We start from the raw sequence: 120033 nt of genomic DNA on the forward strand, positions 1-120033 counted from the left end.
TTCTGGTACCATTCTTTATTCATGGCTGTGTTTTTAGGCAAGACTGTGAGTGAGCCGATTCCCTTGGCTGAGAAGCAACCCCACACACGAATGGTTTCAGGATGCTTTACAGTTGGCATGAGACAAGACTGGTGGTAGTGACGCACCCCCTGGGACATATTCCTTTTAGAGGGGAATACCCGGCACCGGATCAGATGGGGGGTTGTAGTCTCCGAGCGGCTGTGACCCGGTCCCGTGCCCAGGGCGTCAAGCTCAGTGTGATGTGGCAGTTCTACAGATGTTACTAAAGTTCTTTTGTGTCGACTACGCCACCCGTTGTGCTGCGGTCACTGTGGCCGCCGCTGCAGCAGGGTCCGCTGAGGCTGATGGTGGGTGCGCAGCTTGGTGAGATAACCCCCAACGGGAGGGGTATAGCCTCAGAGGGGACAGGCGCAGAGGATGGGGGTTGTGGTGGTGTAGTGCAGACGGCAGTGAAGACAGAGTCGGGTTGTGCAGTTAAGGGTGTTTACTTACTGCAGTTGTTGTACTGGTCACTCCAGCTGCTAGTGACCACCCGAGCCGTGCTGCGTCCACCAGGTCCTGGATCCAGCCAACCCCCAAACAAGTCCGGAGCGTGGCCCTGAGCTCTCCCTCTGTCCTTTCTTCAGCCGTCCCCACCAGGGATCCACCTAGGTCCAGCTCCCTCGGGCCTTCTGTTGGGACACCCTTGGCCCTGGGTTCCCTGACCCTTCATGTGGTGTGCCTTCGGGGTGAATGTGGTGGGTGACCGTGGCAGACTCTGCCCACGGTCTCCGGTCTCTGGCTGGGGATTGTTTTCTGCCCCCCACCAGCTTGGGTTCCGGTACCCTGATGCTGACTCCTCACCCGGTGCTCTGATTTGGGTTCTTGGGTCCCTTCTCTTCTGTGCTCTGGGTCTTTCTCTTTTCTCCTCTCTCACTCTGGGTCTTGGTCTTTCTTCTCTCCTCTCCTAGCTTGTTTTCTGCAGCTGATCCTCTCTGCATCTGACTCTCTGCGTCTGACCCTGATTCTAGTTGGTGCCCACCTTATATATCCCTCTATGTGTGAGCTCAGGTGACCAGCACCCAATGAGCTCCTAACTTTACCCAGGCTGCTCCCCCTATCTGCCCCTACACTACTTGGGATGTACCACCCCCCTCCCACTCCAGCCAGGAACAGACTCGGTCGTACCTGCACATTTCTAAGTGGGAGTACCGTCGGCCTGTTCCTCGGAAATGGGATGTGTGTAGTGCATGCAGCCTACCGAGCTCAGTCCCACACTCCATCCTTACCCGGGAGTGGAATATCACACCTCTGGGTTGAGGTGCAATACCCCTGTAGCAGCCGAATCCTCAGGGTGCTACATTCCCCCCTGGTAAACCACAGCACGTCCTCGGGCTGTAAGACATAAATAACACCAAAAACATACAAAATTTTCATATAAACATAGTAAAACATATAAAACACTATATAAATAACATATCTTAGCAGATAAAACTTTCTCGTCGTCTCTTGTTTCAGGTTCTTCCTCCGGACACTGTGCAACGTGTGTCCGGGAAAAGTGCGACAGTCTTTTAGAAAAACTGGTTTTCCTATAAAACCGGTAGGGGGCGCTTTAGGACGCGCAACTATATACAGGGATATGGCCGCTCTCAGTCCTCGGCCAGGTAGAGGGAAGGGAATGGCTGCTCACAGTCCTCAGCCTGTAGGATGAAGGGGTTAACGGGTAAACAGTTCACTGGTCCCAACGGGGACTATTTTAGCAGCAACGGTTCACTGTGCCCCGACAGGCAACTATATACAGTCTCTACTCCCGTCCTCAACGACGGCTCCCTCCTGCTTTCTCTTGACGATACGGTGTTGCTTCAGACCCGTCCGGGTCCTCTGGCTCCTCCTCCCCGTACCGCAACTCCTCCTCCGTCAAGCGGTGTACGTGGAGGGCGTAAGGTCCTTTGGCACACTTGTGCCGGGTGAAAGTGACTTCGTCTCCGACGTAGAGGTCACGGCCTTTGTGACCTTCCGGCAGGTGGGACTCGACGTCTCTGCGGGTCACAAAAACGTCACCGCGGTTGTTACGGTCCCGAATAAAGCCCCACCCATGCTGCGGGTTGAACTTTATCACCGTCCCGATGGTGCGGGGACAGTGCGCTGCACGGGGGTTCCTCCTAGTCCGGCTCTTCTGCTCCGCGCTCCGGATTTGGGCCTGTTGTTCTCTGACCCGCCTCTCCTCCCATTCTCTCGCGAACTCTGCTAGCTGCTGACGACAACACTCAGTACGCTCAGCGGCGACTGCCCGAGTTTCTCCGGTGAACCCCATCAAATCTTCTCCCGTGGGGTCCCACTCGAATTGGGCTTCTTCTAAAGGAGGCGAGACCCGAGTCACGGGCTTCGGAGCCGGGATCAGGGGCTCACACAAGGGCCCTAGTCTTTGTTGCCGCTCCAGCTCATGGTATCCTTCGGGCCAAATGAAGGGCCGCCCGTCCGGCCATGTGAGCTGGCTGAAGAGGTCCTCCCCCAGGTGTGGCACCCTTGGTATTGCGGGCGCGGGCGCGGTGGTGGTGGCGCCCGGGTTGCCCAGGCCTTGCGGCCAGGCCTGGGGCACCTGGAAGGTGAAGGGCACCGTTAGGACGGCGGCGCCCTGGGCTACCTGGCCTTGCGGCCAGGCCGGAGGCTCCGCGGAGGTAGGGGGCGCTGTTGGTGATGCGGCGCCCGGGGGTACTAGGCCTTGCGACCAGGCTGGTGGTGTTTCCTGCTTTGTCACGCTCCGGGTCGAGGCGCGTGACGTCACAGGGGTCGCTGCGGCGGCTTCCGGTCGGGGCCTAGTCCATGGCGGTGACCTGGCGGCTACGGGCACAGCAGGGGGACTTTCGGGCTCTGCGACGGGGAGCTGGGGCAGGTAAGCGGTGTCACGGCTTGGGGTATAGGCGTCCCCTTTACCTGCCTCCATGCGTTCGGCTCCCCTCTCGGCGCCGTCTCCGGCCTTGGGTCCTCCCGCGCCATCCTCAGAGGCGGTCTGCTTCCTCTTCCAGGGTAGCGTGCTCCGTTGACTGGTCTCAGCTTGCTGGGTCATCTCCCGGCTCCACTCCGCCAGTATCTCGCGCTGTACCCGGGCCATCCTCCGTGCGAGGCCCTCCAGGGCAGTTTGTGCACACTCCCGGTCTCGGGGGAGCTGCGCTAAGATCTCCGCTAGACCTAGCGGGGTTGTGGACTCTAGCAGGCTCCTGACCATCGGGTCGGTGCTGCTCTGCTCTGCTTCCGGCAGGTTCCTGGCCAGCGGGCCGGTGCTGCTCTGCCCTCCTTCCTCGGTCTCTAGCAGACTCCTGGCCAGCGGGCCGGTGCTGTTCTGCTTTCTCTCCATCTCCGGGTGAGCTCCTTCGCTACTCCTCGTTAGACCTCTTGCCTCCGGGTGCGCTCGCTCCAGACTGCTCCAAGCGACACCCATCTTTTCTCTTCTCTTTCGTCTCCTCCCACCTCGAGGGCGGTCCCGGGGCAACTCGGTGACTGTCAGCTCCAGGGGGAGTTCTTTCACGCTGACAGACACCTCCAGCATCACAGTCTCTGTTGGTGGGGGCGGTTTCCACTTTTGGCGCCATTTTCTGTCCTGGCCCACGATGGGAGGTGGCCTCTTGCCCTCCTTTGGCACGCCCATAATGGCGTCCGCTGCTCTTCCAAGGCGGGAAATCTGCGGTTTTGGCGGGAAGCGTCGCCCAGTGGCGGGAAACTCTGCAGATGGCGGGAACAAGTTGGAAATGGCGGACAGTCGGCGGGAAACGACTGGTGATGGAGTCCGATGGCGTGGACCCTCCGGAACCGGTGGGAGACTTCTTTCTGAGGTAAACTTGCACTTTTCTTCAGGCACGCAGTACCCGGGTGTTGCGGGCACGTAATCCTGCCGACTACGCCAAAGTTGACGCACCCCCTGGGACATATTCCTTTTAGAGGGGAATACCCGGCACCGGATCAGATGGGGGGTTGTAGTCTCCGAGCGGCTGTGACCCGGTCCCGTGCCCAGGGCGTCAAGCTCAGTGTGATGTGGCAGTTCTACAGATGTTACTAAAGTTCTTTTGTGTCGACTACGCCACCCGTTGTGATGCGGTCACTGTGGCCGCCGCTGCAGCAGGGTCCGCTGAGGCTGATGGTGGGTGCGCAGCTTGGTGAGACAACCCCCAACGGGAGGGGTATAGCCTCAGAGGGGACAGGCGCAGAGGATGGGGGTTGTGGTGGTGTAGTGCAGACGGCAGTGAAGACAGAGTCGGGTTGTGCAGTTAAGGGTGTTTACTTACTGCAGTTGTTGTACTGGTCACTCCAGCTGCTAGTGACCACCCGAGCCGTGCTGCGTCCACCAGGTCCTGGATCCAGCCAACCCCCAAACAAGTCCGGAGCGTGGCCCTGAGCTCTCCCTCTGTCCTTTCTTCAGCCGTCCCCACCAGGGATCCACCTAGGTCCAGCTCCCTCGGGCCTTCTGTTGGGACACCCTTGGCCCTGGGTTCCCTGACCCTTCATGTGGTGTGCCTTCGGGGTGAATGTGGTGGGTGACCGTGGCAGACTCTGCCCACGGTCTCCGGTCTCTGGCTGGGGATTGTTTTCTGCCCCCCACCAGCTTGGGTTCCGGTACCCTGATGCTGACTCCTCACCCGGTGCTCTGATTTGGGTTCTTGGGTCCCTTCTCTTCTGTGCTCTGGGTCTTTCTCTTTTCTCCTCTCTCACTCTGGGTCTTGGTCTTTCTTCTCTCCTCTCCTAGCTTGTTTTCTGCAGCTGATCCTCTCTGCATCTGACTCTCTGCGTCTGACCCTGATTCTAGTTGGTGCCCACCTTATATATCCCTCTATGTGTGAGCTCAGGTGACCAGCACCCAATGAGCTCCTAACTTTACCCAGGCTGCTCCCCCTATCTGCCCCTACACTACTTGGGATGTACCACCCCCCTCCCACTCCAGCCAGGAACAGACTCGGTCGTACCTGCACATTTCTAAGTGGGAGTACCGTCGGCCTGTTCCTCGGAAATGGGATGTGTGTAGTGCATGCAGCCTACCGAGCTCAGTCCCACACTCCATCCTTACCCGGGAGTGGAATATCACACCTCTGGGTTGAGGTGCAATACCCCTGTAGCAGCCGAATCCTCAGGGTGCTACAGTAGCGCTCACCTCTTCTTCTGCGAATAAGCTGTTTTCCAGATGTCCCAAACAATCGAAAAGGGGATTCATCAAAGAAAATGACTTTGCCCCAATCCTCAGCAGTCCACTCCCTGTACCTTTTGCAGAATATCAGTCGGTCCCTGATGTTTTTTCTGGAGAGAAGTGGCTTCTTTGCTGCCCTCCTTGAAACCAGCCCTTGCTCAAAGAGTCTCCCCCTCACAGTGCGTGCAGAAGCACTCACACCAGCCTGCTGCCATTCCTGAGCAAGCTCGGCACTGCTGGTAGTCCGATCCCGCAGCTGAAACAGTTTTAAGATACGGTCCTGGCGCTTGCTGGTCTTTCTTGGGCGCCCTGGAGCCTTTTTGACAACAATGGAAGCTCTCTCCGTGAAGTTCTTGATGATGCGATAGATTGTTGACTGAGGTGCAATCTTTGTAGCTGCGATACTCTTCCCTGTTAGGCCATTTTTGTGCAGTGCAATGATGGCTGCACGTGTTTCTTTAGAGATAACCATGGTTAACTGAAGAGAAACAATGATATCAAGAACCAGTCTCCTTTTAAAGTGTCCAGTGATGTCATTCTTACTTAATCATGACTGATTGATCGCCAGCCCTGTCCTCATCAACACCCACACCTGTGTTAATGGATCAATCACTAAAACGATGTTAGCTGCTCCTTTTAAGGCAGGACTGCAATGATGTTGAAATGTGTTTTGGGGGTTAAAGTTCATTTTCTGGGCAAATATTGACTTTGCAAGTACAGTAATTGCTGTTAAGCTGATCACTCTTTGACATTCAGGAGTATATGCAAATTGCCATTACAAAAAATGGAGCAGTAAACTTTGGAAAAATTACTATTTGTCTCATTCTCAATACTTTTGGCCATGACTGTATATGCTAATGTGGATGCTCGGTGTAACCTTGGCGTGGCCAAAACTCTCAGTGCACTGTTTCACCCATCTCCCTTTGCTGATTGACACATCGGATATGAAAGTATAATGAATTGGGGGTGAGAGGGGACATGAAAGTATAATGAATTGGGAGTGGGGTGGGAAAGATGCCATGAAAGTATAATGAATTGATGAATCAGGGTGGAGCACATGTAATTATAATGAATTGGGGGGAGGACATGTAACTATAATTAGGGAAGCGGGAGGAGCAAAGTCAAGCGTTTTGCTCATTCATCCGGTTATCGGTAGCCTGTTTACCTAGTAAGATTATTGTAAAATGAGGTTTTTTTATGAACACTCTGTGGTAGTGTGAGATGTGTGTTGGCCCATCAGGGTGGTATAACTGTGTATATCTGTGTCTGCATCAGTATAATATTGTACCTGTTGTGAATAGATTTGCTTCTCTGCAGTAATGTTGTTATTTGGTCACAAGATGTCGATGTTGCCTAAGCATTGATGAAAGACTGTGAAATGCATGTAAAATGTCAGAAGTGCAACCATCTTAAGAGTAGAGATGAGCGTTGTTCTACTCGAACTGTTCGCCAATCTCAAATTCGAGCTGTTTTGGGCAGTGTTCGAGCCGTTCGGCGAACACGAACAATTTGAGAAAAATTCGGCTGTTCGAGGTTATGTTCGATAACTGTTCGTGCACCAAAATCATAACTGGATTTTTTCTCAGTAATGATGAAAATTAATGTTAATACGCAGTTTGAGTGTACAGCGGGGTGGGGGGAGGGGCAGGGGATGGATCTCTGCAGGAACAATGAAGATCTCCATTTTTTTTTCTCTTTCCCGCATTTGCAGTGGGGAGGTGCAATCTGTCAGCCTATCAGCAGCGCACACACGGAGCGAAGTGCTTTTTTTCACACAAGCAAGGGCATGTGTCATTGGCAGTGTATGTCACATGTCCTTGCCCTATAAGACCAAGCCATTTTCCCCGTCGCCACCATTTTCTCACTGCTGCAGCTGCGTGTTAGACGGCACCGCTGTTGCTGTGTGCGCTATACCTTGTTAATTTCAAGCCAATTTTCGCACAAATCTACAGATAGCTTGGGAGTAGGGAATAGTTGTGATTGCAGTCCTTTTAAGGACTAGGTTACAGCATTTCCTACGACTTTTATCAGGCAGGTCTGTGCTCTTAAATAGATAGATTGTGGGAGTAAAGACTAATTGTAATTGGAGTCCTTTTCAGGACTAGGTTACATCAGTTCCTATCAGTTTTTGCCAGGCAGGTCTGTGCCAGTGCTGTGCAAGTTTTTGTCACAGCATTTGGCTGAATCTAGCAAAGCTAATCCTTTTTGGCCTATTGCAGAGTGTGTTAGTCAGTGGAGTAGCCTATCTGTGTTGCAAGATATACCACCTGTGTATAGAATACCAATTTTTTTACTGCACCTAGTGAAGTAAAATCTTTTGGGCATAGCATCATTCTATTAGTCCATCTATACTGACCTCCATCAGGTTGCAAATTGAATATAATTTTTTTCTGCATCTAGCTCTGAAAAAATATTGGGCTTCTAGCTGTGTGTGGGACTTGTTCTATTAATCCATCTATACAGACCTCCATCAGGTTGCAAACTGAATATATTTTTTTCTGCATCTACCTCTGAAAAAATATTGGGCTTCTAGCTGTGTGTGGGACTTGTTCTATTAATCCATCTATACAGACCTCCATCAGGTTGCAAACTGAATATATTTTTTTCTGCATCTACCTCTGAAAAAATATTGGGCTTCTAGCTGTGTGTGGGACTTGTTCTATTAATCCATCTATACAGACCTCCATCAGGTTGCAAACTGAATATATTTTTTTCTGCATCTACCTCTGAAAAAATATTGGGCTTCTAGCTGTGTGTGGGACTTGTTCTATTAATCCATCTATACAGACCTCCATCAGGTTGCAAACTGAATATATTTTTTTCTGCATCTACCTCTGAAAAAATATTGGGCTTCTAGCTGTGTGTGGGACTTGTTGTATTAGTCCATCTATACTGACCTCCATCAGGTTGCAAACTGAATATATTTTTTTCTGCATCTACCTCTGAAAAAATATTGGGCTTCTAGCTGTGTGTGGGACTTGTTCTATTAATCCATCTATACAGACCTCCATCAGGTTGCAAACTGAATATATTTTTTTCTGCATCTACCTCTGAAAAAATATTGGGCTTCTAGCTGTGTGTGGGACTTGTTCTATTAATCCATCTATACAGACCTCCATCAGGTTGCAAACTGAATATATTTTTTTCTGCATCTACCTCTGAAAAAATATTGGGCTTCTAGCTGTGTGTGGGACTTGTTGTATTAGTCCATCTATACTGACCTCCATCAGGTTGCAAACTGAATATATTTTTTTCTGCATCTACCTCTGAAAAAATATTGGGCTTCTAGCTGTGTGTGGGACTTGTTGTATTAGTCCATCTATACTGACCTCCATCAGGTTGCAAACTGAATATATTTTTTTCTGCATCTACCTCTGAAAAAATATTGGGCTTCTAGCTGTGTGTGGGACTTGTTCTATTAATCCATCTATACAGACCTCCATCAGGTTGCAAATTGAATATAATTTTTTTCTGCATCTAACCCAGCCAATAGTTTTGGCCTAATACCACAGTTTGGCCACTCAGCTCTGCTCGGTTCCCATCCATTGTTTTTTTGTGCAAACAACTCCAGAGTTGTGAATTAGTTAACCACCAAAATGAGTGGAAAAAGGCCTGCTGCTGGTGGAAAGGGGAATAGGCGTGTTGGGAAGGGGAAAAAAGGTTGTGTCCGTGGGGTAGGTGTTAAAGCAACAGTAACATCTGCAGAAGAAAGACCATCTTCCAGCCAAACTAAAATGTCTACTTCTTTTAGCGGACAATGTGATAAGATCCCTTTCTTACGGCCACGCCAATCGCTACAAATTCCAGATGAGGCACAAAAACAGCAGGTGCTTCAACGGATATCAAGTGCTCCTTTAAGTGGGCTCTCCTCCACATCAACTTCAACATCACAAATACTCCAGTCCTCAAAGGTGTCACCCCAATCGCACTTGCTTCCTCACAGCTCCCAAATCTCCAGCTGCCCGTCTGAGTATGAGGTAGAACAGATGGTTGAGTCTGCAGAGCTGTTTACTCATACTATAGCCTGGGAATCAGAGGTCGACTCCAGCGCTTCTGTGAATCCAGACGAGGAAATGATCTGCACTGATGCCCAGAATCTTTATGAGTCGGATCCAGGACCAGACGCAGAAGGTTCTGACCATAATGTAGACCCTCATTCCCAAACTGTAACTCCTGTTGGTGGAGACAATGAGGAAGACGATGATAAGACTCAAATACCTGATTGGAGCGACAACTTTAGTTTTTTGTCAGGGCAGGAACAGGTTGGCTCTGAGGACGACGGGTGTGATAACGCACAGGGTGATGATGATGAGGTTGGAGATCCCACTTACTGTCAACCCACAGTCAGCCAAGAGATGAGGTCAGCAGAGAAGGTGGAGGAAGATGCTAGTGACGACGAGGTCAGGTTGCGCCTTCCTGGACAGAGACGTAGTACTGGAAGCACGTCAACAACTGCATCCTCAAACACAACTCTGCCTCTCACCACAAGTCGTGGTGGCTCTTCAGGTCGCATGGGTGCTAAGCCTTGCATAGCCTGGGCATTTTTTCAGATCGATAAAGATGACCCAACTCGTGTTATCTGTAACATTTGTCAGCAAAAGCTAAGTAGAGGCCAAAAAATACATAGTTTGAGTACTTCATGCATGAACCGGCATATGGACATGAAGCATAAGTTGCAGTGGGAAGCTCAGTGTGCTACAATGCGGCCTAGCCGGCCGGGCCAACCACCGTCTGCCATATCTTGTGCATCCGCGGCCTCTTCATCCTCTGTGACTGGGGGGACAGCAGTCACACCTGTTTTGGGGCGCAGACCTGCCACCTCTTTACCCGCAACAGCCAGCGTGATTGGCAGGTCATCATTTTCTTTGGAGGTGGTAACACCAGCTGGTGTTGAGCGCTGTCCGACATCGATAGCACCACCTTTGGATCAAGGCAACCTAACATGTCCGCCTGCATCTTCCTCACAGACCGGCAGTTTGCCGGGGACACCCTTATCAACCCCGTCTAAGCACAATAGCCAGCCCTCGGTTCCTCAGATGTGGACAAGTAAAAGACCATTTCCTCCTAGCCATGAGAAAGCTAAGAGGTTGAATTTCACCATCTGCAAGCTCTTGGCTACAGAAATGCTGCCTTTCCGCCTGGTGGACACAGAGGATTTTCGAGACCTTATGTCTGTCGCAGTGCCCCAGTACCAGATGCCCAGTCGGCACTACTTCTCAAAGAAAGGTGTGCCTGCGCTCCACCAGCATGTCGCACACAACATCACCGCTTCTTTGAGAAACTCTGTGTGTGACAGGGTGCATTTCACCACAGACACTTGGACGAGTAGGCATGGACAGGGGCGTTACATGTCGCTGACTGGGCACTGGGTAACTATGGTGACAGCAGGACAAGGGGCTGCTGTCCAAGTCTTGCCGTCCCCACGAGTTGTGCGTCAATCCTCTTTATGTCAAAGTTCCTCCACTGCTTCTGCCTCCTCAACCTCCTCTCGGTCTTCCACCTGCACCTAAAGCCTGTCTGGTCATGCCACAAGCTTTCTAACTGCGCAGAAGGGATCCTGCACACCTCCTTACTATGCTGGCAGTAGGGCTCAACGTCATCAGGCGGTTTTTACATTGAAATGTCTGGGAAATGTGAGTCACACAGCTGAGGAGTTGTGGTCAGCTCTGGAGAACCAATTTCATGAATGGTTGTCTCCACTGGACCTGAAACCAGGGAAGGCCGTGTGCGACAATGCTGCAAACCTGGGTGCGGCCCTTCGCCGGGGCAATGTCACACACGTGCCTTGTATGGCTCACGTGTTGAACCTGGTTGTCCAGCAATTTTTAGCCCACTATCCCAGACTAGATGGCCTTCTGCAGAGGGCACGGTCGCTGTGTGCTCACTTCCACCGTTCGCATCCCGCAGCTCACCGACTTACATCTCTACAGAAGTCGTTGGGCCTGCCACTTCACCGGCTAAAATGCGATGTGCCTACCCGGTGGAATTCAACTCTGCACATGTTGCAGCGACTGTGGCAGCACCGACAAGCCCTGGTGCAATACGTTCTGACGTATAGCCTGGGCCAACGAGATTCAGAGGTGGGGCAAATCACGCTGGAGGAGTGGTCTCAGATCAGGGACCTATGCACCCTTCTGCACAGTTTTGAAATGGCGACGAAGATGTTTAGTGCTGACGATGCCATTATCAGCATGACTATTCCGGTGATTTACATGCTGGAGCACATGTTAAACAGAATTCGGAGTCAGGTGGTGGCACAAGAGGAGGTGGAGGAAGTAGAGGAGGAGGAGTTGTATGCGGAAGGGCTAACATCTGCAAGGTCCAGACGGTCGGCAGCACCAAGGCGGCAGGCATGTGAGGGTGGGGGAGATGGTTTTACCAGGGCGCATGGTAGCAGCCAAACTAGTGAGGAAGGTGCAGGAGCCCAGGAAGAAGTGGAGGACGAACTGATGGAAGACTCATCAGATGAGGGAGACCTTGATCACATTTCTGTTGTGCGAGGTTGGGGGGAGAGGACAGAGGAAGGAAGCATGATTGTTACCTCGCCACCAACACAACAGGGACTTGGTGCTCCTGGATGCGCAACACACATGAGTGCCTTCTTGCTGCACTACCTGCAACATGACCCTCGAATTGTGAGAATTAGAAATAATCCTGACTACTGGGTTGCCACACTGTTAGATCCCCGGTACAAAAGTAAATTTGCAGAAATTATTCCTGCCATAGAAAGGGATGCACGCAAACAGGAGTATCAGCAGAGACTGTTGCAGAATCTTACATGTGCTTTTCCACAAAATACCAGTGGTGCACGTAGTGAATCTCACAGTTCCAACTTGCCAACCGTGGGACCGTCAAGTGTTCAGCACTCAAACCGTAACAGAACCACAGTATCTGCTGGTAACATCAATTTTGCGGAATCATTTCACCACTTTTTTAGCCCATCCTTTGCAAGGCCACAGGAGACAAGAAGTCTGACACATAGTCAACGCCTAGAGACGATGGTACAGGAGTATCTCCAAGTAAACATTGAAGCCACGACTGTGTCACTGGACCCTTGCTCTTTTTGGGCTTCCAATCTGGATAAATGGCCGGAGCTAGCCACTTACGCCTTGGAGATCTTGTCATGCCCCGCAGCCAGCGTTCTGTCTGAACGTGTGTTCAGCGCTGCTGGTGGTGTGCTGACAGATAAGCGCACGCGGCTCTCCACTGATAATGTAGACAGACTCATGTTCATAAAGATGAACAAATCATGGATCCGAAACGACTTTTCTACCCCTGTGTCATCCTGGGGAGAGTAAAAGCTTGATGATTGGTTAAAATCACCCTACCAACCGTTTTAAGCTTTCAAATTACTAATCATGTTTATCTGTATCTTGGCTGGAAAATAATTTGGGCTTTGTAGCAGTGTGCAGCACTGATTCTATTAGGCCATCTATAATAAGCTCCACCACATTTAAAATTACTAATCATGTTTATCTGTATCTTGACTGGAAAATAATTTGGGCTTTGTAGCAGTGTGCAGCACTGATCCTATTAGGCCATCTATACTAAAGCTTCACCAGATTTAAAATTAATAATAATTTTTAGTTGCATCTAGCCCGGAAAATAATTTTGGGGCTCCGAGATGCGCAAGACACATAAGTGCCTTCTTGCTGCACTACCTGCAGCATGACCCTCATATTGTCAGAATTCGAAGTAATCATGACTACTGGGTTGCCACACTCTTAGATCCCCCAAACTTTTCGATCAACCTTTTCATTTTAATAAAGACCAAAAAAATGGTCATTTTTGAAATTATAAGCATTAGCAGGTTGTTAGAAACTGAAATCAAACAGTTTTCAACTCAAAACTTTATTCTAGGTGATGTTACATTTTCACATAGGACCCCTTGTTCGAAAGGAGCTTCTGAACTCTCTCGTCCATTGAATCTGTCAGGTTTTGGATGGTTTCTGCTTCAATTGTTTTGCATGAGGACAGAATACCCTCCCAGAGCTGTTGCTTAGATGTGAACTGCCTCCCGCCATCATAGACACTCCTTTTAATGATGCTCCAAAGGTTCTGAATGGGGTACAGGTCAGGGGAGCATGGGGGTCACACCATAAGTTTGTCCCCTTTTATGCCCATATCAGCCAGAGATGCAGATGTTTTATGTGCAGCATGAGATGGTGCATTATCATGCAGAAAAATGATCTTGCTGTGAAATACACGGTTCTTCTTCTTGAACCATGGCAGGAAGTGCTGTTTGAGAAAATCCACATACATTATGGAGTTCATCTTTAGCGCCTTCAGGGATCCTAAAGGGGCCAACAATCTCTCTCCCCATGATTCCAGCCCAAAACATTACTCCACCTCCTCCTTGTTGGCGCTGTAGCCGTGTTTGCGTGGGGTGTCCATCAACCAGCCATCCTCCACTCCATCCATCTGGACCATCGAGCGCTGCACGGCACTCATCCGTGAACAAAACAGTTTTGAAATCAGTCTTCATGTAATGTTTGGCCCACTGGAGCCGTTTCTGCTTGTGTGAAGTGGATAGAGGAGGTCGACAGGATGGCGTATGCACAGCTGCAAACCTCTGAAGGACCCTGCATCTTGTTGTTCGGGGGACGTTGGAGGCACAAGCAGCTTCAAAAACTTGTCTGCTGCTATGACAAGGCTTTTTTGCCGCTGCTCTTTCAACCTGACGTAATTGCCTGTAGGAAAGAGTCCTCAATTTGCCCTTATCAGCACGCACACGTGTGTACTGTGAATCAGCTACATACTTCTTGATTGCCAAGACACTACTTCCTGATCACCGCACAATGTTGATTGTAGTCATGCCTTGACCTAAACACTCCACAATTTGTTGCTTCTCAGCAGCCGACACATCCTTTTTCTTTCCCATTTTGGCAGAAAATGTAGGCTGCTTAATAATGTGAGACAGCCTTCTTAAGTAGTCTTGCCTTTCATTGGACACACCTGCCAAACTAATTAGCACAGGTGTCTGCAATTGCTTACAGTGATATAAAGAGCCCTGACACACATCACCATCAATGAGTTTAACTGACAAACAAACAAATTCTTCCCTTATCACTCCTAAACACTTTTTGCATAATAATTTGGAGCGCAGTGTACATGTGCTTTTCCACAAAACACCAGTGGTTCATGTAGTGAATCTTACAGTTCTAACTTGCCAACCGTGGTCTGTATGGAGTTGTTCAAAAAAGGGCCCAAAATTAAGATAACATAGATGGGAGAGGTCTCTATGAATAGGAATTCCTAAGTATTTGATACCCTGTGAGGGCCAGGCAAAGGGAAAGTTGGACTGGATGGAATCCTATATGGATTTGGGGAGGGAGACATCGAGGGCCTCAGACTTCGCTGCATTGATTTTAAAATTTGACCATGTAACAAAGTGATCTATTTCAGCCATAACAGCATGGATGGATATATGTGATTGAGTGATATATACTAGGACATCATCAGCAAATAGAGAGCACTTGTACTCGGTGCCTCCCACCTCAATCCACCTAATATTGGGGTTATGGCGAATTGATGAGAGCAGGTGCTCCGTCACTAGGATGTATAAGAGAGGGGACAGAGGACATCCCTGCCTTGTCCCATTGGTGATTGTGAAAGGTGATGAAAATGTTCTGATGCACCCCCTGGGCCTTGGGACACCCGGAGCCGGACCCTTTTTGGTGGATGCTGGTGGTTGTAGTCTTCGTGGCGGCGACCCGGTTCCGTGGCTCAGGGTGGTCAAACCAGTGGCGGAACTATTTATGTGGTTTTGATGTTTAAATGTCCGACTACGCCACCCGTGGATTGCGGTCAGAGTGAACCGCCGCTGCAGGGCAGACCGCTGAGGCTGGTGTTGTGGGTGCAGCAGAGCGTAGCATAACTCCCCACGGGAGGAGTATAGCCTCAGGGCAGTGTATGCGAAGGATGGGGGTGATGGTGCAGGGCAGCAGCAGTAACGACACGGAGTCAGTGATGCAGTCCAGGGCCTTTACTCACAGTTCTTATTATCCAGACCACGTCTGCAGGTAACGGCTGCCCACGTCGTACTGTGCTCACCAGGTGAGGGGCTCAGACAACTCCCAGATAACTTTGGAGCGCTTCACAGGACCCCCTTTGTGTGTCCTTTGTCTGGCCTTTCTTACCAACCCTTCTGTCCGGCTGCCTCGGGCCTCCTCTTGGTAAACTTGGCGCCAGTTTTCCTGACCCTATGTGGTGCCTTCCTAGCGGGTGTAGCGAGGGGCTGCGCCACATAAAATGTCACAGCCTCCGGTTTCTAGCTGAGGGTCGTTTCCTGCCTCCACTAGTTTCGGGGACCGGTCTCCCCCTTTGGCCTGACCCCTCCACGCAGGTGGATTCGGGCGTGCGGTGGCGACTCGCCCATCCGCACCCCTGGGATCCCTTCATTCCTCGTTCCTGGAGCCTTCTCCGCTCCTCTTCCTTCCTTCTCCCTCTTCCAGGCCTGGGCCTCTGTTACTAGGCCCGCCTCCGGAGCAGAGCTCATGCAGAGCCCCTGCTCCCTGCCACTTCTGCTCAGACTTCTCTGCACTGAACTAAGATGGTGCCCACCTTTTATACTCCCATCTCAATGCACCCAGGAACTGCTTCCTCCCTGCTCCTGCACTACAGGGTTCCCCTTCCTCAGTGTTCCCTCCCCCCACTCCAGCCAGGGACAGGGACTATCGTGCCCATCTCAGAGGCATATTGGTCGCCCTGCCCCACGGCAATGTGGTGTAATGCATGCAGGTGTCGGGTCCTGATCCACACTCCATCCTTACCTGAGAGTGAGATATCACACCTCTGGGTGAGGTGCAATACCTCTGTAGCAACCGAGCCCTCAGGGTGCTACAGTTCCATTTATCTTCAGCCTAGGTGACGTATTGTGATACAGGGCCGTGATTTTGGCTATAAAAGGGTCCCCTAGACCCCTACCCCAAGCTTTTTAAGAGAATCATATATGGCGTGCCAGGAGACTCTATGGAATGCTTTCTCAGCATCCAACGAGAGTATCTAATTACAAATTTTTAACTGCATCTAGCCCAGGAAATACTTTGTGCCTAGTAGCAGTGTCTGCTAGTCAGCGGATTATCCCGGCTGTTAAGCAAGCTACACCACCTGTAGTTTAGACACTTAATTTTTTCAAAGGAAATGCTTCGGGACCATGGGATACTCAGTGAAGAGCATCAGGAGGCACCCCAAGGCATAGGGGCTGGGACTGGCAGTAGGATGCCTTGCGGTGGACAGCCGAGCTCGATCCTTATAAAAGCTTTTTAACTGCAGCAGCTTTAGTGGACGCTACTGGAGCTGGAATTACGCGGCTGCTGGCATGAGACTTGCCTTCCAATAGATCCTTGTAAATGGATTTAAAGTGTATTCATTCAAATTAGAGAGACAATTTAAATTAAAAAGCTTAGAGCTGCCTCCACCACAGGGGGGCTCGCTCGACCCACCAGCGGACAGGCACCAGTATTGGGAGAGGGGGGCTGGCCATCAGGGTTCACCGCGGCTCTGGCACAAACCCGGCGACACGGAGGTGGCACGGGCAGGAGCGGACTGGCCGTGTCGGCTTCTCACTTTTTGGATTTTAGAAGGGCATGACATGCCTATATCTGTGTCTCCCCCTCCTTTTACTCCTCCACCTCTTTTATTTTCGCATGACTATATGTACTTGTCACTTTTCCATGTGTTAGTTATGTCTTCTGAGCAGTTTGTCAGCTTTTGGACACCTTTGAAGGTGTTTTCTATGTGTTTCTATGTGTTTTTGTTTGCCTGCCATTGGTTTTAACGGTGTTCGAAGGTGTTCGACGAACAGTTCGACGAACAGTTCGGCGAACACACGGGTGTTCGACGAACCGAACCGAACTCGAACACTACGGGGGTGGCTCAACACTACTTAAGAGCAGTCTGCAGATGTTCAGAACAGGGAGAGGATGTGCTGGAGGGGAATCCAACGACATCCTCTCGTGGAAGTATCCCATCGAGACCAGAGCAGCGAAAGATTGGAGCTGACCTTGTCCATGACCAGAACCTGTGCAGATGTTCGAAGATTTCTGACAGGAATGCTGCTAAGAGACGGAAAAGGCCAGGACCTAGCGTGAAAGGTGTTGGACGCCACTGAGGAATTAAGCCACAAGCATCAACGGTACGGTTGGAGAGGTCCTGCATTCCGTCCGCATACACTGATTGGTTATCCGGAGCAGACCCAGGGTTGGTAAGAACACTAAGGCCCACTGCGTCGAAGTGGTCAATCGTGCACACACCTCACTACATTCCGGCACCAAAATACTTAAGGCTGAGATAGAGCCTGTAGTTAGATAGTTAGGCTGTTTCAGGCCACGTTTATTGCCAAAAATCAGCATCCAGAACTTCTGGATCTGCTCCCACGTTCCCTCTTTGTTCAGAAATTAAAACTTAAAAATCCTAATCCACACCTAGGTGCCGACACGGCATGCAACGGACTCCAGACCAAACTTGAACTTCTTTTTGTTTCAGGAGAGAGTTTCTGTGGAGCATATTAGTACGGGACAGTTGCTCAACTTTAATAGACTTCGTTCACGGCTAAATAGCCGTCGCAATTGGTCAACTTTTAAGGTATCTTCGATATAGTTGAGGGCGGACTATTTCTCTGAGTTCACTGAAGACACTTTGGGATGGGAGGGGGATATTTGGTTGGGGGAATAGAAGTAAATGATTGTAAGATTGTAAACTGCTGTGCTGTACCGCTGGCTAGCCCATACGTTACACTCATATAATGGTACCAGTTCACAGGTAAGGGTGCTTTCACATAGCGTTCTATGTCCCCATCGGGACATACAGTACAGACCAAAAGTTTGGACACACCTTCTCATTTAAAGATTTTTTTTTATTTTCTTGACTATGAAAATTGTACATTCACACTGAAGGCATCAAAACTATGAATTAACACATGTGGAATTATATACTTAACAAAAAAGTGTGAAACAACAGAAAATATGTCTTATATTCTAGGTTCTTCAAAGTAGCCACCTTTTGCTTTGATGACTGCTTTGCACACTCTTGGCATTCTCTTGATGAGCTTCAAGAGGTAGTCACCGGAAATGGTCTTCACTTCACAGGTGTGCACTGTCAGGTTTAATAAGTGGGATTTTTTGCCTTATAAATGGGGTTGGGACCATCAGTTGTGTTGTGCAGAAGTCAGGTGGATACACAGCTGATAGTCCTACTGAATAGACTGTTAGAATTTGTATTATGGCAGGAAAAAAGCAGCTAAGTAAAGAAAAACGAGTGGCCATCATTACTTTAAGAAATGAAGGTCAGTCAGTCCGAAAAATTGGGAAAACTTTGAAAGTGTCCCCAAGTGCAGTTGCAAAAACCATCAAGTGCTACAAAGAAACTGGCTCACATGAGGACCGCCCCAGGAAAGAAAGACCAAGAGTCACCTCTGCTTCTGAGGATAAGTTTATCCGAGTCACCAGCCTCAGAAATCACAGGTTAACAGCAGCTCAGATTAGAGACCAGGTCAATGCCACACAGAGTTCTAGCAGCAGACACATCTCTTCAACAACTGTTAAGAGGAGACTTTGTGCAGCAGGCCTTCATGGTAAAATAGCTGCTAGGAAACCACTGCTAAGGACAGACAACAAGCAGAAGAGACTTGTTTGGGCTAAAGAACACAAGGAATGGACATTAGACCAATGGAAATCAGTGCTTTGGTCTGATGGGTCCAAATTTGAGATCTTTGGTTCCAACCACCGTGTCTTTGTGCGACGCAGAAAAGGTGAACGGATGGACTCTGCATGCCTGGTTCCCACCGTGAAGCATGGAGGAGGAGGTGTGATGGTGTGGGGGTGCTTTGCTGGTGACACTGTTGGGGATTTATTCAAAATTGAAGGCATACTGAACCAGCATGGCTACCACAGCATCTTGCAGCGGCATGCTATTCCATCCGGTTTGCGTTTAGTTGGACCATCATTTATTTTTCAACAGGACAATGACCCCAAACACACCTTCAGGCTGTGTAAGGGCTATTTGACCAAGAAGGAGAGTGATGGGGTGCTACGCCCGATGACCTGGCCTCCACAGTCACCAGACCTGAACCCAATCGAGATGGTTTGGGGTGAGCTGGACCGCAGAGTGAAGGCAAAAGGGCCAACAAGTGCTAAGCATCTCTGGGAACTCCTTCAAGATTGTTGGAAGACCATTTCCGGTGACTACCTCTTGAAGCTCATCAAGAGAATGCCAAGAGTGTGCAAAGCAGTCATCAAAGCAAAATGTGGCTACTTTGAAGAACCTAGAATATAAGACATATTTTAAGTTGTTTCACACTTTTTTGTTAAGTATATAATTCCACATGTGTTAATTCATAGTTTTGATGCCTTCAGTGTGAATGTACAATTTTGATAGTCAGGAAAATATAGAAAAATCTTTAAATGAGAAGGTGTGTCCAAACTTTTGGTCTGTACTGTACATCCTAAAATTTCCCGCAAAAAGGGGTCCGGACGTATGCTCTGACAGGGCCATAGACTGCAAGGACTCTCAGACGTAGGCTGCTGCGTCTGAGTGTCTGCCTCTTGTGGGCATACACTTCCCAAAAAAGTGCACGGCAGAGCACGCGTTCGGTCTGCGTTCACTCTGCCGTCACCATTCTATTCCATCTACTATTTATATCTATTTGAACACTATTGTGGGAATACTTTTTACACTGATGTTACTTGTTCTATATGCCTTTATTTGAATCTTGCTGATTTTTCTATGTGTGATACTATATTTCTCCATGTGGAATCTCACATATACATTTTTCCACATCATGTATAACGTATAACGTATGTATTTTGTATACCAGTGACTTGTTCACTTGCAGTAGGTTTTCCTTTTTACCTTGATTTTTATTTGTATGTCACTGAATATATGCTCAATAAAATATATACTTTTTTATTTGGCTGGTTCTACACTTTTTCTTACTGGAGTATCTCTTTTGGTTTGTTATATGCCAAACAGCAGGTGCAGTTATAGGGACACATGCAGCTACATCAGGTCAGTATTGGGTATCATTAGGATGACAAGTTTGTGCAGGTTGGGAATAGGTGGGGACAGTGTTGGAAATGTGAGAAGTCAAATGTGTCTTTGTTGTAATCCCTGCAGATGAGTCCTGGCTGGAGAAGATGTCATGTCGATCTGGGTCAGATGGAAAAAACGGGAAAAGTGAACGAATCCATAAGAATATCAGCTGTAAGTCACCATCTATAACTGTACCGTAATCACTTGTATAGTCTGCAGGACTGGTATCTACCACTATCTGGTCACCATATGGCAGTAAATATCAGTGCTAGTCTATTTATAGAAATTGATTTTCAATAACAGCGCGGTCATCTGCTGGGGTTCCCCTATACCCACAATTAGGATGCACCACCATAGTTGTAATCGGGGTTAACTAGTTAGGGGTCCACTCAGATGTTTTGCCCACCCACCCCCTGAGCTGAACATCTAGCTATGCCTCTGCTTTAAGGGAGACTTTACGGTTACTGGAGTTCCAAGCTGTTGGGACACCTGGAGGCTGTGAACTCTGTTAACCTTAGTTCACAGCCTCCAGGTGTCCTAGCAGCTGGAACTCCAGTAACCTTAAAGTCTCCTGGCTGTGTGCACATGTTCAGTTTATACCACGTTTTTTATAGCGTTTTTTACCTGCGTTTTTGTACAGCAATGAATGCTGTTTAAAGCTAGTTGAAAAAAAAAGGAAAAAGGGCTTAGTTAAAGAGATAGATAGAGGGATGGATAGGTAGATAGATAGATAGATAGATAGATAGATAGATAAAGAGCCGCAGATATCCAGCAGCTTTCTAGGAATAAATAAATAAAAATGGCGAGGGGTCTCCTATTTTTAATAACCAACTAAGGCAAAGCAGACAGCTGCAAGCTGATATTATCAGGTTGGGAAGATTATTGGCCCCTTCCCAGTCTAAAAATATCAGTCCTCAGCCACCCCAGAACTGCCCTGTCGCAGCTCTTCCCGATTGCCCTGGTGCAGTGGCTGAGAAACATGCGGGACAGGAACATGAGCATTGCACTCAAGCACCCCCGATACTCGGCCGAGTAACAAGCAAGCCCGAGCACCCCAATGCTCAATCATCACTATTGTTTACCCTAATAAATAAATGAAAACATGACTTGGGGTCCTCCCTATTTTTGATCACCAGCAAAGATAAAACAGACAGCTGTGGGCTGATATTATCAGGCTGGAAAGATTCATGGTTATTGAGCCCTTCCCAGCCTAAAAATACCAGCCCGCAGCTGTACCAGAATTGGCGCATCACATGAGATGCGCCAATTCTATCACTTTGCCGGGTTCTTCTCGATTGCCCCAGTGCGTTGGCAATCGGGATAATGGTAATTGGGGTTGATGACAGCTGTGAATTGTCAAAAATCACAGCTGGCATCAAGCCCTCGGGTTAGCAATGGAAAGGCGTCTATCAGACACCCCCATAACTAACCCAGTTTTAAAAAAAAAACACAGACAGAAAAATAAATAAAATAAATACATTTATATATTTATTTCAAAGAACACTCCCCGACACTTTCCCTGGTTCACCAACTTATTTTTGAAAAAAAAAACATGCACGTCTGACCTAGTCCAGGGAGTCCTCTGTAGTCCACAAATGGAAACCTGAAAAACATAAAAAGAGAGAAATAAAGACTAGACACTGTCCCTCTTTCACCAATTTATTAGAAAACAAAAAGTTCCCATGCAGGTCTGCCATAGTCCATGGCATTCCCACGATGATCTCTGAATCCGACGTCCAAAGGCTATGGAGCTTCATTCAGATAACGAAGCTCCATAGGCTGTAGTAGCTGCCACTGCGCTCCACTAGACCCGGCAGCTCTGACGAATGGTGAGTCAGTAACTACACCGCTCATCAGAGTCGCCGAGTCACGCTGCCTTCTATATAGTGGCCTTACATAGTGCTCCACAGTAATGGCCCCCTTATAGTACGCCGCAGTATAATGGCTTCATATTGTAAGGAGGGCGGTTGCAGGCAACTTTAATATAATGGAACGCAACCGACCCCGGGGTCCGCGGTGCTGCATGGTGGACTGCTGCCGAACACTTTCCGGGTGGAAAGGAAAGCAACCAACTTAAATGTAAAACCCTTCCGTGTTTCTGCACACTGGAACGGGTATAGCAAATCTCACTATCTCCGTTAACAGCACGGGAGATAGGCGGAGATAACAGCACAGGGACTACAGTGGCGGCGCTAGGATGCGTGTGTGACTACGCCAATGGGTACACGTGCCTCCAGCCGGCGTGCTACCGGACTGAAGGGTACTACTCCATGTGGCTGACAGGCGATAGCCGAGGATAGGACGTCTGCAGGCTGCTCAGGGTGTTAGGCGACCCCTTTGGCAGAGCCAGACTGCTAGACGAAACTACCTGCCTCTATGGAACTACCCTGCCTCTATGGAACTAGCCTGCCTAAGCGACCTGTGCTAATTAGCCAAGCGAACTCTGGCATTGGCAGGTCACGGAGCAAACAGCTAGGGAGCACGTGGAACACAGTTGTCCACACAGCAGCATCACTTGCTCAAATGATCAGAGCGCGCCGCCATGTTTGTGGGCGGGCCTTTTAAAGACTAAGCCCTGCCCACCGATGCGCCATTGGTGACGCCACCCGTGGACCAATCAGGCGGTGCCAGGTCACCGAGTCAGGAGGGTGCCAAACCACCAATCACGATCCGCCAGGTCACGGGCATGCTCAGTGCGACGAATCCTGGACTTAGATTCCAAGCACCCTGTCTCCCTCTGCAACCTATGCTTAACATTGCTAGGTACCAATTCACAGGAGACAATCTGTACGTCTCGTGGACCAGCTAGGCGTTGGGGCTGATGACGATGCTGAGCAGCATCAGCCCTGGCTGGACCAAAATGGGAGACCACAGAAGATCCTGGAACCATTTCAAATGAAGGCCACAGACCAACGCCTAACACATATAGTGCCCCACAGTATAGTGCACCCCACAGTATAATGGCCACATATAGTGCATTACAGTAAAATGCTCCATATAGTACACCACAGTATAATGTGCCCCATATTGTGCATCCTGGAGTATGTCCCTCCATCCATCCAGGTATCTGTCCCCCATCATGGTATATATGTCCCTTATCCTATAAGGTATAAAAATATTTGTGGATTTGCTGGGGATGTTTGCTGTGTATTTGACTGACTCAAATAAAGTCAATGAGTCAAACACACACAAAGAATTGCCCTTGGGGGACTACTCCTCCCATCATCCTATGGCTGCTCCCGCTGAAAATAGGGGAGGAGTAGTCTCCTCAGCCGGCATCTGTGCGCAGTGTAAATAAAAAAAGAAAAGTTAAAATAAAAAACACTTTATACGCACCTGCCGCCGTCACGAGTGTCCCACAGCGATCCATTCTCCCAGCAGCACTCTATACACTGACAGAAGCGCGATCGCTCCCGGCAGTGTGTAGCGCTGAGCTGCAGGAGTGAGGTCACTGTTGTTCAATCAGCTGATGATCAGCTGAGAGCTCCGGTGACCTCACCTATGGCACCGGTGCTGCGTGAGATTTTTCTCACGCAACACTGGTGCAGTAAGTGAGGTCACTGGATGTTTTCAGCTGATTGAACTCTGGTGACCTCAATCCCGGCAGCTCAGCACTATACAATGACAGGAGTGATTATACTCCTGTCAGTGTATAGAGTGCTGTCCTCTACAACAGTCACAGTCCACTGTGGATTATGTCATCACAGACAGGTGAGGGATATGGTTGTTTTTTATGTTTGGTTTCTTACAGGTGACAATGGCTTCAGCGGAATGGACGTTAGCTGAGTATAAGGTTTTTTTATTTTTAAATAAATGATTACAACCATGTGGAATTTTATTTAAAATGAAAGCCTTTATTCTGACTGTGTCTTTATTTCAAAAACTTTACTACGGGGTTAGTGTAACATCCCTGGCGGCGTGCTGGCATGGCTTACCACCTCCCACCACGCAAGACCGCCATCTTACCTATCAGTCCAGGCTGCACACTTTGCTCCATTACTTGCTGTGTGCATGTCTCTTGTCTGATTGCTTAGGGCGGCGGCGCGGTTACTGTCTGATTCTTATAGTTACTGTGTGCACACTCCTAATGCCTCCCCAGCCTATTGCTGTGAGTCACTGGATACTTAAACCCCTCCACCCAGTAGGAGGTGCCTGAGCAACACTTTCTTTCAATGTGTTCTGTGCAACTGAGTTGCCAGGTCCTGTCCTGCATCTTGTCTGTTTCCGCAATCATGGGGGCTGTATACCCAGGCCTGTTACCTGTATCTGTGACTTCTAGTCTGTTCCACCACCCTGGGGGCTGTATACCCAGGCCCGTTATCTGTATCTGTGACTTCTAGTCTGTTTCCGCCACCCTGGGGGCTGAGTTCCCAGGCTCGTTACTGTATCTTGTTCCGGGTTCAGTTCCTGTCTGAACTGTGCCCTAGCCCGTTACCTTTTTGTCTCTATGTCCGTACCTTCCCTTTTCCTGCAGTGTCTGCACCTGCACCTAACTCCAACTCGTTGTCTCTGTACTTCAGTTTGTGAGTTTTGTGTCCACTCGCTACTTCATTGTAAGTACCTTGTGTGTATCTGGTTCTGCTTGTCCCGTTTCCCTGCCTCTGTATCTACCTCCTGTGTTCTAACTATCTTCCTGTATTTTCCAGTCTGTTCCATGTGAACAGAGCCCTGTCCTGTCTGCCTGCACCTTCTGCTCTGTTCTGCTCTGCTTGTCCACTGCACCTGCGGTTTCGCTCTGCTCTGCTTGCTCACCGCATCTGCGGTTTCGCTCTGCTCTGCTTGTTCACCGCATCTGCGGTTTCGCTCTGCTCTGCTTGTCCACCGCATCTGCGGTTTCGCTGTGCTCTGCTTGTTCACCGCACCTGCGGTTTCGCTCTGCTCTGCTTGTTCACCGCACCTGCGGTTTCGCTCTGCTTGTTCACCGCACCTGTGGTTTCGCTCTGCTCTGATTGTCCACCGCATCAGCGGTTTCACTCTGCTCTGCTTGTTCACCGCACCTAAGGTTTCGCTCTGCTCTGCTTGCTCACCGCATCTGCAGTTTCGCTCTGCTCTGCTTGTCCACCGCATCTGCGATTTCGCTCTGCTCGTTCACCGCACCTGCGGTTTCGCTCTGCTCTGCTTGTTCATCACATCTGCGGTTTCGCTCTGTTCTGCTTGTTCACCGCATCTGCAGTTTCGCTCTGCTCTGCTTGTTCATCACATCTGCGGTTACGCGCTGCTCTGCTTGTCCACCGCATTTGCGGTTTCGCTCTGCTCGTTCACCGCACCTGAGGTTTCGCTCTGCTCTGCTTGTTCATCACATCTGCGGCTTCGCTCTGTTCTGCTTGTTCACCGCATCTGCAGTTTCGCTCTGCTCTGCTTGTTCACCGCATCTGCAGTTTCGCTCTGCTCTGCTTGTTCATCACATCTGCAGTTTCGCTCTGCACTGCTTGTTCACCACATCTGCGGTTTCGCTCTGCTCTGCTTGTTCACCGCACCTGCGGTTTCGCTCTGCTCTGCTTGTCCACCGCATCTGTGGTTTCGCTGTGCTCTGCTTGTTCACCGCACCTGCGGTTTCGCTCTGCTCTGCTTGTTCACCGCACCTGCGGTTTCGCTCTGTTTGTTCACCGCACCTGCGGTTTCGCTCTGCTTGTTCACCGCACCTGCGGTTTCGCTCTGCACTGCTTGTTCACCGCACCTCCGGTTTCGCTCTGCTCTGCTTGTTCACCACATCTGCGGTTTCGCTCTGCTCTGCTTGTTCACTGCATCTGCGGTTTAGCTCTGCTCTGCTTGCTCACCGCATCTGCGGTTTCGCTCTGCTCTGCTTGTTCACCGCATCTGCGGTTTCACTCTGCTCTGCTTGTTCACCGCACCTGCGGTTTCGCTCTGCTCTGCTTGTTCATCGCATCTGCGGTTTCGCTCTGCTCTGCTTGTTCACTGCATCTGCGGTTTAGCTCTGCTCTGCTTGCTCACCACATCTGCGGTTTCGCTCTGCTCTGCTTGTTCACCGCATATGCGATTTCGCTCTGCTCTGCTTGTACACCACACCAGCGGTTTCGCTCTGCCCTGCTCCGCTTGTCCTCCGTGCCTGCGGTTCTGCTCTGCTAGTCCATCATACCCGCGGCTCTGTTCCTGTATCCCAATCTGTACTGGTCCCTATCCAGCCTGCGTTCAGACCTGCCAGTATCTGACAGTCTGCATACCAGCCATGCCTGCCAGTACCCGCCTGTCTGTATACCAGCTGTGCCTGCCAGTACCCGCCTGTCTGCATACCAGCCGTGCCTGCCAGTACCCGCCTGTCTGCATACCAGCCGTGCCTGCCAGTACCCACCTGTCTGCATACCAGCTGTGCCTGCCCGTTCCTGCATTCCCTGGTGTGCGTCAACAGCTGTGACCGGGGTCTGACCTGGAGTAGCACCTGGTCCCTTTGCTCGGTTCCTCCCTGGTTCACGGAGTCGACTGAGCCTCCGTGCGACCTTGGTCGGACCGAGTTGATACTTAGTCAAGCCCCTCCAGGCACTCCTCGGTTCATGGTCCAGTGGGATCACTAACCACGCTCTCGCCAGTTAGTCCGGGCGTGAGCGTAACAGTTTGCTCAGGCCATGGTCACAGTTGAGCCCCACAGCCCTTCGCTCTAGGAGACATTTGAATCCTTGTCTGGCGAATACGTGCACCAAGGAAAAAAATTTTCTCAAGCTGAAGTCCAGGCGATTTACGCACCAGCCCAAATGGAACTATCAGCACTCGTTCCTGCGGATTCACCACGGTACTATGGGGATTCAAAACAAAGCCGTGCATTTGTGGAGCAATGCATGCTGCATTACAAATTCTATGCTCACTATTTTCCCACTGATCGGTTTAAAGTAGCATTTCTGATGTCCTACCTAGCAGTTGATGCCTTGAATTGGATCACCCCCCTATGGGAAGCATGGGATCCTATCGTCTCTGACCTGCAGGCCTTCCTGGTGGCCTTTCTAATGGTCTTCGATGACCCTAACCCTGAAGCTTCTGCTAAAGCTTCCCTTCCCAATATCCTGGAGCAGTCTCGATGGGTGATGCGTGTAGGTAGCCCACTAGTTCCCCAGCCAGAAGAGGCTGCTGCCCACACAGAATCCACACAGGATGACAATGCTCCACAGAATACTTCTCTTCCCAACCTCAAGAGGCAGTCCAGACGTGCTAGGCGTAGAGGTAAACCGTCACGCCAGATTCTGTCCTCCAAAAGACCTCCTGTTTCCCAGCCTGTAGAGGCAGCTACCAGCACAGAATCCACCGCACCTGCGGTTTCGCTCTGCTCTGCTTGTCCACCGCATCTGCGGTTTCGCTCTGCTCTGCCTGTCCACCGCATCTGCGGTTTCGCTCTGCTCTGCTTGTCCACCGCATCTGCGGTTACGCTCTGCTCTGCTTGTTCACCGCACCTGCAGTTTCGCTCTGCTTGTTCACCGCACCTGCGGTTTCGCTCTGCTCTGCTTGTTCACCGCATCTGCGGTTTCGCTCTGCTCTGCTTGTTCACCGCATCTGCGGTTTCGCTCTGCTCTGCTTGTTCACCGCATCTGCGGTTTCACTCTGCTTGTCCACCGCATCTGCGGTTTTGCTCTGCTCCGCTTGTCCTCCGCGCCTGCGGTTCTGCTCTGCTAGTCCACCGCACCCGCGGCTCTGTTCCTGTATCCCAGTCTGTACTGGTCCCTATCCAGACTGCGTTCATACCTGCCAGTCTGCATACCAGTACCAGCCTGTCTGCATACCAGCCGTGCCTGCCAGTACCCGCCTGTCTGCATACCAGCCGTGCCTGCCAGTACCCACCTGTCTGCATACCAGCTGTGCCTGCCTGTTCCTGCATTCCCTGGTGTGGGTCAACAGCTGTGACTGGGGTCTGACCTGCAGTAGCACCTGGTCCCTCTGCTCAGTTCCTCCCTGGTTCACGGAGTCGACTGAGCCGCCGTGCGACCTTGGTCAGAACGAGTTAATACTTAGTCACGCCCCTCCAGGCACTCCTCGGTTCATGGTCCAGTGGGATCACTAACCACGCTCTCGCCAGTTAGTCCGGGGGTGAGAGTAACAGTTAGTAATGCGGGCGTCTTATAGACGCCCCCATTACTAACCTGGGCTTCATGTCAGCTACCAATACAAGGCTGACATGAACCCCAACCCTATTACCCCACTTGGTACCGCACCAGGGTATATGGGAAGAGCGGAGGCTAAGCGCCAGAGTTGGCGCATCCTATGGATGCGCCAGTTCTGGGGCTGCTGAGAGCTGATATTATTAGCCTCGGAGGGAACTTATTCTTTTAGAGACCTATTCAGTTTTGAAGTGACTTTGGGGGACCTACATATTGGAAAACCCTCAAAAGTGATACCATTTTTAAAACAGCACCATTTGATGTATTCAAAACTGCTTTTAGGTAGTTTATTAAATGCTTTTCAGGAATTAATGCAAAGTAGCATGACAGGAAAAAAATGTTATCTTTACCACCTAAATATTGCTAACTTCTGAACAGGTCACCATAGCTGGCCGACTCAAAGCCCATTATTTGGCCGTGAATTGCAATGACAACTATCAGAACCACATAATTATGATATCAGGGTGCCAATGGAGTTTAAGAGGGGGGCCCCACACTCTGTGAGCCATCGCCAAACCAGGGATTGAAGCTTGAAGAGGACAATTTGCATATTCCAGGTGCCTTCTGGGAAAAGCGAAGAGTCTCCTTCAGCTAGAAGATCGTTGGGTACAGCCGGGATCAGCTGCTTGGAAAGCATCGCCAAACCAGGGATTGAAGCTTGAAGAGGACAATTTGCATATTCCAGGTGCCTTCTGGGAAAAGGGAAGAGTCTCCTTCAGCTAGAAGATCGTTGGGTACAGCCGGGATCAGCTGCTTGGAAAGCATCGCCAAACCAGGGATTGAAGCTTGAAGAGGACAATTTGCATATTCCAGGTGCCTTCTGGGAAAAGCGAAGAGTCTCCTTCAGCTAGATCGTTGGGTACAGCCGGGATCAGCTGCTTGGAAAGCATCGCCAAACCGCGCGCCTGACGGCGCGCAAATTTGTTTAATTTGTTTATCCTAGGGTATCACAAGAAAGAAGACAGACATCAAGTCAGCAGGGACAAGGAGCAGCATGGCAGATGTGACAACCTACATGGTGAGCTGCAACATGTGCTACATGTTCACAGATCGACCAGAAGCTGAAACCAACTTCACCTGCCAGAAGTGTAGACTACTGACTCTTTTAGAAGAAAAGGTGCGGGGACTGGAAGAAAGAATTGCGACATTAAAACTCATCAAGGAAAATGAAGACTTCCTGGACAGAACAGAAGCGTCACTACTGGTCACGGAAAGTGAAGGAAGCGTCAGAGAACCTCCAGAGGCAGACAAGTGGAGGCAAGTGACCAAAAGAAGCAAGAAGACCATGGAGACACCACCAACCACACAACTGAGAAACAGATTCCAAGGACTTGTGGAGGACGAAGATGGCACACCTAAGGATGAGGAACTACCAGCAAGCAAAAAAGAAAAGAGCACCCAGAAACACCCAGAAGCGACAAGAAAAAGGACAGCCAAGAAGGGAAGAAGAGTGGTGGTGGTGGGAGACTCACTACTGAGAGGAACAGAAGCAGCTATCTGCAGACCGGACATAACCGCAAGAGAAGTATGCTGCCTCCCAGGGGCGAAGATCAAGGATGTTACCGATAGGATACCGAAGCTCATCAGTTCCAAGGATGTCCACCCATTTCTTCTGATACATGTTGGCACCAATGACACGGCAAAGAAGGACCTAATGACAATCTGCAAGGACTTTGAAGCATTGGGGAAGAAAGTAAAAGAACTGGATGCGCAGGTAGTTTTTTCTTCTATCCTTCCAGTAGACGGGCATGGCGTCAGGAGATGGAACAGGATCCTTGATGTGAACAACTGGCTGAGACGATGGTGCAGACAACAAGGATTTGGATTCCTGGACCACGGTGTGAATTACCTCTATGACGGACTCCTTGCCAGAGACAGACTACACCTCAACAAACCCGGGAAACACACATTCGCCAGGAGACTCGCAACACTCATCAGGAGGGCGTTAAACTAGAAGAAGAGGGGATGGGAAGAAAAATGCCGGACACGAACATGCAACCAGAGAACATACTAATGAAAGATATGAAGTGCGACAAAGAAGGTCCAAGACAAGATACTTGGAAGGGAGGTAAGAAAATTTCTAATACAATACACAGGGAGAAGATTGGAACAAAACAAAATCGTGTAAACTGCGTGCTAGCAAATGCCAGAAGCCTGACAAACAATATGGATGAACTGGAAGCAGAAATATCTACAGGTAACTATGACATAGTGGGAATAACCGAGACATGGTTAGATGAAAGCTATGACTGGGCAGTTAACTTACAGGGTTACAGTCTGTTTAGAAGGGATCGAAGAAGTCGGAAAGGGGGTGGAGTCTGTCTATATGTAAAGACGTGTCTAAAGCCTACAATACGGGAGGATGTATGGGAGGGAAATGAGGAGGTCGAGTCCTTATGGGTGGAGATACATGGGGCAAAAAACAATAATAAAATTATCATAGGAGTCTGTTATAAACCACCAAATATAGCAGAAGCCACGGAAAGTCTATTAATGAGACAAATAGACGAAGTAGCAAAAAATAACGAGGTGATTATTATGGGGGACTTCAACTACCCCGACATAGACTGGGAAACTGAAAGCTGTAGATCTCAGAAAGGAAACAGGTTTCTGTCAATTATCAAAGACAATTATTTGTCACAACTTGTGCAGGAACCAACTAGAGGGACGGCCCTTTTAGACTTAATATTAACTAACAGGCCAGACAGAATAACTGAGGTGCAGGTCGGGGGGCACCTGGGAAATAGTGACCACAACATTATACAATTCCACATGTGCTTCAGTAGGGTGCCCAGCAAGGGAGTCACAAAAACACTGAACTTCAGGAGGGCAAAGTTTCATCAGCTAAGAGATGCCCTTCACCTTATAGACTGGGATAGCATCTTTAGTAATAGGAGCACGGATAGAAAATGGGAAATTTTCAAAACAGTCCTACATAGTCACTGTAGAAGGTACATACCTTATGGGAATAAAAGGGCTAGGAATAGGAGGAAGCCAATGTGGCTAAATAAGGAGGTCAAGAGGGCAATGAAAAACAAAAAAGGGCTTTCGGTAAACTTAAACAAGAAGGCAGCGAGGAAGCGCTAATATCTTATAGGGAAAAAAACAAAATCTGTAAGAAACAAATAAGAATAGCAAAAGAGGAGACAGAGAGACTAATTGCCAAGGAAAGTAAAACGAATCCCAAACTGTTCTTTAACTATATAAACAGTAAAAGGATTAAAACTGATGGAGTTGGCCCATTGAAAAATAACCTGGGTAAAATCATAGAGGGCGATGAGGGTAAAGCAAACCTACTCAATAGCTTCTTCTCCACTGTTTTCACAAAAGAAAACAATTTATCGGAGGAAATGCAGAGTGATAAAGTAAACCCTCCGCTAAATATCACCCACCTAACCCAGGAGGAAGTTCAGAAACGCCTAAATAATATCAAAATAGACAAGTCACCAGGCCCAGATGGCATACACCCCCGGGTACTAAAAGAATTAAGTAATGTGATAGACAGACCGCTGTATCTTATATTCAAGCACTCTTTATGGACAGGGACTGTCCCACTAGACTGGCGCCAAGCAAATGTGGTACCAATATTCAAAAAGGGGTCTAAAAGTGACCCTGGGAACTATAGACCAGTCAGCTTAACGTCTGTTGTGGGTAAATTGTTTGAAGGATTTCTTAGAGATGCTATTGTAGAATATCTTAATGATAATAACTGTCTAACTCCATATCAACATGGATTCATGAGGGATCGCTCCTGCCAAACAAACCTGATCGCCTTCTACGAGGAAGTGAGCTCACAGCTGGACCGGGGAGAGTCAGTGGATGTTGTATACCTTAACTTCTCCAAAGCGTTTGATACCGTGCCACACAAAAGGTTGGTTTATAAAATGAGAATGCTTGGTCTGGGGGATAATGTGTGCAAGTGGGTAAATAGCTGGCTGAGTGATAGAAAGCAGAGGGTGGTTATCAATGGAGTAAGCTCAGGGTGTGTCAGGGTTACTAGCGGGGTGCCTCAAGGGTCTGTCTTGGGCCCTATATTATTTAATATATTTATTAATGATCTAGTGGAAGGGTTGCATAGTAAAATAGCAATATTTGCAGATGATACTAAACTTTGTAAAGTAGTTAATACAGATGAGGATAGGGCACAGCTACAGGAGGATTTAGATAAATTGGGGAGTTGGGCCAAAAAATGGCAAATGGGGTTCAATGCCGATAAATGTAAGGTCATGCACATGGGAAAGAAAAACAGCAGTCACCCATACATATTAAATGGGAAACCGTTGGGGAAATCTGACATGGAGAAGGACCTGGGCGTCTTGGTTAATAGCAAATTAAATTGGAGTGCCCAGTGTCAGGCAGCAGCTGCGAAGGCAAATAGAGTCATGGCATGCATCAGAAGAGGAATAGGGGCATATGATGAGAACATTGTTCTTCCTCTGTATAAAGCGTTGGTACGGCCGCACTTAGAATATTGTGCACAGTTCTGGGCTCCGGTGCTCAGGAAAGACATATTGGAGCTAGAGAGGGTACAAAGGAGGGCGACTAAGGTAATAAAGGGAATTGAGGGACTAGAATACCCAGAGAGGTTGTCAAAATTAGGCCTATTTACGTTGGAAAAGAGAAGGCTTAGGGGAGACCTCATAAACATGTATAAATACATCAGGGGGCAGTACAGAGATCTCTCCCATGACCTGTTTATACCAAGGATGGTGACAAAGACGAGGGGGCACACTATGCGTCTGGAGGAAAGGAGGTTCCTGCACCAGCATAGAAGGGGATTCTTTATGGTCAGAGCCGTGAGACTCTGGAACTCTCTGGGAGAGGAAGTGGTGATGTCCAACTCACTTAATGAGTTCAAGAGAGGCCTGGACGCCTTTCTTGAGAACAATAAAATTACATCTTATGCTTAGTTAATTAATCCAGGGATTTAATCTGACTGCCAGATTGGTGTCGGGAAGTGAATTTTTCCTCAATGATGTAAATTGGCCTATACCGCATGGTTTTTTGTTGCCTTCCCCTGGATCAACGCTGCGGAATAGCTGCAGTGCACAAGAAATAGGCTGAACTGGATGGACGCTTGTCTTTTTTCGGCCTTATAAACTATGTAACTATGACAACAGCATTTAAGAGGTCGGTGCCAACACAGATCGTGACTGATGCAGCAGGGTGTCAGCTATCATGTACAGTGGCTGCATTTTCACCCATGGGGGATTGCTATTCACGTATATATCGAATCAGTTTTTAGTCATATTGGTGGTCACTAAGAGGTAAAAAAACAAACAACCTGGCTTTACTCACCCTCCCCGGGTCCATCACTGAGTTTCCGCCACTGCTCCCGGCATCTGTTAATTGGGTGCAACACTGATGTCAACAGCGCTGCACCCAATCACTGAGCTCGGCAGCTCTGCAAGAGTAGATGGCACAAACCGCTGAGGTCACTGATCGGCTGCAGTGCTGTAGACGAGGCGTCAGAGCTGCAGACACTGAGAGCAGCGTCCGATAGCCAGAGACTCAGTGCTGGACCCAAGGAGGGTAACCAAAGCAGAGATTTTTGTTTTGAAGAATGAACAGGTCACTCTTTTTCACCACTTTAAGGTTTCCGAACCCTGAAGAAGTTAAAAAGTGTCATAAGATGGAACTTGTGCACAGTCATGTCGCTGTGACATCGCAGTGCATTATGTTCATTTTATGGGGCACTTCTGCCTGGCATAAAGGCGCCGTGTGCATATACCCTAAAGATACTGCGGCTCCTGGGGGATTTCCTCTTTTTTCGGGAGTGTCACGGACACTGGGGAGAACTGGCAAGTACAGACTAAAGAAGCATTATTATGGCATGTTATAGAACAGAGCCGAGAATTGTAAACACAGCGAATACAATGTAATAATAAAGTTTATTAAAAAAAAAAAAAAAAAAAGAAAAATCCCAGTGAATACAGATATCATTGCAAGTCAATGGGGAAAAAAATAATATACAGTATATGCACAGTGCCAGCCATAGGAACCCTACTGTGACCCCGAATGGTCGGAGAATTGATGTGGAGACGTGATGAGACCCACGTATGGGCGACATCCAGCTCCTCCTGCTCACAGGCAGCACAGTGTATGGAAGACGGAAAACCACATGGCCATAGCGGCTTATAGCCAGCAACACATCTGCATAGCGGACCAGGTTGCCATAGTGATAACAGCTACGACAAAGGTCGCAAAATGAGAACCTCTACAGATTGCGCATGCGCGGGGTGGCGCAGACTAATGACGAGTAAAGACTACGCCGCAGCTGTTCCTAGACATGGCGGCGCTTGGGGACTGTGAGTTCCTTGTACGGAGGGCGCGGGAGCTCGTACAGGAGGACACGTGTGCAGCCCGGGCATGGCTCATCACTGCCCGCACCCTGTACCCGCAGGACTTTAATATCCAGGTGTGCATCCCTGCAGCCATTCATGGTTATTAGAGTGTACCCCCCCAGCCTTAATATGAGTGGTACAGCCCAATATGTCTTATCACTTGAATGAATGCGGAATTGGCCAGAGGTCTTAACCGTATGTTGGGCTTTTACAGAAATAGGGGGGCAGGAGCATGGTCCACCCCATAGTATGAGGGCTATATATAATATCACACAGTCTGTACAGAGGGGTGTATAGTAACATGGATGCTCTAGGGTGCAGCTCTGCCCTGCCTCCTTCTCTGCGTATATGGCGGACTCACGTCTGTTTTCTCCTTCCTCAGTATGAGATGTACAATATTGAGAGAAACGCAGAGCGAACGGCTTCAGCTGGAAGACTGCTGTACGACATGTAAGTCCTCATCGGGGGTCTTTATAGCGGCCGTGCATGTCTTACACCGAAATATCTGTAGGTTTTCATTAAAATTGGAGATTCATCGGTTCACATTTATCAAAAATGGCATAATTTGCAACAAATGTGCTTTAGCAAATATGAAATATTACATGCCATTGACTTGCATTGAATTGCTTGGATTCCGCATCACTGTATACGTAGATGCGGAATCCAAGCGTTTCAATGTGCGGATGGTACCCGGGTGTGGAGGATAGGAGACTCCCCTCTGGACCCGGGTACCATAGAAACTGTAAAAAAAATATATATATATATTATACTTACCTTCTGGCGGCCCCCGCTGCGCTCCTCCTCTCATGCCGGCAGTTCGCGCTGTACTGAAGGACCTGCGCTGACGTCATAGTCATGTGACGGGTCACGCGACGCTGACGTCTGCATGTCCTTCAGTGTACCGCGATGTGCCGGCAGACGGGACCGTGAAGCAAGACTCGGAAGGTAAGTATAGATTTCTTTTTTATATTTTTAACCATTCTTTCGGTCGCACTATATAAATCCATGCCTTTTGCATGGATTTATATAGTGCGACCAAGTTGACAAGCACTTTCCAAGTGATGCTAAAATCGTTTGGAAAGCACTTGTCAACCCGCATGCGGAAATGCATGTGAAGAACGCTTCACATCTGCTTGTCCCTGGCAGGAAAAACGCATGTACAATCCACATGCGTTTTTTCTGCCAGGGGAGATACAGAAACGCTCAGGAAAAATCCGGAGCATTTCTGCAAACGGCATAGATTTATATAGTGTGACCGTAAAAGAATGGTAAAAAAATAAATCTATACTTACCTTCCGATGGCCCCCGCAGTCTTGCTTCACCGCCCCGGCTGCCGACACATCGCGGTACACTGAAGGACCTGCCGATGTCAGCGTCGCGTGACCCGTCACATGACTATGACATCAGCGCAGGTCCTTCAGTCCATCGTGATCTGCCGGCGGAGGAGCGCAACGGGGGCTGCCAGAAGGTAAGTATACATTTTTTATTCTTTTTTTTTTTTTTTTACAGTTTCTATGGTACCCGGGTCCGGAGGAGAGTCTCCTCTCCTCTAGACCTGGGTACCATCTGCACATTGAAACGCTTGGATTCCGCATCTACATATACAGTGATGCGGAATCCAAGCAATTCAATGCAAGTCAATGGCGGCGAAAACGCAGCGCTTCCGCAGAATAATTGGTAGTGCTGCGTTTTTTTCTGCAATGATAATCCGCAGCGGAAATTTCCGCAGCATGCGCACATCACATGCGGATTATTATTGGGGAACATGACCGGTCTTCTACCAAGCGTTTCTGCAGAGTTTTTGCCGCTGCGGAAACGCTTAAAAAACGCATCGTGTGCACACAGCCTTAGACTCAGTACGGTGTGCCTCCAGATAGAGAACATACAGGCGCTACATCCGGTCAGTACAACTAGATCCCAAATTGAAAGCAAAGGCATACAGGGCTGGTGGTCACCTTATCAAGTAGTGCTCAGATGGGCATATAGGGTTAATCTGTGGGTCAATGGTGTAGTGAAGTTGTCTGGCCGCTTCATCCGGGAGAAGATGACTTTTATTCCACCCAGGAACCGCAGTTAGTTGCGTTATCCAACCCGACAGGTTCCTTTTTAAGTCACATATAATGGATCATAGCTGCCAATACGCAACCCTTCTAAAATCAGGATGCCAACCTCGCCAGGGATTAACAGCGCAGGCGATGGACACACTTCAGCATTGAAATTGCAACACCTAGAATGAAAAGTCATGGACTTATGGAAATCGCAGGATGGATAGACATGTTAATGATATGCAAATGATGGAAACAATATTTTCAAAACATCTGAATTTATTCCGTAAGAGCACTACACGCAGAAATACACACGCTTATACGTCTTAGAACATAATCAATAAGGATTTTAATGGTTGCCTGAGAGATGATTTGCCGCGCTGAATGCACTTGAGGACACAAATCATCAAGATCCACTGCTGGCAGCTCCCTTTTCAATTGTCAACCAATGACATCCTAAATGTGTTCTATGGGAGACAAGTCTGTGGACGCTGCAGGTCATTGTAGCACATTTAGGCCACACAGGCTGTTCACAGTAGCATGAGCAGCATGTGCTCTGGTGCTGTCATGTGGTAAAAAGGCTCCTGGGACGTTTTGGAGAAATGGCCGTACCACAACCAAATCAAAATAACACTCAGCTGTCAGTGTACCTGAAATGAAAACTAGAGGCGTTCAACTACCATATGTTATGCCACTCCACACCATCAATCTAAGGGTAGGCCCAGTGTCTCTCATGAAGGTTTTTTCATGTTTTTTTTCAGAGCGGCAGGTTTCCTTTAGGGGTCTTTCACACATCAGTGTTTCAAGTACGTATGGGGTCCTTTTTCACACGTACTGGAGACACTGACACACATAGATCCATTCAAATGAATGAGTCTGTGCACACGTCACTGTGTTTCCACAGACCATATGTCCATGGGCAAAACACACTGACATCTCCATTTTTCCACTCTGCACGGGCCGCAAAACGTCCCATTCTGATGACACTCGGAGGACATTTCGCACTGTACCCAAGCGCCGGATGCTGGAGGCAAGCCTCATCATTGTCCCCTTCTTATGCTGCGATCAGCACCAGCAGGGGACAATGTTGATAGTTCTATTCTGCCCCTGCAGTTTCCAGCAAGTGTAAAAATGAGAATAAAATAAAACTACTCACTTGTCTGATATACTGTCCCACGCTGTAATCCACACGCATCAAACTCTGGCCCGTGGGCTAAATTTGGCCCACGACACCAGAACCATCACCCCTTTGTGGGGCCCATTATACTGTATGGAGGACTTTGTGGGGCCCATTATACTGTATACTGGTTGGCCCGCGGCTTTGTCCAAGTTTTTCAGTTTGGCCCTCTGTGTGTTTTGAGTTTGACATCCCTGCTGTAATCCATTTGACCGACAATTCTGCATCAGCGTTTGCGATGGCTTGAGACGACCACACACTGAGCAACAGAGAAGAATCACTCTCTGCAGTGAGTTGGGCCTCTGACCTGCGCTGAGCTCACTGAGTGACAGGACACCGCTCAGTGCAGGGACCCGCTCGCTGCAGCGAGTCATTCTCCTATGCTCCTCAGTGTGTGCAGTCTCCTCAAGCCAGGTGAGTATAATGATATTTTTACATTTTATTCTTATTTTTACAGGTTTTGGAGACAGCGGGAGCAGAATACTACTCTCAACATTGTCCCCTGCTGGCACTGATCGCAGCACAAGCAGGGCACAGTGATGAGGGCAGTGTTCAGCACCTGGTGCTTGGGAACAGCGCTAACTGTACACTGATTCCCAGGCGCTGGTAAGTGTGATCCTGATGCGGCACACGGTTGCCACACAGGGACACGCGGACACTGATATTTCCGGTACTGGTTTTTCCAGTACCTAAAATATCAGGATGTGTGAAAGAGGCCTTTAGTTGTTAAACAGCAGTGATTGGAGCTGGCTCCTATCGCTGCTGTTAGAGGCAGCTGGTGGCTGTGTATAGCGTGGGCTCAGCTTCTACGCCCACCCCATACACTCGCACCTGACATAGGACATACTGATACGTCCCTTCATATAGGAGGAACGTTACCACAAAATATAATGTGAACACACCCTGACCCTATATCTCTGAGGCAATCTGCTCTGGGTGTAGTTAGGATCCTGAGGCCGGAGAAAGCACATAATCGCCAAGAGACTTTTTCAGTCTTCTTTAATGAGTCTTAATATTGTGTGGGATCATTTTGAGCGGACATGTCTGTAGGTTCAGTGTTACTGTATTGTCTTTGACGCAAATATTAAAATATAAGAATGTTACTTTCTTGAAGCACATATTTACAATTACATTCATGTGTTTTAAGGTTTGTGAACTTTTCGGACCAACCAGTGGTCTGGAGGGAAATTAGTGTGATCACGGCAGCACTTCGGAATGATTTACAGGATAAACAAACACAGTTTTTACGAGGTGAGAATCTGGAATGTATGGTACCCTGGGGGCTCTTCTGTGACTTTAAGCAAATTTGACCCCATTCTCTGTGATGCGTTTCCTTGTTAGGGCTCATGCTGTTACAGGCCAATGCTAGCTGTGTATCACCTGCTCCAGAGCCCTCTCCACCCGTGAGGACCGTGGTGTGGACGTTCAATTACGTTATTGTATGCCAAGGTGTTAATGTGGGTTAATAGCTTATGTTTCTCATTCTTCCTGGATTCCAGAGACAATTGGGTGCCGGTGCTTTGTGCGGTGTGGGGGGGGGGCAGTCGGTCTCATCTAATAGTATAAGTTCCACACATAGGCTAAAGGCGGCGTGATGCACTGCACATTACTGTATGGCGTGCCTTCCATAGAAGCCATATATATGTGCCAGTATGATTCTCATGAATGATACTGTCCATCAGGATTTTGTACATGTGCCATCTCATTCATATAGCATTGTGCTGGGAATCTTCTCTTTCCTGCCCTTGTATCACTAAGTTTTGCCTTTTTTTGTGATTTTAGGTTGAGCCCTCTAGTACAATAACCTATATCCTAGTTGTGTTTTAATGGTGTTCCTGCTTTACATTCCCCAGCCCTGTTTGAGGCTCTTCCCGGCCGTGTCCAGTGTGAAATGTTATTGAAGGCTACAGAACAATGTTTTAATACGCTGGAACGAGCAGAAATGCTGCTTCTTTTGTTGAGACGGTTTCCGGAAACTGTAGTACAACATGGGGTAAGGAGATTTATATGTGGGTCGTTGATGCATTTTTAGTCACATTTTGTATGAGTAGTAAATGGGCATTTAGACCATTAAAGCCAATGTATGTAATATGAGTGCATATACATTGGAGGGGTTGTGCATTATCTCAAAATATTCTGCGATTGGCTCTGTCAGTGATGAGAAAAGACCTCCCCAGGTTCAGCACCACCTCTCCACCGCTGCCCCGCTCCGTGGCTCTGCATGTGTGGATGGCACGAGCCACTCTGCTCATTGATTTATTGCTGCGCTGTCGAAACAACAGAGACTAGAGCCACGGTAGAGAGCCAGCACTGAATGCGGGGAGGAGGGCAAGTAATAACCTATTTGTTTTTTATAACTACCGCAGCTTATAGCAGAATTTTTACTGAAAGTGACCAAACCCCGATCATCATTAGGGTAGGTTCACACGAGTGTATAAAAAATCGCTCACAGATTCATCCAGAAAAGTATTATTTTTTTTCTCACTTGTCATCCATGTGCAGTCCGCATAAATCCGTTTTTATACTCAGCAGCTATTAATTATTTTCAAGACCATTTACAGTCTCCTGTGTTACAGAATTGCATTGTATCTGTAAATATTGGATGCTATACTGTGTCTCTGTATGGTATCCGTTTTTTTCACATGCCCATAGACTTGAATGGGCGAGTCTCATACGATTTACACAAGAAAATATTGCTTGCTACAATTTTCTTCACATGCAAAATCAAATTTGGTGAAAAAATATCGCTCACCTGCGCTGCTCCATTTAATAACATCGGTCTGAGTGCTATCTATTTTTTTCATGGACAACATAGTAACATAGTCTTCCTTCAACCTTAAAAACTAAGTCCATCTAGTTCAACCCATAGCCTAACATGTTGATCCAGAGGAAGGCAAAAAAAAACATGTGGCAAACACCAAGCTCCACATTGGGGAAAAAAATCCCTTCCTGACTCCATACGACAATCAGACTAGTTCCCTGGATCAACGCCCTATCAAGGAATCTAGTATATATAACCTGGAATATCATACTTTTCAAGAAAGTCATCCATGCCCTTCTTAAATTTTAGTAGTGAATCACTCATTACAACATCATGCGGCGGAGAATTCCATAGTCTCACTGCTCTTACAGTAAAGAATCCCCGTCTGTGATTATGATTAAACCTTCTTTCCTCCAGATGTAGAAGATGCCCCCTTGTCCCCGTCTCAGGCCTCAGAGTAAAAAGATCAGTAGAAAGGTCTTTGTACTGTCCCTTATATACTTGTACATAGTAATAAGATCACCCCTAAGCCTTCGTTTTTCCACAGTAAATAACCCCAAGTGTAATAACCTGTCTTGGTATTGCAGACCCCCCAGTCCTCTAATAACCTTGGTCGCTCTTCTCTGCACCCACTCTAGTTCAGCTATGTCTTTCTTATACACCGGAGACCAGAACTGTACACAGTATTCTAAGTGTGGTCGCACTAATGACTTGTATAGAGGTAAAATGATCTTCTCCTCATGAGCATCTATGCCTCTTTTAATGCATCCCATTATTTTATTTGCCTTTGCAGCAGCTGCCTGACACTGGCCACCAAACGTGAGCTTGTGTCGTTTCTTGTCGTTTAGCACATGGCATTATGAACTTATCCATCAAATTCCAGGTTAACCCCTAAGTGAAAAGTGTCAGTTTTCATGTTTTTTTTTTTTACCAGGTTAGCTTAGGTGAAACTTTGTTGGAAGCCGAGAGTCTGGAAGACCAGGAATCCCCTGTAAACTGTTTTCGAAAATTGTTTGGTAAGTGCATTAATAAGAAAGTTAATTAGTACAATATTGGGGTTTACTGTAAAAAATAATGCATATTGAGCTTGATTCATTAAGACTGGCATTGTGCACGACAGTCTTAATGAAGGGGATTTCTGGAGTAAGAAGTGCAGAATTTCTTACAACGCAAACAACACTTTGTATATTTCGCCAGTTGTAATTCATTATCAAAGGGGCATAAATTATAATTAATTGAGATGGCTATGCCATGCTCTGCCCATTTTAGCCTAGCTGACCGGGACAGGCGTAAAGCTGTTGCAACATTTTTGCTTGGGTTTGAATTGTGCAAAGATTTTGCAACATTTGAAGTTGTTTTACACCAGGAAACTGCCAAAAACACCTTCATGAATCAGGTCCATTGTTCTTCACTTCCTATGGGAAACAGTTGAATACAGCAGCCAGGCTACATAGAGGCTGGCTGTAATGATCCTCAATCGCATCACTGGCCGAGGGTTCAGAAAATGTCTACCCCATCTCCAATATCTCAGATTTTCTACAAAGCTTTGTGCTTTAGATTTAGATGTTCTTTATAATGGGCAGCAGAATCTTGATATTATTGATGCAGACAATTATACTGAACATTTTGTACCTTATCTCTACCTAATGTTTAACTTTTTTTTATTCTTCTAGTGTGTGATGTTCTACCCCTCATTATTAACAACCTGGATGTCCGCTTACCCTCCAGCCTGTTATACAAATACCTGAACAAAGCTGCTGAATTCTATATAAATTATGTGACGCGATCGCCCCAAACAGATGCCCAGCATCAAGGTATGAAGGGCTGCACGTACCTGCATGTAAATGTTACGTAATTCTCATTTAGTTTTAATTTGCTTTTGCTAATATGTATGAGTTATTGATGTTAAATTCCTTTTATGCTCAGGTACACAAGATACATCTGATTTACTTTCGCCCACCAAACGAAGCTCCCAAAAATATATTATTGAGGGCCTGACAGAGAAATCCTCACAAATACTGGACCCTTGGGATCGACTTTTTAAAATCCTGTCTGTGGTTGGTGTGCGATGTGAATGGCAGATGGACAAGGGAACCAGGTTGGAATGGATGCTTGTTTTCTCAATTTTGTTATCATAACATGTTTTGTCTTTGTCTAGAATAGATACAGGTAGTCTCCGACTTAGGAACATCCAACTTGCATATGATTCATAGTTCCAAACGTAAGATGTAAAAAGACACCTCTTCGCTCACCCCTCCAGCTGCGTGCCGTCCGGTCCTCTTCCTTCCAATGTTGAGCGCCACGTTGAGTCCTCGAAGGTCACTTTGTGTCATAAGGTTGCTGCACATGTCTCGATTTCACGACTTTACAACACACAGTGACCTCCGAGGCCAAGAAACTGCCTTAAGTTCTGGTCTAAATTGTGAAGAGCCAGAAATGCAGCGCGCAATGGCGGAAAGAAGAGGCCGGAGATGATGGGAAAAAGTTCTAGATTTTGTTAATTTCTAAAAAACAATCAAACAGTTATATTTACCCCAAAATAGTACTATTGAAAACAAGCCCTCAAACAGAATTATGAAAACATAATGGGTCCAATTTATCATTTGCTGGGTTTTTTGAAAGCCACTTTTTTTCTTTCTTTATTTATTTTTTGTCATGTGGCATTTTTTGACATTTTTGTGCCAAATTCTTCAAAATGGTCTACATGTTTCATGAATTTTGCACAAAATCAAAAATGCTTTTTATATCGGTCTTTTACAGTCGCAAAAATAAGGTTAATAATACATGTTCTGCGAAAATGTCTCAAATACAGGGGGGGAAAAAATTCAGGCATACATAAAATCACTGGGGCATACTGGAGGACATTCGCGTAACATTTTGTGACTTAAAAGGTTGCAATTGACGAAACAGCTGAAAATATTTGGAGACCCAAATCCCTGCCCACAGTGACGGACGTGAGAGAAAAAAGCAAGAGAACACATGTAATATAGACTTTAAAAGGTGGAAGTTACTGGAAGAATTCGGTGCAAATGGAAAACACCAAAAATAAAAGGCACAGATGTAATAATTAATCTGGATCTATGGCTCCAGGACAATGACAAAAGAAATTATTTTTAGTTAAAAAAATGGTTTAATTGTGCAAAAGTAGCAACACAGAAAACTGCTATATTAAATTAATATTGCTGTAATCAAACAGACCTGTAGACTACGGGTGCATTCGCATATCCATTTCATGGATCTCTTCATGCCGCCATGAAAACCATGGATCCGAGAATGAGAGCTGAGGACCTCCGAGCATGTCTTATTCTGATCCGATATTGAGGATTAGACTAGGACAAGCTAAGTGACTCAATGTGCCCTCTGATTAATTAAAAAAATTGGGCAGCACACAGACAATCACACGGGTGTGTGAATGCACCCTGGCAGTAACATTGTATTTGTCCAGCTTGCAGAATAGTCAAATCCATATAATTTGAAAGGCAATCTTTATGCATATAAATATTGACTAAAAATAATAGCACTTATAAAAAAGGCAAGAGAGAACACACCAAAATAAATTATTTCCTTATGAGCTGACAATTTTATACTGTCTCCCTACTGGTGAAATACATACATAAGTTTTACTGTCTGTTTACACAGGCAAACGATGCTCACTAAGCGATTTATACTAGATCGCTCAGTGCGCATAGGCTGCTACTGTTCTCGCAGTGCAAGTCCTGTTTCTGATACACCGCCAAGTACAATTATCTTTTATGCAGCATAAAAGATCATTTTACCCGATGAGCGAGCTTTTTGCTTGTTCATTGGTTGATTGGCAGCCTGTTTACACAGCAAGAAATTCTTGAAGCGAGCATTTTTAACAAAGTTCGGTCACGATTCTCTAGAAGTGTAAATGCCCCTTTACTGCATTTTGTTTTTACACCTGCCTAAAACGTTTGCACAGTACTGTGCAATAAATGTATATTACCAACATGGACACAAGATAAAAATATCAGCTCATAAGGACTTTACTGAGGGTGCAAGAAGTCATCAGCAACCACCTAGAATATATGTGTTTATTCTTTCTCATTTTTTCTCGCGTCTCTGTCCTATAATCGAAGGCTGAGTTGCTCTAAGTTTTATGGATAATTTGTTTGTTATTGTTCTATATAGGAATTTTAATGACCTTTTTCATCGCATCAAAGAACTCTGTCGTTACATCAGCAACTTTGACAATGAAGCTCACACAAAATACAAGAATCAGGTTGTCTATTCCACCATGCTCATATTTTTCAAAAGTGTCTTCCAGTACATCAGTGCTATTCAGCCTTCCCTCTTCCAAGGTGTGTGCTTTATGGTTGTTTATTTTAAAGAGTATTGTGTCAATATGTAGAGAATTCTTCTAAGTTATGTATTCCAATAGGCGTTCAAAGAATTGAGACACCCTAGTTAGAGGTTGTACACTACTCAGACAACCCCTTCTTAAAGGGGTATTTTCAAGGTGCCTCTTAAGTAACTCACACCTCTTCAGTTCTTACTTCATGGTTGCTGGGAAGTGGATTATGACTACACAGTGAGGGAGGGGATAATGATTGCACAGGACTAATAAAAGCAGCTTGGCAATGGCAGGAGCTGAGCTGGATGAGAAGTGAGGTGAGTGAGCAGATAACTGGTGTATAAAATTTAATGGACTGCATAGAGGTGACTGGGATCTCATGAGTTGACTCCTTTCCTGGAATATACTGTGTTTAGTCTGGGTGGTGGCCAAGCTCCTTGGAAACCAGCCGTATGCTATGTAAGATTAGATCTCACAGCAGGGGAATGAAAGTAGATGGAAAAAAACTGACAATTAAAAACTTGCTTATTTTCATTCTAACTATACCAATTTTCTAACATGACCATACGCCTTTAAATAATGTATTCCGCATTGTAAAATAAAAACGCCGATGCCGTTCCAGCAATGTCTGTGTTGGGTCCCTTAGGAATACACAGTACACGTGATATTGGATGCAGTGCTCACTTGACATAACATTGTCACGCTCTTGGAAACGTGCCGATATCGCTAGAACGGTATCGGGAGGTGAGTTTCTGCTATTCATATTTTACACTGGCAATATAATATTTAAGGAGGTCTTGTTCAAGTAGTAGACAACCACTTTAAAGGGAACCTGTCTCGTGAAAAATACTCTATTAACCTATAGATATCGAGTTATTCTGCAGGTTAATAGCATCCTGAACCTGACCGGCACCCGTACTTTGAGCCCCGTTGCCGGGTGGAAATTAACTTCATTCCTTCTGGAAGCATTCAGTCTCCGGGGCGGCACCGACACTGGTTCAGTCACTGCTCTGTCTATAGAGACTGGTTGCTGTGACCACACCCCCAGTATTGACTGACAGCCAGCCCTAATGATGAGCTGCTGTCAGTCAGTGCCGGGGGCGTGGTTACAGCCACTGCTCTCCATACACAGAGTGGTGACTGAGCCGGCGCTGTCCCTGTGACTGGAAGCCAAACGCTGCCGGGGGGAATTAAGTTCATTTTCTCCTGACAGTGGGGCTCAAAGTGTGGGTGCTGGGCAGGTTCAGAACACTATTAACCGCAGATTAACAGCTTCTTTTCACTTGACAGGTTCCCTTTAACATTTATATAGCTATTTAAACTAACTTGTTATGTTTTAAAGGACCCAACTCTCCAAACCAAATCCCCATTGTCCTTCTGGAGGACACATCAAACGTATTCAATGAAGTTGAGATAAATTCTGGCAAGCACATGCAGAAACGGAGGAAACTTGCAGACAGTAGGGAGAAAACAATGGTAATTTTGGATTTCTTTCTTTGTCATTTATTTCCATATGAAAAAAAAATGCATGAAAGCTCAGCTGAGTAATTATTACATGAGCAGCATAGTTTCCTATAGCAGCAACAAATTATATCTAGTAAATGATAAATGAGTGTTATTTTTTTTTCTTGATATCAAAGCATGAACTGTTATTGGAATGTTGTGGCCTTTTTTAAGGATATTGAAGGGCATATCATACAAAGTACATTTATTATCCATACAATCAGTAAGAAATGTGTGACCATGTCTAAGAGGTTCTGAGTTTGAAGGGCGCTGTGCTCACCGATGTACCCTGGTGCTCTATACAATGTCAATATGGCTGGCTGAAACAATATGGCTGAGCGCTCTGCCCATCAGTGCTATAGGAATTGAATGAAGCATCAGGGCGTGTGTTTGACCACTCACCGTGGTCTTGCAGTGCGGAGAAACTGGTGGCTCAGGACCCCCTGTTCTCGTGATCCTTTAAGGTTCCATTTGCAGGTCCCCAAGCAATCACACATTACTTCCCCTGTTAGTAGGTGATAAAAGTCCTTTGTGGAAATTTAAAGAGTTTTTTTGCTATTATTAAATTCCTGCTGCTTCCCTGAGTATTCAGTTTTTTTTTTATTTTTTATGGTTCCAGATATATGGGCCTTTTTATTTATCACATTTTTATGGTCGGTATGAGGGGGCGTGGCCCACACGGTAATAAGGATGAGCAGTCTAAAAACACGCCCATAGAGAACCTGCTAAAAATTAGCACTATATAAAAGATCCATATCTCCGGGACCACATGGTAGATTTGAAAATAATTGAATACTCTGAAGCAGCGGGATTTTAACCCCTTCCTGAAATGACGTACAATTACGTCATATGTCAGGTCCGTGACTTTGATGCGGGCCTGCAAGCTGAGCCCGCAACTTTCCTGGCAAATGATTGCTGAATTATTCAGTCATTATCTGCCTTTAACAGCCGCCGGGGGTGTGGTAAAGACCTCTGTGCTTATCATGACGGTTCTTTTGTGAAAGCCACCGTTTAGCTGGCATTTGCAGGAGACCGTGATTTTTGCTATACATAGCAGTGCTGCAGTACTGCTGTGTATAGTACAAGCAATCGGCTGATCACACGTTAAAGTCCCCTAAGGGGGCTAACAAATACAGTAAAAAGAGGAAAAAAATATAAAAGTTCAAATCACCCCCCTTTTGCCCCATTAAAAATAAAGCGCTTAAAAAAATATATACATATTTGTTATCACTGCGTTCGTAAAAGTCCGATCTATCAAAATATAAAATCTATTAATCCAATCGATAAACGGCGCAATGAGAAAAATGAAATCAAAACGCCGGAATTATGGGGTTTTTGTTGCCGCAATATTGCAATAAAAATCAGTAAGAGGTGATCAAAATATCGTAAGTACTAGTGTTGAGCGAGTATGTTCTGTTAACCCTTTCGCCGAGTATGCTCGGGCCGAGCTCCGAGTATTTATAGCTGCTCGGTGATATGGTTAAATCGCTCCCGTGTGCATGATTTGCGACTGTTTGACAGTTTTATTACATGTGAGGAATGTCTATTTCTTACACATTCCTCACATGTAATAAAGCTGTCAAACAGTTGCAAATCATGCACACGGGAGCGATTCAACCTTCTCACCGAGCAGCTGTAAATACTCAGAGCTCGGCCCGAGCATACTCGGAACAGAACATACTCGCTCAACACTAGTAAGTACCCCAAAATAGTATCCGAAAAAACATCAGCTCAGGTCACCAAAAATAAGCCCTCACAAGACCCCATATCCCGAAAATTGAAAACATTATGAGTCTTGGAAAATGGTGACTTTTTTTTTATACAAATTTGTGAATTTATTTTCACTTAAATAAAAAATAAAAAAATGTTTGGTATCTGCATAATCATACTGACCTGGAAAATTATATTGCTAGGTCAGTTTTACCATATAGTGAATATGGTAAATAAAGAACCCAAAAATTAATTGTGAAATTGCACTTTTTTTGCAATTTCAACGCTCTTAGAATTTTTTTGCTATTTTCCAGTACATCACTTGATGAAATGAATGGGGTTATTCAAAAGTACAATTCATCTTCCAAAAAACAAGCTCCTCATACAGCTATGAGGAAGGAAAAATAAAAAAGTTATGGCTCTCAGAACAAGGGGAGGAAAATGGCCATGGCGTGAAGGGGGTTAATACCAGCAAAAATTGTTCACGTTTGACCTGGTGACAGGTCCTCTATATGCTGCATTACATAATTTGTGAAGTATTTACAGGGCTATGTTGATGATTAATTATTGCTATGTTCTTTAGAGCTCAGATGATGAAGACCTCTCCGGAAAAGGTCGAAGTCGTCATGTGATTGTTAATAAAAATGACCTTGCTAACCCTAATGAAGTTCTAGAAAGCTTTAAAATGGCAAGAGAGTGCTGGGATCTTTTGCATTCCTCAGAAGCTCTCGATAAAGGTACAAGCGAATACTGACAGTTTGAGTGTTCTGTATATTCCTAAGGCCACATTCACACTTTTAGTATTTGGTCAGTATTTTACATCAGTATTTGTAAGCCAAAACCAGGAGAGGAACAGTCAGAGGAAAAGTATAATAGAAACACATCACCACTTTATTTATTACCCACTGCTGGTTTTGGCTTACAAATACTGATATTAAACACTGGCCCTGAATTTAATATACAGTGCCCTCTTCTCCACAATCTGAGTTGGAAATGTTTAGACCATACACCATCCTTCTTTTGAATGTCTTTTAATGTCATTACATTATTGACTTATCAATAAGGTAGATATATCAAGAAGCACAAAGCTCATCAGCATGTTTATTATATGGCATCATCAATGTATGTGGCATTGTACAATTAGAAACACAGATAATATGATTAGAAATGCGCTCAGCTTGCAAGTTCAAGTGTAGTACACAAGCTACCACAGTGTAAACTAGAACTATTATATGAGAAAGCCATGTCTCTCTACAAGTATATTCTCCAGGAACCATGGTGACTGTGGTTGAAAGGAGTCTGTCAGCACAAAATGACGGTTCAAAGTCAGTGCACCCTTGGTGTGGCCGAACAGTTCAGTGCTCCTTCCCACCTACTTGTTTTCCATTAATTTCCATTCTTCTCTGATTCCTGTAAAGTTGTCAGTCAGGGAAGAGGGGGCAGAGGTAGATGGAAAACCAATTAGATGGGAAGGTCCACTGAACCGTTTGGTCACACCAAGGTTGTGAACTACTTAGTTTTAACAGTCATATTGTTCTGATAGACTCCGTTCAACAAGCAAAACAGCAAGTTACTTCACATCTGTCCCACTGCATAGTTAGAATTATTGCAATGCCAATCCTGCTGCCACCAGTGCACAGAAGTCTCTATGGCTGCCAAGAGATGGGGAGGCACATGCACCTTCTGAACCACTGGTTGGGGAACACTGTATTAATAAATTATTAAAACAGGAGGGAAAACCTAATCGGAAATGTAATGCACTTTTCAAAACTATTATTTATCAACACTATATGTACACGATATGAAGACCAGCAGCAGAAGGCTAGGCGGACATAGCTTTGGAGGAAATTCATCAAATTTTAAAACTGAGTTGCTTGAGAGAACATTTTACAGTTTTTTGTTTTTAATATTCATTGCAAATCCCATCTGCTCTCCATTTTATGTATGCTTAGAGTTCTCCCGAATTTGTTTACCATGGAAGACTGACACTTGGTTGTGGCTAAGGATATTCCTCACAGATATGGTCATTTATCAGGTAAGTGCTTTCTTGTCTGTGTGATACATCTGTAAGCAGTAAAGAACATTCATTATTTGAGGTCTAAGCTTTGTATGCCTTAATGTATGAAGTGCTTCTAGTGCCTCTGTTGGATGGAAAGTGACACTCCTGGAAGGACAGGCTTTGATGGTGATTTGGTATATGTTTTAGAGACTTTATGGCTAGCTCAACAGAGGCATTGGCTTAGCTGTAAATGTGCTTGGTTTCACCTAAAAGGATGTGTAGGTTAAGACGCTACGCCAGGCCCAAAATTGCAGTGGTATTTTGGTGCAGATTTGTGCCACAACGGAAGCCAAGTATTAGATGGTGTAGTCAGGAGTGTCTAAAGATGTGCTTATTTATCATCCAGAATTAGCAACTGTGATAAATGTATTGCATTCTAACTCCTTAACAACTGTCGCTGTACATGTATGGAGTGGGCTCAGTAGCTGTGACGGCTCTGTGCAGCGCGGGTATGGTACATAGCCAACACCCTCCAGTAACTGATAAACCAGTTTCTCTTAAATGCGGCTGTCAAGCATGACCGTGGCTGTTAAAAGCTTTCTACATGGTGGCCGTCACTTCTTGCGGCCACCAGCACCCCCCCCTATAACGTGATTTCCGGGTGCCGATCAGCTGCCATGGCAGCTAGGATCCTTCTGAAGTCCTATGTGCTTGCTATATGAGATCTACCATAAAACACAGTCTGTGGCTGGGCTTTATAGGAGATCATCAGTTTTCAGTACACTGCAGTACTATAGTATTGCAGTGTATTGTATGCGCAAACCAAGGATCGGAAGTTCAAGTCCCCTACGAAGACTAATTAAATATACCGTAAAGCAGGGATGTCAAACTCAAATACACAATGGGCCAAAATTAAAAACTTGAACACAGTCGCGGGCAATCATTGATATTTATTTAAAAAAGTCTACAATTCAGTACCTTTTTCCTTATGAAATATAACAAACCTTTTCATATGGAAACTAAATGAAAGGGGTTGTCTGACCAATAAAGTACATTTTAATTAATAGATCTTAGAATAATAATAAGTTCCACAATTGGATGCGTTAGAAAAAATTGTTCTTGTCCCAAGATAATCTTATAAATGTTCCCCTGTGTAATGGATGTGTCTGACCATGCAGGAACATGGTCAGCGATACCACAAGGTGAGAGGAAAAAAAGGAATGGGCTAGAGGGGAGGGATAGGATCAGTTGGTAAGGGGTAGGAAAGCATAGTGGTAACAGGTATGGATGTTTGTAAGAAACTGCTAAGAGGGGCAGTAGAGGAGAGGATAAGGTTATGTAGCCAGAGCTTATTAACTCCTGGTCAAATGACTGATGTAAGGGTTAAGAGGTTGGAGTGGTGGGACTAGAGACCTAGAGATGAAAGTCAGAAAAAGACGGGTACAAATGTATAATAAAATAAAAAGTTACAAGATTAGTGGAAACCTATGCAGTGCATAGGTACTGATATGAGGTGTATTAGAGGGTGAGGGGATGTGTATGGGTAATGGGAGATTAGACCAGTAATGAGGAAAAATGCTGATACATGGGTATAAGTGAAAGGACAGGCAGAACATAGTGTAGGCAGAATGGTGAAAATGGGATGTAGTCAATGAACAGGCTTAACTCCTAGGGATAGTCGGAGTAAGACCAGTGGTGTGGCATAGTGATTGTGGAATAGTATGCAAAAGGGAGATGGGTATAACAGCAGGTACTCAAAATGGAGGTTTAACTATAAAAAGAGCCGGAAAGTAGTCAGTCGATTCGGCACTGAGCAGGCTGTGGGAAGGGGAGGGTGAAGCCATGTGCTTATAATATATGTGTGTGTGGGGGGGGGCAAGGGCATTGGAACCCGGAAGTGCTCATGGTGCCGCATCATCAAGGGAGTGACAGGAGGTGTTGGAGGCGTGTACGGGGTAAGAGGCAGGTGCTCCGCGTCATTAGTGTGGGCTTGGTAGAAGCTGCAGCGATGGTGTCAATGGCAAATTGTGATAGAGTAGGAGAACGTGGGGTATGGATTTGTAGTCTGTCTACCAGCGGGCCAGCGTTAGTAGACTTTGGGTATTTTCTCGCCCACCAAATATAATTACACTGCGAGACGGATTTGGCCCGTGGGTCTGAGTTTGAGATGTATGCCCTAAGAGGACTAATTAACAAACATCAAAGAGTTATTTTTAAAATGTACAAAAAAAACCCATTAAAGTTTAAATCTACCCACCTTTTCCCAAAATTGAATTCCCCTCAGAAATACCATAAAAAGCAATCGAGACGCTGCAAGTACCCCACAATGGTGTCAATAAAAACGTCAGCTCTACCTGCAACAAAAGAGACGCCCTATTATAGATCCATCGATGGAAAATAAAGATGCTACAGGTCTCAGAGAACGGCAACACAACCCAATTTTTTTTTTTTTTTTTTTTTACAAAGTTCCAAAATTTAACAGATGTACTAAAACGGTCTAATCTTTAGACAGTGTAAACAGACTATATAGAAATATAAACCTTAGAAGTTTGGTACTGCCATAGTCTATTTACACTGTCTAAAAATTAGACTGTTTCAGTACATCTGTCAGTGTATCCGCTTAACCTGGACTCATAATTTGGGTTTACTTGTAATCCATTTAGTTCCAGCTTACATATTAGCGTTTTCCAACTCTCTCATTTTTATTTTTTTTTTAATAAAGTTATAACTCTTGTATTGTTTAAGGGATTGATTTTTGCGAAACATTTGAAAATATTCAATTTCTAGTTCATCATGGCACATTGCGCATTTTTGTGTTGTTTTTTATTTTTTTCCCCAAATCGAGTGCATTTTTTATACATATTATTTGGGTTTTGAGAACGTTTAGGATGTTTCTTCAATATACTTTTCTTTCTAAAGGGACAACACAAGAAAGCAATTAACAGTCTTCATCTCATGGCAGCCCTGCAAGGGCCTCATTCACCAACACAACAAATGCTGAATCAAGGAAACTTAGAACAGCAGAGGTCTCTCATCCAACTTGCAGCCTGCCACTTTGCCCTAGGGGAATATAAGGTTGGAAATTAGAAAAATGAATCAATTTATTTCTCTTCATCAGCGCTTTACATACATTATCATCTCTGTCCCCATTGGGGCTCACAATCTACATTTCCTATCAGTATGTCTTTGGAGTGTGGGAGGAAACCGGAGAACCCGGGGGAAACCCACATAAATACGGAGAGAACATAGACTCCTTGCAGATGTTGTCCTTGGTGAGATTTGCGGACAATTAGAGGCCCCTATACACATTAGATAGCTGTCTGCCAAACAATTGTTTGACTGCTATTTCCCCGGACTCTCCCATACACAGGAACACTTTGCTCCTGCTGAATGTTTATTTTTCTGGCAGAAAATTATCTGCGCAAAAGGATCGTACGCTAGTGTGAACAAAGCCTTATTTAAGTTCTCGCACACATTTCCTGGAGTAGTAGTTAGGTTTTTCCTTATATTTGCATAAATATTTGGCAAAAATTGACATTCTTGTATTTATTTTCCAGTATAAGTGAATAATACAGAAAAGTAATATTTTGTTTTCTCGTCCTTCAGCTAACATGTGAGAAGGTCCTTGATCTAATGAGTTTTATTGTGCCCCCACCACAAGAAGTATCCAAGACAAAGGATGAGCAGTCCAAAGTTAAGCCTAAATTTAGGAAAGGTATTTATACATGGTTAACCATAAATGATCCTATTGTAATATTTTAGGATCCGTTATACTGTTTAACCCCTTTTATCCCCAAGGGTGGTTTGCACGTTAATGACCAGGCCAATTTTTTCAATTCTGACCACTGTCACTTTATGAGGTAATTACTCTGGAACGCTTCAATGGATCCCTCTGATTCTGAGATTATTTTTTCTTGACATATTGTACTTCATGATTGTGGTAAAATTTCTTCGATATCACTTATATGTGGAAAAAAAAAAGGAAAATTTTGAAAATTTCGCAATTTTCAAACTTTGAATTTTCATGCCCTTAAATCAGAGAGATATGTCACACAAAATACTTAATAAATAACTTTTCCCACATGTCTATGTTACATCAGCACAATTTTAGAACCAACATTTTTTTTTGTTAGGAAGTTATAAAGGTTAAAAGTTGACCAGCGATTTCTCATTTTTCCAACAAAATTTACAAAACCATTTTTTTAGGGACCACATCACATTTGAAGTGACTTTGAGGGGCCTTTATGACAGAAAATACCCAAAAGTGACACCATTCTAAGAACTGCACCCCTCAAGGTGTTCAAAACCACATTCAAGAACTTTATTAACCCTTCAGGTGCTTCACAGGAATTTTTGGAATGTGGAAGAAAAAAATGAACATTTAACTTTTTTCACAAAAATGTTACTTTAGACCCCAATTTTTTTATTTTTGCAAGGGTAACAGGAAAAAATGGGCCCCAATATTTGTTGCGCAATTTCTCCTGAGCACGCCAATACCCCATATGTGGGAGAAAACCACTGTTTGGGTGCACGGTAGGGTTCGGAAGGGAAGGAGCACCATTTGACTTTTTGATTGTAAAATTTGCTTGAATAATTAGCGGATGTGCCCCTGATGTGCCTAACCAGTGGAAACCCCCCACAAGTGACACCATTTTGGAAACTAGACCCCTCAGGGAACTTATCTAGATGTGTGTTGAGCACCTTGAACCCCCAGGTGCTTCACAGAAGTTTATAACATTGAGCCGTAAAAATAAAATTTTTAAGTTTTTCCCACAAAAATGTTTTTCAGCCCCCAATTTTGCATTTTCATAAGGGTAACAGGAGAAATTGCACCATACCATTTGTTGTTCAATTTCTTCTGAGTAAGCCGATACCCCATATGTGGGAGAAAACCACTGTTTGGGCGCACGGCAGGGTTCAGAAGGGAAGGAGCACTGTGTGACTTTTTGAACGCAAAATTGCCTGGAATTGAGAGCGGACGCCATGTCGCGTTTGGAGAGCCCCTGATGCAACTAAACAGTGGAAACTCCTCACAAGTGACCTCATTTTGGAAACTAGACCCCTCAAGGATTTTATCAAGGAGTATAGTGAACATTTTGAACCCAGAGGTACGACACAGAAATTGATAACATTAGGTCATCATTTTGAATAAGTTGTCATTAGTCTTGAGCGCAAGGGCTCTCTACTTGAGTTTGCATCGGGTACCCAGGTATGCACCATGTATCGCGGGTGTTCAAGTGACATGCTCGAGTCCCTGCCCGCATGTTTCACAGTTGTTAGACACCCAAAAAAAACATGCGGGGATCGCTCGTGCATGGCAGTCAATCCCCGCGAGGTATTTTTGGCCGCAAAGCATGTGCGGCAGAGACTCAAGCATGTCACTTGAGCACCCGTGATACTCAGTGCATACCCAAGCACCCGATGCAAACTCAAGTAGCGAGCACTTGCGCTCAACACCATATCGTCATCATTTTTTTTTTCTTTACTTTTGAAAAAAATCCCAACCCTAACCCTAGCACAACCCTAACTCTAGAGTTTATTTTTTTACGCCTTTCCTCGTGCGGTATAAGTGATTAGACAACTTTATTCTTCGGGTCGTTGTGACTACAGTGATGCCAGATGTATATCGGGTTTTTATGATTGACAGCCGTCACGCTCTAAAAGACGCTTTTTTTTTTTCTTGCAAAGACTAGTTTTTGCATCGCCATATTTTGAGAGCTATAATTTTTCCATATTTTGGCCGACAGTCATGTGACGGCTTGTTTTTTCCGGGACAAGTTGACGTTTTTATTGGTACCATTTTTAGGCAAGTGATATTTTTTCAAATATTTTTTTTTTATTAAATTTTCAAGTAGAATGAAAAAAAAAAAAAAATATATATATATATTGATTTCATACAAACAGTACATATATAGTGAAATAGAGGTACACAAGTAAACAAGGTGAATACCGTCGTAAACCTGAAATTATTCGGTTGGTGATATGATTCATAGCTTTAGATACGTAAGCTATATCTTATAGGTGCATTTTATAGACTGGTAACTTGGTTGATTCGTTCATAACATAAGTTTCCAAGATATACAAAGATAACTATTTACATATTTGGAAGTACACAGAAATGTTTCAGGAAAATAAGGGGGAAGGGAAAATCGGATGGTGATATTATTTGATCGCTTTCTATTCCGATTTTTGGGAGGCAGAATAAGCAAAAAACAACAATTCAGGAATTTTTTTTTTTTTTTTATGCCGTTCAGCGTGTGGAAAAATTTAAAAGGTAGCTTTATTCTTCGGGTCAGTACGTTTACAGCGGTACCACATTTATATCGTTTTTCTATGTTTTGGTGCTTTTACACAATAAAAGCTATTTTATATAAAAAATTATTTTTTTGCATCGCTTTATTCTGAGGGCTACAACTTTTTTTATTTTTCGGATGATGGAGCTGTATGGCGGCTTGTTTTTTGCGGGACAAGATGACGTTTTGAGCGGTACCATCACGTTTTGTTCCATTTTTTTGTTTGGCGGTATGATGATAAAGCATTGTTTTTTTGCTTCGTTTTTTATTTTTTTACTGTGTTCACTAAAGGGGTTAACTAGTGGGACAGTTTTATAGGTCAGGTCGTTCCGGACGTGGCGATACCAAATGTGTGTACTTCTATTGTTTTTGTTTTTTTGTTTTTCAGAATAATAGTTAATTCATGGGTACAATATATTTTTATTTTTTGGGGATTATTTTTTCATTTGTTTTTAAATATTTTTACAATTCTTTTTTTTTTTTTTCCACTTTCTAATTCTTTTTTTAACTTTTACACATTGTTCCACTATGAGATGTTCGTTTTTTTCACCATATTGCCTGTATAGCATAGAAATGCTGCAGCAGCATTTAAATGCTATGCAGGCTGCAGCAGTGTGCACACAAGTTAGGTAGATTGAGCACTGTTTACCTAACTTCTTGCTGTCTAATGACCTGGATGTCGTGATGACGACATCGGGTCACCATGACCAGCACCGGGAGCCCGCACAGACAGCGCGGGACGCCGGTGAGGAGGTAAATACAGTGAAGGAAATAATTATTTGATCCCTGGCTGTTTTTGTAAGTTTGCCAACTGACCAAGACATGAACAGTCTATAATTTTAAGGGTAGGTTAATTTTAACATTGAGAGCTAGAATAGTCAAGAAAATCACATTTTATAAATTAGATAAATTTATTTGCATTTTGCAGTGAGAAATAAGTATTTGATCCCTCTGGCAAACAACACTTAATACTTGGTGGCAAAACCCTTGTTGGCAAGCACAGCAGTCAGACGTTTTTCGTAGTTGATGATGAGGGTTGCGCACATGTCAGGAGGAATTTTGGTCCACTCCTCTTTGCAGATCATCTTTAAATCATTCAGATTTTGAGGCTGTCGCTTGGCAACTCGGCGCTTCAACTCCCTCCACAAGTTTTCTATGGGATTAAGGGCTGGAGACTGGCTAGGCCACTCCATGATCTTAATGTGCTTCTTTTTGAGCCACTCCTTTGTTGCCTTGGCTGTATGCCTTGACCCAGCCACAACCCATTTTTAATGTTCTGGCGGAGGGAAGGAGGTTGTCACTCAGGATTTTATGGTACATGGCTCCATCCATTCTCCCATTGATGCGGTGAAGTAGTCCTGTGCCCTTAGCAGAGAAACACCCCCAAATCATAATGTTTCCAATGCCATGCTTGACAGAGGGGACTGTGTTCTTTGGGTCATAGGCAGCATTTCTCTTCCTCCAAACATGGCAAGTTGAATTAATACCAAAGAGCTCAATTTTTGTCTCATCTGACCACAGCACCTTCTCCCAATAACTCACAGAATCATCCAGGTGTTCATTGGCAAACTTCAGACGGGCCTGCACATGTGCCTTCTTGACCAGGGGGACCTTGCGGGCACTGCAGGATTTTAAACCTTTGAGGCGTAATGTGTTACCAATGGTTTTCTTGGTGACTCTGGTCCCAGCTGCCTTGAGATCATTAACAAGTTCCCCTGTGTAGTTTTAGGCTGATCTCCCATTTTCCTAATGATCAAGTATACCCCACGAGGTGAGATTTTGCATGGTGCCCCAGATCGATGTCGATTGACAGTCATTTTGTATTTCTTCCATTTTCTTACTATTGCACCAAAGTTGTCTCCTTCTCACCCAGCGTCTTACTTATGGTTTTGTAGCCCACTCCAGCTTTGTGCAGGTCTATGATCTTGTCCCTGACATCCTTAGAAAGCTCTTTGGTCTTGCCCATGTTGTAGAGATTAGAGTCTGACAGATTAATTGAGTCTGTGGACAGGAGTCTTTTATACAGGTGACTATGTAAGACAGCTGTCTTTAATGCAGGTAACGAGTTGATTAGGAGCGTCTAACTGATCTGTAGAAGCCAGAACTCATAATGGTTTGTAGGGGATCAAATACTTATTTCTCACTGCAAAATGCAAAAAAATGTATCTAATTTATACAATGTGATTTTCTTGATTTTTTTTTTTTTTTTTTTTTTTTTTTTTTTTTTTGGATATGCTTTCTCTCAATGTTAAAATTAACCTACCCTTAAAATTATAGACTGTTCATGTCTTTGTCAGCAGGCAAACTTACAAAGACAGCAAACGATCAAATAATTATTTCTTTCACTGTATCCTCGCTTACCTGCCCTTGTCACTGGAATGCTGCGATCGACTTCGATCACAGCATTTCGGGTGTTAATGTGCCGGGAGCAGTGCGGGACCGCTCCTGGCACATAGTACCGGGTGTCAGCTGTGACAATCAGCTGACACCTGGCGCAGATCACACCGCTTGCGTGCGGGTGCGATCACATTCTGCGTAATAGTATATCCCTGGCCCAATAGGCCCAGGGCACAGGGACAGACTATTACTGACCATGTCAGAAAGGGGTTAAATAAAACTATTATTCTGAGCAGTGATGACTTAGCTTTTCTGTTTTGCCGCAATTTTGATTTGTACTTTAACCCCTTTTGATGACATACACAGGGAAATGATAGTACCGTATTTTTCGGACTATAAGACGCACCGGACCATAAGACGCACCCCAAATTTTGGGGTGGAAAATAGGAAAAAAAATAATTTTTATAAGATGGGGTCCGTCTTATAGTCTGATTAGGTATCTTACCTGGGGGGTGGTGGAACAGGATCACTGGTCCCTCCGTTCCCTGCTTCAGGAACCCGGCGGCAGCAGAAGAGGTGAGATGCCGGTGTCTGGTTGGGGCCTGTGGACTGGCCTGGCCTGGGGCCTGTGGACTGGACCTGTGAGCGGCGTCCGGCGGTGAAGCAGAGGAGCCGGGGTCTGTGCCGGGCTGTGAGCGGCGTCCGGCGGTGAGACCGAGGAGCCGGGGCCTCTGCCGGGCTGTGAGTGGTTTCCGGCGATGCGGCAGAGCAGCGTGTGCGGTTTCCGGGGCCTGAGGCTGTGATCTACAGGAAAATGGCTGCCGGAGCTCCGGGTCGGCGCATGCGCCGTCTCCAGCGGCCATTTTCTCGTGGAGTACGGCCTCGGGAAGATGGCCACCGGAAGCCGCACACGCTGCTCTGCCGCACCGCCGGACACCGCTCACAGCCCGGCAGAGGCCCCGGCTCCTCTGTCTCACCGCCGGACGCCACTCACAGCCCGGCACAGGCCCCGGCTCCTCTGCTTCACCACCCGACACCAGCACAGGTACAGGCCCCGGCTCCAGCCGCATCTCCCCTCTGCCGCCGCCGGAGGACCCTGCGAACCCCGCTCCACCACCACCGGTAAAGTACCGTTCGGACCATAAGACGCACCCCCCATTTTCCTTCCAAATTTTGGGGGAAAAAAAGTGCGTCTTGTAGTCCGAAAAATACGGTATTTCATTAAAGGGCTATTCCCAATATTAAAAGTATAGGCAATAACTTTGTGATCTTTTGGACCCCAACAGTCCCTTGAACGTGGATCTGAAATGACCTAATAGAATGAAGCAGATACCGTGAATGCATCCATTTGTTCTTTATGACACTGCTGGAGACAGCTCTTGACTTTCTCCAGCAGTCCTATGCCACATGTGTGTCCAGCGCTTCTTTTCAATGTACTCTTTCAGAGCCGCATTCTCTGCATCAGTGAGGGTAACCTACGGGAATAACATTTAGAATGCTAATTCTAGATTATTATAAAATATTAGCAGACTAGTATGTGTTTGTATTCTAGGCTCTGACCTCAAGCTGTTGCCTTGCACTAGTAAATGTGTAATGCCTTATTGTCTCCAACTGTTATTGGCAAGCATAAAGGTAAGAAGTTACTATTGTGAATTAAAGCGCTTATGCAGTTTGGAAAATCAATGGTCATATTTTTCTGTATTAAAGGGAATCTGTCAGCATGTTTATGCTATCTCATCTGAGACCAGCTTAATGTAGACAAAGAGATCCTGAATCCAACGATGCAGCAGTTGTGACACAGAGTTCTTAGATGTAGAATGCATCAGAGCTGAGAAACTTAACCTTGCCCACACCAAACTCTATATGTACATAGTCTGTTGACAATGAGTAGTTTATCACAGGAGGGGGCGGAGTCAGACTAGCAAGCGTGTGCCAGCTAGCCACAGCAATGATAAAGTCCTAATGATAAAACCTTCATAGTAAGTAAACAACATCACACAGCTTGATAAGTGACACATCTCTGAATTCAGTTTATTAACATTCACCTCATGTTGCCTTCATATTTTAAATGGCAAAAACATGCTGACAGATTCCCTTTTAAGAAATTCTGAGTTAATAGAAGAGTGGTCCTCTGTTTGGTCTTGTCCTATATTAGCCATAGCAAAACACCTACAAAGAGTATCTCTCACTTTGAAGAATTGGCATGCTAGAGAGTTGCACATACAGCCTATTGATTTAATAAGCACTGTGAAGTCTTTCACTTTTTTTCGGAGGGGGCTTTGCTAGGAAAATCTTTTTGCTGAGTTTATTTGCAGATTGCCGCTGATTGGTATTACTGCAGGACAACTTGTATTGGGTATATACAGAGGGTGGAATAAGTATTGAATGTGTCACTAATTTACTAAGTTAAATATATTTCTAAAGGTTCTGTCAACATTAAATTCTCACCATATGTCAGTGACCATACATCTAATCCGCACAGGCAAAAAAAATCAAACTATAGATGTCTATAAATTGTGTAATAATGAGAAATGACACAGGGAAAAAGTATTGACCACTCTTACTGAAATTTATTTAATACTTCATGCAAAAGCCTTTCTTTGTGATGACAGCTTCAAGATGCCTCCTGTATGGAGAAACAGATGTGATTTTAGCCCATTCTTCCACACAAACACTCTTCAAATCCTGAAGGTTCTGTGAGCTCCTTCTATGAACTCTGAGCTTTAGTTCCTTCCATAAATTTTCTATTGCATTCAGGTTAGGTGATTGGCTGGGCCATCCTAGTAGCTTTATTTTCTTTCTCTTAAACCAATTGAGAGTTTCCGTGGCTGTGTGTTTGGGAGCATTTTCTTGCTGAAATGCCCACCCTCGTTTTATCTTCATCATCCTGGTAGATGGGAGCAGATTTTTTTTTCTTCCAAATTTAAATTTTATTGAAATGTGTAACTAGCATTTCCATATGCTGGGTCATAGCAGTTTCCACAAACCAGGGATGGAACGTCAGATGATTTCCAGTGACTGGGTATTATTGTCTTAGCTGCCTGGAGCATATGTCTCAAGAAGGGTTTTTTTAAACTGGTCCTCGACAGAGAAAACATAAACAATAGGGTTGCTTCAGGTTTATTGGGAATTGCTATTCCAGTGACTTCCAGAATTACATTAAGGACACCCTCCCAAAACGCCACGAGGGATGGACAAGACCACCAGATTTGGACTAAAGGGCTTTCATAAGCCTTTAGTTGCAATGAGAGATTTATGGGAAAGATGGAAGCATCTATTCCACTGGTCGTTTGAAAATTTTAATTGTAATTCAGTTTCCCAGGCCTTGCAAAAAGGAAGGAGAGAATCCAGGTCAGTAACTAAAAGCAATTTGTATAGAACCAAAATCGCGTGCTCCACATTCAATGAAGAGATACATAGTTTTTCATACTGCAGTGCTGCAGTTTGATGTTTTCAAAATTTTGACGTAGTGTGGGAGTTCTACTATGTAAGAGAGTTGTGAGGGGTAGAAGAGATCCTTGAGGAGCAATTTGATAAAGGCGAAGAGGGGCTTTTTTGGATCTATTTAAAAATGAGTTAGAGGAGGCGCCTGGTAAGAATCTGGAATTGTCTATGATTTTGATTAGGGGACCATGAGAGTCAATAAGTGGGACCTTGAGGTTGGACATGTGTAAAATTTTAAGAGTTTGACTCACACTGAATGATAACGAAACTTCCCTATGTCTTAAGGCCCCGTCACACTTAGCGACACTACAGCGATCCCGACAACGATACGACCTGTCAGGGATCGTTTCTATGTGATCGCTGGTGAGCTGTCAAACAGGCAGGCTCACCAGCGATCAGGGGAGCAGTGACATCGTGGAAAGAATCTTTCCACAATATCCTGCTCCTGGTTACCAGCCTGCTGAAGCTGGAGCAGGCTGGTAACCATGATAAACAGCGGGTTACTAGGGGCACACGCGCACCTAGTAATCCGCTGTTTATCATGGTTACGAGCCTGCTACGGTAAGCGGGAGGTTACTGCTCACCGTAGCAAAGTGGTAACCATGATAAACAGCGGGATACTAAGTGCGAGGGTGCCCCTAGTAACCCGCTGTTTATCATGGTTACCAGCCTGATTTCTGGTCACACACAGCGATGTGTGCTGACCAGCGGGAGGGCAAAGACCAAAAAATGGTCCAGGACATTCTGCAGCGATCAGCGACCTCACAGCAGGGGCCTGATCGCTGCAAAGTTCAATACAAAAGAATCGCTGCACTGCTGCCAATTGGTGCCCAAGTAGGGGCCGAACCCGTTGCTATGTAAAAATAACCTTGGCACTCAAAATATATTTCAAAGCAGTGAAATTTTTATTGCAGTCCAAAAGTGGATGTAAAACGTTTTGGTCGTAATGACCTTCATCAGTTAACAATGTTGCAATGTGACTAGGAGTACTGATGTATCATCAGTTGAGCAGGCAATGGTAAGGACCACCTTAAGATGTTTGAGACCTGGCAGGATCCATAACGCGGTGTCCACCGCTTGTTGTAGTGCAACTACAACAAGCGGTTGATCGCTGCAAAGTGTCACACATAGCGACATCGCTGGTGAGGTCGCTGTTGCGTCACCAAAACCTTGACTCCGCTAGCGATCTCGCTATGTGAGACGGGGGCTTAAGGATGAAGGGCCAGATACATGGTAGAGCGTGAATTGAAAAGAAACGGTATCCTGGGCAATGGTAACCCAGAGCTTAGAATAAGCACTATGAAACAAATCGAGGATTTGAGAATGTGCGGCCGCATGGTTAATACCTATGACAGTCAGGCATTCCATTACCGCAAGCATCCGTAGGTCTGATTAGTATACCGGTTCGAATCCTGGAACGTCCCGAGGACCATACAAATCGATTGAGGATGTGTTGAATTTTGTTCCAGAAGGTAGAGGGTATATGTACCGGGATAGTCTGGAGAAGGTATAACAACCTTGGAAGGATTGTCATTTTTATGATGTTGATCCTACCTAACGAAGAGAACTCTGCACGGTTCCATGAAGCCAAATCCCTCTCCAGTATGGACTTGAGTGGAAGTTCAAATTGAATAACATGGAAAGGTCCGAAGAAATACGAATTCCTAGGTAGGTGATTGTATCGTCTGCTGGCCATTTAAAGGGTAAATTGTGTTTTCAACGTTTTAATTAGCTGTGGTGGTAGCTTTATGTTGAGGACTTTTGATTTATCTCCATTTATTTTAAAATTTGACTATTTCTTGAACTTACCCAATTCCTCCGTCAGGGAAGGGAGAGATGTACAGGTGCTTCTCACTTTATTTAGAATATCATCAAAAAGTTAATATATTTCAGTTCTTCAATGCAAAAAAGTGAAACTCATGTATTATATAGAGTCATTTCAAACAGAGTGATCTATTTCAAGTGTTTATTTATGTTAATGTTGATGATTATGGCTTACCGCCAATGAAAACACAAAAGTCATTATCTCAGTAAATTAGAATACTTTATAACACCAGCTTGAAAAATGTTTTTAAAATCCGAAATGTTGGCCTACTGAAATGTATGTTCAGTAAATGCACTCAATACTTGGTCGGGCTCCTTTTGCATCAATTACTGCATCAATGCGGTGTGGCATGGAGGCGATCAGCCTGTGGCACTGCTGAGGTGTTATGCAAGCCCTGGTTGCTTTGATAGCAGCCTTCAGCTTGTCTGCATTGTTGGGTCTGGTGTCTCTCATCTTCCTCTTGACAATACCCCATAGATTCTCTATGGGGAGGTCAAGCGACTTTGCTGGCCAATCAAGCACAGTGATACCGTTGTTTATAAACCAGGTATTGGTACTTTTGGCAGTGTGGACACGTGCCCAAGTCCTGTTGGAAGATGAAATTTCCATCTCCAAAAAGCTTGTCGGCCGAAGGAAGCATGAAGTGCTCTAAAATTTCCTGGTAGACGGCTGCGCTGACTTTGGTCTTGATAAAACACAGTGGACCTACACCAGCAGATGACATGACTCCCCAAACCATCACTGATTGTGAAAACTTCACACTAGACCTCAAGCAGCTTGGATTATGGCCTCTCCACTCTTCCTCCAGACTCTGGGACCTTGATTTCCAAATGAAATGCAAGATTTACTTTCATCTGAAAACACCACCTTGGACCACTGAGCAACAGTCCAGGTCTTTTTCTCCTTGGCCCAGGTAAGACGCTTCTGGCGTTGTCTTATTGGTCATGATGAGTGGCTTGACACAAGGAATAAGAGCGACACTTGTAGCCCATATCCTGGATACGTCTGTGTGTGGTGGCTCTTGAAGCAATGATTCCAGTAGGAGTCCACTCCTTGTGAATCTTCCCCAAATTTTTGAATTGCCTTTTCTTAACAATCCTTTCCTTTCAAGACTGTGGTTATCCAGGTTGCTTGTACACCTTTTTCTACCACACTTTCCTTCCACTCAACTTTCCATTAACCCCTTAACCCCCGAGGGTGGTTTGCACGTTAATAACCAGGCCAATTTTTACAATTCTGACCACTGTCACTTTATGAGGTAATTACTCTGGAACGCTTCAACGGATCTCCCTGATTCTGAGATTGTTTTTTCGTGACATATTGTACTTCATGATTGTGGTAAAATTTCTTCGATATCACTTGCGTTTATTTGTGAAAAAAACGGAAATTTGGCGAAAATTTTGCAATTTTCAAAATTTGAATTTTTATGCCCTTAAATCAGAGAGATATGTCACACAAAAGAGTTAATAAATAACATTTCCCACATGTCTACTTTACATCAGCACAATTTTGGAACCAAAATTTTTTTTTGTTAGGGAGCTATAAGGGTTAAAAGTTGACCAGCGATTTCTCATTTTTCCAACAAAATTTACAAAACCATTTTTTTAGGGACCACATCACATTTGAAGTCACTTTGAGGGGTCTTTATGACAGAAAATACCCAAAAGTGACACCATTCTAAAAACTGCACCCCTCAAGGTGCTCAAAACCACATTCAAGAACTTTATTAACCCTTCAGGTGCTTCACAGGAATTTTTGGAATGTGGAAGAAAAAAATGAACATTTAACTTTTTTCACAAAAATGTTACTTTTATTTTCACAGGGGTAACAAGAAAAAATGGACCCCAAAATTTGTTGTGCAATTTCCCCTGGGCATGCTGATACCCCATATGTGGGGAAAAAACACTGTTTGGGCGCACGGCAGGGCTCGGAAGGGAAGGAGCGCCATTTGACTTTTTGATTGTAAAATTTGCTTGAATAATTAGCGGACGCCATGTTGCGTTTGGAGAGCCCCTGTGTGCCCAAACATTGGAGCTCCCCGACAAGTGACCCCATTTTGGAAACTAGACCCCCCAAGGCACCTATCTAGATGCATAGTGAGCACTTGGAACCTCATTTTTACGAATCAATTTGTGAAGCACCTGGGGGTTCCAAGTGCTCACTATGCATCTAGATAGGTGCCTTGGGGGGTCTAGTTTCCAAAATGGGGTCACTTGTGGGGGAGCTCCAATGTTTGGACACACAGGGACTCTCCAAATGCAACATAGTATCCGCTAACAAATTGTCGGCTCAAATTGTTAGCGGACACCATGTTGCGTTTGGAGAGCCCCTGTGTGCCCAAACATTGGAGCTCCCCCACAAGTGACCCCAGTTTGGAAACTAGACCCCCCAAGGCACCTATCTAGATGCATAGTGAGCACTTGGAACCCCCAGGTGCTTCACAAATTGATTCGTAAAAATGAAAGTGTTTTTTTTTCACTTTTTCATTTTTACGAATTAATTTGTGAAGAACCTGGGGGTTCCAAGTGCTCACTATGCATCTAGATAGGTGCCTTGGGGGGTCTAGTTTCCAAAATGGGGTCACTTGTGGGGGAGCTCCAAAGTTTAGGCACGCAGGGGCTCTCCAAACGCAACATGGCGTCCGCTAACAATTTGAGCCGATTTTCCATTCAATTTGTTAGCGGACACCATGTCGCGTTTGGAGAGCCCCTGATGTGCCTAAACAGTGGAGCTCCCCCACAAGTGACCCCATTTTGGAAACTACGCCCCTCAAGGATTTTATTAAGGTGTATAGTGAACATTTTGAACCCAGAGGTACGACACAGAATTTGATATCATTAGGTCATCATATTGAATAAGTTGTCATTAGTCTTGAGCGCAAGTGCTCGCTACTTGAGTTTGCATCGGGTACTCAGGTTTGCACCATGTACAGCGTGTGCTCGAGTGACATGCTCGAGTCCCTGCTCCGCATGTTTCACGGTTATTAGACACCCAAAAAAAAACATGCGGGGATCGCTCGTGCATGGCAGGCAATCCCCGCAAAGTTTTTTTTGGCCGCGAAGCATATGGCGCGGAGACTCGAGCATGTCACTCAAATACCCACGATACTCAATGCATACCAGAGCTCCCGATGCAAACTCAAGTAGCGAGCACTTGCGCTCAACACTAGTCGCCATATCGTCATCTTTTTTTCTTACTTTTGAAAAAAATCCCAACCCTAACCCCAAACCCAGCCCTAACCCTAGCCCAACCCTAACCTGAGAGTTTATTTTTTACGCCGTTCCTCGTGCGGTATAAGTGATTAGACGACTTTATTCTTCGGGTCGGTGTGATTACAGCAATACCAGAATCATATGGGGTTTTTATGACTGACAGCTGTCACACACTAAAAGACGCATTTTTTGTAAAATCTAGTTTTGCATCGCCATATTTTGAGAGCTATAATTTTTCCAGATTTTGGCAGACAGTCATGTGATGGCTCGTTTTTTGCGGGATGAGTTGACGTTGTTATTGGTGCCATTTTCAGGCACGTGACATTTTTTGATCGCTTTCTATTCCGATTTTTGGGAGGCAGAATAAACAAAAAACAACAATTCAGGAATTTTTTTTTTGTTTTTTTTTATTCTGTTCCGCGTGTGGTAAAATTGATAAGGCAGCTTTATTCTTCGGGTCAGTACGTTTACAGCGGTACCACATTTATATCGTTTTTCTATGTTTTGCACTTTTACATAATAAAAGCAATTTTATAGAAAAAATTATTTTTTAGCATAGCTTTATTCTGAGAGCTATAACTTTTTTATTTTTCGGCTGATGGAGCTGTATGGTGGCTTGTTTTTTGCGGGACGAGATGACGTTTTCAGCGGTACCATTTTTATTTATATTTGTCTTTTTGATCGCGTGTTATTCCATTTTTTGTTTGGCGGTATGGTGATAAAGCATTGTTTTTTGCTTCGTTTTTTATTACTTTCTTTTACCGTGTCCACTGAAGGGGTTAACTAGTGGGACAGTTTTATAGGTCAGGTTGTTCCGGACGCGGCGATACCAAATATGTGTACTTTTATTGTTTTTTTTTGTTTTTTTTTATAATAATATTTATTGATGGGTACATTATATTTTTATTTTTGGTGGATTATATATATATTTTTTTTTATATATATTTTTGCAATTTTTTTTTTTTTTTTTTTCACTTTCTGATAGTTTTTATACTTTATTACTTTGTCCCACGATGGGACTTTCACTTTTTTTTCTCTGATCGCCTGCATGGCACAGGAATACAGCACCATCCCTGTGCCATGCAGGCTGTCAGCGCTGGACAGGGAGAAGATTGTTTGGAGATGCACTGCGCATGTCCAAATAATCTTCCTGCTGTCTGGTGACCCGGATGTTGTCATGACGACATCGGGTCGTCATGGCAACATCCTGGAAGCCGTGGCAGACATCGCTGGAAGCCGGAAGAGGAGGTGAGTATCTGAGATCACCTCCCCTTGCCACCGCAATGCTGTGATCGACTTCGATCGCAGCATTGCGGGGGTTAATGTGCTGGGAGCGGTGCGAGACCGCTCCCTGCGCATAGCCCTGGGTGTCAGCTGTGACAATCAGCTGACACCCGGCGGCGATCGCGCCCGCACAGCCTGTGTGCGGGCGAAATCGCCAGGGCGTACTAATACGTATCAGGTCCATAAGGCCCAGGGCACAGATACGTCCTAATACGCCCTTGGTCGTAAAGGGGTTAATATGCTTGGATACAGCACTCTGTGAACAGCCAGCTTCTTTATCAATGACCTTTTGTGGCTTACCCTCCTTGTAGAGTGTGTCCATGACTGCCTTCTGGACATCTGTCAAGTCAGCAGTCTTCCCCATGATTGTGGAGCCTACTGAAACAGAGTAAGGGACCTTTTTAAACGCTTAGGAAGCCTCTGCAGGTGTTATTTGTTAATTATTCTACTTTACTGAGATAATGACTTTTGTGTTTTCATTGGCTGTAAGCCATAATCATCAGCATTAACAGAAATAAACATTTGAAATAGATCACTCTGTAATGACTCTATATGATATGAGTTTCACTTTTTGTATTGAACTGAAATAAATTAACTTTTTGATGATCTAATTTAGTGAGAAGCACCTGTATGTGGGTTAGAGAGATATATTGAAAGGACAGCTACGAATGCTGAACACTTAGATTACTAGCCCTTAATCATCATAACCCCACATATGTTAGGGTTGTTTCAATTAGCTCCCTTAAGGCTTTCCATCACCAAATACATACAGAAGAGGTGATAATGAGCAGCACTGGCGCTTGCCGTTATTAATTGATAACTGGTCCGAAAGAAAGCCATTCATTTTAACTCTTGCTGACGGGGTCTGGTAAAGAGTTAATAGTTTGGATTTTAGGATTGGGCCCAAGCCAATGAAATCTAAAGTTTGGTCGATTGAGTGCCACGAAACACTGTGAAAGGCCTTTTCATTGTTGAGAAATAGGACCATAAATGACAATTTATGGGAGGTGGCAAAGTTATTAATGTCAAAAGTTTTAAGGTTATTGTCTCTGGCTTCTCTACCGGGATCAAAACCTACTTGGTCTGCATAGATGAGTTCCGAGAGAAGTGGGTTCAATCTGTTTGCGATTAATTTAGCGTATATTTTTATTTCAACATTTAAAAGTGAGATTGGGTTGTAACTGGCACATAAAAGAAGGTCCTTTCCTGCCTTGGGGTTTACTATGATATGTGCAGAAGTGGCCTGGAGAGGGAAAGGAGAGGAGTCTGCAATCTATTTAAATGCTTGAAGCATCAAAAGAATTAGCTGGAAAGGAAAGTTCTTATAGAATTTAGAGATGAGGCCATTCGGACCAGGACATTTGTTCCTCGGGAGTTCCTTTATTATATATGAGAGTTCCTGGGGGGTAAAAGGTGATTACAAGTTTTTTTTATAACTTCCTCAGGTAATTTCTTGAAAGGGGAGGAGGAAAGGGCAGGGCGGAGAGTTTGAGTTAGATGTATGAAGGTTGTATAGTTTGGCGTAGTAGGCTCTAAAAACGCTGACGATCTCAGTAGTAATGTGAACCTAAGAACCGTGCGAGTCCTTAATGCAGGGGATTTTTGTGCTATTTTAGCCCATAGGGCTCGTGCCAGCATTCTCCCAGGCTTATTGCTGTATTCGTAAAACTTGCCTCGTCCTATTTGCAGAAAGTGGTTGTAAGAGACCTTCAGTAAATATTTGACCTCCAGCCTAGTCTTAAGGAGCTCTCTGAGAGTTGGTGTAGAAAGGGCATGTTTATGTGACTGCTCAAGCTTACTGACCTTTAGGAGAGCCTCTCTGAGAGTTTGGGATCTTTCTTTTTTAATTTTTGTACCATGCTTAAACACATTTTAGGGTTTCCCATTTAATAAGAGAAATGGTGTCATCTGAGGAGTGATCCAGTATGAAGTTGTCTATGGTCAATTGTAAGTTTGCATTGCAGAGTGGGTCTAAGACACACATGTCAAACTCTGGCCCGTGGGCCAAATCTGGCCCTCAGGGTGATGATATTTGGCCATGACACTGAGGACTATGTGGGGCCCATTATACTGCGTGAAGATCACAGTTGGGGCACCATACTTTGCTGGGGGAGCACAGTAGGGTCGTCATGCCATGCGTGTGGAGGGTGTCGTGGAGGAATTCACTGTTGGGGGTATCATTCTGTGTTTGGGGGCACTTTTTTTGGCATCATACTTTATTATCTGTATTTATTGATTCAAGGCTTTTTTTCCTTTGTTATTACATATTTAAATTAAGCCATTGGGTCATATGCTGTTTACTGCTCTAACATATATTATTCCAATACACCCCATTTGTGATAATGTGATAATTTTATTCTATGATCTGTTTATTAAAATGTACTTTGTTCGTGGGACAACCCCTTTAAGTTTGTTTCCATATGAAAAGTTTCGTCACTATAGTTGATAAGGAAAAACTTTCTCAATTGTTGACATTTTTTTAAATAAATATCAAGAGAAGAGATTCATTAAAATGCCAGGACTATGTGATCTTTGTAAGTGAAGGGATTTTTAGTGAGCAAACACTGGTGCGTGGTCGGACCAGAGAATGTTTCCTATACTGGTATAAACCAGCCAGGGTAGATCACTGTTGTACAACAGGATGTAGTCCAGGCGACTATATGAGTTATGAGGGGTGGAGTAGAAACTAGTCTCTATCAGAGGGATGACACCTGGAGATTACCTCCAGGTGTCATATAATTGTAAATGAGAAAAGTCTTTTTTTGGCACTTTTGACTGCATAGGAGTGGTGGGATTTGCCTTTAGAGTTGTCCATGGTTGGATCCAAAGTGATGTTAAGGTCTCCACATAAACTCAGGGTACACTTTACTAACAGAGTGATTAGATAAGAAGGTGGCTTGATCTTGGTTCGGGGAATAGGTGTTGAATGTGGCCCTCTATAGAGAGGGAAAGAATTATAGATCTAGCTTTTGGGTCGATGGTACAATCGATTACTTGGTTAGCCAGAGATCTATGAATCGCAAATTGCAACCCCTTTTGATCGCGAGGTATCGTTATTGGCAAAGTACCAATTTGTGTATTTTTTTTTTTTTTAAATTTTTGGGGCATGATTTAGATTTAAAATGAGCTTCTGGGAAACAAATGCGGTGTACTTTATGCCAATGACAGTGGTGAAGAATCTGGCCTCGTTTCTCGGGATATTGAGTCCCTTCACGTTGATGAAAACAATGTTTAGCTCCGCCATTGCAAAGGTTTAGGAAATTCTTTCGAGTGCACCTTGCGGATGGGAAAACATGAAGGGAAAGGTAACATAGAAAGAACAGGTATCATAACAATAAAACAAAAGCAATAGGATAGCTATTGCAGCATAAACTAACAAGAGATACTTATAACCCAGGAGCATGGGCATCACAGGGGAGTGCGATAGAAGCTCCCAACCTATTGGGGGGAAAAAGGTAGAAGTCATGACTGAAGAACAGCTCCTAGATAAACAAAGAATATGATTTAACACCGACAATCATATAAACGTGCATGAGAAATATCGATGCACAGTCTCCACGAGAGGAAGCAAATAATAGCAAGATGCTATAAACCTGACACATGTCTTGCCTATATATTAAGAATGCGCACAACCAAACAGTAGGGCAACAGCTACATGGTTTCACTGGTGCTTATAAGGCCAGAGAGAGATGGGCAATTATTTACTAACATCTGAAATAGTCAATCAGTGTCCCTGGGGCTGGTGTTGAGCTTTCCTTTGTCTGCTACGGCAAGTCTTGAGAGGAGGGAGACCCTTTTGTACTGAAGCAGTGGGTGGAGTGGCTGCTATTTTCTGTCTTCTCCTGGAATCCACGGGGCCAAGAGCCAGGACTGGCCAGGTAGGACGGTAGATCCAAAGCTTATAGAAAAGCCGGAATGTCGTCTGGGGAACGAAAGTTGAATGTACTAGATCCTCTTTGTACATTCAGTGAACCCCCAAGGGAAAGGTATCCCTTTAGACTTTAACATGTCCAGGACTGGTTTGGGTGCTTTCCCTTGTACCAGGGTGTTACGAGAGAGGTCTTGCATATTGCGGATTGGGATATTATTGTATTTAATGTATTGTTTTTTTCCGTGCCGCTTACAGAATTTGGTCCTTAAGGGAATAAAAATGGATTTGGCATATTATGGCCCTGGGGCAAGAGTTATCTGGGTCAATCAGCCGCAATTGTCTATGGGCTCTGTCAAGTTCAATTGCACCTCCTGGTGGGCGACCAAGCTGGTCATTAAAGATGGTCATCAGTACAGAGGGATTGTCAGGAGGAGAGATGGATTCTGGGTGTCATTGTATATGCAAATTATTGCACCTATTCCTGTTCTCTAGGTCATCCACATTTTGCTAGAGTGAAAAAAGTTGCGCTGAGTGTAGACGAACAGTGACCTGTAAAGTTTGGATGATAGAAGCATCAGTGGCTTGAGATTGAGCTAGGGAGTCAACCTTGGCTGAGACAGAGGAAAGTTCAGAACGAAAGAGGGCAAATTCTTGCTTGCATTCCAAGACCACTTGGTTAGAAAGAGCTAATATATAGTTTCTAATGGGTATAGACTGTAGAAGCATGCGAAGGACTGCCAGAGAAGCCTGTCTGCTGTCATCTACAGCTGGTGTGGGAGCAGGAACATCAGGCCCAAGAGACTGTTGATTTTGGTAAAAGGGACCGTAGTGCCTCTAGTGTCTGGATTGAGTAGCCATTCCATCTCCCAAGGTTGGGACCATTGCTGTTGTGGTTGAGTTCAAATGCCCAGGCGGGGATATGAATGAGCCAAGATTACCCCGTAAGTAGACCGACTAGGGTAAGTCTGGGGATGGTGGGTCCCCACGGGTACAATGCGGCAAAGCGGTGTTCCAGGATTAGCCAGTGGACCAAGTTGGTGAGATCGTGAGGTCCGGGTGAGCAGACATGAAGGACTGGCAGTGTGGGTTCGCCCCTGTTGATGAGTCTGCACTGGGGCCAGAATTAAATCCTGCTGAAGTGTGGGGGCCTGAGGTACCTCCATCTGAGGGTCTTGATGATGGCTCCAGTAATGAACCCTCCCTTGCTGTGAGGGAAGATGTTTCTTGATGGGTGCTGTCTCCTTTAAGACTTTGGGGTTGTGGAATCTGCATGTCTGGTAGGGACAGGACAAGATCCGATGGACCTGTCTCCTGAAATGTAATAGGATAGGTGGCAGAGGACCCTGTAATGCCCCCACATGGAGGAGAGGAGGCCTCAGAGCTTCTGGTGGACAATTGGGCTAAGCTGCTTTTCCCCAATCTCATAGCGGCAGCCATCTTGCGACCCCCCCTCCTGTACTGCAGATACTGTTGCAGCACTTCAGCTGGATGGACACTGCATCCCCTTTGCTAATACTGGGGGTGATTCAGAGTAGGCTGTGGGGGAAGTGTGGAAGAGAGCCTTCTGAATCCTGGACTGTTTAGTAGACAAGTGAGCGCCGTCGTGGTGAAGGTGACGGGCATTTTGCGACAGTGCAGCGGCAGGCTCTGGGAGCAGTTACCTTTGGTCCCATCATCAAATCCGTTGAACGGGGTCCCTTGGGTGAGCAGGAGAAAGCGATCTCTGGTCTTTTTCACAACAGAACTCTTCACGCTCCTGCTGTGGTGGGCCCTGAGGCAGTTTATGTGGGCGCATGAAGCTTTCGATGTCCGCACGAGGGGATGGGGCACAGGATGATGAGAATGTTCTCACCTTTCTGCCCATTTTGCCCATCTTGAGGTGCAGATTGTCAGTGTTTTTAGGTTCAACAGTGACGGAGCTGAGCAATGTTCATTTTCACTCAGCCATGGCTAGCCACGCCCGCAGCAGCAGATTTTTATCAAGAAAGTCTCGGTACATTTGTCCATTCATCCTTCCTTCAATTATATGAAGTTTGCCAGTGCCACATGCTGAAAATCAGCCCCACACAATGATGTTTTCACCTCCAAACTTCCCTGTTGGTATGGTGTTTTTGGGGTGATATGCAGTGCCTCTTGGCCTCCAATCATGGTGTGTATTATGGCATCCAAAGAGTTCAGTTTTGGTCTCATCTGATCAGACTGTATTCTTCCAGTATTTCAAAGGCTTGTCTAAATGTTGTTAAGCAAACTTTAAACGTACTTGAACATGCTTTTTGTTCAGCAATGGAGTCTTGCGTGGTGAATTTGCATACAGGTCATGAAGATTGAGTGCATCATTTAGGCTACATTCCCACGATGAGCTTTTGCTAAGTTTTTGACACTAGTTATTTTTGCTGTGTTAAAAACAGTGTCTTACAGTTCCAGCAATGCGTACTTTCCCCATAAACTTGCATTAGATGCGAAAAATCCACGGGAAAAAAATATACATGAGTCCTTAATGTGTTTCTGCGGTGGAAATGCATCAAAAACGCATGGAATCTGCACCTAGATGTATCAATAAAGTTTTGTCAAAGCCAAATACCAGGAAGTATCAAAAACAAACCAGCTTTATTTAAAGCATGACACACCAAAAAGAGACAAAAAAAGGCAGCGTTATGAAAACGCAATGAAAAACTGCAAGTAACCTAATGTGCAGAAATTCTGCAACATCAAATACTCATTGTGGGAATGTAGCCTTATAGTTTTCTTTGAAACAATTGTACCTGCTGATTCCCGATCTGTCTGTAGCGCTACACAGGGGAACCTTGACTCTTGGACAACTCTTCTGATTGTTTTCACTCATCTGTCTGAAATCTTGCGGGGAGCACCTGGTTGTTGCTGGTTTATGGTGAAATTGTTTTTCCACTTCCGGATTATGACCCCAACAGTGCTCACTGGAACCTTCAGTAGTTTAGAAATTCTTCTGTTACCAATGCCATAATATGTTTTGCAACAATAAGGTTGCGAAGGTCTTGAGACATCTTACTGGTTTTACCCATCATGAGATGTTTCTTGTGTAGCACCTTGGTAATGAGGCACCTTTTTATAGGCCATCAGTTAAACCAGGTGATATTATTTTTCACTAAGTGGCAGGATTGCTAATTACTGAATAGATTTCAGCTGGGTGTCATGACTTTCCATGGCTTTTTGCACCTCTTTCTTCATGTGTTCAATACTTTTTTCCTGTGTCATTTCTCATTCTTACACACAATTTAATTTATGGACATCTGTGGTTTGATTTCTTTGCGCTGTAAGGCTATGTTCACACATTGCGTTTTTTTTATGCAGATTTTCAGTCGTGTTTTACAGTACCAGCAAAGTCTGAGATTCCAGAAATCTCATGCACACATCTTGTTTTTTTTTATCACGATTTTGTGCTTTGCATGTTTTTTTGCAAAATAGAGCATGTCACTTCTTTCAGCGTTTTTTCACCCATTGGAAGTAATGGGTGGTGAAAAAAACGCAAAATGCAGGTGTCAGGTTTTTAAGCGTTTTTTTTTTTTTTTCACTGAACTTTATGTACAGTCATGGCCAAAAGTATTGAGAATGAGACAAATAGTTTTCCAAAGTTTACTGCTTCATTTTTTGTAATGGCAATTTGCATATACTCCTGAATGTCAAAGAGTGATCAGCTTAACAGCAATTACTGTACTTGCAAAGTCAATATTTGCCCAGAAAATGAACTTTAACCCCCAAAACACATTTCTACATCATTGCAGTCCTGCCTTAAAAGGAGCAGCTAACATCATTTTAGTGATTGATCCATTAACACAGGTGTGGGTGTTGATGAGGACAGGGCTGGCGATCAATCAGTCATGACTAAGTAAGAATGACATCACTGGACACTTTAAAAGGAGGCTGGTTCTTGGTGTCATTGTTTCTCTTCAGTTAACCATGGTTATCTCTAAAGAAACACGTGCAGCCATCATTGCACTGCACAAAAATGGCCTAACAGGGAAGAGTATCGCAGCTACAAAGATTGCACCTCAGTCAACAATCTATCGCATCATCAAGAACTTCAAGGAGAGAGCTTCCATTGTTGTCAAAAAGGCTCCAGGGCGCCCAAGAAAGACCAGCAAGCGCCAGGACCGTATCTTAAAACTGTTTCAGCTGCGGGATTGGACTACCAGCAGTGCCGAGCTTGCTCAGGAATGGCAGCAGGCTGGTGTGAGTGCTTCTGCACGCACTGTGAGGCGGAGACTCTTTGAGCAAGGGCTGGTTTCAAGGAGGGCAGCAAAGAAGCCACTTCTCTCCAGAAAAAACATCAGGGACCGACTGATATTCTGCAAAAGGTACAGGGAGTGGACTGCTGAGGACTGGGGCAAAGTCATTTTCTCTGATGAATCCCCTTTTCGATTGTTTGGGTCATCTGGAAAACAGCTTATTCGGAGAAGAAGAGGTGAGCGCTACCACCAGTCTTGTCTCATGCCAACTGTAAAGCATCCTGAAACCATTCATGTGTGGGGTTGCTTCTCAGCCAAGGGAATCGGCTCACTCACAGTCTTGCCTAAAAACACAGCCATGAATAAAGAATGGTACCAGAATGTCCTCCAAGAGCAACTTCTCCCAACCGTCCAAGAGCAGTTTGGCGCCCAACAATGCCTTTTCCAGCATGATGGAGCACCTTGCCATAAAGCAAAGGTGATAACTAAATGGCTCATGGAACAAAACATAGAGATTTTGGGTCCATGGCCTGGAAACTCCCCAGATCTTAATCCCATTGAGAACTTGTGGTCAATCATCAAGAGACGGGTGGACAAACAAAAACCAACAAATTCTGGCAAAATGCAAGCATTGATTATGCAAGAATGGACTGCTATCAGTCAGGATTTGGTCCAAAAGTTGATTGAGAGCATGCCAGGGAGAATTACAGAGGTCTTGAAGAAGAAGGGGCAACACTGCAAATATTGACTTGCTGCATTAACTCATTCTAACTGTCAATATAACCTATTTGTACTCATAATATGATTGCAATTATATTTCTGCATGTGATATAAACATCAGACAAACACTAATAAAAACCAGAGGCCAGCAGATCATGTGAAAATATAATTTTGGTGTCATTCTCAAAACTTTTGGCCATGACTGTACATGAATAAAGAGACAAAAGAACAGTGAAAAAGCAATAAAAATCCTGAACAAACCTGATGGCAAGAGATCAGGTTTTGCTGCAGAAAAAAAACGCAGCAAAAACGCAATGTGTGAACGAAGCATGAGTCAGATTACCATTCTCACAAGATGGAAGTGTCCAAAGGGGACAAACTTTGTAGTATAATGAAACCTACTTAATACTATAACTGAGCAATATGTTTATATGTTTCCAGTATCCACTGTTACATTTACCTCATATGCTAAACAGGAACGAGTATTAGCCAAAGTTTAAAGAAATTGTCCACTACTTTTACATTGATTCCCCATCCGTAGGATAGGGCATCAATGTATGATCGGCTGGGGTCCCGCACCCGGCACCCCCGCTGATCAGCTGTTATCGGCGTTTGCCGGCTGGAAGTGCTTACCTGGGGTGCTTGGCTGGCCACTACAACTTGACAGCCAAGCACCGCAGGTAAGCACTTCCGGCCGCCACTGATAACAGCTGATCAGCGGGGGTGCCGGGTGCAGGACCCCAGCCGATCACTCATTGATGCCCTATCCTACGGATAGAGCATCAATATGAAAGTAGTGGACAATCCTGTTAATAATTTAGATTTCTTTACCAATGTTATTTGTCTTGTGACTTTATAATGGAAGAATGCTGTAGTCAATGAAACATGTCATCTTTTCTCATATGGCTTTTATACCAAAAGTTTCCTTTTTGTTTTGTTGGAAACCAGCAGCTAAGTCGCTAGAGAACACAATTCTGTACCACCTGCACATAAGGATGTGATGGCTAATGTTTGCCTTTTCTTCTTTAGCTCAGAGCCTTCTCTGATAATCGAGATGATATGGCTCTTGGTCACCTGATTGTGTTACTGCAGCAGGACTGGCCCAAAGGAGAGACCCTGTTCTTAAAAGCTATAGGAAGGATTTGCCAGCAAGGAAATTTCCAATATGAAAATTTTTTCAACTACATCACAAGTATGTTTGTATTATTTTCTCATTTTAGACTTGTATCTACCATTTATACTCATACATGTAAAGGAATTTCTGGCTTAGTGTGGCCATTGTAATTTGACAAATGACCTTATAAGTGTAAAATCCTTGATATCAAAACTATCTGTGTACAGGCTCAATAGAAAGTCTATAAGCACTATGCCCCCTACTTTATGTAATGGAGTGTAGCACGGTCACCAGTGAATGGCAGACAAAATGAGTGCTTACTATTAGGTCTGTGGAGTTGGTAAGCCAAACCTCCCGACTCCTCAATTTTCACAACACCAACTCCACTACTCCGACTTACTCATACATGGCTCATGTTTAAGTTTAAGTGATAAATTTACTCTGGTAAAATGGTAACATCAGGCTTTTAATCATTATTATGATACAATAATCAAGCCATTTAGATAGAACATAAAATACACTGCTCAAAAAAATAAAGGAAACACTTAGGCTGCGTGCCCACTCTGTGTTTTTCAAACACTTCTGCCCTAGAATTTCCGCAGCGAAAACGCTTGGTAATACGTGCCCCATGGTCCCCAATGATAATCCGCATGTGCTGTGCACATGCTGCGGAAATTTCCGCTGCAGATTATCATTGCGGAACAATACGCAGCATGTCAATTAATTTTGCGGACACACAGCGTAATCACCGCCATTGACTTGCATTGGACCACGTGACATCCGCATCACTGCATCTGCACATGCGGAAATCACACGGTTCAATGTGCAGATGGTACCCAGGTCTGGAGAATGAAGAGACTCTCATCCAGACATGGGTACCATTGTACCTGTAAAAAAAAAGAATAAAAAATAAAGATTATACTTACCTTCCGATGTCCCCCGGCCTCCTCAGCGATGCGTGCGATGTGTTGGGCGGCTCGCGGTGGTGTGAGGACCTGACATAACGTAATTGAGTCATGTGACAGGTCAAGCGACTGCTGACGTCGGCGGTCGCGTGACCTGTCACATGACTCAATGACGTCGACGGTCGCGTGACCTGTCACATGACTCAATGACGTCATCGCAGGTCCTTCACACCACCGCGAGACACCGGGAAGACCGGACGCATCGGAGGAGGAGACCGGGGGCCATCGGAAGGTAAGTATAATCTTTATTTTTTATTTTTCACCATTCTTATTCTTTTTTTTTTTTTTTTTAACTATTACTTGGTCACACTATATAAATCCATGCCGGTTGCATGGATTTATATAGTGTGACCAAGTTGTCAAGCATTTTTCCAAGTGATGCTAAAATCGCTTGGAAAAGCGCTTGATAGGCTATGTGCCCACGTTGCATTTATGAAGCAGAAAATTTCTGCTGCATAAATGCAAGTCCTCTCCCGGAAAAACGCATGCGGAATTCCGCACGCGTTTATCGCGCATTTTTCGCGCGTTTATCACGCGTTTTCCACATGCGGAATTGCCTTGCATTTTTTATGCATTGGACTAAGGCAATTCCGCTTGAGGAAACGCAAAATTAAATGACATGCTGCGGATTTTTGAACGCGGCATAAACGCTGCGGAAAAATCCGCAGCATGTGCATAGAACTTGCGGAATCCCATTGGGGACCATGGGGTGCGGATATACATGCGTTTTTCAAGCGTTTACGCTGCGGAAATTCCGCAGCATATACGCTTGAAAAATGCTACGTGGGCACACAGCCATAACCCGCATGCAGAAATGCATGCAAAAACGCTTGACAAACGCTGCTACCTGGCGGGAAAAAACGCATGTAAAATCCGCATGCGTTTTTCCTGCCAGGGAGAAGCATAAAAAATATGCGGCATTTCTGCATCGTGGGCACATAGCCTCAAACAACAGAATATAACTCCAAGTAAATCAAACTTCTGTGAAATCAAGCTGTCCACTTAGGAAGCAACACTGATTGACAATCAATTTCACATGCTGTTGTGCAAATGGAATAGACAATAAATGGAAATTATTGGCAATTATCAATACACACTCATAAAGGAGTGGTTCTGCAGGTGGGGACCACAGACCATCTCGGTACCAATGCTTTCTGGCTGATGTTTTGGTCACATTTGAATGTTGGTTGTGCTTTCACACTCTTGGTAGCATGAGACGGACTCTACAACCCACAGAAGTTGCTCAGGCAGTGCAGCTCATCCAGCATGGCACATCAATGCGAGCTGTGGCAAGAAGGTTTGCTGTGTCTGTCAGCGTAGTGGCTGGAGGCGCTACCAGGACACAGGCCAGTACACGAGGAGACGTGGAGGGGGCCGTAGGAGGGCAACAACCCAGCAGCAGGGCTGCTACCTCCGCCTTTGTGCAAGGAGGAACAGGAGGAGCACTGCCAGAGCCCTGGAAAATGACCTCCAGCAGGCCACAAATGTTCATGTGTCTGCACAAACGGTTAGAAACCGACTCCATGAGGATGGTATGAGGGCCCAACGTCCACAGATGGGGGTTGTGCTCACAGCCCAACACTGTGCAGGACGCTTGGCATTTGCCACAGAACACCAGGATTGGCAAAGTCTCCACTGGCGCCCTGTGCTCTTCACAGATGAAAGCAGGTTCACACTGAGCACATGTGACAGACGTGACAGAGTCTGGAGATGCCGTGGAGAGCGATCTGCTGCCTGCAACATCCTTCAGCATGACCGGTTTGGCAGTGGGTAAGTAATGGTGTTGGGTGGCATTTCTTTGGAGGGCCGCACAGCCCTCCATGTGCTCTCCAGAGGTAGCCTGACTGCCATTAGGTACCAAGATGAGACCCTCCGACCCCTTATGAGACCATATGCTGGTGCGGTTGGCCCTGGGTTCCTCCTAATGCGGGACAATGCCAGACCTCATGTGGCTGGAGTGTGTCAGCAGTTCCTGCAAGATGAAGGCATTAAAGCTATGGACTGGCCCGCCCTTTCCCCAGACCTGAATCCGATTGAGCACATCTGGGACATCATGTCTCGCTCCATCCACCAACGTCACGTTGCAGCACAGACTGTCCAGGAGTTGGCGGATGCTTTAGTCCAGGTCTGGGAGGAGATCCCACAGGAGACCATCTGCAACCTCATCAGGAGCATGCCCAGGCATTGTAGGGAGGTCATACAGGCACGTGGAGGCCACACACAATACTGAGCCTCATTTTCACTTGTTTTAAGGACATTACATCAAAGTTAGATCAGCCTGTAGTGTTTTTCCACTTTAATTTTGGGGGTGACTCCAAATCCAGGCCTCCATTGGTTAACAAATTTGATTTCCATTGATTATTTTTGTGTGATTTTGTTGTCAGCTTATTCAACTTTGTACAGAACAAAGTATTCAATGAGAATATTTCATTCATTCAGATCTAGGATGTGTTATTTGAGTGTCCCCTTTATTTTTTGGAGCAGTGTATATTTATGAGCTAAGAGGAAAAACAAACTAAAACATCAAGCATACAGCGACAACATATACTGGACTATTGATTTATGCACAGTTGATTGAAAGTTTAGATATGCTTTAAGAAGTACTTACCTTAATCCTGCTTTCCTGTTCACTCCAGCAGTTCTGAGATGAGTGCAGTCATTCCTTCCCTGTGTGTTTGTTTTTTTCCCCTTATCTGTAGAGGAGGAGCTTCACTACTTATGTACATAAACTGCAGCACAGATTCATCTCAGCTAAAAGTCTAGACCCTTAGATCAGGAATAGGACAGACATTTATAAGACATTTCATAACTTTCCCAAATTCTTATGAAAAAATATTTCCCACAAACTGCATTGTACCACTGTACCCAATTTATTATATATTTTACACAGTGTGATATATCTGCGCTGGTGAGAGCGCTTATAAGGAAGAGCTTACACTGATAAAATAAAATTTTGCATTTTATACTTTATTTTAAAATATTTGAGTTAAAAAACTATAATATATAATATAACAATAATAGTTTTTTAACTCAAATATTTTAAAATAAAATTTAGCATTTTATACTTTATTTTATCAGTGTAAGCTCTTCCTTATAAGCGCTCTCACCAGCGCAGAAATATTACATTATGTACATTATTAACCCCTCTTTCACCTGGTGGTAGCTGTGTATATCCGCTGCAGGTCTGAGTGCTATTCCTACCAGCGCCCCCACTAATTTCTTCTTTTTTGTTCGTATTATATATTTTAGGAGTCGGTCCATTTTATACCGACTCCACCAAAATGGACACCGACTCCACAGCCTTGCTTACTATCTGCCAAACTCCTAATATACCAATAGTGGTTTCCCTATAAGTAATTGAATATTAGTATCAGTCTTCTTTAATAACTTACATTCCACTGCTCCAAAAAAACAACAGTACTGCGATAACATCATGAAGAGCAAGTACCATAAATTTTTCCTTACTTGGTCCTGGGCTTTAACACTGCTCTATTGTAAATTTACAGTGCAGGGTTAAAGCTCCTGCAATTTACCAGGAGCAAGTCAGATGTCAGGAAATGTCGGGGACCCCGGGGAGAAGACAGAAGCGGGTTATTACCGCTTCTGTCTTACATTTTGCTGGCAACAAAGTACTCAATGAGCGCTGCGTAGTGTATAGAAGCAGTGCCAATGCTTCTGTTCTGTAAGACCTGGTGATCACTGATCGTCGGATGTCTGACCAGCATAAAAGAGCTAGCGAGCCCAAGCAGACCTAGATCAGCTATGTCATTGACTATGTAGTGTGCTGTTTTACCCTATCACTATGGCTTTTATGGATACCCCCGGTTACAGTGGAAAAAAAAAGAGAAAGTCAAAAATAAATGTTCTATTATAGATCTCTGATGATCTCTCAGGGAAACAAGTTATTTAAAGAAATATATGAATAAAAAAACAGGTGCAAAATAAAAGAATAGAAAGTAAAAAGGGTCTGTATCGCAAAAAAATTAAAAAAAAGTTTATATAAGATATATTTTTTGAAATACACGCAATAAAAAAAATCTTCACATATTAAGTAGGTACGCTACCAGAATAATATGGAGAATTCATTGAACAGGTTATTTATTGTAAAACATGAACAGTAAAAAAAATGTAAACAAAAAAAGTAATTACACAGTAATCTGTGTACTCCATAGCGGTCCTAAACAATAAAAATACAATTTGTTGCCCATAAAGCAAAGCGTCATGCAGCCACGTCGGTGGAAAAATAAAAAAGTTATGGTTGCTGAAGAGCAGAGAGGCAAAGAAATAATCTGGTCATTCTTGCCAGGATATATAGATGATTTCAATATCATAATGTCAGCAAGGCATTCACCCTTAGACATTCCTATATGTAATGGTATCTTTCATGCCTCATGTACCAATTGTGTCTACAGACATCGACATGCTTGAGGAGTTTGCTTACTTACGGACCCAGGAAGGGGGTAAGATTCACTTGGAATTGATCCCCAATCAAGGAGTGCTGCTCAAGTGAGTGTCTCTTTTTACCTGTGTTGCATTGAATATTCTGTTGCACACGTAGCTTAGCCTAATGCATTAAATACAAAGGAATTGGATGTGTACGCTAAGAAAGAAGTAAACATATGTCCAATAATGTAATACTTTCTAAGAGCCTCTAATGCACAAGGCTATCAAGATACCCAGAAGTAGTTGTGGAGGATTCGGGACTACCTATCTAGTCTGAAGCACTTGGCAGAAGGTCCTGGCACTCTTCTGTGGTCGCTATGGAATGGCCACTACTAGAATGCCTCATTAAAGTTTAGATCTATTGTCCTTTCTAGGCAGGAGCATGAAACAAAATGTATTGGAGAGCAATAGTAATATCCCGGCCTTCTAGCTGTGCTATATACAGTCTTGTATGTTTTTCACTGTAGTGTTTTGCAGCTGAGGATGAGTTATTACTGTTTGCTGTTTTTGAAGGAGCTCTAGCACTACCCTGGGGTTGCTGCAGCAAGAATTCATGCCTGTCCTACAGGCCAGCATAGCAACCAGTGACAGGTACTAAGTCCACGAAGCCTGCTCATGATGTGCTGTGTCCGTCAACATTTTTTTTTTCACAGCCCCATAGTTCTCGGTGTTTGATGTGCAGTAATTTGCCCATTTTATTTTTTAATTTCAGTTTTTATTCTTCATTTGACTTAATGGTGTGACATTCAGCATTTTCCCCATGAGTGACTGGTGTATGTTGTCAGCTGGCTATCACACAAGATAATGAATAATACATTATATTCTCTTGTCTTTGGCCCCTATTCATCATTTGCGGGGGTTTTTCAAGTCACTTTACTTTTTTGTCTTGTGGTATTCGTTTGAAGAATGTGGCGCAAAAACAAATCAACATTTGGCCGTGGGTCAAGAGTTCTATGCAAAGTCAAAATGAATCTTTATTTTAGTCTTTAACCTTTTTTGCGACTTTTTCGCTGAAAAAGTTGCACGTTATGCAAAACAGTGCAAATACTGTGTCCAAATATATCTGGCATACATAAAATCACACCGGCGTGGGTCTGGGGTATATTTGCAACTAATTTTCCGACTTTTGGAGAAGTTGCAAATGATGAATCAGGTGAAAACATGTGTAAACCCTTAACTTCGCTTATGAAGTGGTAAACATAAAGGAAAAAGCACAAACAAAACAGGCGAATACTTATAAAAATAGATTTTAAAAAAGTTGCATATGGGAAGATGAATGTGGTGCAAGCTAAAGGCACAAAACGCTAAAAATTCAACAACGACAAAAAACAGGGCACAAATGCATTAATGAATCGGGCCCTTCATGTGTAGGTCTTCCTCATGAATGCAAAAGAGAGTGGTTTAGGTTTCTCTGGAACATATTGTATGTTGTTGGCCTCCTTACCCAAATCCGAGGAATAAAGTGTAAGGCTTTGTTCACATCGTGTTTTAGGCTAATGTCAGTGATTCTGTTGATGCTTATGTTTGCAGCGCTGGAAAATTGGATTCGGACTTTTGCGCTGACATGCTATTAACTTCAGTAATCCAGACCAAGTCACTTTATGCTCTCGGGCATCGTTTTCGGCAGTATCCGCCTATTTGAAGTGCGCACAAAAACACAGTCCACTGCGCTCAGCTAAGCAGATACTATGAAAATAATGTATGTGACTCCATCATTATTAGGGTTCTTTCTGTGTCCCCATCGGTGCATACATCCGAAATCCTCCGCAAAACGGGGTCCACAGCCAATAGACTGTAATCGTGACGGCAGATCGAACGTGAGCTCTGCTGTGCGCTATTTTCGGGAGTGTACAACTACTGGAGGCGGACACTCAGGCGTAGTAGTCTGCGTCGGAGTGTCCACCTCCTGTAGGCGTACACTCCTGAAAAAAAAAGTGCACGGGAGAGCGCATGTTCGCACTTCTGTCACCATTACAGTCTATTGGCACATGAATCTGGACCCCATTTTGCAGGGGATTTTGGACGTATGCCCCGATGGGGACACAGAAAGCAATGTGAAAGCACCCTTACAGTCAGCACAAACGTTTAAATCCCATTTTTCAAGCTTCAGACATAAGCCCCAATGGAGCCTATGACCTTAGCCTAAAACACAATGTGAACATAGCCTAATACTATAAGCTCCTGTAGTAAGCTGCTAGGTGGAGATAGATAATACATTGAAAATGGATGCCCTTTTATTTTTCTATGCCATACAACTGCTAGGGATGTGGCGCTGGGGTCCAAGTGTGGTTTTCCATTCCATAAGCTAAACCCGCCTTATGGTATATTTAACTAGGGTTTGTCTGTAGCAGAGGTCCCTTAAGTGTATGGAATATAAGGTAAGTTTTTAATGAGGTCATGTATCAGAAATATTTCTATTTACAGCGCAGAATTGCAATGCTGAAATGGATAGGTTGTCCATTATTTCATTGTGACTGCAAGTAGTCTGTACTTTATGAACCTATTATATTATTTAAAGGGGAAAAACGCACATTTCCAACCTGCTAAATGCAGGGCAGGACAGATTGGTGGAGATGCAGAGTTGCCATTTTTAATGTGTTTAAAATATTAGAAGCATCGACTCATCCTCTTTTAAAGGGTTACATTTACAATAATCTTTAGTTACTTCTATCTATACACATTAATGACTGTTGGCGTCCATCCCCTACGATTGTGAAAATGAAGGAGCTGTTATGCTTTTTTAAAGAGCATTGCCTCCCTTCTGATCTTGCCAAAACATTTGCCCTTCCATTTTGGTTTGTTCTAGGCGTTCGACAGGGGTCTAATTGTAAGGAAACTCAATCAGACATGCCTTTAATGATTGGAAATTTGCTTTAATCAAAAGACACCCGTCCACATTTTTAACATAAATTTGTTTTGTGGCAGACATCATACGGTGACCCGTGGAATTACTAAGGGGGTGAAAGAAGACTTCCGGCTGGCTATGGAACGACAGGTCTCCCGCTGCACCGAAAATCTTATGGTCGTCTTGCATCACTTTTGTATCAATGAGAAGATTTTGCTATTGCAGTGCTTGGCTTAACCCTTATACTGAATTTATGTGGGACCAGTTGTGGCCTGGTACTGTAAATAATATAGTGATTGTGTCCGTACATCGTCCCGTTTTGTATATGTAATGTCTCTTTGGTGTGTCCATTGTAAATAAATTTCTTTCTTTAAACATTCTGTGCATTACTGTATGATGCAATATGAATCTTGTGTGGGTACCCTTCTTGCTCTTAAAGGGGTCCTAAACAATGACAGTGGGCACTCTGCCATTTATCATTCTAATAAATGGACAAAGCAGCAATTTCCTGATTATGACAACAGCGTTAAGGAATACTCAAACCATTTTCCTCGCAATCAACAATAAAATGTTAAAAAGTGTTAGACTTGGTCATGAACACCGCTTATTCACTGCACGTGACTCAGATGCACCTGTAAGGGGGACTCTGCTTCTCACGCTCACTTGTCCACTCACATATCGCAATAGGCTGACGGCCAGTTCACACATTAACACCACACACCCAACAGGTACACTGCTTGCACTCTGGCATACACAAGGTAACTACACCAAGCTATGCTTTCCCTCTTCAAAGATGTGGATACTTTCAGAAAAGCAAGGAACAAAACTTATTACATTTAAGATTTAGTATACAAAAAAGATACAGTGCTTACAAAAAGACAAACAGGACATAAAAATGGAAATAAAAGGGATAAAATACAGAAACATTTACAGATTGGATCTCTGAGACCTTCTAATGGATGAGTCACTGCAGAAGTGTGGACTGATCTAAAATTCATGTATCTCCTAGGTCTGACCATGAGTGTTTCTGGTTGAGAGACTTTAATGGGTCCTATTCACATCTCTCACCCCTCCTCAAGTCAGGTGAGGGGAAGATAGCTAATTGTAAGCAAAGAAAAATGGGTGCAGGTGCAGGACATAATTTTAATTCTTCCTATTTTACCACAGGAGCCTCCTAGTGGAATAATATGCCATATTTCAGACCATACTTTCACCATCCTAGACACACCAAACATGACACTGATATATCCATAATTCGGATTGATATTACGGTACCTTTGAGGTTTCCCAAGGCTGAAAATCCCTGCTCTTGGAACCACAGACGTGATTATGTCCCTCGATCACACATATACCAATGGATTGTGTTGACATCAGATTATTAATACAGTAGTGTTCAAAATAATAGCAGTGTGTTCAAAAACATAAGTTAAAACACAATCTTTATACTAGTTTTTATTTCCATGTATTGGGAACATTGCACACTGTTTTCGAATTCAAAACATGAAGAGAAATGTAGATAATTTGTAACTACTTTACTACATACCGCATTCTATTGCCACATGGAGATGGATTAGGATCTCAGGTCCCCTGAAGAACCCTGTACATTGCAGGGGGAGATGCGTCAAGACCACCAATGAGGAGCAAACAATGAAAAGTGTTATTCCTTTTTCTATGTTACCATATTGATGGTTATTATTTGGAGTTGTCCAGATTGGGACAGATTGATAAGTGTCATTCCTTCTCTATGATATATATTGATGGCGGTTACCTGCCATTGTCTAGATTGGGACAGGGAGGTTTTTTATCCTGTGTGTCTTGGGTACATTTGTATATACATCACTGTCTTTCCCTGTGGACACTTCACCAGCGGGTAGTATATGTCTTTTTAGGGGAATAATGGATATTGCTTTATGAACAATGACAATTCAATTTTAGGATATTATCTATACCCCGATGCTGAGGTTCTGTCCTGTCAGATGTGAGATTATTATATCTCAGTCACGGTTCCATCCCCCCCCTCCTTTTTTGACCATAAATGTGGGTATGATTGTACGTCTTATGATGCTCACTTGAAAGGGACTATACATCAATAATGTCTATTAAGGCAATCTAAGATAGTTATGCATGTATATATCTCTTTTCGTTCTTTTCTGTCTGTAACATGCTGCTAAGTACGGATAGGGTGTAATAGGTTTTATAAGGGACACCGACATTGAGTGGGGGGGGCGCTACGCAGTACAAATTAGTGTGCCAACCTCCGCTGCCAGGAAGGGAGAGATAGAAGGGACAATCAGGGACCTCGTAGGTATATGTTGTGCTCTCTAGCTATACATAGAGTAACCCTTGCTACAGTATTTTTTTCCCTGGCATTATAGTGCTCCCTGAATGCACTTAACCCATATCACGCTATATGTGCACTCATTGCTGTGTCGGCTACATGTGATATGTTTTAAAGAATATAGTCCTATATGCTTTTTTTAAGAATATTAATAAAAGTTAATTTTTAGGGGTCTAGTTTTTTCTTTTGGTTAAGTTGTTGAGACTCCATCTATATACATTTATGCTTTGGTGTGTAATGTCTCGAACGACCCATATTTGTCAGGCTGTCAAGGAGAAATACATGTGCTGGCTTTACCCTTAAATAAGGGCAACCTGATGTACACCTGTTTCTTCACAGAATGATTGACCTCACTAATTGAACTCCGCACTGCTATTATTTTGAACACACCCTCTTTCAATTAATTATTCAAATACACAAACTCAAAACATGCAGATCATGAATGCCGAGTCTGTTGGTTTTCTTAGAATCTACTGCACCAACTGGTAAATTGTGTGACATGTGGTAATATAATTTACTAGCTATTGAACCCGTTCTACGCCCAAGTGGCGAGCATTTATATTGGTATATGGTCTCCATCCTGTCATGTGGTGTTACCATCCTGGTATGTGCTGACCCTATCCTGTCATGTGGTGCTCCCATCCTGTGCTGCCATCCTGTCATGTGCAGCCCCCATCCTGCGCCCCCATTCTGTCATGTGCTGCTCTCATCCTGCGCCCCCATCCTGTCATGTGCTGCATCCATCCTGCACCCCATCCTGTCATGTGCAGCCCCCATCCTGCACCCTCATCCTGTTTTGTGCGCCTCCATCCTGCACCTCCATCTTGTCATGTGCTACCCCCATCCTGTCATGTGGTGTTCCCATCCTGCGCCCCCATCCTGTCATGTGGTGCTCCCATCCTGCGCCCCCATCCTGTCATGTGCTGCATCCATCCTGCGCCCCCATCCTGTCGTGCTGCATCCATCCTGCGCCCCTATCCTGTCATGTGCTGCGTCCATCCTGCGCCCCCATCCTGCACCCTCATCCTGTTTTGTGCGCCTCCATCCTGCACCTCCCATCCTGTCATGTGCTGCCCCCATTCTGTCATGTGCTGCTCCCATCCTGCGCCCCCATCCTGTCATGTGCTGCATCCATCCTGCGCCCCCATCCTGTCATGTGCAGCCCCCATCCTGTGCCCTCATCCTGTTTTGTGCGCCTCCATCCTGCACTTCCATCTTGTCATGTGCTACCCCATCCTGTCATGTGGTGTTCCCATCCTGGTATGTGCTGACCCTATCCTGTCATGTGGTGCTCCCATCCTGTCATGTGCTGACCCCATTCTGTCATGTGCTGCTGCCATCCTGCGCCCCCATTCTGTCATGTGCTGCTGCCATCCTGCACCCCCATTCTGTCATGTGCTGCTGCCATCCTGCGCCCCCATCCTGGTATGTGCTGACCCCATCCTGTCATGTGGTGCTCCCATCCTGGTATGTGCTGACCCCATTCTGTCATGTGCTGCTGCCATCCTGCGCCCCCATTCTGTCATGTGCTGCTGCCATCCTGCACCCCCATTCTGTCATGTGCTGCTGCCATCCTGCGCCCCCATCCTGGTATGTGCTGACCCTATCCTGTCATGTGGTGCTCCCATCCTCTGCCCCCATCCTGTCATGTGGTGCCCCCATCCTGTCATGTGGTGCTCCCATCCTGTGCCCGCATCCTGTCATGTGGTGCTCCCATCCTGCGCCCCCATCCTGTCATGTGGTGCTCCCATCCTGCGCCCCCATCCTGTCATGTGGTGCTCCCATCCTGTCATGTGGTGTTCCCATCCTGCGCCCCCATCCTGTCATGTGGTGCTCCCATCCTGCGCCCCCATCCTGTCATGTGCTGCATCCATCCTGCGCCCCCATCCTGTCGTGCTGCATCCATCCTGCGCCCCTATCCTGTCATGTGCTGCGTCCATCCTGCGCCCCCATCCTGCACCCTCATCCTGTTTTGTGCGCCTCCATCCTGCACCTCCCATCCTGTCATGTGGTGCCCCCATCCTGTCATGTGCTGCCCCCATTCTGTCATGTGCTGCTCCCATCCTGCGCCCCCATCCTGTCATGTGCTGCATCCATCCTGCGCCCCCATCCTGTCATGTGCAGCCCCCATCCTGTGCCCTCATCCTGTTTTGTGCGCCTCCATCCTGCACTTCCATCTTGTCATGTGCTACCCCATCCTGTCATGTGGTGTTCCCATCCTGGTATGTGCTGACCCTATCCTGTCATGTGGTGCTCCCATCCTGTCATGTGCTGACCCCATTCTGTCATGTGCTGCTGCCATCCTGCACCCCCATTCTGTCATGTGCTGCTGCCATCCTGCGCCCCCATCCTGGTATGTGCTGACCCCATCCTGTCATGTGGTGCTCCCATCCTGGTATGTGCTGACCCCATTCTGTCATGTGCTGCTGCCATCCTGCGCCCCCATTCTGTCATGTGCTGCTGCCATCCTGCACCCCCATTCTGTCATGTGCTGCTGCCATCCTGCGCCCCCATCCTGGTATGTGCTGACCCTATCCTGTCATGTGGTGCTCCCATCCTCTGCCCCCATCCTGTCATGTGGTGCCCCCATCCTGTCATGTGGTGCTCCCATCCTGTGCCCGCATCCTGTCATGTGCTCCCATCCTGCGCCCCCATCCTGTCATGTGGTGCTCCCATCCTGCGCCCCCATTCTGGTATGTGCTGACCCCATCCTGTCATGTGGTGCTCCCATCCTTGTTTGTGCTGACCCCATTCTGTCATGTGCTGCTCCCATCGTGCACCCCCATCCTGTCATGTGCTGCATCCATCCTGCGCCCCCATCCTGTCATGTGCTGCATCCATCCTGCGCCCCCATCCTGTCATGTGCTGCATCCATCCTGCGCCCCCATCCTGTCATGTGCAGCCCCCATCCTGCACCCTCATCCTGTTTTGTGCGCCTCCATCCTGCACCTCCATCTTGTCATGTGCTACCCCCATCCTGTCATGTGTTGTTCCCATCCTGGTATGTGCTGACCCTATCCTGTCATGTGGTGCTCCCATCCTGCGCCCCCATTCTGGTATGTGCTGACCCCATCCTGTCATGTGGTGCTCCCATCCTGTGCCCCCATTCTGGTATGTGCTGACCCTATCCTGGTATGTGCTGCTGTCATGTGCTGCTCCCATCCTGTGCCCCCATCCTGTCATGTGCTGCTCCCATCCTGCACCCCCATCCTGTCATGTGCTGCCCCCATCCTGCGCCCCCATCCTGGTATGTGCTGACCCCATCCTGTCATGTGGTGCTCCCATCCTGGTATGTGCTGACCCTATTCTGTCGTGCTGCTGCCATTCTGCGCCCCCATTTTGTCATGTGCTGCTCCCATCCTGCGCCCCCATCCTGGTATGTGCTGACCCCATCCTGTCATGTGGTGCTCCCATCCTGGTATGTGCTGACCCCATTCTGTCATGTGCTGCTGCCATCCTGCGCCCCCATTCTGTCATGTGCTGCTGCAATCCTGCGCCCCCATCCTGGTATGTGCTGACCCTATCCTGTCATGTGGTGCTCCCATCCTGTCATGTGCTGCCCCCATCCTGTCATGTGCTGCTCCCATCCTGCGTCCCCATCCTGTCATGTGCTGACCCCATTCTGTCATGTGCTGCTGCCATCCTGTGCCCCCATTCTGTCATGTGCTGCTGCCATCCTGCGCCCCCATTCTGTCATGTGCTGCTGCCATCCTGCGCCCCATTCTGTCATGTGCTGCTGCCATCCTACGCCCCCATCCTGGTATGTGCTGACCCTATCCTGTCATGTGGTGCTCCCATCCTCTGTCCCCATCCTGTCATGTGGTGCCCCCATCCTGTCATGTGGTGCCCGCATCCTGTCATGTGGTGCTCCCATCCTGCGCCCCCATCCTGTCATGTAGTGCTCCCATCCTGCGCCCCCATTCTGGTATGTGCTGACCCCATCCTGTCATGTGGTGCTCCCATCCTTGTATGTGCTGCATCCATCCTGCGCCCCCATCCTGTCATGTGCTGCATCCATCCTGCGCCCCCATCCTGCACCCTCATCCTGTTTTGTGCGCCTCCATCCTGCACCTCCATCTTGTCATGTGCTATCCCCATCCTGTCATGTGTTGTTCCCATCCTGGTATGTGCTGACCCTATCCTGTCATGTGGTGCTCCCATCCTGCGCCCCCATTCTGGTATGTGCTGACCCCATCCTGTCATGTGGTGCTCCCATCCTGTGCCCCCATTCTGGTATGTGCTGACCCTATCCTGGTATGTGCTGCTCCCATCCTGCGCCCCCATCCTGTCATGTGCTGCTCCCATCCTGCGCCCCCATCCTGTCATGTGCTGCTCCCATCCTGTGCCCCCATCCTGTCATGTGCTGCTCCCATCCTGCGCCCCCATCCTGGTATGTGCTGACCCCATCCTGTCATGTGCTGCTCCCATCCTGGTATGTGCTGATCCTATTCTGTCATGTGCTGCTGCCATCCTGCGCCCCCATTTTGTCATGTGCTGCTCCCATCCTGCGCCCCCATCCTGGTATGTGCTGACCCCATCCTGTCATGTGGTGCTCCCATCCTGGTATGTGCTGACCCCATTCTGTCATGTGCTGCTGCAATCCTGCGCCCCCTTCCTGGTATGTGCTGACCCTATCCTGTCATGTGGTGCTCCCATCCTCTGCCCCCATCCTGTCATGTGCTGCTCCCATCCTGCGTCCTCATCCTGTCATGTGCTGCTCCCATCCTGTCATGTGCTGACCCCATTCTGTCATGTGCTGCTGCCATCCTGTGCCCCCATCCTGTCATGTGCTGCATCCATCCTGCGCCCCCATCCTGTCATGTGGTGTTCCCATCCTGCGCCCCCATCCTGTCATGTGGTGCTCCCATCCTGCGCCCCCATCCTGTCATGTGCTGCATCCATCCTGCGCCCCCATCCTGCACCCTCATCCTGTTTTGTGCGCCTCCATCCTGCACCTCCCTCCTGTCATGTGGTGCTCCCATCCTGTCATGTGGTGCTCCCATCCTGTCATGTGCTGCCCCCATTCTGTCATGTGCTGCTCCCATCCTGCGCCCCCATCCTGTCATGTGCTGCATCCATCCTGCGCCCCCATCCTGTCATGTGCAGCCCCCATCCTGCGCCCTCATCCTGTTTTGTGCGCCTCCATCCTGCACTTCCATCTTGTCATGTGCTACCCCATCCTGTCATGTGGTGTTCCCATTCTGGTATGTGCTGACCCTATCCTGTCATGTGGTGCTCCCATCCTGGTATGTGCTGACCCTATCCTGTCATGTGGTGCTCCCATCCTGTCATGTGCTGACCCCATTCTGTCATGTGCTGCTGCCATCCTGCGCCCCCATCCTGTCATGTGCTGCCCCCATCCTGTCATGTGCTGCTCCCATACTGCGCCCCCATCCTGGTATGCGCTGACCCCATCCTGTCATGTGGTGCCCCCATCCTGGTATGTGCTGACCCTATCCTGTCATGTGGTGCTCCCATCCTCTGCCCCCATCCTGTCATGTGCTGCCCCCATCCTGTCATGTGCTGCCCCCATCCTGTCATGTGCTGCTCCCATCCTGCATCCCCATCCTGTCATGTGCTGCTCCCATCCTGTCATGTGCTGACCCCATTCTGTCATGTGCTGCTGCCATCCTGTGCCCCCATTCTGTCATGTGCTGCTGCCATCCTGCGCCCCATTCTGTCATGTGCTGCTGCCATCCTACGCCCCCATCCTGGTATGTGCTGACCCTATCCTGTCATGTGGTGCTCCCATCCTCTGTCCCCATCCTGTCATGTGGTGCCCGCATCCTGTCAAGTGGTGCTCCCATCCTGCGCCCCCATCCTGTCATGTAGTGCTCCCATCCTGCGCCCCCATCCTGTCATGTAGTGCTCCCATCCTGCGCCCCCATTCTGGTATGTGCTGACCCCATCCTGTCATGTGGTGCTCCCATCCTTGTATGTGCTGCATCCATCCTGCGCCCCCATCCTGTCATGTGCTGCATCCATCCTGCGCCCCCATCCTGTCATGTGCTGCATCCATCCTGCGCCCCCATCCTGTCATGTGCTGCATCCATCCTGCGCCCCCATCCTGCACCCTCATCCTGTTTTGTGCGCCTCCATCCTGCACCTCCATCTTGTCATGTGCTACCCCCATCCTGTCATGTGTTGTTCCCATCCTGGTATGTGCTGACTCTATCCTGTCATGTGGTGCTCCCATCCTGCGCCCCCATTCTGGTATGTGCTGACCCCATCCTGTCATGTGGTGCTCCCATCCTGTGCCCCCATTCTGGTATGTGCTGACCCTATCCTGGTATGTGCTGCTCCCATCCTGCACCCCCATCCTGTCATGTGCTGCTCCCATCCTGCGCCCCCATCCTGTCATGTGCTGCTCCCATCCTACGCCCCCATCCTGTCATGTGCTGCTCCCATCCTGCGCCCCCATCCTAGTATGTGCTGACCCCATCCTGTCATGTGGTGCTCCTATCCTGGTATGTGCTGACCCTATTCTGTCATGTGCTGCTGCCATCCTGCGCCCTCATTTTGTCATGTGCTGCTCCCATCCTGCGCCCCCATCCTGGTATGTGCTGACCCCATCCTGTCATGTGGTGCTCCCATCCTGGTATGTGCTGACCCCATTCTGTCATGTGCTGCTGCCATCCTGTGCCCCCATTCTGTCATGTGCTGCTGCCATCCTGCGCCCCCATTCTGTCATGTGCGGCTGCCATCCTGCGCCCCATTCTGTCATGTGCTGCTGCCATCCTGCGCCCCCATTGTCATGTGCTGCTGCCATCCTGCGCCCCCATCCTGGTATGTGATGACCCCATTCTGTCATGTGCTGCTGCCATCCTGCGCCCCCATTCTGTCATGTGCTGCTGCGGGATTGTGGCGCCGGAATCAGCGCTTTCCGGCGCCAGTTTGTTAGACGCACTGCAAGTGTGTCTTCAATAAAATAGCGCCGGAAGTGCGCTATGCGCTTGCGCCGTTTCGAACGGTGGATTCATCTCCCGGCCCCCGGCCCGAAGAGACCCCGCGGCAATCACGGATAGGTAAGTTGTTGTGGTATGTGTTCAGAGCTTACGCATACCGGGATCTCCTGGGTAGAGATGAGCGTTGTTCTACTCGAACTGTTCACCAATCTCAAATTCGAGCTGTTTTGGGCGGTGTTCGAGCCGTTCGGCGAACACGAACAATTTGAGAAAAATTCGGCTGTTCGAGGTTATGTTCGATAACTGTTCGTGCACCAAAATCATAACTGGATTTTTTCTCAGTAATGATGAAAATTAATGTTAATACGCAGTTTGAGTGTACAGCGGGGTGGGGGGAGGGGCAGGGGATGGATCTCTGCAGGAACAATGAAGATCTCCATTTTTTTTTTCTCTTTCCCGCATTTACAGTGGGGAGGTGCAATCTGTCAGCCTATCAGCAGCGCACACACGGAGCGAAGTGCTTTTTTTCACACAAGCAAGGGCATGTGTCATTGGCAGTGTATGTCACATGTCCTTGCCCTATAAGACCAAGTCATTTTCCCCGTCGCCACCATTTTCTCACTGCTGCAGCTGCGTGTTAGACGGCACCGCTGTTGCTGTGTGCGCTATACCTTGTTAATTTCAAGCCAATTTTCGCACAAATCTACAGATAGCTTGGGAGTAGGGAATAGTTGTGATTGCAGTCCTTTTAAGGACTAGGTTACAGCATTTCCTACGACTTTTATCAGGCAGGTCTGTGCTCTTAAATAGATAGATTGTGGGAGTAAAGACTAATTGTAATTGGAGTCCTTTTCATGACTAGGTTACATCAGTTCCTATCAGTTTTTGCCAGGCAGGTCTGTGCCAGTGCTGTGCAAGTTTTTTTCACAGCATTTGGCTGAATCTAGCAAAGCTAATCCTTTTTGGCCTATTGCAGAGTGTGTTAGTCAGTGGAGTAGCCTATCTGTGTTGCAAGATATACCACCTGTGTATAGAATACCAATTTTTTTACTGCACCTAGTGAAGTAAAATCTTTTGGGCATAGCATCATTCTATTAGTCCATCTATACTGACCTCCATCAGGTTGCAAATTGAATATAATTTTTTTCTGCATCTAGCTCTGAAAAAATATTGGGCTTCTAGCTGTGTGTGGGACTTGTTGTATTAGTCCATCTATACTGACCTCCATCAGGTTGCAAACTGAATATATTTTTTTCTGCATCTACCTCTGAAAAAATATTGGGCTTCTAGCTGGGTGTGGGACTTGTTGTATTAGTCCATCTATACTGACCTCCATCAGGTTGCAAACTGAATATATTTTTTTCTGCATCTACCTCTGAAAAAATATTGGGCTTCTAGCTGTGTGTGGGACTTGTTCTATTAATCCATCTATACAGACCTCCATCAGGTTGCAAACTGAATATAGTTTATTCTGCATCTACCTCTGAAAAAATATTGGGCTTCTAGCTGTGTGTGGGACTTGTTGTATTAGTCCATCTATACTGACCTCCATCAGGTTGCAAACTGAATATATTTTTTTCTGCATCTACCTCTGAAAAAATATTGGGCTTCTAGCTGTGTGTGGGACTTGTTCTATTAATCCATCTATACAGACCTCCATCAGGTTGCAAACTGAATATATTTTTTTCTGCATCTACCTCTGAAAAAATATGTGGCCTTCTAGCAGTGTGTGGGACTTTCTCTATTAGTCCATCTATACTGACCTCCATCAGGCTGCAAACTGAATATAATTTTTTTCTGCATCTAGCTCTGAAAAAATATTTGGCCTTCTAGCAGTGTGTGGGACTTTCTCTATTAGTCCATCTATACTGACCTCCATCAGGTTGCAAATTAAAAATAATTTTTATCTGCATCTACCTCTGAAAAAATATTTGGGCTTCTAGCTGTGTGTGGGACTTGTTCTATTACTCCATCTATACTGACCTCCATCAGGTTGCAAACTGAATATATTTTTTTCTGCATCTACCTCTGAAAAAATATTGGGCTTCTAGCTGTGTGTGGGACTTGTTGTATTAGTCCATCTATACTGACCTCCATCAGGTTGCAAATTAAAAATAATTTTTATCTGCATCTACAGTACCTCTGAAAAAATATTTGGGCTTCTAGCTGTGTGTGGGACTTGTTCTATTAGTCCATCTATACTGACCTCCATCAGGTTGCAAATTGAATATAATTTTTATCTGCATCTAGCTCTGAAAAAATATTTGGCCTTCTAGCAGTGTGTGGGACTTTCTCTATTAGTCCATCTATACTGACCTCCATCAGGTTGCAAATTAAAAATAATTTTTATCTGCATCTAGCTCTGAAAAAATATTTGGCCTTCTAGCAGTGTGTGGGACTTTCTCTATTAGTCCATCTATACTGACCTCCATCAGGTTGCAAATTAAAAATAATTTTTATCTGCATCTACCTCTGAAAAAATATTTGGGCTTCTAGCTGTGTGTGGGACTTGTTCTATTAATCCATCTATACAGACCTCCATCAGGTTGCAAACTGAATATAATTTTTTTCTGCATCTAGCTCTGAAAAAATATTTGGCCTTCTAGCAGTGTGTGGGACTTGTTCTATTAGTCCACCTATATTGACCTCCATCAGGTTGCAAATTCAAAATAATTTTTTGTCTGCATCTAGCTCTGAAAAAATATTTGGCCTTCTAGCAGTGTGTGGGACTTTCTCTCTTAGTCCATCTATACTGACCTCCATCAGGTTGCAAACTGAATATATTTTTTTTCTGCATCTACCTCTGAAAAAATATTGGGCTTGTAGCTGTGTGTGGGACTTGTTGTATTAATCCATCTATACAGACCTCCATCAGGTTGCAAACTGAATAAAAAATTTTTCTGCATCTACCTCTGAAAAAATATTTGGGCTTCTAGCTGTGTGTGGGACTTGTTCTATTAGTCCATCTATACTGACCTCCATCAGGTTGCAAATTGAATAAATTTTTTCTTCATCTAACCCAGCCAATAGTTTTGGCCTAATACCACAGTTTGGCCACTCAGCTCTGCTCGGTTCCCATCCATTGTTTTTTTGTGCAAACAACTCCAGAGTTGTGAATTAGTTAACCACCAAAATGAGTGGAAAAAGGCCTGCTGCTGGTGGAAAGGGGAATAGGCGTGTTGGGAAGGGGAAAAAAGGTTGTGTCCGTGGGGTAGGTGTTAAAGCAACAGTAACATCTGCAGAAGAAAGACCATCTTCCAGCCAAACTAAAATGTCTACTTCTTTTAGCGGACAATGTGATAAGATCCCTTTCTTACGGCCACGCCAATCGCTACAAATTCCAGATGAGGCACAAAAACAGCAGGTGCTTCAACGGATATCAAGTGCTCCTTTAAGTGGGCTCTCCTCCACATCAACTTCAACATCACAAATACTCCAGTCCTCAAAGGTGTCACCCCAATCGCACTTGCTTCCTCACAGCTCTCAAATCTCCAGCTGCCCGTCTGAGTATGAGGTAGAACAGATGGTTGAGTCTGCAGAGCTGTTTACTCATACTATAGCCTGGGAATCAGAGGTCGACTCCAGCGCTTCTGTGAATCCAGACGAGGAAATGATCTGCACTGATGCCCAGAATCTTTATGAGTCGGATCCAGGACCAGACGCAGAAGGTTCTGACCATAATGTAGACCCTCATTCCCAAACTGTAACTCCTGTTGGTGGAGACAATGAGGAAGACGATGATAAGACTCAAATACCTGATTGGAGCGACAACTTTAGTTTTTTGTCAGGGCAGGAACAGGTTGGCTCTGAGGACGACGGGTGTGATAACGCACAGGGTGATGATGATGAGGTTGGAGATCCCACTTACTGTCAACCCACAGTCAGCCAAGAGATGAGGTCAGCAGAGGAGGTGGAGGAAGATGCTAGTGACGACGAGGCCAGGTTGCGCCTTCCTGGACAGAGACGTAGTACTGGAAGCACGTCAACAACTGCATCCTCAAACACAACTCTGCCTCTCACCACAAGTCGTGGTGGCTCTTCAGGTCACATGGGTGCTAAGCCTTGCATAGCCTGGGCATTTTTTCAGATCGATAAAGATGACCCAACTCGTGTTATCTGTAACATTTGTCAGCAAAAGCTAAGTAGAGGCCAAAAAATACATAGTTTGAGTACTTCATGCATGAACCGGCACATGGACATGAAGCATAAGTTGCAGTGGGAAGCTCAGTGTGCTACAATGCGGCCTAGCCGGCCGGGCCAACCACCGTCTGCCATATCTTGTGCATCCGCGGCCTCTTCATCCTCTGTGACTGGGGGGACAGCAGTCACACCTGTTTTGGGGCGCAGACCTGTCACCTCTTTACCCGCAACAGCCAGCGTGATTGGCAGGTCATCATTTTCTTTGGAGGTGGTAACACCAGCTGGTGTTGAGCGCTGTCCGACATCGATAGCACCACCTTTGGATCAAGGCAACCTAACATGTCCGCCTGCATCTTCCTCACAGACCGGCAGTTTGCCGGGGACACCCTTATCAACCCCGTCTAAGCACAATAGCCAGCCCTCGGTCCCTCAGATGTGGACAAGTAAAAGACCATTTCCTCCTAGCCATGAGAAAGCTAAGAGGTTGAATTTCATCATCTGCAAGCTCTTGGCTACAGAAATGCTGCCTTTCCGCGTGGTGGACACAGAGGATTTTCGAGACCTTATGTCCGTCGCAGTGCCCCAGTACCAGATGCCCAGTCGGCACTACTTCTCAAAGAAAGGTGTGCCTGCGCTCCACCAGCATGTCGCACACAACATCACCGCTTCTTTGAGAAACTCTGTGTGTGACAGGGTGCATTTCACCACAGACACTTGGACGAGTAGGCATGGACAGGGGCGTTACATGTCGCTGACTGGGCACTGGGTAACTATGGTGACAGCAGGACAAGGGGCTGCTGTCCAAGTCTTGCTGTCTCCACGAGTTGTGCGTCAATCCTCTTTATGTCAAAGTTCCTCCACTGCTTCTGCCTCCTCAACCTCCTCTCGGTCTTCTACCTGCACCCAAAGCCTGTCTGGTCATGCCACAAGCTTTCTAACTGCGCAGAAGGGATCCTGCACACCTCCTTACTATGCTGGCAGTAGGGCTCAACGTCATCAGGCGGTTTTTACATTGAAATGTCTGGGAAATGTGAGTCACACAGCTGAGGAGTTGTGGTCAGCTCTGGAGAACCAATTTCATGAATGGTTGTCTCCACTGGACCTGAAACCAGGGAAGGCCGTGTGCGACAATGCTGCAAACCTGGGTGCGGCCCTTCGCCGGGGCAATGTCACACACGTGCCTTGTATGGCTCACGTGTTGAACCTGGTTGTCCAGCAATTTTTAGCCCACTATCCCAGACTAGATGGCCTCCTGCAGAGGGCACGGTCGCTGTGTGCTCACTTCCGCCATTCGCATCCCGCAGCTCAGCGACTTACATCTCTACAGAAGTCGTTGGGCCTGCCACTTCACCGGCTAAAATGCGATGTGCCTACCCGGTGGAATTCAACTCTGCACATGTTGCAGCGACTGTGGCAGCACCAATAAGCCCTGGTGCAATACGTTCTGACGTATAGCCTGGTCCAACGAGATCCAGAGGTGGGGCAAATCACGCTGGAGGAGTGGTCTCAGATCAGGGACCTATGCACCCTTCTGCACAGTTTTGAAATGGCGACGAAGATGTTTAGTGCTGACGATGCCATTATCAGCATGACTATTCCGGTGATTTACATGCTGGAGCACATGTTAAACAGAATTCGGAGTCAGGTGGTGGCACAAGAGGAGGTGGAGGAAGTAGAGAAGGAGGAGTTGTATGCGGAAGGGCTAACATCTGCAAGGTCCAGACGGTCGGCAGCACCAAGGCGGCAGGCATGTGAGGGTGGGGGAGATGGTTTTACCAGAGCGCATGGTAGCAGCCAAACTAGTGAGGAAGGTGCAGGAGCCCAGGAAGAAGTGGAGGACGAACTGATGGAAGACTCATCAGATGAGGGAGACCTTGATCACATTTCTGTTGTGCGAGGTTGGGGGGAGAGGACAGAGGAAGGAAGCATGATTGTTACCTCGCCACCAACACAACAGGGACTTGGTGCTCCTGGATGCGCAACACACATGAGTGCCTTCTTGCTGCACTACCTGCAACATGACCCTCGAATTGTGAGAATTAGAAATAATCCTGACTACTGGGTTGCCACACTGTTAGATCCCCGGTACAAAAGTAAATTTGCAGAAATTATTCCTGCCATAGAAAGGGATGCACGCATGCAGGAGTATCAGCAGAGACTGTTGCAGAATCTTACATGTGCTTTTCCACAAAATACCAGTGCTGCACGTAGTGAATCTCACAGTTCCAACTTGCCAACCGGGGGACCGTCAAGTGTTCAGCACTCAAACCGTAACAGAACAACAGTATCTGCTGGTAACATCAATTTTGCGGAATCATTTCACCACTTTTTTAGCCCATCCTTTGCAAGGCCACAGGAGACAAGAAGTCTGACACATAGTCAACGCCTAGAGACGATGGTACAGGAGTATCTCCAAGTAAACATTGAAGCCATGACTGTGTCACTGGACCCTTGCTCTTTTTGGGCTTCCAATCTGGATAAATGGCCGGAGCTAGCCACTTACGCCTTGGAGATCTTGTCATGCCCCGCAGCCAGCGTTCTGTCTGAACGTGTGTTCAGCGCTGCTGGTGGTGTGCTGACAGATAAGCGCACGCGGCTCTCCACTGATAATGTAGACAGACTCACGTTCATAAAGATGAACAAATCATGGATCCGAAACGACTTTTCTACCCCTGTGTCATCCTGGGGAGAGTAAAAGCTTGATGATTGGTTAAAATCACCCTACCAACCGTTTTAAGCTTTCAAATTACTAATCATGTTTATCTGTATCTTGGCTGGAAAATAATTTGGGCTTTGTAGCAGTGTGCAGCACTGATTCTATTAGGCCATCTATAATAAGCTCCACCAGATTTAAAATTACTAATCATGTTTATCTGTATCTTGACTGGAAAATAATTTGGGCTTTGTAGCAGTGTGCAGCACTGATCCTATTAGGCCATCTATACTAAAGGTTCACCAGATTTAAAATTAATAATAATTTTTAGCTGCATCTAGCCCGGAAAATAATTTTGGGGCTCCGAGATGCGCAAGACACATAAGTGCCTTCTTGCTGCACTACCTGCAGCATGACCCTCATATTGTCAGAATTTGAAGTAATCATGACTACTGGGTTGCCACACTCTTAGATCCCCCAAACTTTTCGATCAACCTTTTCATTTTAATAAAGACCAAAAAAATGGTCATTTTTGAAATTATAAGCATTAGCAGGTTGTTAGAAACTGAAATCAAACAGTTTTCAACTCAAAACTTTATTCTAGGTGATGTTACATTTTCACATAGGACCCCTTGTTCGAAAGGAGCTTCTGAACTCTCTCGTCCATTGAATTTGTCAGGTTTTGGATGGTTTCTGCTTCAATTGTTTTGCATGAGGACAGAATACCCTCCCAGAGCTGTTGCTTAGATGTGAACTGCCTCCCGCCATCATAGACACTCCTTTTAATGATGCTCCAAAGGTTCTGAATGGGGTAGAGGTCAGGGGAGCATGGGGGTCACACCATAAGTTTGTCCCCTTTTATGCCCATATCAGCCAGAGATGCAGATGTTTTAATGTGCAGCATGAGATGGTGCATTATCATGCAAAAAAATGATCTTGCTGTGAAATACACAGTTCTTCTTCTTGAACCATGGCAGGAAGTGCTGTTTGAGAAAATCCACATACATTATGGAGTTCATCTTTAGCGCCTTCAGGGATCCTAAAGGGGCCGACAATCTCTCTCCCCATGATTCCAGCCCAAAACATTACTCCACCTCCTCCTTGTTGGCGCTGTAGCCGTGTTTGCGTGGGGTGTCCATGAACCAGCCATCCTCCACTCCATCCATCTGGACCATCGAGCGCTGCACGGCACTCATCCGTGAACAAAACAGTTTTGAAATCAGTCTTCATGTAATGTTTGGCCCACTGGAGCCGTTTCTGCTTGTGTGAAGTGGATAGAGGAGGTCGACAGGATGGCGTATGCACAGCTGCAAACCTCTGAAGGACCCTGCATCTTGTTGTTCGGGGGACGTTGGTGGCACCAGCAGCTTCAAAAACTTGTCTGCTGCTATGACAAGGCTTTTTTGCCGCTGCTCTTTCAACCTGACGTAATTGCCTGTAGGAAAGAGTCCTCAATTTGCCCTTATCAGCACGCACACGTGTGTACTGTGAATCAGCTACATACTTCTTGATTGCCAAGACACTTCATCCTGATCATCGCACAATGTTGATTGTAGTCATGCCTTGACCTAAACACTCCACAATTTGTTGCTTCTCAGCAGCCGACACATCCTTTTTCTTTCCTATTTTGGCAGAAAATGTAGGCTGCTTAATAATGTGAGACAGCCTTCTTAAGTAGTCTTGCCTTTCATTGGACACACCTGCCAAACTAATTAGCACAGGTGTCTGCAATTGCTTACAGTGATATAAAGAGCCCTGACACACATCACCATCAATGAGTTTAACTGACAAACAAACAAATTCTTCCCTTATCACTCCTAAACACTTTTTGCATAATAATTTGGAACACAGTGTACATGTGCTTTTCCACAAAACACCAGTGGTTCACGTAGTGAATCTTACAGTTCTAACTTGCCAACCGTGGTCTGTATGGAGTTGTTCAATAAAGGGCCCAAAATTAAGATAACATAGATGGGAGAGGTCTCTATGAATAGGAATTCCTAAGTATTTGATACCCTGTGAGGGCCAGGCAAAGGGAAAGTTGGACTGGATGGAATCCTATATGGATTTGGGGAGGGAGACATCGAGGGCCTCAGACTTCGCTGCATTGATTTTAAAATTTGACCATGTAACAAAGTGATCTATTTCAGCCATAACAGCATGGATGGATATATACTAGGACATCATCAGCAAATAGAGAGCACTTGTACTCGGTGCCTCCCACCTCAATCCACCTAATATTGGGGTTATGGCGAATTGATGAGAGCAGGTGCTCCGTCACTAGGATGTATAAGAGAGGGGACAGAGAACATCCCTGCCTTGTCCCATTGGTGATTGTGAAAGGTGATGAAAATGTTCTGACGCGCCCCCTGGGCCTTGGGACACCCGGAGCCGGACCCTTTTTGGTGGATGCTGGTGGTTGTAGTCTCCGTGGCGGCGACCCGGTTCCGTGGCTCAGGGCGGTCAAACCAGTGGCGGAACTATTTATGTGGTTTTGATGTTTAAATGTTCGACTACGCCACCCGTGGATTGCGGTCAGAGTGAACCGCCGCTCCAGGGCAGACCGCTGAGGCTGGTGTTGTGGGTGCAGCAGAGCGTAGCATAACTCCCCACGGGAGGAGTATAGCCTCAGGGCAGTGTATGCGGAGGATGGGGGTGATGGTGCAGGGCAGCAGCAGTAACGACACGGAGTCAGTGATGCAGTCCAGGGCCTTTACTCACAGTTCTTATTATCCAGACCACGTCTGCAGGTAACGGCTGCCCACGTCGTACTGTGCTCACCAGGTGAGGGGCTCAGACAACTCCCAGATAACTTTGGAGCGCTTCACAGGACCCCCTTTGTGTGTCCTTTGTCTGGCCTTTCTTACCAACCCTTCTGTCCGGCTGCCTCGGGCCTCCTCTTGGTAAACTTGGCGCCAGTTTCCCTGACCCTATGTGGTGCCTTCCTAGCGGGTGTAGCGAGGGGCTGCGCCACATAAAATGTCACAGCCTCCTGTTTCTAGCTGAGGGTCGTTTCCTGCCTCCACTAGTTTCGGGGACCGGTCTCCCCCTTTGGCCTGACCCCTCCACGCAGGTGGATTCGGGCGTGCGGTGGCGACTCGCCCGTCCGCACCCCTGGAGCCTTCTCCGCTCCTCTTCCTTCCTTCTCCCTTTTCCAGGCCTGGGCCTCTGTTACTAGGCCCGCCTCCGGAGCAGAGCTCATGCAGAGCCCCTGCTCCCTGCCACTTCTGCTCAGACTTCTCTGCACTGAACTAAGATGGTGCCCACCTTTTATACTCCCTTCTCAATGCAGCCAGGAACTGCTTCCTCCCTGCTCCTGCACTACAGGGTTCCCCTTCCTCAGTGTTCCCTCCCCCCACTCCAGCCAGGGACAGGGACTGTCATGCCCATCTCAGGGGCATATTGGTCGCCCTGCCCCACGGCAATGTGGTGTAATGCATGCAGGTGTCGGGTCCTGATCCACACTACATCCTTACCTGAGAGTGAGATATCACACCTCTGGGTGAGGTGCAATACCTCTGTAGCAACCGAGCCCTCAGGGTGCTACAGTTCCATTTATCTTCAGCCTAGGTGACGTATTGCGATACAGGGCCGTGATTTTGGCTATAAAAGGGTCCCCTAGACCCCTACCCCAAGCTTTTTAAGAGAATCATATATGGCGTGCCAGGAGACTCTATGGAATGCTTTCTCAGCATCCAACGAGAGTATCTAATTACAAATTTTTAACTGCATCTAGCCCAGGAAATACTTTGTGCCTAGTAGCAGTGTCTGCTAGTCAGCGGATTATCCCGGCTGTTAAGCAAGCTACACCACCTGTAGTTTGGACACTTAATTTTTTCAAAGGAAATGCTTCGGGACCACGGGATACTCAGTGAAGAGCATCAGGAGGCACCCCAAGGCATAGGGGCTGGGACTGGCAGTAGGATGCCTTGCGGTGGACAGCCGAGCTCGATCCTTATAAAAGCTTTTTAACTGCAGCAGCTTTAGTGGACGCTACTGGAGCTGGAATTACGCGGCTGCTGGCATGAGACTTGCCCTCCAATAGATCCTTGTAAATGGATTTAAAGTGTATTCATTCAAATTAGAGAGACAATTTAAATTAAAAAGCTTAGAGCTGCCTCCACCACAGGGGGGCTCGCTCGACCCACCAGCGGACAGGCACCAGTATTGGGAGAGGGGGGCTGGCCGTCAGGGTTCACTGCGGCTCTGGCACAAACCCGGCGACGCGGAGGTGGCACGGGCAGGAGCGGACTGAACGTGTCGGCTTCTCACTTTTTGGATTTTAGAAGGGCATGATATGCCTATATCTGTGTCTCCCCCTCCTTTTACTCCTCCACCTCTTTTCTTTTCGCATGACTATATGTACTTGTCACTTTTCCATGTGTTAGTTGTGTCTTCTGAGCAGTTTGTCAGCTTTTGGACACCTTTGAAGGTGTTTTCTATGTGTTTCTATGTGTTTTTGTTTGCCTGCCATTGGTTTTAACGGTGTTCGAAGGTGTTCGACGAACAGTTCGGCGAACACACGGGTGTTCGACGAACCGAACCGAACTCGAACACTACGGGGGTGGCTCAACACTACTCCTGGGCCACAATCCTCATCCTCGTTTAGGATGTGGATGCCTTCCTCTGTGTGGTCCAGACTGTGCAGGCGCGTCGCACTTGCGCAGTCTATAAAGGCTTCTGGCAGAGGTAAGCTCCAAGGATTATATTATAGATACCAAAAACAGTGATTTATCTGGTTAGTCATATTGGACTGCTATTATTTTGAGCACTACTGTAGTTATGGCAGGGAATTATTGCTTTTTCATTGTGCTATGTGATGTCCCTGGTACGGACTGGAGACATCCAGTCTACCTAGGGGCATTTATCTTCCCCTGCATATATTAGCATCTCTTTGCCAGGAATCACATAAAGAGCGTTTGGTCCCCCTGCAGACTGGCTGACTACTGGCTAATTTAATTATCTACTCACAGGGGAGATGCTGCATCATCCAGTCCAGTAATAACAGATTTTTTCCTTACATCCTGACAACGTTGCACAGAGAGAGAGGAACAGGAAACCTACAGAATAAAAAAGCAGAAACTCTCCATATGCCTCAGTGTGGTTTTCTTTTCCTGAAGGAGAACTGCACTGCAGGGTGAAGTTACAGGATAAAGCTCCTCTTTTTTGTTTTCTTACCTGGGGAAATTTCTCCAGGGGTTTGGTAGGAGGTGTCCCTGACTGATAGAGCAGGACTCGGCCAGCAAGAATCAGCTGCTTCGGCCTCTCCGTCCAAGCCTTGCTTTCAAGGCGATTGCCCGGAATAGAGGGACACCACTCTTCTCCTGGCAGCTTCCAAGTTCGGAAGGTGAGACCGGATGTGGCGGTGTGCACGTAATTGCAGGTCATCTCATCGTCTGGGTCCGGAGTGCTTACATTCCACGGTTAGGCTATGTGCCCACGATGCAGAAATGCTGCGGATTTTTCCTGAGCGTTTCTGCATCTCCGTGGCAGAAAATACGCATGTGGATTTTACATGCATTTTTCCTGCCAGGGACAAACGTAAGTGAAGCGTTTTTCACATGCGATTTTAGCATCACTTGGAAAGTGCTTGACAACTTGGTCACACTATATAAATCCATGCAACCGGCATGGATTTATATAGTGTGACCAAGTTATAGTAAAAGAATGGTAAAAAATAAACATTATACTCACCTTACGATGGCCCCCGATCTCCTCCGGTGCGTCCGGTGTGTTGGACGACTCGCGGTGGTCTAAAAGGACCTTCCATGACGTCATTTACGTTGGCGGTCGCGTGACCTGTCACATGACTAAATGACGTCATGGAAGGTCCTTTTAGACCACCGCGAGCCGCCGGGAAGCCAGGACGCATCGCTATGGAGACCAGGGGCCATCAGAAGGTGAGTACAATGTATTTTTATTTTTTTTTACAGGTACTATGGTACCCGGGTCTGAATGAGAGTCTCCTCTTCTCCAGACCCGGGTACCAGCCACACACTGAATCACTTAATATCCGCATGTGCACATGTAGTCATGCGGATATTAAGCGATTCAATGCAAATCAATGGCGGCGAAAACGCCGCGATTACGCTAAATAATTGGTAGTGCTGCGGATTTTTCCGCAGTGGAAATTTCCGCAGCATGTGCACAGCACATGCAGATTATCATTGGGGAACACAGCAGACCTTCTACCAAGCGTTTTTTAAGCATTTCTGCGGCGGAATTGCTTAAACGCATAGTGGGCACACAGCCTTAAACATCACAAATTGGACAAAAAAAATGTCAGAATGGAAGTACCAGTGATGCCGAGTGTTTACACAACATATGACCCTAATCCTCCTCCTAGCATGATAGTTCCACTGCATAGGATGGAGTAAGTACCTTATAATGGAACAGTTGCTGATTTATTAGCATAGGCCAGGAAGGCTTTGTCTAAAAATAAGAGCAAGGAATGTACCAGGTGTAGAGAAAAATTGCCTAAGTTTTATGGGAAAAGGCTTTATCGTGCCTGTATAGAAGTCAGATTGGTTGAGCAGTGTGCAGTGCTGCATTCAGGTCGCAGTCTCTACTGAAGGGGTGGGTTCGGATCCCACTTCTAACACCAGGGGAAAAAGGTGCGACATACAATGTCCCTTCTACCTCTACAAACAGTCATCATATCTCATCTGATTCTAGTTCTGAGGAAGAGTTGGAGGACAGGTGCTTTCTTCAGCAGTACATATTAAAATTGGAACGATACAGAGAAGATTAGCTTTAGGCCACAGCCCCACTATCAGTATTTGGTCAGTATTTTTCTCAGGAGTGGGAGACAAAACCAGGTGAGGAACAATCAGAGAAAAGGTATAATAGAAACAAGTCACCAATTCTGCATTTATCACTCACTCCTGGTTTTGTCTCCCACTCCTGAGAAAAAATACTGACCAAATACTGATAGTGGGGCCATGGCCTAACCGCTGCCCAAGGATGACAAATTCATGAAGTGTTCCATAAAAAGTGGGAGCGCCTTGCTAGACACTGATTTTACATAACCTAGAGCTGGAATCCCCAAGGCTCTGCGCCAGTTCACAGCTAAGGATGCTACCCTGCACTCCGCTGCCTCTATGCAGGCCTCACACCGAGCGCCTTGCTGCAGCTAGAAGTCCTTATTGCGTCCGCTGCCTGGAAATGATGGCATTAAAAGCAGAGCGCTGCCTGAGCTGCGGTTCTCCACTCCCACGTGCAGTTTCCTCCTCCGGGTGCCCCCAAGTGGTTTTTTTGTATATCCTAGCAAATGCTACAACAACCAACTGCTATTCCGTTTGATGGGGTCCTTAAGAGAGAACCTGTCAAAACAGATGCCTTCCTCAGCGAAGTTTGGAGAGTGGCTGTTTCCTACTTTAAACCTACTATAGCGTCCACCTGTATAGTTAGTAAACAGCATTAGGATTTTTCACCCACATTGGCATTCTTTAAAATTCAGGCAGTAGGGCACTTTGGCAACCAGATTCTCTGACTAAAGTGAAGCTTTGTTCTAGTCCTAGAAATAAAACGTCCTTTTGGTGGTAGAAATCCAAGAGAAGATATGGGCATAATTGAAGCAGGACTCAACCAGGGATCCCTGTTTAACAAGCCAAAACAGATAAGAGAGGGTAAGCCAAAGAAGTCATGACCCTGGGTAAGAGGAAGGCTGAGATTCTTTCCTGGTTAATGGGCCTTCCTGATGTCAAGCTGATTAATGGTTGGTCGGGGTCTTGGACCAGTTTTTCCTTCCACTTCTCCCAGAAGGCTTAAGAAACCAGACTATATGAGGAAGAAGTACTAGTTTCATTAGAAAAACAGGTTCTGGTCAGAGACCACAAGCACGAGTCGGACAGGGATTTTGCAGCAATATCTCCCTAGTCCAGACGCTACACGATTCCTTCAGGTCAATTATCAATCTAAAGACGCTTGTCGTAAATCTTAAAACCACACCCCCTCCCTCCCCTGAAAAAAATAAAAAATGTTCTTTTTAAGATGGGTATGCTAAAATTTACCGTAAAGCGGCTCTATCCTTTTGTGTTTCATGTCTGGGATAGACCTGAGGGACTAGTATTATCATGTCCCAACTTATCAAGGTCATCAGAAATATCTTAGGTTTGGCGTGAAAATAGGGGAGGAAAGTGGTTGCACTTTGTTTTTTTACCTGCAATACCAGTGCCTACCCCTCGGTTTTTCCATAGGGCCCACAATTTTCACAAAAAGTATCACATAAAAGTGTCATCTTGCAAAAAAAAGATTCTGATGGTACTGTATTTGGATGACTTTCTAATAGTTGTAAACTCAGAAGGAGGTTTTACAATGGAGGTTGATCAACTCCTAGTTATCCTTTTAGGTCTAAGGATGGAATCTCAACAAAGCTGCAGTTTGGATTTGACAAATTTGAACTGTAACCCTCACAAACTTAAGCTTTTTCAGGATCTGTATAAACTCGACCAATTAGTGTTGTTCCACCGGGGTCAAAGGGGAAAACAATAAAATTCAAAATGGTAATTTTAAAGCTTCCGTTGATTCAGGTAAATGTTTCTGCTGGACTCTTTGAGAGCCACCATCCATGTGGTCTGCTGGGCCCAAGGTCAAACCACGTGTCTTCAGTGCAAAATTCCGTCAGTTCAGGGCAAAAGAGTGGTTCATCTAGTCCAGAAGGGATCGTAGACTCCCTGGCCCGGTGTCTGTACAGTGGACTTTTCCAGAAGAATCCTGGGTCTTCTACCAGACTCGGAGGCAAGCAGCTGTTTTAGGGAAATATTGAGTCGTTCAATGCAGGACAGCTCCTCAAATCTAAAGGAACTCAGAGCAGTAAGAATGATCTTGCAGGTCTCTTTGAAATGGATTTCTGAAAGAAGTGTGGCTGTTATGTCCTACAACAGTGGCTTACCTAAATCACCAGGCAACGTCAGGGCTTTTGATGATCAAGGAAGAGAAAAATCTTTATCTTGGCAGAAAAAAAATATTCTTCTATCTTTATCTGGCTGTCAGAGATTCTCATAGCTGATTACCCAAGTCATCACCTACTAGTCTGGGCATTGACCCCAAATCGTAAAATCTTCAGTAAGCCCAGAGACAGATTAGCATATGGCATCCATTGCGAGAATATCGGATACAAAGCGCCATGGAATAAATGGCGCTATAACAATAAATAATAATATTCTAATGACACTCGGCTCCTGCTCTGCTGTGAGCGGAAGCAGAGCGTCAGTGCTCTGTGCTCAGATCCTCTCGCATGAGAGGATCGCAGCACAGCTGCGGAGGGGACAAGTAATTTCTCCATCTCCCCTGTTGCCGGTGTCTGTGGGAATCACACTGCACTCGGGTAACATCAGAGTACATTGCGATGGTTTCACACACACCCATAGGCTTATATGGGTGCGTGCGATCTGATTCTCGCAGCCATTCGCTGCATGCTGCGATTGTTTATATTCTTATACCGAATCATGCGTAGTCACAGATGTGAGCTGACCCATAGGTTAACATTTGGTGGAGAGCAATCTGATTTTTTATCAGATTGCATTCGTCCGATTACATCACAAGTGGGAGCGAGCCCTAAGACTTGTGTTCAATAGAGTCTTCCAGACAAAGTTTTATTTTCTAACAGCGAAAATTACCAACTAAGAACGAGGTCCGCAATCCTCAAATTCATATCCTGCATCGGACAGCCTGGGACTTGAGAGGAGATTATTATCGGCTAGAGGATTTTTGCTGACTTAATCTCTACTCTTTTTTTTTTTAAAGAAAAGGTCAATGGCTGTTCTAAGCTTAAATGTTCCTGCCCTCATTGGATCACAGAGATCACGCAGTTGAGGCCAGGCAGGTACCAGCATGGAATACTGGGGACTACCCTCCAGAGAGAGAAGGGGTTACTTCTTTCATCTATTCTAGAGTTTGGTGTACGTTCTTAGATTTCTCTAGGAGAAATTTGTCAACTAAACAGCAAGTTCCTCTTACAAAGCTTTTGGAATGTCCTCCCAAGGCCTTGAGATGGGCCTTTTCACTAGTACTTTGACAGATGATGTTGCGGCCATAGGGGCTCTATTTGGCTAGATGACCGCCTATCATTCCTGGGGCTAGGTTTATTAAAGCTTCCCTTAGTTATATATTGGTGGGTTGAGCCAAGCTAGGGCCTTGGAGTCCGATTCTGGTGCTTTACTCTCTCTGCACCGTCAGAGTGCTCAGTCTGAAAACTGCCCTTCTATTGGGGAAATAGAAATAGTTCTCCCTTCTTTCTATCAGAATCCAAGATCTCAGGATGAGGTAATGTTTTCTTGTGGTGGGCTCTCTTCCCCAGTAGTCACTGGGTGTACAAAAAAACAAAACAAAAAACTATTCTTACATATAAGAGTTGGCATTTTCATGTCTGACTGTGCGGCTACCGCCTATGCTCTGTGAACACACTCAGGCGTATGGAGAGGTTCCGCTTTTTTATTATGTAGGTCTCCTGTTCCTGGGGACAGAGCCTCTCGCTCTGTACGGTGCTGTCATGCACAGGAAAATCAAAATTACCGGTAAGTAATTATCTTTATCTAATACACAACAGATACCCCCCCACACACACACACACACACACCTAAAGTAACCTCATTTTCAAAACCACTCCCTCAAGGAAATCATCTAGGGGTGTTGAACATCTTGAACTCACAGAATTTTATACTATCGGATGGTGAAGAAATATTACATTTTTACGACAGATGTTTTTCCACATTTTACAAGAGATAATAGGTGAAAATGGACCCATAATTTGTAACAAATTCTCCCACAAAATACCACACATGTGGCTGTACAGTACTGTTTGGCAGGGCTTGGGAGAGAAGGCGCGCTAGTTAAGAGGGGTTACCGAGACGTATTTTTCCTATGGGACTAAACCGTTATTAGCAGGTAGTTGTCAACTCCCTGCCTGTGCTGTCCTGAGCAGATCTCTATTGGCTCAGGGGGCACAGAGCAGTTCTTTCTTTCTCTTCTGCTCTGTCGATGAGAAGATATCTACCCGTATTTCCATTCACTAATGACAGATCTGAGTGGGATTTGTTTTTGATAGTTTGAGCTGAAGTTTTTATTGGTACATTAAAAGTGATCCAAAATGTTAAGACTCAGTTCACATTTATCCTTGTCTCTACACTGAGTGCATACATTGGGGTTTCCATCTAAATCTCTGAAATATATGATTCAGATGAAACCCCCAACAGATTCATTATAATGAGGGAGGCACAGTTACTCTGGCCTATGTTGAGACAGTGTTGGTCTTTTCAGACATGCAATAAACTGTGGTTTACTGCACTTTTGTGCATGCCTATAAAAGCAGGCACCGCCGGATCATAGACCAAACAGTCCAAAGTGCTTCCATCTGCCTCTTTACAGTGAATCGTTCTGTCATAATCTAATTTTTCGGAGATTTAGCCAGAAACCCCGATGTAAGCTCAGCATAGAGCATAGGATAAATGTCAACTGAGCATTAGGGTTGTTTCACATGTCAGTGTCTCCAGTACGTGTGGTGACAGTGTCTCCAGTACGTGTGGAAACTGACACACGCAGACCCATTCAAATCTATGGGTCTGCGCACATGCCAGTGTGTTTCCACGGACCGTGTGTCCGTTGACAAAACACACTGACATGTCAGTTTCAAAATGTCTCATGCTGAACACGCACAGATGACATCTGTGTGTCATGTACCGGCGCCTGGGAATCAGCTGTACAGTTAGCGCTGTTCCCAAGTGCCAGGTGCTGAACACTGCCCTCATCATTGTCCCTTGCTCGCGCTGTGATCAGCACAAGCATGGGACAATGTTGGGAGTAGTAATCTGATCCCGCAGTGTTCAACTGTAAAAATAAGAATAAAATAATAAAATCCTTATATTCACCTGTCCGGAGACTACTACTCCCAACATTATCCCTTGCTCGTGTTGATCACAGCGTGAGCAAGGGACAATTATGACAGCAGCGTTCAGCACCCGGTGCTTGCGAACAGCGCTAACTACACTGATTCCCAGGCGCCGGTACATGTATGCTACACAGGTGCACACGGACATCTCTGGTACCGAAAATATCCAGACATGTGAAACCGGCTTTAAAATGATCCAAAATATTATGCACCAATAAACTACACTGCTCAAAAAAATAAAGGGAGCACTTAAACAACAGAATATAACTCCAAGTAAATCAAACTTCTGTGAAATCAAACTGTCCACTTAGGAAGCAACACTGATTGACAATCAATTACACATGCTGTTGTGCAAATGGAATAGAAAATAGATGAAAATTATTGGCAATTATCAAGACACACAATAAAGGAGTGGTTCTGCAGGTGGGGACCACAGACCACATTTCAGTACCAATGCTTTCTGGCTGTTGTTTTGGTCACTTTTGAATGTTGGTTGTGCTTTCACACTCTTGGTAGCATGAGACGGACTCCACAACCCACAGAAGTTGCTCAGGTAGTGCAGCTCATCCAGGATGGCACATCAATGCGAGCTGTGGCAAGAAGGTTTGCTGTGTCTGTCAGCGTAGTGTCCAGAGGCTGGAGGAGCTACCAGGAGACAGGCTAGTACACCAGGAGACGTGGAGGGGGGCCGTAGGAGGGCAACAACCCAGCAGCAGGACTGCTACCTCTGCCTTTGTGCAACGAGGAACAGGAGGAGCACTGCCAGAGCCCTGCCAGACCTCCAGCAGGCCACAAATGTGCATGTGTCCGCACAAACTGTTAGAAACAGACTCCATGAGGGTGGTATGAGGGCCCGACGTCCACAGATGGGGGTTGTGCTCACAGCCCAACACCATGCAGGACGCTTTGCATTTGCCACAGAACACCAGGATTGGCAAAGTCGCCACTGGGGCCCTGTGCTCTTTACAGATGTGCTCAGTGTGAACCTGCTTTCATCTGACAGACGTGACAGAGTCTGGAGACGCCGTGGAGAGCGATCTCCTGCCTGCAACATCCTTCAGCATGACCGGTTTGGCAGTGGGTCAGTAATGGTGTGGGGTGGCATTTCTTTGGAGGGCCACACAGCGCTCCATGTGCTCGCCAGAGGTAGCCTGTGTTAGAACTCTCCTGTTAGGTTTTTTCTATTTTGATGGTCACATGACCTTTTTGCCTATTTAATCCTGCTCCGCCCTTCTGGCCATGCTGGACTTCATTGTAATTTCTACTCTTAAGCTAGCCAGGTGCTTTGTAACCTTTCTCAGTCAGTTTAGCTAGGTCTTTTGACCTTTATGTTCTATGTTGTGTGTTTGTCTTTTTACTGCTACAATTTCTGCTAGGAGGTGTCCATCTTTCTCCCAGTCCCTAGTTCTTGTAGGGATCCCTTCCTCACATCTATAGGTCTTCGTTCAGACTAGCTGAGGACTTTAGCGGGTCTGATCGCAGGATCAGGTTCCCCGTTACATCGTAGGGATCTAGCTTAGTTCTATTGTAGGGACAGATCTCCTGTCTTTCCTTAGTGCTTGTAGACCTCCAGTTTCCATCATGGTGTCGGTTCAGGATTTGGCTCAACGCCTGCAGGGACTCTCTCTGGAGGTGGCCGAGCTCCAACAACACGTGAGTAGCTGTTCTGGAGCGCATTTTGTGGAGCCAAAGGTACGATTGCCTGATTTATTTTTTCCTTTAAAAATGCTTGTTTATTGTATTTTCGTTTGAGACCCAGATCCTCTGGTGATGAATCAAAGCGCATAGGGTTCATAATGTCACTTTTGCGCAAAGAACCTCAGGGATGGGCCTTTTCTCTCCAACCTAGTGATCCATGCTTTAGATCAGTGGATAGTTTTTTTTCTGCTTTGGGGTTGTTGTATGATGATCCTGATCGTGTCTCATCAGCTGAGACGGAATTGAGACTTTTGAGACAGGGATCAGGTAATGTGGAAAATTATTGTACTCACTTCCGTCGGTGGTCTGCTCAGGTGGGGTGGAACGATTCAGCTCTGAAAAGTTTGTTTCTTGCTGGGCTAGGTGAAAGGATTAAAGGATCTGCTTATTGCTTATCCTACACCTGGAAACTTGCAGGAGGCAATGCAATTAGCTATACGGGTGGATAGGAGACTGCGTGCAAGGGTTAATGAGAGTAAATCCTTTGCCATGTCAGCTCCTAGTCTTGAGAGGGTCTGTACTGACATTGGAGAGCTGATGGAGATTGGGGCGATGTCACCCCGCTCTCAGGAAAAAGACCGCAGGTTTTCTGAAGGTTTGTGCTTTTATTGCGGAAAATCTGACCATTTCATTAAGAACTGTGTGCTTCGTATGAACAAAGAAAAAAAAAAAAAAGTGTCAGTTACGCCCGTATAGCCTGTTTAAACACTAAGGGGGTATTTCTTTCTGCTACTACTGCAGCTCAGGAAGAATTAATTGAATTTCGGGTATTTGTGGATTGTGGTTCTACTCTGAATGTGATTGATGGGGGATTCTTGGAAAAACTTAAATTAAAACCCAAACCTTTGTCATCCCCTATTGCCGTGGTTTCTGTCGATGGCTTTCCCTTGAAATGTGTTACTCACAAGGTTTATGAATTTCCCCTCACTATTAATGGTATTCACCAAAAAAATTTGGATTTGGTAGTATTAAATAATTTGCCTTCTCCAGTAATTTTGGGGTTACCCTGGTTAAAATTGCACAATCCTGTACTGGATTGGTCTACTAATGAAATTATGTCCTGGAGCCCTAGATGTTATGGTAAGTGTTGTAACGGGCGCATTGCTGCTGTGGATAAAGGGGAATTACCTGTACCTATTCAGGATTTTTGGAAAGTATTTTCTAAGGAGGAGTCGCAAATTTTGCCTCCCCATAGAGACTATGATTGTACCATTGAATTTGTCCCTGGAGCGACTCTTCCTAAAAGAGAGAAAGGCTTTGGAGGAATACATACAGACAAGCTTGGCCGCCGGTCATATCAGACCCTCTAAGTCACCTGTGGCTGTTGGATTTTTTTTTGTTAAAAAAAAGGACAGCGGTTTACGTCCTTGTCTGGACTTTCGCGAGATTAATAAAATTACTGTACGTAATCCCTACCCACTGCCATTGATTCCTGATTTGTTTAACCAGTTAGTGGGGGCCAAGTGGTTCTCTAAAATTGATCTCCGGGGGGCATACAATTTGTTGCGCATGAAGGAGGGTGATGAATGGAAGACTGCTTTTAACACTCCTGTGGGTCATTTTGAGAATCTGGTTATGCTTTTTGGTCTTACCAATGCACCAGCATTTTTTCAGAATCTTATTAATGACATCCTTAGACTTTTGATCGGCAAAAATGTCGGTGTATTTGGATGACATTTTGATTTATTCGCCTGATCTGGAGTCTCATTGGCGGAGCGTACGTGAGGTATTACAGTTATTAATTGACAATTCGCTTTTTGCTAAGCTAGAGAAATGCGAGTTCGCTGTACAGAGAATTAGCTTTTTGGGCTACATTATCTCCAGCGAGGGCTTTGAGATGGACCCAATGAAAGTTTAAGCTGTGCAGGAATGGCCTAGGCCTATTGGTTTGAAATCGATACAGAGGTTTTTGGGTTTCGCCAATTATTACAGAAAATTCATTAAAAAATTTTCGATTATTGTTAAACCACTGACCGATCTCACCAGGAAAGGTGCTAATACGGTTCAGTGGACTACTGAGGCCATTGAAGCGTTTGTGTTTCTAAAGGAGAGGTTCAGCTCTGCCCCCATCCTTATGCAGCCTGATGTGACTAAGCCGTTTTTGGTTGAGGTTGATGCTTCTTCTGTGGGGGTCGGTGCGGTGTTGTCTCAGGAAAACAAGGATGGAGTACATCCCTGTGCCTTTTTTTCAAAAAAAATTTCTGAGACTGAACTTAATTACGATATTGGTAATCGGGAATTGCTGGCTATTAAACTCGCATTTGAACACTGGCGTCATCTCTTGGAAGGTGCTGAATTTCCCATTCAGGTTTTCACTGAGCATAAAAATCTGATCTATCTTGATGCTGCCAAGCGCTTGAATGCCCGTCAGGCTAGGTGGGCACTTTTTTTTTCGCGGTTTAATTTTTCCGTTACTTACATCCCAGGTACCAAAAATGTTAAAGCTGATGCGTTGTCTCGCAGCTTTTCTCCCATGGTCGGTGCTGAGGAGGAGGAGAGCATTTTACAAGAAGGTGTTGTGATTGCTGCATTGGACTCCGTTTTGCAAGATGAGATTCTTAAAGCACAGGAGAATGCCCCATCTAACACTCCCCATGGGAGGTTGTTTGTGCCTAGGACCTTTAGGAGAGATTTGTTTGTTGAGTGTCATGAGTCTCGGTTGGCAGGTCATCCAGGAATTTCTGAGACCAAGAGACTTGTGGGTCACAGTTTTTGGTGGCCTGGATGGCAGAAGGAAGTCATTAAGTGGGTGCGTCAATGTACTGTGTGTGCTAGATCTAAGTCTTCTCATACTCCTGCTGCGGGGTTGCTTTGCCCTCTGGAGGTTCCTAGTGCACCTTGGACACATTTGGCTATGGACTTTATTATTGACCTTCCCTCCTCTGAGGGTTTCACGGTCATCTGGGTGGTCGTGGACCGTTTTAGCAAGATGTGTCACTTGGTTCCCTTCATCAAACTGCCCTGCGCTAAGACACTCGCTAAGGCCTTTGTCAAGGAAATTGTCAGACTCCATGGTGTTCCTATTGACATTGTTTCTGATAGGGGACCTCAGTTCGTGGCTCGTTTTTGGCGTGCCTTTTGTGACAGGTTGGGAGTTCATTTGTCGTTTTCATCTGGATATCATCCTGAGTCTAATGGCCAGACAGAAAGGAAGAATCAGGATGTTGAGCAGTTCTTGCGTTGTTTTGTGGCAGACAATCAAGAGGGGTGGTCTGAGTTTCTGCCACTTGCTGAATTTGCTCTTAACAACCATACATCCTCTTCTGCTGGGTGTTCGCTTTTTTTTGTTGTTCTGGGAGACATCCGTCTTTTGGGTCATTCTCTAAATTGGTATCGGCTGTGCCTGAGGAGGAGAGTTTTTCCAGTGATTTGGAGAGAGTTTGGACGGATGTGCGTGGTAATCTTCAGGAGGCTAACAAAAAATCTAAGAGGTACTTTGACAGGAAACGTCAAGAGGTTTTGTTTACGGTTGGTGACATGGTTTGGTTGTCCTCTAAGAATCTGCAGTTGAGGATTCCTTCTAAAAAATTGGGTCCCAAGTTTGTAGGGCCCTTTAAGGTGCTTCAGGTAGTTAACCAATCTGCTGTTAGGTTGGAGGTTCCTACCTCCTGGAAGATTAATCTGGTGTTTCATGTTTCTCTATTGAAAAAAGCTGATGTATCAGATAGAGACGCCACTGCCACTGTTCCTCCGGTGGTGGA

General features: G+C 45.7%; 1 protein-coding gene across 4 annotated transcripts; it reads left to right on the forward strand.

Annotated features, from left to right (window-relative positions):
* Positions 1–34522: 34522 nt before the first annotated feature.
* INTS10 (integrator complex subunit 10) lies at positions 34523–87086 on the forward strand. Of its 4 annotated transcripts, none has more exons than XM_073636983.1 (18): positions 34523–34720; positions 35029–35096; positions 39016–39119; positions 39722–39861; positions 41564–41645; positions 42303–42443; positions 42556–42727; positions 44782–44951; positions 46287–46420; positions 48741–48894; positions 50110–50192; positions 53076–53231; positions 53763–53871; positions 60339–60418; positions 78374–78536; positions 83836–83929; positions 84380–84457; positions 86792–87086. In XM_073636983.1, the coding sequence occupies exons 1-18, from the start codon at positions 34592–34594 to the stop codon at positions 86946–86948; spliced, it is 2214 nt and encodes a 737-aa protein (XP_073493084.1). In that variant the 5' UTR covers positions 34523–34591; the 3' UTR covers positions 86949–87086. The 4 variants fall into 4 exon arrangements, with proteins under 4 accessions (XP_073493084.1, XP_073493085.1, XP_073493086.1 ...); XM_073636984.1 differs by having other exon boundaries at positions 53763–53848; positions 60337–60418; XM_073636985.1 differs by lacking the exon at positions 84380–84457.
* The last annotated feature ends 32947 nt before the right edge of the window (positions 87087–120033 follow it).

Source organism: Phyllobates terribilis, unplaced genomic scaffold (assembly GCF_046119375.1).
Source record: "Phyllobates terribilis strain yellow unplaced genomic scaffold, ASM4611937v1 Scaffold_1__5_contigs__length_1240528914, whole genome shotgun sequence".
NCBI lineage: Eukaryota > Metazoa > Chordata > Amphibia > Anura > Dendrobatidae > Phyllobates > Phyllobates terribilis.

Coding starts and splice junctions, on each gene's coding strand:
- INTS10 (XM_073636983.1), top strand. CDS start 34,592: ATGGCGGCGCTTGGGGACTGTGAGTTCCTTGTACGGAGGGCGCGGGAG. Junction 46,421..48,740: donor ACAGTAGGGAGAAAACAATG/GTAATTTTGGAT, acceptor TATGTTCTTTAG/AGCTCAGATGATGAAGACCT. Junction 50,193..53,075: donor CAGATATGGTCATTTATCAG/GTAAGTGCTTTC, acceptor TTCTTTCTAAAG/GGACAACACAAGAAAGCAAT.